Source organism: Taudactylus pleione, unplaced genomic scaffold, assembly GCF_031769625.1.
Source record: "Taudactylus pleione unplaced genomic scaffold, aTauple2 ptg000559l, whole genome shotgun sequence".
NCBI lineage: Eukaryota > Metazoa > Chordata > Amphibia > Anura > Myobatrachidae > Taudactylus > Taudactylus pleione.
Window position 1 is genome coordinate 1,773,558 of NW_028284961.1, and position 121,896 is coordinate 1,895,453.

At 45.0% G+C, this 121,896-nt stretch overlaps 1 protein-coding gene across 1 annotated transcript; it reads right to left on the reverse strand.

Annotated features, from left to right (window-relative positions):
• Window positions 1-64,035: 64,035 nt before the first annotated feature.
• Window positions 64,036-121,617, reverse strand: LOC148481844 (uncharacterized). Its single transcript, XM_088452926.1, has 12 exons — window positions 121,557-121,617; window positions 121,189-121,211; window positions 117,094-117,337; window positions 112,508-112,678; window positions 107,691-107,716; window positions 88,455-88,464; window positions 81,292-81,564; window positions 78,371-78,562; window positions 73,175-73,212; window positions 71,915-72,007; window positions 67,486-67,765; window positions 64,036-64,286 (listed from the first exon to the last, which is right to left on the reverse strand). The coding sequence occupies exons 1-12, from the start codon at window positions 121,615-121,617 to the stop codon at window positions 64,036-64,038; spliced, it is 1,662 nt and encodes a 553-aa protein (XP_088309052.1).
• Window positions 121,618-121,896: the final 279 nt, after the last annotated feature.

Sequence of the window (121,896 nt, forward strand, 5' to 3'; positions counted from 1 at the left end):
ATTCACAAACACAGAAAATAATTTTTTTTTTGGTTTGGACTGGAGTGTACTTTCGGGGGTTACAGCACCCTTAACGGTCAAGCCAGCCGGCCCTTTACTTATGACACAGGCGCACGCTTGGCACTACTTTGTTGATGCACGTGCGGCTACTGCGCACACAATTCACAAACACAGAAAATAATTTTTTTTTTGGTTTGGACTGGAGTGTACTTTGGGGGTTACAGCACCCTTTAATGGTCAAGCCAGCCGGCCCTTTACTTATGACACAGGCGCACGCTTGGCACTACTTTGTTGATGCACGTGCGGCTACTGCGCACACAATTCACAAACACAGAAAATAATTTTTTTTTTGGTTTGGACTGGAGTGTACTTTCGGGGGTTACAGCACCCTTAACGGTCAAGCCAGCCGGCCCTTTACTTATGACACAGGCGCACGCTTGGCACTACTTTGTTGATGCACGTGCGGCTACTGCGCACACAATTCACAAACACAGAAAATAATTTTTTTTTTGGTTTGGACTGGAGTGTACTTTCGTGGGTTACAGCACCCTTAACGGTCAAGCCAGCCGGCCCTTTACTTATGACACAGGCGCACGCTTGGCACTACTTTGTTGATGCACGTGCGGCTACTGCGCACACAATTCACAAACACAGAAAATAATTTTTTTTTTGGTTTGGACTGGAGTGTACTTTCGGGGGTTACAGCACCCTTAACGGTCAAGCCAGCCGGCCCTTTACTTATGACACAGGCGCACGCTTGGCACTACTTTGTTGATGCACGTGCGGCTACTGCGCACACAATTCACAAACACAGAAAATAATTTTTTTTTTGGTTTGGACTGGAGTGTACTTTCGGGGGTTACAGCACCCTTAACAGTCAAGCCAGCCGGCCCTTTACTTATGACACAGGCGCACGCTTGGCACTACTTTGTTGATGCACGTGCGGCTACTGCGCACACAATTCACAAACACAGAAAATAATTTTTTTTTGGTTTGGACTGGAGTGTACTTTCGGGGGTTACAGCACCCTTTAACGGTCAAGCCAGCCGGCCCTTTACTTATGACACAGGCGCACGCTTGGCACTACTTTGTTGATGCACGTGCGGCTACTGCGCACACAATTCACAAACACAGAAAATATATTATTTTTTTAGCACTTGGGGGGAGCACCCCTGATGGACAGAGCACCCCCTGGACAACACTACAGCACTCCTTTAGGACTGGGACACTGCACAGGACTTTGGAGTGGACACAGCCCCTATGGAGAACTGACTGCACAACACAGTCCAGCCAGCCCCTATGGACTTTGAAGTAGTGGACACAGCCCCTATTAACAACAGCAGCACAACACAGCCAGCCCCTATGGACTTTGAAGTAGTGGACAACAGCAGCACTACACTACACTACACTACACAGCCCTAACTCCCACCCTCCCTCTTCACTGTCCACAGCCGAGTGAGAAAATGGCGCCGACGCGGGTACCTTATATAGGATCCAAAACCCGCGAGACTCGGAAGGCGGGATGATGACGTTTTGCCTCGATTTCAGATCCGAGTCAGGCGGGAAAAGTCGAGCCTGACTCGGATCGGACTCGGATCGGGGGGGCTCGGGGGGGTTCGGATTTCAGAAATCCGAACCCGCTCACCCCTAATATATATATATATATATATATATAGTAAATAAATGACTAGAGTAATGGTTATTTGGTGCTGGTTATGCTCTGCTGGTCACCCTCTCTTGGGGAGCTGTCTGATTGGGGTGTGCCTCTTAAACATGGCAGAGGGATCTCTGACTGGAGGGAGCGGGGACACAGTGAGTGGTTACTAATTACCATGGCCCGGGCTTGCTGGAGGGGTCTAGCACCACCCCACCCCCCCTCGTAACTTACAGCAGCCCTGCACATACTGCTGTGTGCTGGGCTACATTGGGAGACTGCACGTGGCTGTTTAGCAGCAACTATAGCAGTCTCCTATGGGGGGAGCAATCACACTGATTGCATCCCCCATGGATTTGCACTGGGCTGAGTGGCTCACAGCGCCCCCTCCCTATCATGCTGCGCAATGTAGCGGTGCTGCAAAAATGTTTTTTTTTTGTATCCTAAAGGGGCGTGAACATGGTTAGGCCACGCCCCCTTCTCCCAGGCCTGTGCGGCTCTCAACGCCCCTGGGAGGGAGATCTGTGCCTCAGATCAGTGCAGTGCTTCGCTGCTATTACTGTGACCAGCTTAGTCACAGATCTCTCATCAGCGATCCATATTTCTCTTATCACGTAGTACTGTGTCTCAGAATGCATTGCTTGTCATAGTTATATCCAGGGGTTAAAGTGGGCAGGAACGGGGTGGAACTGAGGGCCTGATTCAGAGCTGAATGCTCTGACCAGAGCACTCGCTCTGAATCAGGGCCCTCCTACCTGTTTTTGGAGCGGCCTCCTGGCCGCTCGCATAGCTGTGGGTGACCACCCACAGCATATGCGAGCGTCCATGATGATGGTCGCGATGGTCTTGACCATCGTGACCATCGGGCTTGCGACGGAGACCCTGCGGTAGGGTCTCCCTGCCGCAAGCCCTGGAGTGATTTTGGCTCTATCAGAGCCAAAATCACACCCACTGACATCACTAGTGATGTCAGTGGGGCCGGCTGCAGATGGTAGGTGTTCCCATGGAAATGCCTCCATCTGGCAGGCACACCCACAGCACGCCCACCAAAGGGGGTGTGCTGTCAATCAATATCGACAGCACGCCCCCTTTGCTGCGAGACCCGGAGCGATGGTGAGCCCGTCGCTCGCTGGGTCTCGCGCATGCACACGACGGAGCTCCCTCCGTCGTGCACATGTGCAGTGGGAAACATCGACCCGCTTTTGAGCGTACTGACCCTGAGTTCCGTCACCTCTAATGGTAGGTGGAACCAAGTCCCTGCACAGAAGTCCCACAGACAGAGAGCCACTCACTGTCTGCCTAGGGAGGCTCAATTTCATTAGAGGTTTCTTATTTCAGAGAAACTAGCATATACAGTAGGTAAGGAAAGAATCAAGTGAAGGTAATACATAGGGGTTGCAAAAAAACATTAGGCATCCAAGTGACAAAGACTAGTTTGTGGGTACCTCATAAAAAAACTCAGAGGCACGGCAGAAAAATAACGCTGATGATATAGAACATTTTTATTTTCTTTTTAAGTCTAACATTGATCTAACATTGTAGTCTCTGCTGATGGAATGTATTTCACACTGTCATAGCCCCAAAAGCTTCTAGGGGCCTAGACAGCCCCCAGCCATTCACTTTACGGTTTCCTATACACAACAATGTGTGTGTGTGTGTGTGTGTGTGTGTGTGTGTGTGTGTGTGTGTGTAAAGAGCAATTCTCACCCTTGTTCTGGCCTGTCAGACTAGGTGGGGGGGTAGTAGGCGGCCTGAGAGATGACTTCCACCACCTTTCCAGGACCAATTAAAGCCCTGGTTATATCTGTGTTTAGCCAGCATGTGGCCAATCACCTGCTGTCTTTAAAAATGTATCTGTATTCTGTATCCATCCAGCAAGTGGACAAGCAATTCTCACCCTTGTTCTGGCCTGTCAGACTAGGTGGGGGGGTAGTAGGCGGCCTGAGAGATGACTTCCACCACCTTTCCAGGACCAATTAAAGCCCTGGTTATATCTGTGTTTAGCCAGCATGTGGCCAATCACCTGCTGTCTTTAAAAATGTATCTGTATTCTGTATCCATCCAGCAAGTGGACAATAACCATCTGTCTTAAAATACTATTGAAGTACTCAGCCAGCAAGTGGGCAATATCTGCAAGAGTCTAAATATGATTTCAGCAGTTTACATTATTGGGTGGTATTACACTGCCCCACCCAGCTACTTCTTATACCCCTTTCAGACATACAACCCGGGAATTTCTCCTGTGCAAATTCCCGGGTATTTGGTCGAGACCCCCTTTTCACACTACAGTGTCTACCTGGGAAATTCCCTGGTAGACCCCTTTCAGACAAGAGAAGGGTTTTCTGCTTACCTGTCTCTTCTCTGCCGTCTGCTCCTCCTTGCCTATCCCCTCTCTGGCTGATGATGATGATGTCATCATTCAGCAGCCAAAAGTCGGCCAATCGTAATGCAGTGGTTTTTTTTATTATTATTATTATAATTTTTTTAACATTTATTTTAATTTCCTGGTGGTCCAGCGGGAGTCCCGGCGGCCCGTTGCGGCACAGCCGGCTGGTGCTGGGGGTGGTGAGCTGCAGCGCTGAGTGGCCCATAGAACGCTCTGCACTGTCAGCTCAAACAAAGCAGCAGCGCTGAGCGTCCTATAGGATGCTCTGTGCTGTCAGCTCAAAGCAGCAGCGCCGAGCGTCCTATAGGATGCTCTGCGCTGTCAACTACATGCAAAAGCTGCTTGGTGCTACCCGGGAGTAGTAAATTCCCGGGTAGCACCATTCAGACAGAAGCAGCGTAAGTCCCAGGAAAAACCCCGGTCGATTGCAGGGGCGCCTCAATGCTGGGAAAATTTTTCCAGTTAGAATACTGTATATTTAACAGGACTATGTAATGGGCAAAGTTATTAGTGAAGTCAATAAAATAGGAAATTACTAAACAGTAGGTGATGCTAAGCAGCATGAAGAGATACATTTCCAGAAGCCCTGTGTGCTGCTGCACTTTGGTGGGAGAGACTAGGTATGTATGGCTGAGGCTAATATAACGGAGTCCAGGAAAGAGAGGAAAGTTGTTGAAGTGCCTGGTACAGAGTGGTGCCTCTGAGAAGAGGTGAGGGACCTGTGGCTTGTGAGGGAGTTCCTGCACCATTCAAGGGGTCAGGGGGTAATCAAGCTGGGGGTATTGTATAGAGATGATCTGACTAAAGTAACAACACGATAGTGCCTGATTGTCTGGAGAGAGTTATAGTGTCTAGGCACCTTCCCTGTCTCACAAAACCCTCTAGAGTTTACTGTAAGATGGTTGCTTGAGGAGTAAGCTTGGACCAGACTGTCCCCTATAAAAAATAATCTGTCCCTGTGATGCATTAAGTCAAAAGGTCCTACATAAAGACAAGGATTGGCTAGACCTACTCAGTCTGAGGATCTAAGTACCAGACCAGAGCACCGTTAACAGTCATTGAAGTCTAACAGAAGATGTAATACAGTATGGACAGCAGATGACAGCAGGGAGAAGGGTGAAGTGGAATATAGGTTGCAATAAGCCAGAGTCAGGTGAAGTGTGCTTACACTCAAAAGCAAGAGCTGAGATCAGGTTACAAACTGACATGGAGATGACACAGGTATTAGCTGGACGGTATGCAAGCTGAACAGTGATCTGGAATGGTGGGTACACACCTGACAGATACATCTGCAGATGATGGTCATTCATATTGTCAAAGCTGGATTATTGGCTGAGACAAGATCAGTTTAAAATTGAATAGCAGCGACGCCATCTTGCGACTGGCCGCAAGACGCCATCTTGGAAATGAGATCGCAAGACGCCATTTTGCGAATTGCCGCCCAAGCGCCATTTTAGATAAACTCACAATTAAGTACATATGGCGATATTACTATTAGCACCATGCGATTGCATCTTCCATCATTTCTCATATACACATTAATACGCACAATTGCGCTGTTAACTAGTTGCATATTAGCGAATGCATAAGATCTTATATGAAAACGCTGTTTATTAGCTTTATGCGCACGCTTCTGCTCCAAGTTTACTAGCGTCGTTATATCAAACCCCGCATACTCACACATTACATATCCACCTACAAGGTTCCATAAGCTTTAAGGTATAAGATTTAAGTTTGTTCATTTAGTATAAATGCTGTGAAATAAAGATTATTTGGTAACTAAGTTTTTATACATGATAAGTAAGCCGTGTTTGGTTTTGTACTGATGCGTACTCTTTCCACAGTATTCCGGTATCATCGGTGTGGAGATCGCATCATGCATTCTCAACTTATGGACAGCAGAGACTTCAAGCAACAAAATCTATATTATATGAACAACTGTTAGGATGTTGCATGAGGCAGGAAGCCAGAGACCCCCAGTTGTTGGAGGCTGGGTTGGGTCTATTTGAATCGGCCATTAAATGCTCTGTAACAGATGCATTCCCCCTTGGGAACCAATGGCATCAGCAACAAACTTCTCTATTGTGTTGTCTATTTCTGGGGGGGTATAAATATGTGTGCTCCAACACTGGGTCTTAGTCTTCGTGCTGAATGTTGATTGACGAGGGGTTTCTTGCTGATGCCTAACATCTGGTCCGGAAGCGCTGCGTATGTATACTGTACTTGGGTCTGTATAATTCCTTTGAGCCTAATTGTGTATGGATCAATAGCGTGTAACTGACTGTACCTTTACTTGAATAATACTTTGTGCTTTGGAACCACAGATTCTAGGTCTGAAGTCTTTATTTACTGTATGACTGTGTACGCAAATTAGCGTCATCCTTAGAAGGTATAGGCAGGATATTACAAGGTATAGGCAGGATATTAGAAGGTATAGGCAGGATATTAGAAGGTATAGGCAGGATATTAGAAGGTATAGGCAGGATATTAGAAGGTATAGGAAGGAGTGTATAGAGGTTTTAATTCAGTATCTTTAATATACACTGAACGGCCATCATTTGCTTGTGCCCCTGGGTCCCGGCTGCTGTGGGGGCGGGATCCGGTGGGCTGGTTGGGGGCATGTCCCTCCCCCCTCCTTGCGGCTACCACTGTGTGTGTATGGGTGGTCTGCAGATATATCTGCAGCACAGCCAATGTGATATGTCTGTGAATGATGCAGTTCACAGACATATTGTGTGTGGCAGTCGGACTGCAGATAAACTGGCCGATCAATTGATCGGCCAATATACTTTATCTGTCAGTGTGTACCCTGCTTTAGTCAAGGTGCAGGGGGAACAGCAGGACAGGAGCAAGCTGAAAGCTTTACTTGAAGCAGGATCTAAAGCAAATAAACCAGGAATCCAATAGTAAGCAGGAAGGTACAGGGAGCTGGCTAACATCAATGACTGGCGTGGACACTATAACCTAACCGGAAGGCAAGCAAAGCCCTTCCTGCCTTTTATTCTCCCAGGAACCAGTCAGGCTTCTTGCTGAAATCAGCCCTCTGGTTAGTGAGACATGTGGCAGATGCTGGGGTGGGAGCACTAGTGAAAGGTATCCTTGATGCCATGGAACCACTGCCACCATGACCCGCTGTGACTGATGTCACCATATTATCTGGTATTCCTGGTTGTTAGGTTGCTTCCAGAACCTGGAGGGGTACGTAAGCCACTGCAGATATTGCGATTGCTCATAACAGTAACCCCCCTTGAGGAGGAGTTAAGGAACCCCTAAATCCAGGTGCATCTTGGAATATTCGAGAGAGGCTTTTTTTTAGGCTGTTTGCATATAAATGCCTCTCAGGAACCCAAGACCTCTCTTATGGTACATAACCTTTCCAGTGGACTAGGAAATTAACTTGGCTCTGAACTTCCTTAGAATGCAAGATTTTGTCCACTGTGTATTCTTGGTGACCATTGAAGACAACTGGAGGTGGCTTCATGGTAGATCTTAAGTTTTTGGAAACAAAAATGGTTTGAAGAATGAACACTAGAAGGTATTTGTAATTCTTAAAGACCTTGGAAGTTTTCAATGGAAAACAACAGGGTTTAATTGCAAAATGATCTGAAACAGCCTGATTTTATTTTTGGAAGGTTGACAAAGACTTATATTTAGCAAGGACAGCCAGACCCTATCTCCCACCTTTAAAGTATAGGCCTTATGGTGATGTTCTGCAAAAAGTTTAGAACAATCTGAAGCCTGTACTAACAGCTGAATGTACTTTCTTCCAAACAGACCTGAGTTGAAAGGCAGTGTTGGGTATTTCAAGCAAGTTACTGGGTCCCAGGGAGAAAATTGAGTTTGCTCTGGGGTGATGCCCAAAATGACAAAAGAATGTAGACATATTGGTGAAAAAATTAGAAAGCATGATTGTATGCAAATTCAGCCAAAGGCAGGTGTTCAGTACAATTGCTATGGAATTTGGGTATTTAATAATGAAGATATTGTTCCGAAGACTGATTCACTCTCTCACTCTACCCATTGCACTGGGGGTGGTAAGCAGACAACATACTGAAATGAATGCACAGTAATAGACAGAAGGAACTCCAAAACTGTGTAATGTATTGAGAACCTTGATAAGAGACAATTAGCCTGATTCAGAGAGGGACGCTAATGCGATCGCAGCTGCGTTTTCGGACACAACGCAACTACAAAATTATGCTAATGTCTGAAAATATCACCCGAGCATAAAGACGCCCACTGCTGCCTTCTTACCTGCGTGCAACAATGCATACCTGCGTAAATATCGGTACCATCAATGCACATCAGAGGCCAACTGGCCCTTGCGGCAGCCGCAGACTCGGCAATTTAGTCACTGAGGTTGCATATGCAGAGAGCTCTCATTGGCTCATTTATGCACACCCATGAAACGGCGTTCAAACACACTGACAAAAAATAGCGAGCGCATATTTCGTTCGCTCGTTCAGACATAGAGGCGTCAACAGACCGCAAAGAGCGAGCGCTCAATTTAAATAGCCGGACCCTTTTTCTTAACAAGCAAGCGCAAATAGCGTCTGGCTCTGAATCAGGCCCACAGTGCACGTGCGCGAACCAGTCACTGCGATCGGGAAGCGTTTGCAGCTAGTACACAGACGCTCTGCAAGCATGACTGACAGGGCGTGCCGTTTATGGGTGGTAACAGGGGAAGGTCGATGGTAAAGGGGGTGTGGTGTGAACGCAGGCGTGTCAGAGTATTTAAATGCCATTTCAGGGGCGTACTTAATTAAGACGCAGCATCAGCATACACGTCACATGGCTGAATTACACACAGCAGCACTCGCAGTGCTTTCGGTAGGATATGGTCAGCTACAAGTGCTACGTATGGGTCCGATGTCAGCTGATGATACCGATTGTTTAATAGACTTCCTGGAGATGATGTGTGTTACTAAGGGAAAGTGGGCGTCTTGTGTCAGGCTGGTGGGTGTCTAATTTCATACCGTAATCGCACGGCAAGTCATAGTGGGCGTGCTAATGTGTTGCAAGCGATCGCGGTATTTTCATACTATGGCTGCGTGCGAACGGTCTGATATGGGCCCTAAGTCTAAAGTATAATTTACAGCTCTCCCTGAAATTCCGGAATAACTTCCAGTCTCCAGAGAAACATCCCAGGAATTGTAATTTAGACTCTTTAACAGAAGCTGAGGCGGATGGAATCTATCTTGATACCTCCTCTTGAGAAGCTAAATGAAGTAAAAAATCTTGGACTATCGCAAAGACAGTGGCCCTCATTCATACCCGCTCGCAAGCGCTGAACGCTCACAAGCGGGTTAATGTTTAGAGTCTGCGCATGCACAGCGGCCACACTACTCTCTCGCTCTGGAGCTCACTACAAAAGGGGCGGCTGTCGATGTTGATCGACAGCTTGGCCCATTTTGTAGGCGGGGGGGTGGTTTCACAAACAGAGGCATTCACGACGGAACGCTTACCGTTTTGTGGGCGGCCGCACTGACATCAGCAATGATGTCAGTGTGGAGCTTCCTGCTCGATCAGAGCAGGAAGCTCCCTGGGGCTTGCGGCTGCCGAGACCCAACCTTAGGGTCTCATCGCGAGCCCCGATGGTCGCGATGGTCTTGACCATCGCGACCATCACCCTGGTCGGTCGCTAAGCTTTGGGTGGTAACCCACTGCTTAGCTAGCGACCAGGAGGCCGCACAAAAATAAAGAAGCGGCCGCCCTCATTCAGAGCGAGCGTTCGCTTCTTGTGAGCGCCTCTGAATGAGGGCCAGTGTTTGGTGATTTTTAACCACTGCACTATTTAAAATATAAACAATTCTTAACAACTCACATAAATACTATGTATATGTCCAAATTAAATATATCTCAAAAATAATGTAATTGGTTCATAAATGAAACAAATGAATTGGAGTCCCGAACAACAAGTTCTAGAGTCAGTTACTTATTATAAAAATGTTTCTGACCTGCAGGTAGGTCAAGTGCATGTGAATTACTGTGTCCACTTTAAATAGTCCAAAGTTGCCGAAAGGACAATACCCGGGGTGGCAGATTCATACCTGCAGCTAAGTGTAGTCCCTCGTGGGTGATTCCTTAATTCCTGTATCCTGAAGGATCAGGACTATAATATAATAGACCAGAGATAGAAACATTTGTATCTTCACTGTATGAGGTTCTTTATCCAATATAAATTGTAGCAGTATGAAAGTGAATATGAGTGAAATGTTTGGTCTGGGCTCTGTGCTGAGGGTCCGGCTAACGTGTTTCTCTGCATGGTACAGCTTCATCAGATACAATTACATTATGTATTTTCTATGTAAAAATGAAATAGTTCTTACCTCATATAGAGTTGAGGTACCTGTAAATAATAGCACACATAGATTAGATAATCATTGTGCAGCCAGCACAGTCAGATATTGGGTTAGTGCACATCTCTGGATTAGCCCATATTTATATATATATTCCATAGACAAAAAACATTACGGTTTCACATGTCCCATTAAGGCTACTTAGACATGACCTGAAAATTCACAAAACCTATTAGTTTTCTGCCACTCAAACTTCAAAAAACAATGAAATTACGATCATTAAGGCTGACGCCTTAATGGACGTGTTCCTTGCGCACAACATTTTGTAGGCGTGGCGGGGGGGTGGTTTCACAAACGGAGGTCTTACCAACTTTTTGTGAAAGTCGTCTGAGTGCCGCCTCAACTTGCCATTTTACACTGGTGTGCCCAATGCAGTTGGGCCCATGAGAGGAGGGCAACGGATGCGGCTATTTGTTCACAGCGAAAGAGTGCTTGGCATTGCACAAATATATATATATATATATATATATATATATATATATAGTGCTTTGTTTAGACCGGCACTCCGTAAAACATAACTTTAAATACTTGGGTACCCTCCCCGGGAAGTAAATCACCTCCAAATCCAAACTCCAAAACAGCGGGCGGCACTCCTCGGCTTTCTCATTCAAACATCACCACATTTGGTATTTATTGCCAACATTTCAAATGTTTAATCCAAAAGGATTAAACATTTGAAACGTTGGCAATAAATACCAAATGTGGTGATGTTTGAATGAGAAAGCCGAGGAGTGCCGCCCGCTGTTTTGGAGTTTATATATATATATATATATATATATATATATATATATATAAACAGAGTATCAAGAACCTTAACAGATATTTCTGTGTGTTGTTGGAATTGCAGTGATATAGCTATATCTGTTCTGGGCATATTTATGTAGACTATTCTTGTACAGCGTTTTGCCAATTTGCCATATTCAATTTGAGGCGAAAATCCATTATCGGCGATAATTTATCACCGATGACATAATTTTCGCCTATTGTCATTATCCCCGTATTGCATTACATTGACTTTTCGCCAGAGCGAAAGTCAATGTAAAAAAACGGGGATAAGTTTTCTCCAGCCTTTTGCTTGCATTAAAAAGTACAGAATTGAGGAATGTCCCCTAAAAAAGATCTGTGTCAGAAAAAAAAAAATCGGGACACCCCCAAAAATTATGTTTAATTTTGCAGTGAAAAAAAAAATGGGGGACAAACTTCTAAAGTATCTAAATTAATTTCAGAGGGGTTCCCAAGTATGCGGCAAGTGTTTTGCAGAATGCTGGTAGTATCGGCAGTTGCATTTTTGCAGAATTTTGAAAAATAACTTTAGGAACTTAAAAATATGCTGGCACCCATTTTCATGTACCCCAAATATGATGGAAATAGTTTTTTTTTGGCAAAACAAAAATCTAAGTGCTATTCTTCACCCCTTCTTCATAGCCACAATTATGCACCTGCCGAGGCTATTACAAACTTCCTTCAGCAGGCAAAAATGGGGTTACCCATAGTGATCCCCCATGTCTAGACATCTTTATGGGAGTCCCAGGAACAATTCTCAAAAATTCCAATTTTTGGGCGATACATACCTTTCTGCTGGCTCCCATTTTCACTGATTCCTAATTGAATACGTGGATAAAGCGGGCACGCGCCCTATACTTTATCCCGTAAAAACCTCCGATGTGGAGTGAAAAGTCCAGCACAAACTTTTTGCTCCAAAGTGAATAACCCCCACAAGTGTCACATAGTTCTACAGAGCAAGACACATACAGCGTAGGGTGGGTTAATATTCACAGCTGGTAATACTGTCTGAGTCTCTGTACAGAACAATGCTAGCTCCTGGTCCAATGTGTGTAATTGTCTGGCTCTTCTCCTTTGGATTACATTTTTATACATTTCATACAAAGGATCTTTATAGTATTGATGTGTAATGACATGCTTACCTAGGCCCAGAATGTCTTTAATCTGATTTATTTTTTCCAGCATTCCTAGTAGGAGAGGTTTTCTGGTGAGAAAGATCAGTTCAGCCTTTGTGAAGAACAGGTGATCACATTCTAGGTACAAATTTCCTTCCCGCTCCTCCTCCGACTTCTCTGTGCACCCGGTCACCACAATCACCTTCTTTGGTCCTAAACAACATGGAGAACACAGAGATGACATCACAGTAACATCCACTGACACCACAGAAATGACATCACAGTAACATCCACTGACACCACAGAGATGACATCACAGTAACATCCACTGACACCACAGAGATGACATCACAGTAACATGCACTGACATCATAAACTCCCATATTCTTCAGTATAGGAAAAGGAAACTCTATTTTGGTTTTCTTCAAACTTTATATGTGTGTAACAAGTTTTAGGTGACTTATTTTATAGTAGTTCTCTTATACTAATAATAAAAATGATTAGCTGAGATACTAAGATTGGTTAGTCAGAATGATAGTGATACTGAGCTGTAGGCTTGATCATAATAAGAACAAAATCCTCATGCGATGCAGATTCTCAGTAGTGGTGACAAGCAGAGTATTTTCATCACTGGAAAAGTCCTAAAGGAGTGTATTCCAATGAGCACACAATTCTGTGAATTAGCAGCTCCACCATTTTGTGAGTGACAGCAATCCCACTCTGTGAGAGTGCTAAATCTGCAGTTAACCGCATGGTGTCATGGCATACCATATCTGTATTATGCAAGGAACACATCCATTAAGGCGTCTGCCTTAATGATCGTAATTTCATTGCTTTTTGAAGTTTGAGTGGCAGAAATTCAATAGGTTTTGTGAAATCTCACATCTTGTGTACGAAACCTTAATGGGACATGTGAAACCGTAAAGTTTTTTGTCAATGGAATTTCATAGCTTTTTTAATATATATATATATATTTACTTGGTTCTCATCGCCACTTTGCCGCAAGTTCGGATTAGTTCGGATTTATTTTATTGGCTATCCAAAACAAGTGATAAACCGATAGCCAATAAAATGCCATGCTGAGATCCGAGTAAATCCGAGTAAATCCGGACCCGCTCATCCCTATATATATATTTATATATTATAATGGCACAGTTGTGCCCTTATATTAAGGCTGCATCGAAAAAACTGCAATTCTCCCATATAGAATTCCAGAGGGGGGGCATGGTGTTTAAGGGGATACACCTCAAAAGCTATTAGAGGTACCAAGCTGAAATTTGTCATGGAGAGGTAGAACTGTTACTCGGTGCTGCATGCCAAATTTCATTTCAGGGCATAACCATTAACAATGAGGATTTGGAAGGAATCTAAAGTTCCAACTATCACTTTTTTTCTGACATTCTCAATTAGGACCACTTTTCTGCTGTTCTCTATAAGTTTTATTTGGGAAGGCATAACTCAGGGTAGGGGGCAAATTTAGACTTGAGGTTTGTTTTATTAGGTAGCTATACTGCAAGGGTACATGCTTTTGGGGTTCAGGTAAATTAGGAAGTTACAGTTTTTAAACTATTACCTCAAGAATGTGCCATTGATTAGATAGGAAATTTCAACTTGTTGCACAGCCTCAGTAGGAGCCTCCGGCAGGTGTACTCACTGTGGCTTCACTTGGGTGTACAAAGATGGCTGCAGTTTATGGGCTTTAGCGGTGGTGGGCTCGGGGGAAGGAAGCTGTCATTAGATGCAGCGGGACCTGGGGGAAAGGCCCGGGGGGGTAGCGGGCATTAGCTGTGGCCAGGCCCGGGGACAGTAGCAGGCCTTAGTGGCGGTGGTGTGGGCGGCAGAGCGGTTGGTGGTGGGGCAGGCGTTAGGACCTGGGGGAGGTAGCAGCACACAGGTGCAGGCTTGGATCTGGAAGATCCATGATATCTGCTTCTATGTTTAAAAAATGGTGTGGCCAGCCCCCCAAAAACAACCAGCACCGGGCTTTGGAGACCCAGTACTGGTTGTGCTAAATACAGGGGACAAATGATATAGGGGTCCCCCGTATTAAGCACAACAAGCACCAGGCTTTTCAGAACCAGTCCTGGGTTGATTGTGTTGTGTGGTGCACATGAAAATATAAATATTGTCTTTTGCAGTAGTACTATAGGTCCCAGCAGGCATCCCTGCATACTGGCACTTGGAGAACCACAAGTACCAGCAGGCAGGGCACTAAGGGCCTGCTGGTACCTATAGTACCCCTGCAAAAGAAATATTAAAATAAAAAATACACCATTTTTTAAAGTATTTTATTTTGCTGCACCTTCACCTGGGGAGTCAGCAGCCTTTAAGCTCTTTTACATGGCTGCCACTTCCCCCAGGACTTACACAGCGTTTTCACCTGGAGGATGGCGGCCTCCTACGTAGAGAAGATGATGTTCATCAAAATGAATTATCAGCTCTTCCAGGGAGACCAGCCTCCAGAATGTACAGAGGGACCTGTGGTGGTGGATTCCAGTGGGGATGAATTAATACTCTGTGAGGATGAGGATGTACACAACACTGAAGAGGGTGAGGAATCGGTGGATGAGGAGGATGAGGACGACATCTTGCCTCCGTAGAGCCAGTTTGTGCAGGGACAGATTAATTGGCAGCTTGTTTTGTGGGGGCCCAAACGAACCAATCATTTCAGCCACAGTCGTGTGGCAGACCCTGGCGCTGAAATGATTGGTTTGTTAAAGTGTGCATGTCCTGTTTATACAACATAAGGGTGGGTGGGAGGGCCCAAGGACAATTCCATCTTGCACCTCTTTTTTTTCTTTGCATTATGTACTGTTTGGGGCCTAGTTTTCCAAACTGCCATCCTGTCTGCCACTGCAGTGTCACTCCTAGATGGGCCACGTGTTTGTGCCGCCCACTCATGTCGCTTAGCATAGTCATCCAGCTACCTCGGTGCAACCTTTTGGACTAAAAACAATATTGTGAGGTGTGAGGTGTTCAGAATAGACTGGAAATGAGTGGAAATGAATGTTATTGAGGTTAATAATAGCGTAGGAACAAAAACAAAACAAATTCTGTGAATTTAGCTGTTTTTATGCTTTGTTCCAAAAAATACAGATGCAAAACACAAAACCCAGAAGGGTGGTTTTGGCAAAACCAATCCAGAAACAAAACACGAACAAAGATCCAGATCCAAAACCAAAACACAAAAATTTCCCGATGCACACCCCTAATATAAATATATATATATATATGTGTGTGTGTGTGTGTGTGTATTCCTTTAGTGTGGTATGGCATCCACACATATAATGGTTGTATGCTTTACATTTAAGAAAATTGGGTGGCTATGAATGTCATGGCACACTCACCTCTATTTATTTATTAAATTTATGACTGTGATCATAATAATAAGAACGATTATAAAGCATCTTAAATATTGATCTGCTATAATCTATTATTAATTCATAAAAGCTCTCTTACCTTTCTTAGCAACACAGATTTTCAGGTAAGGTTCCATGTTCTTTATAGGTCTCTCCAATTTTGCAGAGTGATAAAAGATGGCTAACGATGATTCGTCCACCTTAGATTTCCAATCTTTGTCTTCGGAAGGTGGAAGAGAAACATAGGAAGATGAGCCAATACTGACATTATTAGACAAGGAGGTTGTCAGCTTCATGGCATCAGAGTCCTCTTTCCAGGAGAAGATCATTACCCTTAAGCAGAGGAAGAAGGAGACATTGTGGTTTATAAAGTAAAACTGTAAAACAGTAGACGCCAAAATAGAGCATTGGAAGCATCACTCTCCCAAGTGTGAAATGTCTGACATGTTTGGGTTAAGGGATTAAACAGATGAACAACAGACATTATTTGGGTCCCTAAACACATATAAGCTCTGGTTGGCAGATCCCATCATTCAGACTAATATGGTGGGAACATTTTTATTTTAATTTCTCCCTCTAGCAAATTAGAGCACAGAGAAGAATTTAGATAAGGGGTATCCTCTGTGAAGCTCTCAGTCACACCAGGCCAGTGTTGTAGATGGCGGGATTCTTTGTTTGTACCAAGATAAAATCAAGGTCCTTAACCAACAAGCTGTAAATAACTTCCAATCAGGAGTAATGGGAGGTTTAATTCATCATGAATACAATTAAGAGCATTATGTACTTTGTGTACTGTTGCCAAATGCAGTCATTGATTTATTGTATAAGTAAAATAAAATAAACTTTATAGTAAGAAATAGATTAAAATAGGTTTCAATGTATAAGTTAAATGTTTAGATAGCATGTATATAGAAATATATTTGTGTTTTACTATAAAACTATGGGTCATTGTGTCATAGATAGGGTTTTAATGTGTAAGCCATAAACCCAGAATACATAATACATTGGACATCACACAATTCGATTCTTTACCTTGAGTAAATGTAAACCTAGTGGTTCCCAAACTTTTTCAAATGTAGTAAATAGAGCCCTATGTTTTATATGTCTTTTTTATTATGTATCCAATGTTTTTATGTTATTGAAAGCTTTAATTGAATTTAGTAAAGATTTTAAAGATTATTTCACTCCTTGCTATTTGTATTTAGGCAAATCTATCTGTATATTTTGAGAGTGATACAGATTCACTCAGTAGGAGCAGCAAACTGACATTTGATACTATATATATATATATATATATATATATATATATATATATATATATATATATATGTGAAAACTGGTTTTTAGATATATCCAATTTTACTTATTTTAAGCACCTGAAAATTGTTGTGGTTTTGTTGCTTTTTTAAACTCTTCTGGTTCATACAAAAGGATGGCTTATTCATGGATCCTTCTTAACAAAATATTTTTTTCTCTTGCTTAAACCTCGTACTGGCACACCAATTGTACCACTTCTGCTATATTGATTACTAGCATGCGTCACTGGTAACTCATTCTCTTTCAAGGAGCCACTATTATCCTGAGAACCACCAGCATCATGATTTTAAGACCTTGGCTTTATATCATCAGAGGGCGTACTGGCACTGACACTCATTTTCTGGACTCTTTTGTCCACGTAACATACTTGAATGTTTCCATTGACCCATCAACTTCATCTCATAGGTTTGATGGCTATCAGCCACTTCAATAATGTACATTTCTCTTGGATTTTCTTGGGCATCTGCTTGTTGGGCACTGTAAATATGGTGAACAACTTCATTACACCTTGGCTAGTGGAGCCCAGTGCTGGTTTTAAAAATACGAGGAACCCACTCCATTTTTCCCCATATTTTTAAAACCAGGACCAACTTACAGAGCCCAGTGCTGGTTCATTAATTACGGGGGACCTCTACACATTTTGTCCCTGTATTTTTGAACCAGGACTGGCTCACCGAGACCCCGGGGCTGGTAATGCTTTTAGGGGAAAACCCCACACCATTTTTTAAATATATTTAACCTTTTTTTTTATTAATTAGAGGCAGAAACATACATGGATAACACTGATCTGTGAATGAATAGGAAGTAGGCATATATGTGTTGCCACATATATTTCTGGAGGACCGCGCCTCAAAATAAATGATTGGTGGTAATTATGGTAATGCAGTCTTGTAATATAAGTAGTAATAATAGACAGTGGTATGCTAAAAATAGTGTTATATCTTTATTGATGATACACTAAATGAGTAGTAACTGACCACAGTAAGGAGTAAGTGGACGTGACCACACAGGGTCTGCTGTGTCAATGGAAAGGGGGGTAGAGAGAGGTATGGGGGGGAAGCTGATGGGGAGGAACAAAACTCCCTTTCATGCACTGTGTGCACTAGTGTCTGGGTAACCGGCCAGGGGGTGGGCGTCCCACACCAATCATTTATTTTGAGGTGCAGTCCGACAGACATATGTGGCAACAAATATATGCCTACTTCTTATTTATTAAAGTGTATCTAGTTTTGGGGGAATCTAGTAATTAGGATGCGCAGCCTCTTACATATTACTTATCCCTACTATAGGGAATTGAGCGCCAGATACCTCTATATATTGGCACTGATCTGTGAATGTTTCAGCTAAACACGCTGCTCAGGGGGTAGTCTATTCAAAACTTCTATTTGGGAGTGAGTTTGCTTAAATTACACCCAAAATTATATTCACGACTCTTGATAAATTCCTGTGTTGTCTATAGAAAGTTCCCGGGAGTTTGACCGATGGTGTATTTATTACTATTTGTGTTTTCACCTATGTTTTGCAGAGAGTTTCATGATTTCTAACATGAGTTTTCCTTTAGTAAATTTGTGAATTTAAAAATTGGCCAAACACACCCAAGAATGCATTCTTGCCCAAACATAATTCTTAGTAAATGTACCCCTGATTCTTGATCCACTAAGAGGGAGTTTATGAATAAAACTTTGCATTTTTCTGATCCAATGTTCTATGTAGCAGTTTGAAGTGGATTGAGACTTATTGAGAAACCTTCTGCATTTATTAGTATCCCTATCATACTTTGCTGTTCAGGGGTAGACACACCAGGAACCATCAGTGCACTTCTGCTCCCACCATGGGCTGTATCATATACAAGCAAATGGTCAACCCCTACAAATACGACATGACCCGTTGCTGGTTTTCCCTTTACTTTTCTATCATGGTAACCAGATGCTGAAACAGATCCTTAGGAGAGGGAGTCTGAGTAACATCCATTCTGTCCAGAATATACTGTCATGATTCAGTCAGATAGGATGTCGTGAGTTAAGAATTTGCACTGGCATCATCAGAGCACAGAACAAGGTAAGTGACTATGGGCTGGAGCTGGATAGATGTAGTAGGATGGAACTGGAGAAACACTGCAGGGCTGGAGGACAGAAGGGAGATGGAGAGACACAAATAAACTGGAGTTGTTAGGCTGAAGAGACAGAATGGTGCTGGAGCTGGAGAGATACTGGGGGGCTGGAGATAAATAAGGGGGCAGGATCTGCTAAGACACTGCGAGCTATACCTGGAGAGACAGAAGGGGACTGGAGAAACACTGTGGAGCTGGAGAGACAGAAGGCAAAAGGAACTGGTGAGACACAAAGGGCATGAATCCAAAGGAGCACTAAAGAGCTGGAGAAACAGAAGAAAACTGGAGCTGGAGAGATACTGGGGGCTGGAGAGACACAATGGTACTGGAGCTGGTGGGCTCGAGACAAAATGGGGGCTGGAGATGGAGAGAAACTGCATAACTGTAGACTGTATAGACAACAGAAGCAGGATCTTATGTGACAATGGGGGGGCTGGACTTTGAGAGACAGAAGGGGACTGGAGAGACAAAAGAGGACTGGAGAGGCAGTGTGGAGTTGGAGAGACAAAATGGAGCTGGAGAGACAGAAGGGAGCAGAGAGATGCAAGGGGGCAAGAGCTGGTGGGATGGAGAGACAGAAAGGGGCAGGATCATCTGCAAGTGGATGTGCACAATTCCACCAACTGGGCTTGATCGTTATAGCACTCATGTCTTCTGGTGCACTTGCTCATATAGATGGCTCTGGCCATACTCAGAAATTGCTGACTTCAGCGCACTCTGAGTCCTCAGGCTGCGAAGGGCATCATGGCTGCAGCTGTGTGTTTATTTTAGCAGCCGATGAGAGTCAGACTCTCATTGGCTACTCCTGCGCCCACTGCCAGAGCTGGACTGGAGCTCATTCATGAGCTACATCCATCTTCTGGCTCTACAGTGGGTGATGGGAGAGATGTTATGAAGTCATGAGGTCTCTCCCATAATGCAGAGCGGGGCGGCCCGGGAGGATGGAGGAGTGGATGCAGGAGCGGGGATTCAGGTAAGTGTTTTTTTTGTGTGTATCTTTTGTCTGGCACTGCTGGGGGGGACAACTACTTGGGGCACTGCATAGGGGGGGTGTACTACTGGGGGCAATGTATGAGGGGCACTGTATAGGGGGGACTACTACTGGGGCCAACACATTGGGGGGGACCATTACTGGGGGCACTATATAAGGGTCACTACAGAGGGCACTGCATGGGGGGACTACTACTGGGGGCATTATATAAGGGGCACTGCATAGGGGGACCACTAATGGGGGCACTACATAGGGTGGATTACTACTGGGGGCACTGCATATGGGGACCACTACTGGGGGCACTACATAGGGGGGTTACTACTGGGGGCACTACATAGGGGGACCACTACTGGGGGCACTGCATAGGGGGGACCACTATTGGGGGCACTGTATAAGGGATACTAATGGGGGCACTGCATAGAGGGGACCACTACTGGGGGCACTGCATAAGGGCTTGTGTAGCTATCTGATTTGGGGCAGAAGGCTGAAAATATGCCAAAGGTGCCAAGAAACCTTGCACCGGCTCTGATGATGCCCCATGCCTCTTCATACAGTAGCAATCTGACCCAGTAAGTAAGCTCTGTAGGAAGCCTATTTGGTGTTTCCCTGAGTGGAGGCTGATGAGAAAATGGACACCACTGTAGATCAGGGAAACACTGTGGACAATTAAGTATTGGTGGCATGTAACACCACAAGTTACTGTACATACTCTGAGTCCCCACAACTTGTACTCCCATCCTGCCGGGTACCTAAGTGAAATGAATTCCAAATATTCTATGTTGTAGCACAAATGTGGTTCCCAATCTGCTCTCTGTTATGGGCCTTTGCATGAATCCGGGTTTAGGTGTAAATAGGCGTGGCCCAGCATTCCCTTGGCTTTGAGAGGCCCCATTCAAAACTAGAGATCGAAGATAGAGAAGTCAAACAGAGGGCCTCATTCAGACCCGGTTGCTAGATGCGTTCGCACACAGCCACCCTGCTACTAATATATGCAAAGGCAGCAATCGCATGGCAAGACATGAGGATGCCCACTATGGCTTAGCAAGCGGTGGAAGAGTGATCGCAAGCTAGTCTAATGATGCCCTGCTTGTGGTTGACCCTACCCTACCGCAAGCACTGCAAGTGCTTCAGTGTTTAAACAAACCAGGTGACATGTACAATGATGCAGCCTTGTAATTATGGACGCCCATAAAACGCCGTTTTGACACTCAGACATGCCTGCGTTCACACATCCACTCCCCTGTTTTCCTGCACCTTCCCCCGTTACCACACACAAACGGCACATTCTGTCACTCAAAGTAGCGGGCCCTCTGTGTACTCTGAGCGATCGTTTCCTCATCGCAGTGACTGGTTCGCGCATGCGCGCTCCGACTTATATGCATGCGCAGAATGTGAAAATCAGCCAGCAGTGAGCAAACGCAGCCTAGCAAACGGGTCTGAATCGGGCCCAGAATCCCAACTTGGATCAATTTTGGTATTCTGAATAGAACAGAGCACCCGCTCTGAATCAGGGCGTTTTTTTTTTTTGTAAGGAGCTGGCCTTCTGGCTGCTCGCTAAGCTGTGGGTGACCACCCACAGATTTAGCAATCGGCAAGGTGATGGTCGTGATGGTCATGACCATCGGGGCTTACGACGAGACCCTTGTGGTAGGGTCTCGTCTTCCGCAAGCCCCAGTGAGCTTTCGGCTCTAATAGAGCTGGAAGCTCACCACTGACATCACTCGTGATGTAAGTGGGGCCGCTCACAAATGGCCGGCGTTCCTTTGGGAATGCCTCCATTTGGCCAGCCATCCCCCTGCCCGCCTCCAAAATGGGGCAAGCTGTCAATCACCATCAACAGCCGGCCCGCTTAGGTGCGAGACCCGTAGCGATGGAGTGCCCATAGCTGGCAAGGTCTCATGCATGCGCACGCCAGAGCCGGCTGTGGCATGTGCATTGAGGGACCATCGACCCACTTGTGACTGGTGTGCGCTCGCGAGCAGGTTTGAATCAGGCCCAGAGATCCAACAAGTTTGGATCTAAAATAATAAACTTGCGTATTTTGGATTGCATTTAAGTCCCTCACTCTTCATTTCAGATGCTGTGAGGTGGTCAAAATTGACTGGTAATGACTAGAAATGACTCTTATTGAAGTTATTAATACTATAGGAACACAAACAGGTCCAAGTTACTGTACATGATTTTAGCTGTTGTGAAGAGTTTTTAAAGAAATCCAAAACTGAAGCGAAACACTTGAGTGTGGTATTGTCAAAATCAAAACATGATGATGATTTAGAACCAAAAGCAAAACACAGGGGTCGGCGCACAGCTCTGTTAAAAAACAAGATGATATGAAGTCCTTAAGGTTTATAAAAATTCTTAAAAATGTCATTAGAGACTAAAAGCCTGATTCAGCTTGGATCGCTATTGAGATCGCAGCTGCTAATAAGCACTCAGTTCCACTGCAATGATATGCTAATCCCCTCGCAGCACTGCACAGGGACGCCCACTTTACTTTATACACATCTGTAATGGCCGGCGGTTCAAATCCCGACAGCGGAAACCCGGCAGGGTTGAAGATCCCGAACGTCAAAAGGCAAGTATTAAATAACACTATTTTACCCCCTAACCCTCCTTTAGGGGTGCCTAACCCTAACCTATCCCCAAATGCCTAACCCTAACCTCCCGGGGGCGGTGCCTAACCCTAAGTCCCCTCCGGGAGTCCCTAACCCTCCTCCCCGCAGCTGTCCGCACCCGGTGCCCGGCTTACCTTTGATTGGTAAGCCGGGTGTCGGGCTCCCGGTGTAGATCTAATAACAGGCATCAGGATTTCGACGCCTGTCATTAGTACCTTGCTGGGATTAGAAAGTCGGGAAGCCGGCGGTCGGGATTTAGACCCTCTGCTTCCTGACTACATCCCATCTGTAATACTTAGCAGAAAAGCAAAACCATCAGTACAATCGAGTACCGTCACAGTCTCACGCACAGTTGCACAAACCCTGACCTTATTCAGAAGTTGCTACCAGCCACGCACTCTATGAGACCTCAGGCTGCGTAGTCTATTGCAGTCAATATTTTATGTATTCCGCTTAAACGGCATGCAAACGCACTGGTACACCTGTGTTCTGCCGACCACCTCCCATCACCACCCCTAAATGACACTGCCTGGCAATCACTCTGCGATGGGTCTGCGTAGCCTGTGCAATCATGGCCGGTTCGCGCATGCACACTGCAATTCATACGGATGCACAGAACGCAACAATTAGCTGATTGCGTGCCTATTAGCAACTACGATCCCAGCTGAATCAGCCCCTAAGTCATTTGAGTTTTGTGCTGTATATGTACATTGCTCCTTGTATAAACTTCACCTTTCATTGGTATGTATTTTATTACTTCCCTGTACATAGTCCAGTACTACAGATTATTACAGTACATGAACCAAATAAAAATAAATTAAAACTGTGAATGATTCCACCACTTAACTGAATGCCCATGGACAACTGGAATGTTCTATGTCTTGCACCTGAGGAGAACAGTAGTGAAGATTACCTTGGAATTATTACTCATTAACTAGGCTCCTAAAGACATTATATAGAATATGAGAATGGGGAGGGGGTAGGTCAATGCTTTTTGTATCTCGTATGAGAGCAATATTTAGTAACATTATTTTTACTAACAATCTAATAATGGGTGTTTTCACACCCTTTCTACAAAGTATTTTAGTATCACATATATGTATTAAAGGGCAATTGGACTAGTTTTCATGAAAAAATAGTCTAATCCTTTCAATTCACATATTTTAGTAAGCAGATTGCATTGCACATACTTGTAATGGAAATGTGATCTGCTAAGATTTACTTAAATTATATTGTGAAAAAATACTGGAGCAAGCCCAGTGTTAATAATGCCACCTTCAGATGGTGTTATCCAGGGTTTCCCCGACTCCTGCTCTGCTCTGTTAGTTGAAAAAAAAAACCCTCAAACACTTACCTGCAGCCAGGAGTCCGCTGATCTGTGATCGGTTGAGCCATCTGGTTTCCGAGGCTCCTACTCTGTACCACGGTCAGCTGTGCTATAAACCGGCAACTCAGTTTACAGGACAGCTGACCGGGGTCACAGACCAGGAGCCCCGGAGACCAACAGACCGAGGTGCAAATATATTTACTTTTTTGCTTTGCTCCCAGCTTAGAATCAGCCCCATATGGTACACCATGAAAAAATTATGTTTTAGTATTTATTTTCAGTTGCACTCACTTGTTATAAATAATAATCATGCATTGGACAATGGGCCTGATTCAGAGCCACTTGCTGCTGGCGAGCGCTCGCTCTGAATCAGGGCATTTTTTTTGTTTTTTTTAATCTCCAGGCCGCTTGCAAAGCTGTGGGTGACCACCCACAGCTTGTGCGAGCGGTCTGGAGTCCGTCACGATTATCGCGACCATCGGGCTTGTGACGAGACCCTGTGGTAGGGTCTCGGCTCCCGCAAGCCCGAGTGGACTTCCTTCTAAAATAGAGCAGGAAGTCCACTACTAATATCACTAGTGATGTCAGTAGGGCCGCCCTCAAATGCCAGGCATTTCTTTGGAACTCCTGCATTTGCCCAACCACCCCCCCTACCTGCCTACAAAATGGGGCGAGCTGTCACTCACCATCGACAGCCACCCCTTTTTGTAGCGAGCCCCACAGTGACTGAAGGTCAGTCACTAGTCGGGTCTTGCACACGCTGGATGCGGCGCATGTGCAGATCATAACCATCGAGACGCTTGTGAGCGGCTCTGAATGAGGCCCAATATTACAAAGCTGAGATGATCTAGGGTCTTTGCTTTTCTGTTTGATTTCCTCTGTCGGTCTGAGGCTATAATTCCCAAGGCAACAGTTTATAGCAAAAAGTATAGAGAACACTGTATTTTGGCAAAATCTTTGTACAGTAATGTCACATCACACTCACCTTTTGGACAACAAAATTGCACTTCGGACTTTCATTTGTAAAACTGATGCCAGTCATTGAGGGGTGATATGTACTAAGCTCTGAAAAGTGATAAAGTGGAGAATGATAAACCACCAGCCAATCAGCTCCCAACTGTCATGTCACAGGCTGTCTTTGAAAAATTACAGTTAGGAGCTGATTGGCTGGTGGTTTATCATTCTCCATTTTATCACTTTTCAGAGCTTAGTACATCTGGCCCAGTGAAATTAACCTCTAAAATTTGTAGCAGCAGAAGTGCAATAGTGCAAATTCTAATTAATATATATATATATATATATATACACACACACACACACACACACACACACACACACACACACACACACACACACACAGAAAAATGCTTGTTTTAGCCAATAGAGAGTATTCTTCAAAAATAACTATATTGGCAATTAGTGGTTGCTCTCCCAAATATTATATACATTTGTATCAGGTAAATAGCTATATTGCAAATCCTGATTATGGCCCTCATTCAGAGCCGCACGTTAACAACAGTACGCTCGTTGCGTTCCGATGTCGACTAACCGCGCATGCGTCGGTGTTACACTGCGCATGTGCGTACGGCATATTGCGAGCTTTTTTTCTCTCGTTCCTAAAATAGCGTACAGGAAGTGACATGTCAAATGTGATTGACAGAACAGGGCGTTTGTGGATGTTGACAGGGGTGGAGATGAAAAAACGCAGGCGTGGCGAGGCATTTTTTGGGCGTACATACATTAGCAGATGCGAACGTCAAATGTGTTCTGACCGTCTCATACGTCACTGGAACATCCGCTTTCCCTTCAAAATGCTCGCACAGCTTAGGGTCAGGATTACTCGACCACATTGGCGATGGCCTTCTCCTCCGTCCCGGGACTCAACGATGGTGCTGCGATTAATGGCGGCTGGTCATTAAAGTAATTATTGTTGGATTGAAAACCGGCTTGGTATGTGTTTGTAAAGCAGTTTATTGGGATAGTACAAAAGCGTACGCAGGTGGAAATCAGAGCTGCTAATGTCATGATTACACAATCAATTAGCGTACATTTTTGGTGTTTTATTTTGGCCACAATTTGTTGGTTATGGCCTATTGTAACAATAATGTCATCATGTTTTAATTAGCTCCCCTTTTTTTGGGTTTACTGTGGAATTTGCATCGCTATGTGATTTTTTAAACGTTCCTTAAAGAGGCCTTTTTTTTTTTTTAAGAGGGACAGTTTTTGCCTTTAGGGCCAGGATTCAATGTAACCCATTTGTACAATAATGTCACAATACAATGTCATTTGTTTTTTGGAAATTTATTCTTTACACACAAACAAATTTGCATAATAATTTTTTGGCTTTTTTTTTTTGTCAAAGATAATTTAAAAAAAATAAAAAAAAACCATAACTGGTAACATAAACGTAAATACCAAAATTAAAAACATTTCACAAGAAAGGAGAGGGAAGTTTTGACCAGAAAGGAATATGAGCCAAGCACAGAAGGAGTGTGGGAAAAGTCGCCATTGCTGTCACCGTTTTCTCGCCCGTTTGGCTGGGTGAGGGTGGGCGCCAGACCGGGTCCGGGATGCCATCGGGCTGGCCTGTCCAGAGGCAGATGTTGTGGCCTCTGGACTAGGCACAGGGCTAGGCACATTTGGAGGATTGGCTGATGTTGTGCCAGAGGTGGAGGATCCGGATGTTCCGGCAGGAAGGGAGGTCGGCTCCACCATGTGCTGGCGAACGAGCTGCTCCAGGGCATCGGCGATGCGGATGTTGGCCCTGGTATTTTCCGCCAGGGCCTGAGCAATGGTCACGTTGGCCGCAGCATTTTGCTCCAGGGCCTCAGCCACCCGTATCAGACTGGCGTCCATCCTCTGCAGAATCTCCGTATGGAAATCCGATTTAAAATTGAGTTCTGTGAGGAGGCCCACTGCCTGCGAGGGGGCACGCCCTGGACTGGCTTCTGCAGGGTCCTCAGCCGGATGTACTGGTTCCTCCCCTGCAGAGCCAGCAGAAATTCTGCGGCCAAGGCTCCCCTCTGGAGCAGACTCATCCGCCTCTGTCTCTGTTAGGAAAAATGAGAAAAGACTCACATTAGAATCTACATATTGGCACAATAGCATTTCAGAGTTGGTGACATCACAAGACTTACCTTCGACAACATGAGGAGCCGCAAAGTCTGGCATGTCCGTATCCATGTTGGACACGCCAAACACCTCCACAGCCTGCACACACCCCTGTGCCAGCTCTTCTAAGTCGGTCAACTCCAATGACACAGGGGTGGGACCCCCACCTGTCCCCCTCGCATGCCTAGCCCTGTCGGCCAGTTTTTGCTTGAGCCGATATTTGAAGTCTGCCCATCTGTGGAATGAAATTGGAACCATTATCCTTTTATTTACAATGGGGTTTGTTTATAGGGTGGGAAAGTGTTTACTTACCGCCGTTTGACATCCCGGGCTAGACGGACATAATCACCCACCCTATTGACAGCAATGGCGACCTCCTCCCACATTCTCCACTTCTGGCTTTGGCTCATATTCCTGGCTGCCTGGGGCAGGATGTCCACGCACTTCTGGATCAAAACCTCCATCTCCTTTCTTGTGAAATGTGGCTGCCTTTTTTTTTTCGCAGCTTTTGCTGGTTGACTGGGGCCTGCAGTCTCTTCCATGTCATCGTCCTCACCTATTTGGGTAAATATGCAGATTTAGCCACTTCACAACTTGCACAATATTATGTTTTAAAATAATCAGTGAGACAAAATGCATGAAGGCCTTACCGCCTGAATTTTGGCCATTGTTTCCCTGGTCTGAAGCCATGTCTCTGCTTCCAGAATGAAATCAACCAGAAATTAAATGTGATTTCGTGATGTATTTATACATGCGTCCTTAGTTTGCGGCCGCATCATTGATTGTGCGTGCCTATGATTCATCCTTAATTTGTGCGGGAAAATAAACACTATTTATGGCTTGGTGTGTGTGGAGTCGAGGTGGCGTTGTTGGATTTTTGGCGGTTAAGTTGGTTGGATTTGGTTGTTTGCGGTTGGAGGATTTGGCGGTGTTTGTATTTTGTTTGGTTTGCTACAGTTGTTTTGGTTTTCCGTTCGCATTTTTTTGTATTTTTTTTTTCCATCGTTTCCTGATTTGGTAAGTTTTGTGCAGTGTAATTTGTGGCCAATTGGTGTCTCCTTCTGGTTTTTTTTTTGCTCTTTTTATTTTAACACTAATTTCATCTATTTTAGTTTGTTTTGCCTTTCGGCCCCAAAGACCTTTTTGAGGGAAATCTTATATATTCGATTTTGGTAAGTCCATTATTTTTCTTGCATTTGCGAACTAATGAACGCATTTTTCACTGTTGGTGTGTTGACTTGCATTTGCGAACTAATTAACGCATTTTTCACTGTTGGTGTGTTGACTTGCATTTGCGAACTAATGAACGCATTTTTCACTGTTGGTGTGTTGACTTGCATTTGCGAACTAATGAATGCATTTTTCACTGTTGGTGTGTTGACTTGCATTTGCGAACTAATTAACGCATTTTTCACTGTTGGTGTGTTGACTTGCATTTGCAAACTAATTAACGCATTTTTCACTGTTGGTGTGTTGACTTGCATTTGCGAACTAATTAACGCATTTTTCACTGTTGGTGTGTTGACTTGCATTTGCGAACTAATTAACGCATTTTTCACTGTTGGTGTGTTGACTTGCATTTGCGAACTAATTAACGCATTTTTCGCGGCTTATTCATCATGTAACCCAGTTTTGCTTTTCCCTTTTCCATTTTTGGGGACCATTTGACCCCTATTTGACGTACGGTGTGCAATGTCGTTTTCATCGATGCCCAAATGTGTGTTTCGCCTATTTTATGTGTTGGCTTGCACCAATTTGACAAACATAAAATCACCCTCTAAATTTTTGATGTCTCATTTTTGGCTTTTTTACAGTTTATACGTATCATGACAATACCCCGGCATGTAAGCAGCTATGGATGGTATCATAAAGCTAAGTTGTTTTAGGTTACTTTTGGGGTGGCTCAAAAGCCTTACATTGTAAACTTTGAATTTCAGGTTGATCTGGGGCGAATTGTTCTGGCCCTGCTCCCGGAAGACGACCAACCTCAAACTCGTCCCAGGCGTAGGCATCGTAGGCATGCAAGGCCCCAGATATTTCGAACACGTGGCACCCTTTTTGGAATGCCCGATGATGAGGTTTTAAGACGCTACCGTCTACCTCCCAAAATCATCATAGACACTCTCTCATTAATAGAAAGTGATCTTGAGCGGCAAATTGACAGTCCAACAGCAATACCACCACTGACGCAATTTATGGCGGTGTTACATTTCTGTGCCTCAGGATCGTTTCAAACAACGGTGGGAATAGTGGCAGGCATCTCCCAATCCTCCTTTTCCCGGATCCTGAGGGCAGTGATGGAGGCACTTTTCAAGCACCTCCATCATTTTATTAAAATGCCTTTGGATATGGGTGCCCTTAGTGTGGCCAAGGCCAATTTTTACCAAATAGCTGGCTTCCCACACATCATAGGGGTTGTGGATGGTACTCACATACCACTTCAGCCTCCAGCACGGCTGGAGGCAATATTTAGAAACAGGAAACACTATCACTCCCTGAATGTAATGGTGGTATGTGATGCCTCCCTCCAGATCCTGTCCCTGAATGCGAAATTACCAGGAAGTGCTCATGACTCCTTCGTCATCCGGCAATCAGGGATATGGCAGAAATTAAGCAACCTACAAGCTGGTGATGCGTGGCTTCTGGGTAAGTGGAGACCTTTAGTACATAACAATGTTAAGCTTGATACACAGTGTTCCTGATGTTGTCTATTATTTTTCACTGGAGACAGTGGATACCCTTGCATGTCCTGGCTGCTCACTCCTTATTTGGCTCCCACACCAGGGCCACAAAGTGCGTATAATTCCGCACTTACAGCCACCAGGCAAGTGGTGGAGCGCTGTATCGGCCTTTTAAAAGGCCGATTCAGATGCCTCCACCGCTCTGGTGGCGAGCTCATGTATGTGCCGGATATGGTGTCGAAAATTGTGGTCCTGTGTGGGATATTTCACAACATTGCCATAAGGAGTGGTGTCCCAATGCAGCCAGAGGATGCCTTACCTGAGGATGGCCCCCCCGAGGTTGGTCGTAGGTCAGTATGTGGGGGGGCCATACGCGATGATGTTGTTGCAAGATTTTTTAGGTAAGTTGTAACAAAACTACAGTGTTTCTCCCTAATGTGTTTGTGTTTGTTTGCGAATATCTAATTTTTTTTTTTTTTCTCACCATCTTCTGTTTGTTCACATAATCTTTGGCACTCCAACGCTCACTATTTCCTGCTACCCTTACCAATCCTGGATCTGGTCCTTTTGGGCATATATTCTGGAACCCATGTCACAACGCCATGTTTGTGGAATCATGTTGGCATGGTCCTTCGTCAACCAGTTCTTGATTTTTTGTTTTTATTTAAGTATTTCTTGGTATGTGTTGTATTTGAGTTTATCACTGTGTTCTTTTTTTGGGAGTGACCACTTTGTTTTCTTTGTTATGTTGTGAATAAATGTTTGGAGAGTGAATTGGTCTTCCTTTTTTGTGACGTTAACAGCAAGTGTAACCAGGTTAACACAACTTACATTTGACTAAGGGGTAATCCAGTACTGACGCCAGTTGAGCTAAACTGAAATATGTTTTCAGCTTCCCAAACCACACCAAAAGAAAGCCTGTCCCAACCTTGGGATTTGTAAGATTGGCCTAAGCAGCTTGCGCACCAACTAGGAACCTGTAAAATGTAGAAATATGTAATTGACACTACACCCAAAAAGGGAAATGACATTGTTACTGTTATGTGTTTCTTGTGGCTGTTTTACATACAAAGACCAAACTCAATCTAACTTTTAAAAAAGGGAAATCCTTGCAGGAACAGTCTACTTATGTCAGGCTAAACTATATTGGTTTTGTTTTTAAAAAATGAGCCAGAACGTATATTTGTATGAAAATATTTATTTAGAACAGTTAACAAAAATAAAAAAACTTCTGCCGCAGGAGGCCAGACAGCCGGTCGAGGGACACAAGAAGGCCAATTACATGTTGGCGCATCTGGCCAACACAATCCGCCACCTGTTGCCGACGCCTCTGTTCCTCTGTGGGTGAGAAAAGTGTGTGGGTTAATACAACAAAAGGGAATGCACATTAAAAATTCAAAAACACAACGAATTCACTCCTAAACATAAAAAAAACTAAAAAAAGGGGGTGCTGCCAAAAATACAAGGCCTATGTACAAATTCCCACAGGTGTGATATGTGTATGTTGAAATCACCAGGAAGAGGTAAAGGCAAACTGATAAATCACCAAAAGTCAAGCCACAAAAACACGAAGAAAGGCACGACACATGATTACATACAAACAGTTTGTGCTTTATAAAAAAACACAATAAAAACATACCGGGATCCAAAACGGGAGCTCCGGAAATGCCTCCATGATCCTCCTCGGAGGATCCGTCATTCACCAAAGAATGGGGCGGAGTGATGATGGACTCCGGGGAGGGGGTAATTGGAAGAGGGGTGGGTGGAGGAGAGGGGGAAGTGGGACGGAGGGGAAGGAGTCCAGACATTTCCGGGAGAGGGTCTGGGAAGGATGGGGAGGAGTGGGGAATAGGGGAAAGATTTGGGGTGGAGTGTTGGCTGGGGGTTGGGGAGAGTGGCCGGGAACGCCGTCTGGACGGACGGTGACGGCGGAGTCTTGGCTGTCCCCCTAAAATATGTCAAAGAAATTGCGGTTAATTTATGGACAAATCCGGGGACCAAAACTTAAAAAAAAAAAAAAAAGCCAAAAAAAAAAAAAAAAGGAGTAGAATGAATAAATCAGAAATAGAGGGAAAACATGGCCATGCAGATATGAGTACTAATAATAAATAGGACAGACAGGAAAACATGCACACGCAGATATGAGTACTAATAATAAATAGGACAGACAGGAAAACATGCACACGCAGATATGAGTACTAATAATAAATAGGACAGACAGGAAAACATGCACACGCAGATATGAGTACTAATAATAAATAGGACAGACAGGAAAACATGCACACGCAGATATGAGTACTAATAATAAATAGGACAGACAGGAAAACATGCACACGCAGTTTGCCCCACAAACACAAACATTAAAACCACAATACATAACACTTACTTTCCTCGATTTGCATGCGAAAGCATGCCAGCAAGCGGGGCGTTCGCCGTTGCAGGTCGGACCACCTGCGCTCCAGCTGCCCGATGTTGCGCCGTGACCCGAAGGACCGCAGGCGGGACCGTGCCTCCGCATACGCGGAGCGCTTCTGCCGGTTGGTGATGGGTGGAGGCTGGCTGGTGATCCGCCGATCCATCACCTCCGTTAGCACCAGCAGCTCGCGCCTGGTGAATGCGGAGGCTCTCATGATGGCAATGGTGTTTTTCTTAAAAATCATTTTTGATAAAGTGGGCAAAAAATTTCTGATTGGCTAATGTATTTTGGAAATTAACAGGAGCAATTTTATTGGTTAGTGTATGAGTCATGTGTTCGACAGGGCCAGAAATCTCTGGAGAGTTATGATAGGCTTGATGCAGTGACATGCGTAAGCAAATTTAAATAAAGAAATGAACCCCGGGAAATATGCGGGGATACACAGCAATAGAACAATTGTTTAATTGGGGCTAACATGTTTTTTGAACAATAAAAGCGAATGTTTCATCCGTACGTATTCTGCGGGTAAACACAAACACGGACAAGAGTAAAGTTTCTTGCATTGTGTTGAAAAAAACAAACAATTAAGCTAATTGATACATTGATTGGCATGATACGATTGATGGAGGTAGGCAGAATAAAGTAGCAGGTAATCGACATCTGACAAGGCCACTTCCTGTTTATACTTGTGCGTGCGTTCCTTTCAAGCCATTTCGGGGATGTACGCTCGCTATTTCGTACGCTCGTTAGTTAGAGGAGGGGTCGTCAGAGTTTAGGGAGGAATTTTAGATGCGAACGAAAATACGAGCGAGCCATTGAATTTAAATATTTTTGTTCGTACGCCTAACGTACGTGCGCCCGCTTGCGAGTGGGTCTGAATCAGGGCCTATGTGAGGTGAGCGGGTTCGGTTTTACTCGGCTCTTATCGCCACCTTACCGCAAATTCGGATTGATTTTTTTCGCTATCCAAAACACATGGTCGGCGATAGCCAATAAAAAGATTCAAGTAAAACCGAACCCGCTCACCACAGTGACCAATTGCTATTTTGGCCAGTATGGAGTGTTCTCATGAAATAGTGTACTTTCAAAAACAATAGTCATTGAACAACACACCACCTTCTCTGTGGCGTGCAAATGGCCTGCACAGGCAAATGCAGGGTGGGTTTCTGGCTGCCTGGAAACACCCCTCTCCAGCCCACGCCATGACCACATTAGAAATAGTGTACTTTCAAAAGCAATAGTCATTGAACAACAGACCACCTTCTGTATGGTTTGCAAATGGTCTGGGGGCCTGATTCAGAGCCGGACGCTCTGACCAGACCGCTCGCTCTGAATCAGGTCCCTCCTACCTCAACTTGGAGCGGCCTCTTGGACGTTCGCATAGCTGTGGGTTACCACCCACAGCTTATGCGAGTGTCCATGATGATGGTCGCGATAGTCAAGACCATCGGGCTTGCGAAGAGACCCTGCGGTAGGGTCTTGCTGCCGCAAGCCCTGGAGTGATTTTGGCTCTATCAGAGCCAAAATCACTCCCACTGACATCACTAGTGATGTCAGTGGGGCCGGCTTCAGATGGTAGGCGTTCCCATGGGAATGCCTCCGTCTGGCAGCCACGCCCCCGGCACGCCCACCGAAGGGGGCGTGCTGTCACTCACCATCGACAGCACGCCCCCTTTGGTGCGAGACCCCGTCGCGCGCATGCGCATTTGGGTACCATCGACCCGCTTGCGAGCGTCCTGCGCTCGCGAGCGGGTCTGAATGAGACCCTGGGTCTCTTCCCCAACACCAGATAACCTGGTAATAATCCGCAGCTGCACACTGGGGTGACAAACTACAGACTTTATAATGCAGAAATAAATTAAACTACAAGCTCTAGCAAAGATCCTGGATATTTGATACAAGCTCAGTGCTCAATTACTTCTGCATGACAAAGTCCATCTAGTGTCACCCTAGTATGCTGCATAAGTAGCGTTCAGAAGCAAGGAGCCAATTCAGACCCGCTCGCTAAATGCGTTTGCACGCAGCCGCTCAACTGCTAATATATGCATAGGCTGTGATCATACGATAAGACGTTAGTACTCCCTCTTTGTCTTAGCGTGCGACAGCAGTGCGATCGCAAGCCAATCTTATGACGCCCCCTTTCCTTTCGCAGCACACGTCATCTCCAGGAAGTGTATGCAATATCAGTAACATCGAGTGCCATTGGAGCCACTCGCAGCACTTGTGGTTGAACCTACCCTGCCGCAAGCACTGCGATCGCTTCAGTGTGAAACACAGACAGGCGACATGTACAATGACGCTCCATGTTAATTATGCATGCCCATGAAACACCATTAGAATGCCACTGGCAAGCGCCTGCGTTCACACATCCACTTCCCCTTTTTCATGGACCATCCCCTGTCACCACCCACAAATGGCTCGTCCTGTCACTCAAACTAGCGAGCAGTCTATTACTGGCGTGCGATCGCTTCCCGTTCACAGTGACTGGCTTGCACATGTACACTGCGACTTATTCACAAGTGCAGGTAGCGAAATTCAGCCAACAGCGAGTGAATGCAGCCTAGCGAGCGGGTCTGAGTTGGGCCCCAAGTACAATATGTGGAGTGCACAGAACAATAAATAATCGCCAGGTTTATCAAAAATGCCAGCACATCACTGAGTTTGAGAAATACAGAATTTTGTTATCATCCAGTCAAATTTAAAACATTACTGGTATGTTACAGTACATATACAATTATCAAATAGGCAAGTATGACATGATGTATACATAAAGAAAAAAGGGTACACTTATCTAAATATAGGTGTCAGGGATCTAATCAAAAAGTATATAGCCAGTCATTCTGCAGTGCAGTTGCTCGCCAGCTGTTTTGGATCAGTACAGGCACTTTTGTCAAGGATCACAGTTGCTAATACACATGCAATTGGCTGATTGATGCGTTCTGCACAAGTGTACGCAATGCAGTGCACATACGCGAGCCAGGCAGCGCAATCGGGACTGCGATCACAGAGGCTATGCAGACCCATGGCAGAGTGATTGACAGGAAGTGTCATTTGTGGGTGGTCAGCTGAACGCAGGTGTGCCAGTGCATTTCAACACCGTTGCAGGGGCATGCAAAAATGATCCACTGCTTAGCCATACGCAGTATGAAATCTCATAACGTGCATGGCTGTAAGTAATTTCAGAGTGAGGTCTGACCTTGTGCAAGTGTGCGTATGGGTCCGATAGTACTAAATGTTACCGATGGTTTCACTATTTTGCTAAGTGTTACATGGTAAAGTGGGAGTCCTTATGTAGTGCTGAGTTTGCAATGCGATCGCAGTGAGGTGGCTAGCTATCGCAGTTGAACTGTGTGTGTACGCAATATTACAATCCGTAGTGAATCAGGCCCAAAGACTCACTGAGTGTAAGCCCTCTAAATACCCAAAATAGAAAACAAATAATTAAACTTATGAAGCTCGTCTGTGGTGGCAGCCATGTCACCTATATAGAATGCATAAAACTGGAAGTGACGTCCGGTATCCGTCACAGTTGGCACGAACCCTAGGACCCCCGTGTTTTGGTTCTAAAAACATTGTCGTGTTTCGGGTTTTGGCAAAACCACGCTCAAGTGTTTAAGGCCCTCATTCAGAGCCGTACGCTATTTGCGTTCGTTCAAAAACAAGGGGTGGCTATTCAAATGATCCGTTCGCACATTGTAGTCTGTTCACACCTCTAAGTCTGAACGAGCGAGCAAAACATACGCTCGTTTATTTGATAAAAACGCCCCCTGGCCGCTCGCACCATACGTCATGTCCGCTATTTATTAGATTAATCGAGTACATCGACCAGGATATGAACTGCTCGCTATTCTTGTGGTTGGTTTTTTCAACCGCTATTTTGCGAGCAGTTCTGACTATAAAATAACCCAGTGACGTGGTCAATGACGCTGCTATATTAATTATGCACACCCATAAAACGCCCGTTTTGACCTTTAAGCACGCCTGCGTTCGGATCTCCACTCCCCGTTTTCAAGCACCTTCCCCTGTTACCACCCACATACGCCTCATTCTGTCACTCAAAGTAGCAGGCACTCGCTATATTGCGTACAAACGATTTTCAGCCGCACTGACTGGTTCGCGCATGCGTACTAAAAACCGTACGCATGCGCAGATGTGCGAACATCGCTCGGAACGAGCGTACTGCCGCTAGCGAGTGGCTCTGAATCAGGGCCTAAGTCCAGTTTTGGTTTTGTACGTTTTAAAATAAAATTGATCAAAAAACAGTTAAATTCATGTAATTTGAACTTCAATTTAATCCAATACAATCGAGATTCAGTTTTTACATCAGAGCTCTGAATTGACGAGAGATCTGAGGGCCTGATTCAGACCCGGACGCTAAGCTGCCCTCACTCACTGCCAAAAGGGGCCGGGTATGCAAAATCCACGATCGCGCTGTCTGGCTTAAGTACGCACTCTATGTCCTAGAGGGCGATTGCAGGGAGCGCACGTTGGTGTATAAAGACGCCCACCTTTCTCTCTTAGCACACAAGCGACTGACAACCAAATGGGAGGGCACATGGCCCGACATAGGGCCTACTCAATAGGCAATTTTGACATTATGTTGGCCCGATATGTCAGATCTAGCAAAATGTCATATAATCTGTACTCACCTTTAGGTTTGGGCACTCGACCTAAACAGATTTAAAATTGAAACTTTATTGAAGTTTTATGACCATCTACAGATTAGTTTTTTTTTTATATAACTATTCACAGCTGACTGAGCATAGAAACAAACATGAATATTAAAAAACAATTATAAAAATTCACACAGAACTGGACCTGCCCAAACTTCATGAACCGGGAAAACCCAAGCCAGACTCAGATCCCAAAACGAGGCAAAATGTCATCCTCACGCTATCGGGTTCTCGTGTGTTTTGGAATCTATAAAGATCCCCGGTCATTGGCTGCTGTTTCTTGCTGTGTCAGTCTAGGGGTGCTCTGGGTGCTGTGTCCATCCATCAAGGGACTGCTGTGTCTTGCAGGGGTGTTTACTGTGTCGGTCTAGGGGTGCTCTGGGTGCTGGGTCCTTCCATCAAGGGACTGCTGTGTCTTGCAGGGGTGCTTACTGTGTCGGTCTAGGGGTGCTCTGGGTGCTGTGTCCATCCATCAAGGGACTGCTGTGTCTTGCAGGGGTGCTTACTGTGTCGGTCTAGGGGTGCTCTGGGTGCTGGGTCCATCCATCAAGGGGCTGCTGTGTCTTGCAGGGGTGCTTACTGTGACGGTCTAGGGGTGCTCTGGGTGCTGGGTCCTTCCATCAAGGGACTGCTGTGTCTTGCAGGGGTGCTTACTGTGTCGGTCTAGGGGTGCTCTGGGTGCTGTGTCCATCCATCAAGGGACTGCTGTGTCTTGCAGGGGTGCTTACTGTGTCGGTCTAGGGGTGCTCTGGGTGCTGTGTCCATCCATCAAGGGACTGCTGTGTCTTGCAGGGGTGCTTACTGTGTCGGTCTAGGGGTGCTCTGGGTGCTGTGTCCTTCCATCAAGGGACTGCTGTGTCTTGCAGGGGTGCTTACTGTGTCAGTCTAGGGGTGCTCTGGGTGCTGTGTCCATCCATCAAGGGACTGCTGTGTCTTGCAGGGGTGCTTACTGTGTCAGTCTAGGGGTGCTCTGGGTGCTGTGTCCATCCATCAAGGGACTGCTGTGTCTTGCAGGGGTGCTTACTGTGTCGGTCTAGGGGTGCTCTGGGTGCTGTGTCCATCCATCAAGGGACTGCTGTGTCTTGCAGGGGTGCTTACTGTGTCAGCCTAGGGGTGCTCTGTGTGCTGTGTCCATCCATCAAGGGACTGCTGTGTCTTGCAGGGGTGCTTACTGTGTCAGTCTAGGGGTGCTCTGGGTGCTGTGTCCATCCATCAAGGGACTGCTGTGTCTTGCAGGGGTGCTTACTGTGTCGGTCTAGGGGTGCTCTGGGTGCTGGGTCCTTCCATCAAGGGACTGCTGTGTCTTGCAGGGGAGCTTACTGTGTCAGTCTAGGGGTGCTCTGGGTGCTGTGTCCATCCATCAAGGGATTGCTGTGTCTTGCAGGGGTTCTGACTGTGTCAGTCTAGGGGTGCTCTGGGTGCTGTGTCCATCCATCAAGGGACTGCTGTGTCTTGCAGGGGTGCTTACTGTGTCGGTCTAGGGGTGCTCTGGGTGCTGGATCCATCCATCAAGGGACTGCTGTGTCTTGCAGGGGTGCTTACTGTGTCGGTCTAGGGGTGCACTGGGTGCTGGGTCCTTCCATCAAGGGACTGCTGTGTCTTGCAGGGGAGCTTACTGTGTCAGTCTAGGGGTGCTCTGGGTGCTGTGTCCATCCATCAAGGGACTGCTGTGTCTTGCAGGGGTGCTTACTGTGTCGGTCTAGGGGTGCTCTGGGTGCTGGGTCCTTCCATCAAGGGACTGCTGTGTCTTGCAGGGGTGCTTACTGTGTCAGTCTAGGGGTGCTCTGGGTGCTGTGTCCATCCATCAAGGGACTGCTGTGTCTTGCAGGGGTGCTTACTGTGTCGGTCTAGGGGTGCTCTGGGTGCTGTGTCCATCCATCAAGGGACTGCTGTGTCTTGCAGGGGTGCTTACTGTGTCGGTCTAGGGGTGCTCTGGGTGCTGTGTCCATCCATCAAGGGGCTGCTGTGTCTTGCAGGGGTGCTTACTGTGTCAGTCTAGGGGTGCTCTGGGTGCTGTGTCCATCCATCAAGGGACTGCTGTGTCTTGCAGGGGTGCTTACTGTGTCAGTCTAGGGGTGCTCTGGGTGCTGTGTCCATCCATCAAGGGACTGCTGTGTCTTGCAGGAGTGCTTACTGTGTCAGTCTAGGGGTGCTCTGGGTGCTGTGTCCATCCATCAAGGGACTGCGGTGTCTTGCAGGGGTGCTTACTGTGTCAGTCTAGGGGTGCTCTGGGTGCTGTGTCCATCCATCAAGGGACTGCTGTGTCTTGCAGGGGTGCTTACTGTGTCGGTCTAGGGGTGCTCTGGGTGCTGGGTCCTTCCATCAGGGGACTGCTGTGTCTTGCAGGGGTGCTTACTGTGTCAGTCTAGGGGTGCTCTGGGTGCTGTGTCCATCCATCAAGGGACTGCTGTGTCTTGCAGGGGTGCTTACTGTGTCAGTCTAGGGGTGCTCTGGGTGCTGTGTCCATCCATCAAGGGACTGCTGTGTCTTGCAGGGGTGCTTACTGTGTCGGTCTAGGGGTGCTCTGGGTGCTGTGTCCATCCATCAAGGGGCTGCTGTGTCTTGCAGGGGTGCTTACTGTGTCGGTCTAGGGGTGCTCTGGGTGCTGGGTCCATCCATCAAGGGACTGCTGTGTCTTGCAGGGGTGCTTACTGTGTCGGTCTAGGGGTGCTCTGGGTGCTGGGTCCATCCATCAAGGGACTGCTGTGTTTTGCAGGGGTGCTTACTGTGTCGGTCTAGGGGTGCTCTGGGTGCTGGGTCCTTCCATCAAGGGACTGCTGTGTCTTGCAGGGGTGCTTACTGTGTCGGTCTAGGGGTGCTCTGGGTGCTGAGTCCATCCATCAAGGGACTGCTGTGTCTTGCAGGGGTGTTTACTGTGTCGGTCTAGGGGTGCTCTGGGTGCTGGGTCCATCCATCAAGGGACTGCTGTGTCTTGCAGGGGTGCTTACTGTGTCGGTCTAGGGGTGCTCTGGGTGCTGGGTCCTTCCATCAAGGGACTGCTGTGTCTTGCAGGGGTGCTTACTGTGTCGGTCTAGGGGTGCTCTGGGTGCTGGGTCCTTCCATCAAGGGACTGCTGTGACTTGCAGGGGTGCTTACTGTGTCGGTCTAGGGGTGCTCTGGGTGCTGGGTCCTTCCATCAAGGGACTGCTGTGTCTTGCACGGGTGCTTACTGTGTCGGTCTAGGGGTGCTCTGGGTGCTGTGTCCATCCATCAAGGGGCTGATGTGTCTTGCAGGGGTGCTTACTGTGTCGGTCTAGGGGTGCTCTGGGTGCTGGGTCCTTCCATCAAGGGACTGCTGTGTCTTGCAGGGGTGCTTACTGTGTCTGTCTAGGGGTGCTCTGGGTGCTGGGTCCATCCATCAAGGGACTGCTGTGTCTTGCAGGGGTGCTTACTGTGTCGGTCTAGGGGTGCTCTGGGTGCTGGGTCCATCCATCAAGGGGCTGCTGTGTCTTGCAAGAGTGCTCTGCTGTGTAGGGCTATGGGTGCACTGGGTGCTGTGTCCATCCATCAAGGGGCTGATGTGTCTTGCAGGGGTGCTTACTGTGTCGGTCTAGGGGTGCTCTGGGAACTCTGTCCATCCATCAAGGGGCTGCTGTGTCTTGCAAGAGTGCTCTGCTGTGTAGGGCTATGGGTGCACTGGGTGCTGGGTCCATCCATCAAGGGGCTGCTGTGTCTTGCAGGGGTGCTTACTGTGTCGGTCTAGGGGTGCTCTGGGAACTCTGTCCATCCATCAAGGGGCTGCTGTGTCTTGCAAGAGTGCTCTGCTGTGTAGGGCTATGGGTGCACTGGGTGCTGGGTCCATCCATCAAGGGGCTGCTGTGTCTTGCAGGGGTGCTCTGCTGTGTAGGGCTATGGGTGCACTGGGTGCTGGGTCCATCCATCAAGGGGCTGCTGTGTCTTGCAGGGGTGCTCTGCTGTGTAGGGCTATGGGTGCACTGGGTGCTGTGTATGTCCATCAAGGAAAAAAACTCACAACGTGATCGGCACTTAGAGCACTTGATCTGGGACATAAATAGTCTTCTAATGAAATATACAAATCTATATCCAATACTGTTGTTAGAAAAAACACACATTTTAATCAACACAGTAAAAACAAAACCACATAATACATTAAATATAATAAAAAAACATTTTTTCTTATACTTGGTAGTGATAATCTCTAATATTCAAAAAAAGAATGTTCAGTCACAGTCCATTGTGATACATACTGACTATTTGAAATATAATGGTTAAAAACAATGTATCCTCCAGTAATCAAATATTAGCAATACTTAAGGTGCCTACACACACAACAATTTTTTTTATGAACGATTTTAGTAAACGATTTTTATCTCATTGTGACATATATGCAATTTTTACAAAATGACTGATGACTGAAGATACAGGATATACATACAGGGGGGAGCTGCTCCCATGGTGGCCATGGCGCGCTGGTTCCTTTAGAACGCTGCTGAAACGCCTCAGAGATTCCGCCATGGACTCAAGACATGTTTCTCTGCCTGCAGATTCTTCAGCGGGCTGCCTGTAGTGAGTGAGGAGACCAGGGTTTCCACTCTGAAATCACAGAATGACCTATTTCGCTCTGGTTTTTCCTTGTCACATATCCAAACAAAGTTAATGTCAAATCTTACAAACTGAAAGTCCCCATATGATTCCCTATGTTTGTGCTGTGATTAATGTGCAGATAAAGCTAATGTACTATAACTAGATTCTTGCTGCTGCTTATACTGTTCTACTACTCCTCCCCTCTCCATTCCCTTATCTACAGTCTGCACTCTTCACCTCCTCTCCTATCTCCTTTCCTAAATGGCCATATTTATTTTTAATTTATTTATTACCAGTTATTATATAGCGCACACATATTACGCAGCACTGTACTGAGAATATTTGGTTACTCACATCAGTCCCTGCCCCAGTGGAGCTTACACTCTATGGGATCTATGTACTAAGCAGTGATAAGAGACAGAGTAAAAAGTGATAAGTCTGTGATAAGGTACCAGCCAATCAGCTCCCAACCATCATTTTTCAAACACAGCCTGTGAGATGACAGTTGGGAGCTGATTGTCTGGCATCTTATCACTTTCTTATCACTTTTCACTCTGGGCCTGATTCAGAGGCGGACGCTCTGACCAGAGTGCTCGCTCTGAATCAGGGCCCTCCTACCTGTTTTAGGAGCGTCCTCATGGACGCTCGCATAGCTGTGGGTTACCACCCACAGCTTATGCGAGCGTCCATGATGGTGGTCGCGATGGTCTAGGGTCTCCCAGCCACAAGCCCTGGAGTGATTTTGGCTCTATCAGAGCCAAAATCACTCCCACTGACATCACTAGTGAGGCTGGCTTCAGACTGTAGGCGTTCCCATGGGAACGCCGCCGTCTGGCCGCCACGCCCCCAGCATGCCCACCAAAGGGGGCGTGCTGTCACTCACCATCAACAGCATGCCCCCTTTCGTGCGAGACCCGGAGTGACAGCTTGGCTGTCGCAGTCCGGGTATCGCGCATGCGCACGACGGAGCTCCCTCCGTCTTGCGCATGCACAGTGGGGAACATCGACCTGCTTGTGAGAGTACTGCCGCTCGCAAGCGGGTCTGAATGACCCCCTCTGTCTCGTATCACTGCTTAGTACATATACCCCTATATTACCTACCACATGTACACACAGACACACACACACACTAGGGCTCATGGGAGCCAATTTACCTACCAGTATATTTTTGGAGTGTGGGAGTAAACCGGAGCACACTGAGGAAACCCACGCAAGAAACAGGGAGAATATACAAACTCCACACAGTTAGGTCTATGGTGGGAATCAAACCCACGACCTCAGTGCTGTGAGGCAGTAATACTAACCAATTCACTGTCTGTGCTACTCATATAGAATGGATTAGAGAAAAGACTTGACCCTCGTAATATCAAGAATGAACTGATTTTAAAAACAAATACAGAGTTTGGTATACAAATACACAACAACACATAGTACATACAATAAACAAGGTGAAGACAAGTTGTATCCAGCTTTCATATGCCGTCTGACAACTTGCTGCAACTGCCAGCTGGTGTTCTGAAGGTGTGTAAATGCTAGATGATTATTTGAACAATTTGCCCGATTCTGACTCATCGGAATGACATATCGTTCAAAATCGTCTAGTGTTTGCATTCTACAGTATGTCGTCTGGTGCGTGCTCCCATGGGATCATCAGCCGCATGGTCAGGTTGGCCTTACATGAAATTCAATTTGACGATGTGACTGATGACCCCATGCATGGGATGCGGCAGGGGCCAAATCATCTAGTGTGCACTAATAAATAGTATACCTGCATTTAAAAAGTGTCAATTAATTTAGATCCCTCCGCTGGGTGTGTTAACACCCGAGGTGGCCCCAGTGCATCATGTTGTGCCCGCAAGTGTATCCCTTCTCCTCCTTGGTGCCATCCTCATAGTAATATGCAGGAAGATGGCACATTTTCACAAGTTTCAGTGCGTGATGCCACATTCACAAATATGTCACTAGAAAGATGGTGCCATGGATGAGGAGGGACCCACTTGCTGGTACAAGGTAAGTATACTCAGGGTGCAGGGTGTGCAGCGTCTGGGGACCTCCTGCACCTAGGGGTTCATTTGCACCATATACCCTACAGCTATTATAAATAAATACACCTATATACCCAGTGGCAGGCTGGGCCGGGGGGGCAGGGTGCCATGTGCCCCCCAGGCCGCAGCATCAGGAGGGTCACGGGCAGTCTGTGTCACTGTGACACAGACTGTACCGTGTGTGTAGCGCTGACCGGACAGAGTTCGGTCAACGCTACACAAGTTGGCAGCTGTGTGTTTGTTGTAAGCAGCAGCCAATGAGAGTCTGTCAGACTCTCATTAGCTGCTGCTGCACCCACTGCAGGAGCCGCTCCATCTTCCATCTCCCGCAGTGGGCAATGGGAGAGGCGTCATGACATCATATGATGTCTCTCCCATAATGCCCGGGAAGGACAGACGGAGGAGCGGATGGCGACGGCGGGAGCTGGGATTCAGGAAGTATTATTTTATTTTTTTTACTACGTGTGTCTACTGGGGGGGGAGGCAGGCACTACAAGGGGGAGACCACTACTGGGGGCACCACAAGGGGGAGACCACTACTGGGGGCACCACAAGGGGTGTACTACTAATGGGGGCAATACAAGGGGGTGGCTACTACTACTGGGGGCACTACAAGGGGGGGGACTACTGGTGGCACTACAAAGGGGGAACCACTACTGGGGGCACCACAAGAGCGATGGACTACTACTGGGGGCACTACAAAGTGGGAACCACTACTGGGGGCACTGCAAGAGGGAGGGACTACTACTGGGGGCACTACAAGAGGGAGGGACTACTACTGGGGGCACTACAAGAGGGAGACCACTACTGGGGGTACTACAAGGGGGAGATCACTACTGGGGGCACTGCAGGGGGGGGAACTACAAGAGGGGACCACTACTGGGGATTATAACTGGGGGCACTTCAAGGGGGGGACTACAACTGGGGGGACTACTACTGGGGGCACTACAAGGGGGGGACTACTACTACTATGGGCACTACAAGGGGAAGGGACAACTACTAGGGGCACTGCATAGGGGGGAGGGGACTACTACTAGGGGCACTACATAGGGGGGAGGGGACTACCACTGGGGGCAATGCATTGAGGGACCACTGCTGGGGGCTCTATAAAAAGGGCAATACTTGGGGTACTGCATAGGGGGGAGATTACAACTGGGGCCACTATTTAAGGGGCACTGCATAAGGGTTACAACTATTGGGGGCACTGCATGGGGTGTGGACTGCTACTGGGGGCACTATATAAGGAGCACTGCATAGGGGGTACCACTACTGGGGGCACTATATAAGGGGTTTACTACTGGGGGCACAAGGGTCACTGCACAGGGAGGACCACTACTGGGGGTACTGTATAAGGGGCACTGCATAGGGGGGATCACTACTGGGGGCACTACTGGAGGCCTGCATAAGGGGGTCCTCTCCTGGGGCACAGGGGGGCACTGTATATGGGCACCACGACGGGGCTGTCCCTAATCTTTATTTTTACTTTACATTAATCCCATATGGCCAGCCTCCTCCCTGGAACACTTGAGTGGGGGGCACCGTAACACGCACGTTCTTTGGGCACCCTGGCTACACGCTACTCCTCTGCCAGGGCCGCCTGCATGCATTTGCCCCCCAGGCTAAAAGTTGCCAGCCAGCCCCTGTATATACCTCTCCCTGAATCTGCAACTTCCAGCCAAGGTAAAGCAATAGAATGCATGGATCTCTCAATATATCTCACTGATTCTTCATGGGGGAGATGTATCAAACCTTGGAGAGAGATAAAGTGGTGTTTGAAAAAGTACAGTTAGAGGCTGATTGGTTGGTACTGTATCTCTCTCCACTGTTTCTATCTCCAAGGTTTGATACATTTCCCCCATACTGTATATCTCTCACTGCCCTTATCTATTTTACTGCCCCCTCCATAGCTGTCTCATTACCCCCTACCTACATATCTATCTGATCCCCCTTATATTGCTGTCTCATTGCCGTTGCATAGATTTCTGATTGTACCCTCAATAACTGTCTCATCGAGCCCTCCTTTCATGTCTCCCTTATTACCTCCTCCAAAGATGTCTCATTGCCCCCTCACTCTATATATCACTGATTGCCTGCCCTGTAACTCTCACTGCTAGTTCCATCCATATCACACTGACTACCCTCACTGCTCACTCACTGACCCCCAAAAGCACACTGACCACTCTCCCACTGCCCACTCATTATGTTCCCCCCATTGCACACTGAGCCCCTCTCAGCACACATACAATGAACTAGGGGTGAGCGGGTCTGGATTTCTGAAATCCGAACCCCCCCGAGCTCCCCGATCTGAGGCTGATCCGAGTCAGTCTCGACTTTTCTCGCCTGACTCGGATCTGAAATCGAGGCAAAACATCATCATCCCGCTTTCTGGGTCTCGCGGGTTTTGGATTCTATATAAGGTACCCGCGTCGGCGCAATTTTCTCACTCGGCTGTGGACAGTGAAGAGGGAGGGTGGGAGTTAGGGCTGGCTGGGCTGTGTAGTGAAGTGTAGTGCAGTGTAGTGTTGTGCTGTGCTGTGCTGTGCTGCACTGTGCTGTGCCGTGCTGCTGCTGTCCATAGGGGCTGGCTGTACTGTGTTGTGCAGTCAGTTGTCCATAGGGGCTGTGTCCACTCCAAAGTCCTGTGCAGTGTCCCAGTCCTAAAGGGGTGCTGTAGTGTTGTCCAGGGGGTGCTCTGTTCATCAGAGGTGCTCCCCCAAAGTGCAAAAAAAAATATTTTTTCTGTGTTTGTGAATTGTGTGCGCAGTAGCCGCACGTGCATCAGCAAAGTAGCGCCAGGCGTGTGCCTCTGTTATAAGTAAAGGGCTGGCTGGCTCGTCCGTTAAAGGGTGCTGTAACCCCCAAAGTGCACTCCAAATAATATTTTTTTTTCTGTGTTTGTGAATTGTGTGCACAGTAGCCGCACTTGCATCAACAAAGTAGTGCCAAGCATGCGCCTGTGTCATAAGTAAAGGGCCAGCTGGCTTGGCTGTTAAAGGGTGCTGTAACCCCCAAAGTGCACTCCAAACAAAGTAAAAAAATATTTCTGTGTTTGTGAATTGTGTGCATTACATCTGGGCAAATTCCAGCAAGTCCCATGTTTTGCTCACACAATAAACTTGGTGGTGCAGAATTTTCGGAAAAGTGACAAAGGCGTGCAGGAGACGCTTTGGGTGGCCAAAAAAAATTCTGCCCACTTTCGCCATTCAGTGACTGGAGCGCCAGCAAACACTCCTGAACCTGCCCCGCCATCACCTGAAGCAAGAGGTTGTGACACGGTGGAACTCAACCCTCTATATGCTTCAGAGGATGGAGGAGCAGCAAAAGGCCATTCAAGCCTATACATCCACCTATGACATAGGCAAAGGAGGGGGTATGCACCTGACTCAAGTGCAGTGGAGAATGATTTCCATATTGTGCAAGGTTCTCCAGCCCTTCGAACTTGCCACACGTGAAGTCAGTTCAGACACTGCCAGCTTGAGTCAGGTCATTCCCTTCATCAGGCTTTTACAGAAGCAGCTGGGGAAAGTGAAGGAGGAGATAAGATGGAGCGATTCCGCTTGGCATGTGGGACTTGTGGATGAAGCCCTTCATTCGCTTTGCCAGGATTCCAGGGTTGTCAATCTGTTGAAATCAGACCACTACATTTTGGCCACCGTGCTCGATCCTAGGTTTAAAGCCTTTGTGGTGTCTTTCTTTCCGACCAACACAAGCCTGCAGAGGTGCAAAGACCTGCTGGTGAAAACACTGTCAGCTGAAGCGGAACGTGACACGTCAACAGCTCCTTCTTCATTTTCTCCCGCAACTGGGGCTGCCAGGAAAAACTTAGGTATCCTAAGCAACCCACTGGCGGTGATGCAGGGCAGGCAGGACCAAGTTTGGACATCTGGTCCGGACTGAAGGACCTGGCAACAATTTCTGACATGTCTACTGTCACTGCATATGATACTGTCACCATTGACAGAATGGTGGAGGATTACATCGGTGACAGCATGCAAGTAGGCATGTCAGACAGTCCGTACCTGTACTGGCAGGAAAAAGAGGCAATTTGGAGGCACCTGTACAAACTGGCTCTATTTTACCTGAGTTGCCCCCCTCCAGTGTGTACTCTGAAAGAGTGTTTAGTGCAGCTGGGAACCTTGTCAGCGAAAGGCGTAGGAGGTTGCTTCCACAAAATGTGGAGAAGATGATGTTCATCAAAATGAATTCTCAACTCTTCCAGGCAGTCCAGCCTCCAGAATGTACAGAGGGACCTGTGGTGGTGGATTCCAGCGGGGACGAATTAATACTCTGTGAGGATGAGGATGTACACAACACTGAAGAGGATGAGGAATCGGTGGATGAGGAGGATGAGGATGACATCTTGCCTCCGTAGAGCCAGTTTGTGCAGGGACAGAGTAATTGCCAGCTTGTTTTGTGGGAGCCCAAATGAACCAATCATTTCAGCCACAGTCGTGTGGCAGACCCTGGCACTGAAATGATTTGTTTGTTAAAGTGTGCATGTCCTGTTTATACAACATAAGGGGAAAACAAACAGAATAGGAAAAACTGTGTTGTGAGCACTCTTGGGTATTGTACAAAAATTAATACGTAACTTTTAATCAATAACAAAAAACGTAAAATACATGCCTTACATAGACTACTTTAAAAAGTAGTGAGGATAAATGTAGTTAGAAGAAATAGCTTATGATATACCAAATTATATAGTTAGACACACACATATATTGGGTATATACATACAGTAAGACAAGATGGACAACTCCTTATGAATATATAATCAGTTGTCAGTAAAAAACAAACAACTGCGTGAACAGAGCAATAAGCTCTAATTTCTACCAATTCAAAATTGATGGAGTATATAGATTTGTTAAATCAACACCTGGCGAAATATCAAGTGGAGTAATATTCATACCATATCCAAACCAATCATAGTGTCATAATGGTATATACAGTCGGTATTCAATATATAGAAACATCACATGGCATTCCTTGATAACCTTAAGAGGAAATAACAAAATAGTCAGGAGACAACAAGACTGCTGCCAATAACTCAAGCAGCTCCCACTTGGCCTAGGTCATCTGTGAGAACATAAGAGCTAGTAACATGCGTTGACCCTTAGAATAGAAAGAGTGAATGGTACGTTTCACAGACTAAGTCTCAAATCCCCGGACGTCTTACTTGTGCATAGAACGTGCAGTGAAAGGACCAGTTATCTGAGCTAGTAACCACTCAGTAAGAAAAATACAATAGTGTGAGAGTATTTATTGAACATCCAAGGTGGCAGTATATTATATTATGTGCAAAACCATAATGACAAATTTGTGTCAACAAAATAAAAAAGAAATATCAGATAAGCAAGGGAAAAGAAGCGATACTCCCAGTTCTACCACAACTCATTTAGTCCAAAGGCCATTGATGAGAGGTGTGACATGGGGGGACAGTTATACCCTCGGAAAATAAAGAGTGAGTGATACATTACTCAGATGTTCCTTTCTGCTTTCAGATGTCATGCTCTAGGCATCGGACAACTGATGAGAGAAGTATTAGTCTGAGATTGTACCTAATCAGTCAGAGTAATACAAAGTATTAGACTAAGTAATTATAGCTGCTGTTGAATAAATATTTAAATAGAATATGTGGATATAGTGAATTTTGTTAACACAATCAATAAATCAATACATACCCATTAACAATAAATAGCACATCCAAAGTTTGAATATTGCGTGTGCTAATAGTATGGGTATAGTACTGATATCCCTAAGACACCCTTTGTCTGGTAGCATTTAGCGTTTCCACAAGATATTCACTTCAATAAATCACGTATTAGTAAGGGAAACACTGTAGCAGGCAGATCTAGTGTGTCTGCTGGATAGTGTAACAACTTGTAATGAAACAAAATCACAATCCTCACGTGTTCTCACAGGGAAAAGTATCCTAACGTTAATTCCCTAATGCTGTCTTATAAGAACTTTTTGCAAAGAAGGGAAACATTAAGCCATGCAAACATTAGTGTGAACTTGGAAACAGCTATAAGTTGCAATCACCAGCAAAATCATGATCCTCTATGGAAATCATATATGGAGGTATATCCGGATATCAGATCACTGGTCTTAACAGCACTTATGTATATAGAAAATGCTAAGCCATGCTTAGATTAGTGTAAATTTAATAAAGGGTATAAGTTACACACAAGCAGAATCGCGATCCTCTATGGAAATCATATGTAAAGGTATGTCCAAATATCAAAACACTGATATATCTTCCCAAGAGAGCACAGAATTGAGGATTTTTTTAAGGTATGTACTTGGAGCAGCAATTCAACAAAAATCCATTTAGTTTAGGGTGCCAATAGTATTATATTAGAATACATTCCCTGATAAGTGTTAAAGTATGAAAAAGGTTATCCATACCAATTTACAGAATCAAAGACATGGTGATATAATGAATAAAGGTCACACAATTAGATATAAAAGAAAAGACACATAACTTAATACCGACTGAAAGTTGTAGAGTCCCGTGCGGCGCAGCCACAGGAACCCTTCCTGTCTGCCGACACGCATTTCGCCAACGGCTTGTTCACGGAGAGGACAGCTGTGTGGGCGGATCTGCAAATGGGTAACGATTTATCCGATCTCAACACAGAACAAGATATTTTGGAAGAACTAGCGGAAGGGTCTACAAGCCTCCCCACAATTTCGGGGACTTTCCAAAACAGACCTACATGCCACAAAAAATCAACCTTTTTTCTGCCTATTAATACCTGTGCTCAGGTACAGGTATTTATGGAATTAGTCTCCCAAGATCTGGATAGACTTTTTGATAGAAGATCTCAGTCTACTAATCTGACTTATAATATCACTAAGTCAGATAAAAACAGGCTTTAAAAGAGATTCAAGAGTGGGACCACATTATGTAAATTGGTATGGATAACCTTTTTCATACTTTAACACTTATCGGGGGATGTATTCTAATGTATTGATATTTGGACATACCTTTACATATGATTTCCATAGAGGATCGCGATTCTGCTTGTGTGTAACTTATACCCTTTATTAAATTTACACTAATCTAAGCATGGCTTAGCATTTTCTATATACATAAGTGCTGTTAAGACCAGTGATCTGATATCCGGATATACCTCCATATATGATTTCCATAGAGGATCACGATTTTGCTGGTTATTGCAACTTATAGCTGTTTCCAAGTTCACACTAATGTTTGCATGGCTTAATGTTTCCCTTTTTTGCAAAAAGTTCTCATAAGACAGCATTAGGGAATTAACGTTAGGATACTTTTCCCTGTGAGAACACGTGAGGATTGTGATTTTGTTTCATTACAAGTTGTTACACTATCCAGCAGACACACTAGATCTGCCTGCTACAGTGTTTCCCTTCCTAATACGTGATTTATTGAAGTGAATATCTTGTGGAAATGATAAATGCTACCAGACAAAGGGTGTCTTAGGGATATCAGTACTATACCCATATTATTAGCACACGCAATACTCAAACTAACAAATTAACAAAATTCACTATATCCACATATTCTATTTAAATATTTATTCAACAGCAGCTATAATTACTTAGTCTAATACTTTGTATTACTCTGACTGATTAGGTACAATCTCAGACTAATACTTCTCTCATCAGTTGTCCGATGCCTAGAGTATGACATCAGAAAGCAGAAAGGAACATCTGAGTAATGTATCACTCACTCTTTATTTTCCGAGGTTATAACTGTCCCCCCATGTCACACCTCTCATCAATGGCCTTTGGACTAAATGAGTTGTGGTAGAACTGGGAGTATCGCTTCTTTTCCCTTGCTTATCTGATATTTCTTTTTTATTTTGTTAACACAAATTTGTCATTATGGTTTTGCACATAATATAATATACTGCCACCTTGGATGTTCAATAAATACTCTCACACTATTGTATTTTTCTTACTGAGTGGTTACTAGCTCAGATAACTGGTCCTTTCACTGCACGTTCTATGCACAAGTAAGACGTCCGGGGATTTGAGACTTATTCTGAGAAACGTACCATTCACTCTTTCTATTCTAAGGGTCAACGCATGTTACTAGCTCTTATGTTCTCACAGATGACCTAGGCCAAGTGGGAGCTGCTTGAGTTATTGGCAGCAATCTTGTTGTCTCCTGACTATTTTGTTATTTCCTCTTAAGGTTATCAAGGAATGCCATGTGATGTTTCTATATATTGAATACCGACTGTATATACCATTATGACACTATGATTGGTTTGGATATGGTATGAATATTACTCCACTTGATATTTCGCCAGGTGTTGATTTAACAAATCTATATACTCCATCAATTTTGAATTGGTGGAAATTAGAGCTTATTGCTCTGTTCACACAGTTGTTTGTTTTTTACTGACAACTGATTATATATTCATAAGGAGTTGTCCATCTTGTCTTACTGTATGTATATACCCAATATATGTGTGTGTCTAACTATATAATTTGGTATATCATAAGCTATTTCTTCTAACTACATTTATCCTCACTACTTTTTAAAGTAGTCTATGTAAGGCATGTTTTTTACGTTTTTTGTTATTGATTAAAAGTTACGTATTAATTTTTGTACAATACCCAAGAGTGCTCACAACACAGAGTTTTTCCTTTTCTGTTTGTTTTCGCTCATGATTATGACTCTAGTGAGCACCACCACTGCCCCAATACATTCATTCTAGATGTGTTCTAGCTTCTTATTAGTATAGTGGTCCTATTATCACAAGATAGAATTTTTCTCAATAGTCTGTGCGACGATATTCCCCTTTTCCCCTTTCCCTGTCTTTGTGCCATTTATACAACATAAGGACAATACCATTCTTGCACCTCTTTTTTTTCTTTGCATCATATGTACTGTTTGCGGCCTAGTTTTTCAAACTGCCATCCTGTCTGCCACTGCAGTGTCACTCCTAGATGGGCCACGTGTTTGTGCCGCCCACTCGTGTCACTTAGCATAGTCATCCAGGTACCTCAGTGCAACCTTTTGGACATAAAAACACTATTGTGAGATGTGAGGTGTTCAGAATAGACTGGAAATGAGTGGAAATTAAGGTTATTGAGGTTAATAATAGCATAGGAGCAGAAAAACCCACAAATTCTGTGATTTTAGCTGTTTTTATGCTTTTTTTCAAAAAAATACAGATCCAAAACACAAAACCCAGAACCCAAAACACGGAAGGGTGGTTTTGGCAAAACCTATCCAGATCCAAAACACGAAAAAATATCCAGATCCAAAACCAAAACACGAAAAGTGGCCGGAGCACACCCCTACAATGAACCCATTACTCATCTCCCAGAACTCACTGACTACCTCCCAAACCTCACACAATGACCCTCCTCACAGCCCCACATACTGCTACTTCTCAGCACCACAAACTGCCACTACACTGCCCAACTCAATTCCCCACCTCACAACACCACATACTGCCTCCTTCACTACCCCCTCACAACACATACTGCCCACCTCACAGCACAATATACTGTCCTGGTCACAGCACATACTGCCCTGTTCACTGTCCACCTCACAGCACCATATACTGTACTGCCTCTTCACAGCACATACTACACCCTTCATTGCCCACCTCACAGCACCACATACTGCTCCTGTCATAGCACATAATGCCCTATTCACTCTCCACCTCACAGCTCCACATACTGTCCCTATCATAGCACATACTGCCCACCACACAATACTGTACTAGCCCTTACATCATATACTACTCCCTACACTTCCCACCTCACAGCAACACATACTGCCCCTTTCACAGCACATACTGCCTTATTCACTACCCACCTCACAGCACCACATACTGTCCTTGTCACAGCACATACTGCCCTATTCACAGCACATAATAATACCTTTACTGCCCAGCTCACAGCAGCAAATATTGCCCCTGTCACAGTACATACTGCACTATTCACTGCCCACCTCAAAGCACCACATACTGTCCAGGGTCAAAGCACGTACTGTCCTATTCACTGCCCACCTCACAGCACCACATACTGTCCAGGGTCATAGCACATATTGCCCTATTCACTGCCCACCTCACAGCACCACATACTGTCCAGGGTCATAGCACATATTGCCCTATTCACTGCTCACCTCACAGCACCACATACTGTCCAGGGTCATAGCACATATTGCCCTATTCACTGCCCACCTCACAACACCACATACTGTCCAGGGTCATAGCACATACTGCCCTATTCACTGCCCACCTCACAGCACCACATACTGTCCAGGGTCATAGCACATACTGCCCTATTCACTGCCCTCCTCACAGCACCAAATACTGTACTGGTCATAGCACATACTACCCTATTCAATGCCCACCTCACAGCACCACATACTGGACCTCATTCAGAGTCGGTTGTTGCGGCCGCACGGTCGTACGCCACTGATGTTCGCTAAACTGTGCATGCGTAAAGTTCACAATGCGCATGCGCAAACTAGCTGCTACAATCAGAAATTTCTCTCTCCTTGAACACAGCCAGGTCGGTAGTTTGAGTGACAGAATGAGGCGTTTGTGGGTGGTAACAGGGGAAGGTGCTTGAAAACGGGGAGTGGAGAACCGAACGCAGGCGTGCCTAATTATGCGAATGGCGTTTTATGGGAGTGCATAATTAACAAAGTAGTGTCATGGCACACGTGACATGGGAGGTTTGTACACTGACCTGATCGTAGTGCTTAAGAGAGGGTATGGTCAACCTTAAGCTCTACGACCAGTTCTGATGGTCTCGTTTAATCCTTATATGCCCGGAGATGATGTGTAATGCGTACGAGAAGGGGGCGTTTTTTTTGTCTTACGGCCGCATCCTCCCCTTGGTTGGCCAGCTAACAATCCGATCTTAGGGACGCAACTTGCGAGTGCATCATTTGCATATCCGGCCCCTTTTCCCTTACGACCGAGCAGCCGCAACAACCAACTTTGAATGAGGTTCACTGTCCCTGTCACAGCACATACTGCCTTATTCACTACTCGCCTCACAGCACCACATACTGTACTGCCCCTTCACAGCACATAATAATACCTTTACTGCCCAGCTCACAGCAGCAAATATTGCCCCTGTTACAGCACATACTGCCCTATTCGCTGCCCACCTCACAGCACCACATACTGGGCCTCATTCAGAGGCGGTCGGAGGATGCAAGCGGTCACTCATAAACTGGGCGGCCACTTGCATCCTGACCGCCCGCCTCTGTTGCGGTCATTAAACTGTGGGTTAACACCCACAGCTCTAACGACCGCTCGGGTGATGGTCGTGATGGTCAGAGACCATCGCAACCATCGGGGCTTACGACGAGACCCTAGGGCTTACGACGAGACCCTGTCAGAGTGATGTCAGTGGGGCCTCCCCCAAACAGCAGGCGTTCCCATGGGAATGCCTCCGTTTGGGCTGCCACCCCCCCAGCCCGTCTTCCAAATGGGGTTAGCTGTCAATCAACATCGACAGCTCGCCCCCTTTGGAAAGAGACCCGCTACGACCGGCGCTGTCGGTCGTAGCAGGTCTCACGCATGCGCATGAGGGAGCCGGCTCCCTCGTGCGCATGCGCACTGGCAAAACATCGAGGTGGCCATGCAGTCGTAGACCATATGGTCACCTCTGAATAAGGTCCACTGTCCTGGTAACTGGACATGCTGCCCTATTCACTGCCCACCTCACAGCACCACATACTCTACTGGTCATAGCACATACTGCCCTATTCACTGCCTACCTCACCGCACCACATACTGTCCAGGGTCATAGTACATACTTCCCTATTCACTGCCCACCTCACAGCACCACTTACTCTACTGGTCATAGCACATACTGCCCTATTCACTGCCCACCTCACAGCCCACACACTGTCCAGGGTCATAGTACATACAGCCATATTCACTGCCCACCTCACAGGACCACATACTGCCCTTGTCACAGAACATACTGCCCTATTCACTGCCCACCTCACAGCACCGCATACTGTCCTGGGTCATAGCACACATTGTCCTATTCACTGCCCACCTCACAGGACCACATACTGTCCGAGTCCCTGCACATACTGTCCTATTCACTGCCCACCTCACAGAACCACATACTGCCCTTATCACAGAACATACTGCCCTATTTGCTGTCCACATCACAGCACCAAATACAGCCCCTGTCAGAGCACATACTGCCCTATTCGCTGCCCACCTCACAGCACCACATACTGTCCAGGGTCATAGCACATACTTCCCTATTCACTGCCCACCTCACAGCACCACTTACTCTAATGGTCATAGTACATACTGCAATATTCACTGCCCACCTCACAGCACCACATACTGTCCCAGTCCCTGCACATACTGCCCACCTCACAGAACCACATACTGCCCTTGTCACAGAACATACTGCCCTATTTGCTGCCCACATCACAGCACCAAATACAGCCCCTGTCACAGTACATACTGTCCTATTCGCTGCCCACCTCACAGGAGCACATACTGTCCTGGTCAATGCACATACTGCAATATTCAATACTCACCTCACAGCACCACATACTGTACTGCCCCTTCACAGCACATACTACTCCATATACTGCCAAACTTATAGCACCACATACTGCCCCTGTCACAGCACATACTGCCCTATTCACTACTCACCTCACAGCACCACATATTGTCCTGGTCACAGCAAATACTGCCCTATTAATTACCCACCTCACAGCACCACATACTGCCCCTGTTACAGCATATACTGCCCTATTCACTACTCACCACACAGTACCACATACTGTACTGCTCCTTCACAGCACATACTATTCCCTATACTGCCAACCTCACAGCACCACATACTGCCCCTGTTACAGCACATACTGCCCTATTCACTACTCACCACACAGCATCACATACTTTACTGCCCCTTCACAGCACATACTACTTCCTTCATTGCCTGCATCATAGCACCACATACTGCCCCTGTTACAGCACATACTGCCCTATTCACTACTCACCACACAGCACCACATACTGTACTGCCCCTTCACAGCACATACTACTTTCTTCATTGCCTGCATCATAGCACTACATAATGCCCTTGCCAAGTTTAATATTTAAATTGGTACAAAATGACATGTATACTGTACTCCACTTAGTTTGTGTTTGTTGATATGGAGAATGATCATTTGAGAAGAAAGTAGGGAACTCATACCATTGCTGGAGCTGCTGCCAGTGCCACCAGTCATGATGATACTAGTGCGTCTAAGTCATCTACTAAAGCCGCTGACCAGGGCTTAAGTCAGGCCATCTAAAACCAAAGAACCAATCATTTACAGTGGTAAAGAAAAAACAATCAAAGGGAAAGTTAGCTGCAGAAAGACATAAACTTGTCAATATGCCTTTCACCACACAAAGTGGCAAGGAAAGGCTATGGCCCTGCCCTTTATTTATGACTGGTAGTTCTGCCTCCTATGACAATGTAAGTCCTTCTCCCTGTAGATGTTTCAAAAAGATGAAAGTCGGTAAGGCACAGGAACCAACTATGTATTCAGAAATGTCACAAATCCCTGAGGAGAGTCTAAGTGTGTAGGCGGGTGCCATGTGTGAGCCTGGCCATGCTAAAACCGTACTCAAAGAGGAGCCTTCTTCCACCACATTCATGACCTCTGCAAATGTGGGGATGAACAGCATTAGTCAACATGCTGACATAGAAATCGAGGATTCTTCTGTGAAAGTGCACCAGGATGGGGAGAATATTTGTGAAGCTGATGCAAATAAGGATGTTGATGATGAGGATGTTGTTGATGAGGATGTTGTTTGTATAAATCAGGCAAAAGTGGAAACACTTGTTGTCCATGATAATGGAAAGCCCATTGTCATGCCTGGGCATAAGACAAAAACATTCACTTCATATGTGTGGAATCATTACTACCCAAATCCGGACAATAATTGTCAAGCCATCTGTAAACATTGTAAAGCCAGAGGCCAACAAGCAGTCCAGTGTCAGCTAGCTCCCTTCTCTCTGCTAGAGCTAAGCACCTGCCATCTTTTCCACCAACACCTTCATCAACAATATCCTCAACCATGAACAGAAGTAGTCCTGCATCCAATTTGATAATACTAACTCAGTCCTTCCTTATCCTGTATTCCTCAGAAGAATTATTGAGCGGTACACCTGCTGCTGCTGCTGGGACTGGATCTTCATCCCAGAAGGGGACCAGGAAGACTACTTGTAGTAGTTCAAAAAAACAATTGACTGGTAAACAATCCTTAGCAAGAGGGAGCAAGTATGATAGCAGTCACCCAGTTGCACAGCGGATTATTGATGCCATAACATCTATGCTGGTATTAGATGTACGTCCGATATCCGCCATTAGTACAGTGAGTTTTAGACAGTTAATTGAGGTCCTGTTTCCCTGCTACCAAATCCCATCAGGGTTCCACTTCACTAGAAAAGCAATTCCCAGCCTGTACAGACACATTAAGTAGAACTTAATTAGTGTCCTCCAAAATACCATTGTACTCACTGTCCACTTAACCACAGATACAAGTGGAACAGGGAAAACACAAGTTTACATGACTATAACATCCCATTGGGTTGGGGGTGTTGCCTTCAGTGTCACCAACAGCAGCAGTAGCATCTAAGAAAAATCAGCTCACGCAGAGACAGGCTATGAGGATGTTGAGGATGTTGTTTGTGTAAGTTAGGCACCAATGGAAGCAGCTCTTGGCCATGAGAAGAGAAAAGCCATTGTCATGCCTGTGCAAAAGACCAAAAAATCAATTTCTTATGTGTGGATAAATTTTACCCAAATCCTGACAACAGTTGTCAAACCATCTGTGGTATCTGTAAAGCCAAGTAACTAGAGGTTGGGAGGTTAACCATCTAGGAACCTCCTTCCTGTTATGTCTTTTGCAGTGCATTCATGTAAAGTTTTGGCAAAATCTTGAAATTCTGCTAAAGTAATGACAACAAGCAGTCCAGTGTGAGCTAGCTACCAAAGCTCAGCAAGATCTCAGCACCTGAAATCTCCACTGCTAAAACCTTCATCATGGCTCTCCTCATTAATAATAAGAGGAAGTCCTGCATCCAATTTTCTAAGGCTAACTGACTGCTGTCTATCTAGGATTCCTCTGAATAATCCTTGAGCTCTAGACCTAATGCTGTGGGTAGATGTTCATCCCAGACAGGGACAAAGAAGACTACTAGGGGAAAATTTACTAAAGTGAGAGTTTTTATTAGTGAGTTTAAGAAGAGATGTTGCCCATAGCAACCAATCGGATTCTACAGTACTTAACATTTAACTAGCACCTTCTAGAAGATGATAGCTAGAATCTGATTAGTTGCTATGGGCAATATCTCTTCCAAAACTCACTTCTAAAAACTCTCACTTTAGTAAATGTACCCCTAGTATTAGTTTCATAAAACAGTTGACTGTTAAAGAATCCTTTGCAAGAGGATGGAAGTGTGACAGCTATAACCCAGTTGCATAGTGGATCACTGAAGCCATGATGGCTATGCTAATAATATATCTGCATCCAATATCTGCCATTAATGCATCTGGATTGACTGTTAATTGAGGTCATGTGTCCTGCTGCCAAATTCCATCTTGGTTCCATTGTACCGAAAAAGCAACTCCTCGCCTTTACAATGACATTTAAAAAATGTAATTCTTGGCCTACATGCCATTATACTCACTCTCCACTTAACTACAGATATGTAGACAAGTGGAACTAGTAAAACTATAGATTACATGACTGAGACAGACCACTGTGTTGGTGGATCACCTTTAGCAGCAGTAGCAGTAGGTAACACAAAAAGCCAGCTCATTCCCAGGCAGGCTACTCTCTATATTACTGGCTTTACTAAGAGGGATACCAGTGTCAAGCTATTAGAAAAAGGAAGAAATGTCATAGCAAAATGGCTTACCCTGCTTAGACTTACACACTGCCAGTTTGAGTCAGGTGATTCCCCTAATTAGACTTTTGGAAAAGCAGCTCAAGAAACTGAAGGAGGAGATGAAATTAATCGATTCAGCTAAGTATGTTAGACTTGTAGATGAAGTCTTTTATTCTCTTTGCCAGAATCCAATATTGTCAACATCTTGATATTGGATTACTACATTTTGTCGACCATGTTTGAACCTGTGTTTAAATTATTTTAAGAGATACCAAAGAGCTCCTGGTAAGCAAGTTTTCAACTCCTTCTGATATGGTCACAATCCATAGCATGGTGGAGGATTATTTTAGTGACAGTGTACAAATTGGCATTTGACTACTGGGAGGGAAAAAAAAGTTAATTTGGAGGCCCTTGTACAAACTCCCTTTGCTTTACTTATAGATGTGTCTTCTAGCCTCTTTGCCAATCACACTGAAAATGTGCACATACATCGCACCATGCAATTAGCCGTGGCCAAATGCAAGACGATATGCCATGTGTTTGCACCATGCAATCCTATGGAGTTGCGGGTGCAAACGCAGCATGCGTACCCATTCCTGAGTGCGCGAATCACACCATTTGTGTCACGATTTGCTGCACAAGTTGCAAATAAGCAAGAGGACACATGTCAAAGCTTCCCACCCTCCAGTGTGTAAAGCGTTTTCAGTCGGGAACCTTGTCAGCGATTGGCATAGGAGGCTGAACACATGTTGTTCATCAAAATGAACTACAAATTCCACATGGGGTCATGCAGCCAGCCTTCGCAGCTGCAAGGAAGAGGCTAGGAAATCTCATTCATCCGACAGAGATCCTGGCCTCTTCCCTCACCCCCAATGGTGGCAATGCACCTCCAGTTTAGGAAACAGAAGACATAGCCGCCCCATCCCCAAACAGCAGCAGACTCAATCACTGACAGTTTATGTGCTGGCTCGCAGACCTGTTCTGCACATATGCAGAATAGGTCTGGTGCCTGCCCAGATTCCCGATCATTGGGAATCTGCTTTTAGCAGTGCACTGCTGAATTAGGCCCTTAGACTTCTGTAATAATGGATTCCAGAGGGGATGAGTTAATATTGTGTGAAGATGATGTTAACACTGATGTGGATGAGGAAGAGAATGTGAATGACATCATGCCACTGTACACATTATTAACAGTGCTGTTAGCTGCTTTAAGCAGATCAAAAACAACAACACTGTTAGCTGCCTTAAGCCCATTGATAGCTTGTTTTGTGGGGGCTCAAACAAACTATGCACTGCAGCCACAGGAGTGGCAGTCCCTGTCATTGATGTGCTTGGTTTGTGAAACTGTGCATGTCCATTTTAATATACATCATAAGGTTGGGTGAGAGGGCCCAAGTATAATTCCATCTTGCACCTCTTTTCCTTGCATATTGTGCTGTTTGGGGTATCGGTGAATGTCTTTTTACATAGACAACAATTTTTTATTGTTTATTAAACTGCCATACTTATGTTCTTCTTCTAAACTGCTGTGCATTTGTGCCACTTCTCAGTTGCTTAGTTTTGCCAGCCAGCTCGATGTAGTCTTAAACCTCTATTAGTGAAAACAATATTGTGAGATGGGAGGTGGTCCAAATTAACTGGACATGCATGGATACTAATGTTATAGAGGTTAATAATACTGTAGGGACAAAAACAGGCCCACATTAGTTTATCTAATAAGTGATTTTAGCTGTTTTTATTGTATTACATATATATTATAATATATTATATTTATATATTTTATTATATTTTATTTTTATAAATACAAATATAGATCCATATTCAAAACACATGATTGTGGCTTTGGCAAAACTGAAACCAAAACAGCCTTGAGGGATGGAATTCTTGGCTACATGCGGCCGTAAAGCAGCTTTGAGAGCTGACCCTTTGAGAACAGATTGACTCAGTATTTCTTCCCGGGAGTCAAGCAGGGTTTTCTGTGGGTAAAGCCCTGCTCTGGTTCAGTGGAAATGGGTTACTTGGGCCTCCCAACCCGGGACCCGTTTCCCGCATGGTGATTGGCTGTTATTCGGGAGGCTGTCTGTGTGACAGCTGTCACCGGGGAAGGAGAGATTACAGCCTCCCTGTATGATCCGGACTGGGGAGGCTGTAATCTCTCCCTGCCCAGTGACAAATGTCACAGACAGCCTCCACAGCCACCCGAATTATAGCATCCCCCCTCCCCGGGAAGGATCCTCTCCCCTAGCCGCTAGTCCAACATTCAGGGGAGAGCTGGAGTTTCTAGCGCTTGGTGATGACCTCAGATATTCCGGGGTCGACGCCACAATTAAAATATGGCAAATTCAGGGTCAGACCCGGGATTTTGGGTGGAAAAGGTGTATATGTTTAGACAGCCAGCTCCCTTCAGCCTTTGGACAATAATTAATAACAATATTGAAAGTTTTGAGGTGTTAATTTATACAGTTGACTGTAAATGACTATAAATGAGTATAAATCATCAATAATGATATTAGCAGTAATTTAGGAACAAATTACATGTTTTCTGACTACTTTTATTTAGGGGTGAGCGGATTCGGTTCTACTCGGTTCCGTTCAGTTTTAAAAACCGAATCTCATTGGCTATCCAAAACTCGTGACAGCTGATACCCAATAAGATTCGGTTATTAAATCCGAACGGAACCGAGTAGAACTGAATCCGCTCACCCGTACTTTTAATAATATAGGGGTAGCATATACAGTGTAATGGTTAGCATTACTGCCTCACAGCACTGATTTTGTGGGTGAGATTCTCACTAAGGGCCTGATTCAGCAAGGATCGTATTTGCAAAGCTGCACGCAGTCTGTGGGCTGGCCACTCCCAGAAAATGTGGTGGACACGCCCTGTTTCCGGGAATGCCAGCCGCCCCGCCCCCACACTGCCCCTTAAATGCCTCTGCCTGTCAATCAGACAGAGGCATGCATGGGCTAGCATGCATATTGGGAGGACCAATTGTGCAGAATGGGTGCTGCGCATGCGCAGATTCCTGGTAATCGGAAATCTGCGTTCAGCAGTGCACTTGCATGCACTGCTGAATGAGCCCCTAAGGTCCTAACTATATGGAGTTTGTATATTCTCCCTGTGTTTGCGTGTTTTTCCTCTGACACTCCAAAAATATACTGGTAGATTAATTGGTTTCCAACAAAATTACCCCTAGTGTGTATGTGTGTAAGCATGTAATAGGAATATAGAGTGTAAGCTCCACTGGGGCAGGGACTGATGTGAATGGCCAAATATTCTCTGTAAAGTGCTGCGGAATATGTGTGTACTATATAAATAACTGGAAATAAATAAAATAAATAATAAAACATAATGTTCTAAAGCAATACCAAAACAAGGAATTTTGGTCAAAACCGGAAAATAGTTTCAGAGCCAAAATCAAAACCAAAACACTGGTGTCCGTGCCCATCTGGTTTAAATCTTCCACGTTCCAGGAAAAAAGTAGTGATATTGGGATTATTTTCAGAAAATTCAACAGTTCAATTTCTGTTACTTTTTATTAGGTGAAGAATGAAAACTTTTAATTATGCAAAACTTTTTTTTTTACACATCTCTAATCTAGTAAACACAATTACAACTACAGCAATACAGGTATGACAAACGAAGGGCCTGAGTCAGACCCGCTCGTAAGCATCCGCACGCTCGCTCTGAGCGATGGTTGCACAACTGCGCATGCGTATGGGTCATAATGCGCATGCGCAAACCAGTCATTGCGATCGGAAATCGTGTGCTCGCAAAACACCGAGGGGCTGCTATTTTGAGTGACAGAATGAGGCGTTTGTGGATGGTAACAGGGGAAGGTGCTTGAAAACGGGGAGTGGAGATCCGAACGCAGGCGTGCCTAACGGTCAAAAGGGCGTTTAATGGGAGTGCATAATTAGCAAAGGAGCGTCATCGACCACGTCACTTGGTTGTCTTTTAGCCTGAACTGCTCGCAGTGATTGCAGGAATTAATTCCTACCTCTAGCGCTGCTAGCAGTTCAGATGCCTTTCGATGTTTCCGATTAAGCTAATAAAAACAGGAAATGACGTGATTTGCGAACGGCAAAGGGGCGTTTTGAAAAAGTAGCGAGCGCATTTAGCGGACGCTCGCACAGACATAGAGGCGTCCTCACACCACAAAGAGCGAGCGCTCAAATTAAAATCTGGCCCATTTTTTGGAGTGAGCGGCCGCAATTAGCGTCCGGGTCTGAATCAGGCCCTAAGTAAGGAAAGTGGCACATAGATAATAACACATTTGTATTGGCTTGATCTTAATTTAGATGTCATTGAACTAACCAACTATTGTACTTATTAAATAATACATGAGAAAAGAGAGTGACCTTCAGTCAATTTAGATAAATTGAGATCAAAAGTCCTCAATATATTCCCGTTGTGACTTCTAATTTCAAGTCTCTGTTTTTATAACATTTACAATATTGTACAGATGTCATCACTATCATTAATTTTATGGTATTATTCTGCATTTACATTTTTGAACACACTGTGGAAAGCAACTGCTGGAAGTAATGTGGCCACATTGGTGTTACTCTCTCCATGACATTCCCACAAACAGACACTTGGAATGTATGGGAGTAAACTAATGTGCACAGAATACAGATTGGAGCTAATGGGAAAGGAATTGGATCATGGGGAAATGTTTGGTTTCACTAAGTTCAGCATTTCCTTCATTCTCTGTATTTTGTCACTTGTTGACTTTTTAGGAAGTTTCTTTCCATGTTTTACGTGTTCTTTCAGATATTTTTTTTCCTTTGCAGTAAAGAGAAAGATGTCCCCGGCCAGTCTCCCGATGCTGGGCTGCTTCTTCAGGATCACAGATTTATGTTCATCTCTGCTGTCATCCAGGTCATCGATCACCACAATCACCTTCCGCTTCCCTGTATCCATCACAGACGTAGTAATTAGTCACAGACAATAAACTGAGGACTCCTAAATAAAGGATAATGCAGGTAACAATAATGGTGCCTCAATGCCAAAGATTAAAAATGAGGAATTGTATCTAAGATGTTACAGTATCTCAAAGCCTAATTCCATGACCTGGGAATGCTTACTTACTGCATAAGGGTTAGTTAGGTGTTACTGTACTGTAAACTGGTCAAACTGCTGAAATAAAATAGAAACATGAGGAATTACATTATATGTGAGTACGGAATGCAGTCAGGAAGCCGACGGTCGAAATGCCGACCGCCATCTTGCCGACTGTGAAATCCCGGCAAGGTGCAAATGACAGTCCTCGATATCCCAACTCCTGTCATTAGATGTACGCCGGGAGCCTGACGCCCGGCATACCAATTGAAGGTAAGCCGGGCACGGACAGCCATGGGGGGGGGGTAGGTTTTAGGGCTCCTGGGGGACTTAGGGTTAGGCACCCCTTCAGGAGACATAGGGTTAGGCTGTGAGGAAGGGGGAGTTAGCTTTAGGAACTAGGGGGAGGTTAGGGTAGGGACTAAGGTTAGCGATACTTACCTCAATTAGCGATCGGCCTTCCACTGTCGGTATTAGAACCGCGTCCGGTGGTATTTCATACTGATTCCATGAGTACAAATGTGTTCTCTCAATTATATTATATATAATATGGCGGACCACGAAAAAACTCATTACCATAAAAAAGAATGCAAGCTAAGTTATTATTTACGGTCTTTCATCATGTTTCTTTTTACACTATACATTTAGCATTACGTGGCTAATATAGAGTGGAACATGGCATGTTTATGGATGGTGTCTGGCATGGTTTTGCAATGCTCATGTTTGGTAACCAACCAGGGGTGAATTAAGAGAGGAGGGGGACCCGTGTGCTTTCCCCCTCCACACTCCCCGGCTGCTGCCATCAGAGTGAAGGATGACTGCCAGCGGCCGCAGCATCCATAGACTATGACCAGTAGTCTGTGTCCAGAGTCTACTGTGCATGCACAGGTCATCAGGGAAATGGCGTGGCTGCCATTTTATTCCTGGCTATTTCCTCACTAAGTATGCGCAAAACGCCGGGAAAATGGTCGCGGCGCCCATTTTCCGGCATTTTTTGCAGGGCTAAGACAGCCAACGTGGGTCGTCCTAATGACTGAGCGTGCAATCGCGGCATTTGCATACTTATCTTCTTTATGGCTGCAAGCGAATGCAGCTCAGTGACCGGGTCTGAATCACCCCCTGATTCCTGATTCTGTATCAGCCATCACATGACTATGACCTATTTATCTATAGAACTAGCTTCACACTCAGTTTTGTAGCTGTGTTATAGGACAAAGGTTCCTTAGTTCTTACAGTAATAAGGAAATGTTATCTGTCAGTCTCATGTGATACATTGTTCCATCTGTACATTGCACCTGTTACTCTATTTACACAGAGCTTCTGAGTTTGAAAAATATCACAACATGTATAATGCAAGTTTTGCAACATAATCATACAAACTGCAACCACTGCATTTTGTACCCTCCGATAAATAACAAAATATGTGGTTCAAATTATTGTAACTGGTCTCCTACAATTTCTGACAGAAATCTACAGGGGATACATTTTCAAAGAAACGTGTCTGGTCTGAGATTGGCCAAGTTTAAACGTGCACAGCATCACAGGAACACGGGAGACTTTGTAAGCTGAAACACTCACTATACCAGGAATGGTATATTGCTGAATCATGTTTTTTGATGGTGTATGTGATTGTGTTTCCTTACCGTGTTCCCTGTGATCCCTACAGCCAAACACACCGGAACATGCAGCCTGTACACATCAGAGAGATAAGTACATGCTGCATGTATGTATATTGTTTAGCAAATAAATGTTTAAAATAAACAAAAGGGTCCCCCCCTCCCGAGCATAATCAGCCACGGGATCTTTGAAAACATATGGGTGACAAAAAATGTAGGGGTCCCCCATATTTAATGAACCAGCATCAGGCTCTTGGCCAGTCTGCCCAGGTTGGGGATCCCAGGGGAGGGGGGGACCCCCCAATAAAAGTGTCCCCCCACTCCTGGATACCCCAGGCCTGGGCTGAAGCCTTGAGCTATCCCCCACATCCCTGGCCGGTGGCAGAGTTGATGGGGTTAAAAATGTATGTAAAACTAATATTGCCTTTTTCAGTAGGGGTTATGGCCCCAGCAAGCCTCATCTGTATGTCGGTACTTGTGGAACAACCAGTACAAACATGTGGGGCATTAAGAGACTGGGTTTCTGAGAGTTCTAGTTGCGCTTCTGATATTATATTATAGGCAGAGACATGAGCCTGACTTCAACTTGAAGCCAGTCAGAAGTAAGTTGTGTTCTTCCAGACCCAAAGAGAGTGGGCGATTTCCAGTCTGAAGCTGGACTGAGATATGTGAGACTAACATTTGTCAGGCTGACTTTACAGAGCTGCTCATCACTAATAATATAAATATTCATGTACAGTAATAAAAGATACAGGAGCGAATACACTTTCCACCTGATACAGATGAATGATTTGGCTCACCCATGCCTACTAGGGTTAGGAGATAGATATGATATACAGTATTATGAAGGGACATAACACAATAAAAGCTTTGGATACAGTAGAATAGATTTGTGTATGCAAATGAATCAGAAGCCATGATGGGTACATCCATGTTACCACTGGGCAAACACGAGTGATGAAGGGTCCAGATTTTTTAAATTTTCATACCTAATTTTCCATCGTGTTTCGATACTTATCCCATATGGGTACTGCCGCTATTTAGCAATATGTGTCTCATTTTGCATCACCAGTAAACACCAAACTGCTACACAAAGGTTTTCTCCTTCTCACCGGCAGCTTAAATCAGCTGTTCCTGTACTGGCTGTGCCTGGAAACTTGACCCAGAGGGGATCTTGCGTCATCTATTCATCTGATCATGTGGTAACATCATGTGTGGTATGGTAATACCTTCTCATGGCAAAGCTTTTTATCACCTGCTAAGTTGTGTTATGCCTGTGTCCCCATAGACATCTATGGGGATAGAGGTAAGCAGTAGAGCACCTATCGATAAATCGTGAAAAGTTGAGAAAAAGCCTCTCTAGAGTGATTACACTGGAGAAAGGGGTTCTCTCAACTTAATAAATAGACCCCTCAGTTTTTTTACAGATTCTCACCAAGTTTTCCTGACAGCGTTTCCAGCTCTTCAAGATACAGCGCATTTTCTACATCTGTGATGCACGGCTTCCCACTCTTCCTGGTATGATACAGGATCCCGAATTTACACTGAATGGTGACCTGTCTGAATGTCTCATCATGAAAGCTAGAAATCTGACAGCATCTGACGTCCTTACACCCAGAGTCTCTGGTTACCAGCAGTTCCCGCAGCCAGGAGTAGTCGCTCTCCTCTGATCTAGAGAAGATGCCGATGGTAGACCTTGATGCCATCGGTACAGCCTGGGGGCAGGTGGAAGACAAGTGTGAGGAAATGTATCACTGAGCTACATCATACACATAACATTTATCCACACTGGGCATCGCCATAGGCTATAGAAAGAGAGAATATCCTTAGTTTGTTAGAAAACCAGTTATAAAGGTTTTCAGACATGATTGAATGTTGCTATGATTAGACTTTTTTGGTAGCGTTTTGCCTCTGAAACATTTACCATCACAACACATTAATAGATTTTCACATATCAAGAAAGTCTGAAGTTTATAACCAATCAGATTCTATGAACCCAACTTAAGCCCGTATCCGCGAAAAAGTATTGCGGATGATGTAATTTCGCCTGGCAGAAACTTATCTCTGTATTAACTCCAAAGACTTTTCATGTACATGGAAAGTCAATGCAATGTAATAGGCAAAAAAGATTCGCCTCAGAATAGCATGTGAAAAAAAGTGCAAATTCGCAATTTTGGGGTGCAAACATGGGGAAACCACTCAGCACCCTTGGGACAGCCCCCCAAAGGATAACTGTGTCAAACAATTCTGAAAAAAAATGTAAGAACACCCCAAAAAAGTACTTTCATTTAGGGGGCGAAAAAGTACAAAGTGGGAGGACAGTCATAAAAGCTAGCAAAATAGACTTCTGGGTGGTCTGCAAGGATGGGATATACCCCTTTTACACCTACATTCCGAGTCTGACCTGGATTTGGAACAGGGTTCCAATCCAGATCAGACCCAGAATTTAGCCAGCGCCGACCCAGGACATTCCCAAGTCGGCGCCGTTTACACTGGAGTCGGGTCTGCATAGATCCAGCTTTTCTGGCGTTGAAGTGGACTCTTGGAGATGATGTCATCTCCAAGCGGCACTGAAGCCTGACCAATTGCCCACCATTGTGACCCGGAGTGCGCCGTTCACACTGCAGGGTTTCATGGGTTACTCCCATGTTAAACCCTGCAAGTTACCTCTGCCCTTTTACACCAATGAGCTACCCGGGTTAACCCTGCAGAGTTATCCTGGGTTTTAGCTCCGGTGTAAAAGGGGTATTAGGTGTTTTTAGGATTGCAAAGTGAAGTTTTAAAAAAACGTGAAAAACGCACCTGTCGCATGGACCATGCTACAGGTGCGTTTTTCACATTTATAAAAATTTCACTTTAGAGACTTTGATATATTCTAGCACCCATTATCTTGTACCCCAAATTTGACAGGACAACTTATTTTCAACAAAACATACTGCTTAATGCTATTCTTCACCACTTTTACAAAGACACTAATAGCAAGCAATTTACACAACTTAAGTACCGCAAATGGCCATATTAGGACTATTTGGACACCTCTATACTCATTCCCTATGTTAGTGCATTTTTGGGGGGGCTCAGGCTGATTTCCCTGTTTCTGACAGCACTTTCCACCTGTTTCCATTCGCCGGGTGCCATTTTTTTGCCTTGTTTGAAATTGATATAGTATATAAACGAGCGTTAATGGGTATGTATAGATATATTTTAAAATTGGAATTGCAAATAAATAAACACAAAATATATATTATATTTATATTTCGTGTTTATTTATTTCTTAAACATTTAAATGCATGCATTGCAATTCCAATTATAAAATATATCTATACATACCAATTAGCACTCGTTTATATACTATATCTAATCATTATTCTAAGTGAGCTGCTAAATACACATAATGAGTGCGGATAATTAAATGAATCCTTTATATACATTGTTTGAAATTGAATATGGCGAATAGCGGGGGTGCGCCCGATAAGTATTCGTGTCCAAAACACGCGATGTAGGCGGAAAGTCTGACAGGCAAAAGTTTTTTGCGGCAGCAAAACTAATTAAATACTACCCTTAGGGCTCTATTTATTAATTTAAATAAAGTGATAAAGGCTGTTTTGTGTTGTCACACCCTTTTCACATTATTTTAGTATCACCTATAGTTATTACAGGGCAATTGGAGTAGAATTCGTAAAAATCTACTCCAACCCCTAAGTATCACTTATTTTTAGTAATCAGATCACATTTCCCATAATTGTAATGGGAAATGTGATCCGACCAAAGTTACTAAAAATAAATTGTAAAAAAATATCGGGAAAAGCCCTGTGAGGTGGCGGTATCCAGGGTCTCCCCCGGTTATCGGCTTCCTACTCTGCTCTAACAGGGAGGGCAGAGCCGGAAGTTGGTCCCAGTAATCAGCTGTGTGGTCTAAACAGACCACAAGCTGATTGCTGTAAAAAAAAAAAAAAAATCCAGTTTTTTTTTTTACTTACCTGACTCCAGGGGCCAGTGATCGGGGCTCCGGTGATGTCTTCCCTCTGGTCAGCTGGTCTCCCATAGTGCACTGCGGCCCGGTCATCAGGTGATCGGGTCCCAGTGCAGTATGGGAGAGCACCTGATCGGAGGCATGGAGGACATCACTGGAAGCCCGGATCATGCAGGTAAGTGCTATCAAGGGAGGGGGAGTCGCGGGGGGGTCCGCGATCGTGGGGGGTGGGGCTTAATGATGGGGTGGGGCTTAGCGCCGGGGGGAAGCAGCGGCGGCCGGTCGGCATATGTACGGGCACTTTCTCACTGTATTTTTTGTGAAAATACCGTGACTAGTGTGCGGAGGGGATTCGCAGGGACAGAGCTTTATCACAAGCTCTGTCCCTGCATGGGATTTGTAGTAAATCCCTGTAATATTGCCTGAATTCACAATGCAAATTCAGTCGATAATATCACACTACAATCTGCAGTCAATCTGCGGATTGTAGTAAATAGAGCCCTTAGAGTGATCACATACAGTATGCGATCTTATACTATTATTATAATTATTATTATTATTATTATTATTATTATTATTATTATTATTATTATTATTATTATTATTATTATTGTTATTTACAGCATATGGCACCACAAGGGATCCGCTGCACCTAACAAGCTACACAAGCATGAACATTGCAAACAAAACAAGAGGAAACAAAAATTCAAAAGACTACAAAACATTGCAGAACACGGGATACAAGCTATAGAAATATTGTTACTCACAGAGGCAGCACTGTCTGTTGAGCCTAAAAACTTGGGCCAATGTGGGCAGGGGAGATGAGGACCCTGCTTGTGAGAGCGTACAGTTGTGTATTACATCACACTGTTCTCATAGTGAAGATTCATATTAATTATTTCAGCATACGTAGGAATTACTTTAGTGCTCTTTTTGCTGTTTGTTAATACAGTAGAAAAAGTGGCGCAATTTCCGCTCTCTCTTCTTTGTGCGTCTGGACAGCGAGGAAGTGACAGGAGGACGAGTCATGGTGGGCACTGGGTGTAATGGTATTCTTCTTCCCCTTCTCCCTGCACTGGGACCCTTTCTGCTCCATCTCTGAGCACAGCTGTATTATCATCAAACAATGGAGCATGATGCTATTATACAGAGGCCAAATAGACAACCAGGGGTATTCAATTTGGAGCGAAAATTTCGTCATTTTCACCGATTTCAATTATCCCCGAATTCAATTTCAAAGACTTTTCGCAGGTTCGAAAAGTCTTTGAAAAAAAATGGGGATAACTTTTCACCACTGAATAGGTGGCGAAAAATAGTGCAGAATTGGGGTTTAGGGGTGCAGGCTGAAACAAAAATAGCCTGCACCCCTGGGAATGACATTTAAAAAATAACTGTGTCAAAAAAAGTTTAAAAAAAAAAAATAGGGACACCCCCCCAAAAAAAAGAAGGAAAAAAAGTGTTTAACAATAGGGAAATAGGTTCAGGGGTATTCTGCAAGTATACGGCAGGTGTATTCTAGAATAGATTATTAGCGGCAGGTGTATTTTTGCAGAATTTTTAAATAAAGACTTTAGGGACTTAAAAATATGCTAGTACCCATTTTCATGTACCCCAAATTTGATGGGACCACTTAAAAAAAACAAAAAAATAACCTAAGTGCTCTTCTGCATCACTTCTTCAATGTCGGGAAAAAAACACCTGCAGCGACTATTTAAAACCCAGACTTTCATTTGCAGGCTAAAACAGGGGTACCCATAGTGATCCCCCATGTTTTGACAGCTTTAGGGGGGTCCTATAATTTATTCCAGGTAAATCCCCTTTTGTTTCACCGATCCTATTTCGCCGGCTCCCGTTTTCACTCCCGTATTGAATACCCCTGTACGTGTCTTACCGTCGCTATGTCTGAGCTTGGCTGCAGGGGCAAGACTTCTCGGAATTGTGATGCCGTCCTCTCCAGAGACCGGTAAAGGGCAGGTGCACTTTGCTGTATAATAATTATGAAGATGGGTTATTACACTTAGACACATTATACACATTCAGAAATGTAAAGACAATTAATAGATCAAATTTATTATAAATATATAGTATATTTAAAATTTATCAATTGAACATTGATTTATGTTTTACTGCTGTATTGAAATGAATGTAATATTACTCAGGAGAAAAAGTAAAACTGATAAGAATATTATATAATTGCTCGGTTCCTATGCGTGTAACTTCAGTGCCCACGTTACATACACTGTTGTGAGTGATGGTAACTTGCTTTGAGTTATGTGTAAGTGACGTTGGACACTATTGAACTCTACAAGGACAACGGCAGATATAAATATAAAGTTGCCCAGGGCATATAAAAAAAAAATTGTTACTCCCAGCATTTAGCTTAATTCATAATATGCTAATTTCTTTGAATTGAACCAATATTCATGCAACTGCAGGGTATCAATATTCTAGTATTATTAATATTACAGAGGCATGAGGTATACTGTGCCTCATGCATCAATGATTCTACTAGCTCACAATGAATTGCTAGTCTGCATACTGGTTGAGCCCACAAAATGGTTTTTAGGTGTTCGAAAAGATGCTAATACGTGCAGGAAATAGAAATGTATCTGGAATCCACCTCCTGCTGTATTACCATTTTAGATGTACAAAATCGTACAGCTGCTTGTGTGCGGGTAAGCAATTCCATCCATCTCTGAATCCTGCCCTCTGTGCGAGCCCTCTCATCTCTGGCAGTGCGGTACACTCTTGCTTTCTGACAGTCTTCTGTGCATGCGCAGGTCTCTAGGAACATGGCATCCGTGCCAATTTCCAGAGACATCTCTTTTGCGCATGTGCAAAACACTGGGGAAATGGCCGCCACAAGTTTTTCACAGTGAATTTTGGCCATGCACCCATTATAGATATGCTAATGCCAGTTGGGCAATATGAGAGTGATTGGAGGAGGTCGGGTGGAATGTGTTGAAGGGGTCAGTAAAAGGCTGGAGAGGAAGTAATCAGAAGACTTCTGTCCTGGAGATTGGTGTGAATGAGAACAAGATTGATGGGGGGTGGGATCTGAAGTGATTAGATGTCATGGTGGACTGACTCTAATTTGGAGGTGGAAAAATCAAGTGCACTGATGGAGGATGGAAGGTGGTGGGCTACTCACATTTCCTACTGGCAATGGATTACTTGGATTTCTTACTTCTGTAAAACAAGGAAAAGTAGTATCTCTGTATATAAGTACATAAATACTGCATATACTGTACCATCATGTAAGCGTAATTATTGTTTGTTTTCCTCTAACCTAATACTAGCAGAGGCAACTTGTTCTTTGCAATTTTTAATTGAAGTGCAAATCCCAGCATGAACTGATGGCAAAATGTTTCTATCACCCCTCCAATATATGAGAGGAGAGAGAGGAGAGAGAGAGAGAGAGAGAGAGAGAGAGAGAGAGAGGGAGGAGAGAGAGAGGAGAGAGGAAGAGGGAAAGAGAGAGGCAACTTGTTCTTTGCAATTTTTAATTGAAGTACAAATCCCAGAATGAACTGATAGAAACATTTTGCCATCACCCCTCCAATATATGAGAGGAGAGAGAGAGAGGAGAGATAGAGAGGAGAGAGAGGAGAGAGAGAGGGGGAGAGGGGGGAGAGATAGAGAGGAGAGAGAGAGGAGAGTGAGAGGGGGAGTAGAGAGAGGAGAGAGAGGGAGAGGGGAGAGAGAGAGGGAGTGAGGAGAGAGAAAGAGAATGAGGAGAGGGGGGGAGAGAGAGAGGGAGAGGAGAGAGAGAGAGAGAGAGGGAGAGAGAGAGGAGAGAGAGGAGAGGGGGGAGAAAGAGAGAGGAGAGGGAGAGGGAGAGAGGAGAGAGAAAGAGAGAAAGTAGGAGATTAGAGAGAGAGAGAGAGGGAGAGAGGGAGGAGAGAGAGGAGAGAGGGAGGAGAGAGAAGGAGAGAGATAGGGAGAGGGGGAGTAAGAGAGAGGGAGAGAGGAGAGAGAAAGAGAGAGAGGGAGAGGAGAGAGAGGGAGAGAGAGAGGGAGAGAGAGGGAGAGAGAGAGGAGAGAGAGAGGAGAGAGAGGGAGAGAGGGGGTTAGAGAGAGGAGGGGGAGAGGGGGAGAGAGAGAGAAGAGAGAGAGGGAGAGAGGGGGAGGGAGAGAGGAGAGAGAGGAGGAGAGGGGGAGAGAGAGAGGAGAGAGGGGGAGAGAGAGGAGAGGGGGGAGAGAGGAGAGAGAGAGGAGAGGGAAAGATGGAGAGGGAGAGGGGGGAGAGAGGGGGGAGAGAGGGGGGAAGAGAGAGAGGAGAGAGATAGAGGAGAGGGAGTGAGAGGGAGAGGGGGAGAGAGAGAGAGGAGAGAAAGAGGGGGAGAGAGAGAGGAGGAGAAAGAGAGAGGAGAGAAAGGATTGAGAAAGAGATAAATGAGAAAGAGGAGAGGGGGGAGTGGGAGAGGGGGGAGATAGAGAGATAGGAGAGGGGGGAGAGGGGTGGAGAGAGAGAGAGAGGGGGGAGAGAGGGGAGGGGGAGAGATAGAGTGAGAGAGAGAGGAGAGGGGGAGAGGGGGAGAGAGAGAGGGGGAGCAGAGAGAGGAGAGAGAGGGAGAGGGAAAGAGAGAGAGAGAGGGAGAGGGGGAGAGAGAGAGGAAGTGAGGAGAGAGAAAGAGAGAGAGGAGAGGGGGGAGAGAGAGGGAGTGGAGAGAGAGAGAGGGAGAGAGGATAGAGAAAGAGAGAGAGGAGAGGGGGGAGAGAGAGAGAGAAAGAGAGAAAGCAAGAGAGTAGAGAGAGAGAGATAGAGGGAGAGAGGGAGGAGAGAGATGAGAGAGAAAGAGAGATAAATGAGGAAGAGGAGAAGGGGGAGTGAGAGAGGGGGAGAGAAGAGAGAGAGGAGAGGGAAAGAGGGAGAGTGAGAGGGGGGAAGAGAGAGAGGAGAGAGAGGGAGAGGGGGAGAGAGAGAGGGGGAGAGAAAGAGAGAGATGAGAGAGAGAGGGGAGACAGAGAGGAGAGAGAGAAGAGAAAGGAAAGAGAAAGAGAGATAAATGAGAAGAGGAGAGGGGGGAGTGGGAGAGGGTGGAGAGAGAGAGAGGAGAGGGGGAGAGATAGAGAGAGAGGGGGGGAGAGAGGGGAGAGGGGGGAGGGAGAGAGAGAGAGGAGAGGGGGAGAGGGGGGAGAGAGAGAGGGGGAAGAGAGAGGGAGAGAGGGGGAGAGGGAGAGGGGGGAGAGGGAGAGGGTGGAGAGGGAGAGGGGAGAGAGAGTGAGAGAGAGAGAGAGAGAGAGAGAGAGGAGAGGGGGGAGAGGGGGAGAGAGAGAGAGAGAGAGAGAGGGGGGAGAGAGAGGGGAGAGAGAGAGGAGAGAGAGAGGGGGTAGATAGGGGAAGAGAGAGTGGAGAGAGGAGATAGAGAGAGAGGGGAGAGGGAGAGGGGGGAGAGAGGGAGAGAGAGAGAGGAGAGGGGGAGAGGGGAAGAGAGAGAGAGGAGGGCGGGAGAGGGGGAGAGAGAGAGGGGGGAGAGAGAGAAATGAGAGAGAGAGGAGAGAGAGGGGGGAGAGAGAGGAGAGAGGAAAGAGAAAGAGAGAGAGGAGATAGAGTAGTTGGAGAGAAGGAGTGGGAGAGGAGAGAGATAGGAGAGTGGGGAGAGGGGGTGAAGAGAGAGGAGAGAGAGACAGAGGGGAGAGAGAGAGGGCGGGAGAGAGAGAGAGGGGAGAGAGAGGAGAGAGAGGAAAGAGAAAGAGAGATAAGTGGGAGAGAGAGAGGAGAGGGGGAGAGGGAGGAGAGAGAGAGGGGGATAGGAGAGAGAGAGTAGAGGGGGAGAGGGAGAAGTGGAGAGAGAGAGAGGGGGAGAGAGAGGGAGTGAGAGGAGAGGGGGGAGAGATAGATTGGGAAAGAGGGGAAAGAGAGTGGAGAGAGAGAGAGGAGAGAGGGAGAGAGAGAGGAGAGGAGGAGAGAGAGAGAAAGAGGGAGTGGAGAGAGAGAGGGAGAGAGGAGAGAGAGGTGGAGAGGTGGAGAGAGAGAGAGGGAGAGGGATAGAGGAGAGAGAAAGAGAGAGAGAGGAGGGGAGAGAGAGAGGAGAGCGAAAGAGAGAAAGATGGAGAGGAGAGAGAGAGAGGGAGAGACTTAGAGGGATATAGGAGAGGGAGAGGAGAAAGAGAGAGGAGAGAGAGGGAGATGGAAAGAAAGAGAGAGATGAGAGAGAGGGAAAAGAGATAGGGAGAGAGTTGAGTGAGAGGGAGAGAGGAGAGAGAAAGAGAGAGATAGGGAGAGGGGAGAGAGAGAGAGGAGAGATATAGTGGGGGAGAGAGAGGAGAGGGGGAGAGGGAGAGGGGGCAGAGAGAGAGAGGAGAGGGAAAGAGAGAGAGAGGAGAGAGAGGGAGAGAGATAGGGAGAGGGGAGAGTGAGCGAGAGGGAGAGGAGAGAGAGGAGAGAGAAAGAGAGAGAGGGAGAGGAGAGAGAGAGAGAGGGGGGGATAGGAGAGAGAGAGAGAGTGGAGGGGGGAGTGAGTGGGAAAGAGATAGAGAGAGGTGAGAGAGAGGGAGAGGAGAGGGGGGAAAGTGGGGAGAGAGATTGGGAGAGAGAGAGGAATGATAGAGTGGATAGAGAGAGAGGGGGGGGAGAGAGAGGAGAGAGAGGGAGAGGGAGAGTGGGAGAGACAGAGAGAGGGGAAGGAGAGAGGGGAGAGAGAGGAGAGAGAGAGATGAGAGAGGAAAGAGAGAGAAATGAGAGAGAGGAGAGGGGGAGAGGGAGAGGGGGAGAGAGTGAGAGAGGGGGAGAGGGAGAGAGGAGAGAAAGAGAGAGTGAGAGGGGAAAGAGAGAGGAGAGAAAGAGAGAGATGGAGAGAGAGAGGAGAGAGAGGGAGAGAGGGATAGGAGGGTAGAGAGAGAGAGGAGAGAGGGGGGAGAGGGGGGAGAGAGAGAGAGGAGAGAGAGAGGAGAGAGAGAGGGGGGAGAGAGAGGAGAGAGAGGAGAGAGGAAAGAGAAAGAGAGATAAATGAGAGAGAGGAGAGGGGGAAGAGGGAGAGGGTGAGTGAGAGAGGGGGGTAGAGAGGAGAGAGATAGAGAGAGGAGAGAGAGGAAAGAGAAAGAGAGGGAGAGGAGATAGAGGTGGAGAGAGGAGAGAGAGGAGAGAGAGGGAGAGGGGGGAGAGGGTGGGAGAGAGAGAGAGGAGAGAGAGACAGAGGATAGAGAGGAGAGAGAGAGGAGAGGGGGGAGAGAGAGAGGGGGAGAGGAAAGAGAAAGAAAGATAAATGAGAGGTAGGAGAGAGAGAGGGAGGGGGAGAGGGAGAGAGAGTAGAGGAGATAGAGAGAGAGGGGGAGAGAGGAGAGGGTGAGTGGGGGGCAGAGAGAGGGGGGAGAGAGAGGAGAGAGAGAGGAGAGAAAGAGGGGGAGAGATAGCGGAGGGAGGGGAGAGAGGGGGAGAGAGAGAGGAGAGAGAGAGAGGATAGAGAGGAAAGAGAATGAGAGAGAAATGAGAGAGAGGAGAGAGAGAGGAGAGGGGAGAGAGAGGGGGAGAGAGAGAGGAGAAAGAGAGAGTGGGAGAGAGAGAGGAGAAAGAGAGAGAGGAGAGAGAGGAGAGAGAGAGCGCATTATGCATCCATGCAGCAATATGTGAGTAGCTAGACTTCTATAGACAGGATTGGAATATTGGATAGTCGCAATCATTCATAATGGGCTGAACTTATTTATTCAATTAAATGTAATCTATTACACTTGTGAGATAAATCTGTTTTCCCAAACACACTTTACTTCTTCTGCATATCAAACATTGATTTTGGGAGTAGTAACTAAACACAATGGGCCTGGTTATGAGCTGGAGGGCAGCGGCAATGCCTGACACATCTGTGTAAAAGTCTAAGTGGCACCGTGCTTGTGCCCCGATCACGTACATACAGAGTCACATTAGTGAGTTCATATGCGCGGATGCAGAAGTCGATAGGTAATGGGCGGTGACACAGATGTGGCTACTCAGATGCACAGTAATGTACAGTCTTATGGGCATGTAATGGGAAAGTTGCCGGCGAGTTGCTTAAGTAGTTGTGAATTGAGGCGCCTAATCAGTCTCATTGGAGGCCACACTCAGAGAGATAAATGGCATCTAGCATATGGCATGTGTAATTTTTGATGGTGCAACAATGGGAACACCTAAAGCTGTACCAAGCATGACTGCCATGTCTGTGTGGGCATCTCAGGCACTTGCACAATCGGACGCCTGGCTGTACAGCAGGGAAGCGCTTTGTAGCAGCATTAGCATAAAGTCACAGGTGCGACTACAGCAATAGATTCACAGACGGACGCTGCTGCTTCCAACTCAAAGTCAGACCCAAAGGTTACTCTTCATCTGATCCTCCATATTTATATACTCAGGAATGAGGGACATGGTTACTACCAAGCTTCAGGAATATATTCAGGAACTTCCTCCTGGCCAGCTGCCCCATTTCCTCAGACTTCTCTCTGTATGTAATGAGGACGAGGTCATCAGCCCAAGCTGCAATACTGCGCTGAGTTTCTAGGATCCGGGTCTTCTCCTGATCACTGCTGTCTTCTAGGTCATCAATCACCACAATCACGCTCTCCTTCCCTGCACACAGAGGAGATGCATCAGTCATTGTGGTAGTATATAAATTGTTAATATAAGTGGCAGAATTGTATTTAAATCATGTAACAAAGTTCTGATACAGCACAATTGAGCTTTTTTGATTGCCCCCAGTATAACCCAGGGGTTCCCAACCACGGTCCTCAAGGCACACTAACAGTCCAGGTTTTAAGGATAGCCATAGTTGAGCACAGGTGACTTAATTAGTACCTTAGTTATTTTGATATAACCATCTGTGCTTAAGCATGGATATCACTAAAACCAGGACTGTTAGTGTGCCTTGAGGACCGAGGTTGGGAATCACTGGTATAACCCCTCAGCACTACTGTACAGACCCAATTACTTTGTTATGTGTAAATTAATCACTCTATTAGTTTTACTGGAATATGTGATTTCTAAATCAGTTTTTATAATGTATATGTGCAATTGTCCCACAACGTGTGACCTAAATTTTACAGTTACAACCTCTCTGATATACCAAGGCTTAATTAAATTAATCGCTATCATGTTTTATTTTACCGCTGGTCGATCTTATGCTCATATTGTGACCTATGGTCAGTATGCCAGCTCCCGCGACCCTTGCAATTCAAACAGAAAATGCTAATCATCGCACCTGTGAGGTAATTCAACATTTTGCCACATGTGTAATGTGAGGAAATCACTCTGAACTCCAGATAAGTTGCAAATAACATTAGATAACTATTAGTGGAAATACTATAAGGAAAAAATTTCAGTTTCTTAAATGGTCAAATTATCTGAAAAAATATGTCTATATTGTCCAAATCATGCTAATTAAATGCCTCTGAGCACATGATTATTCATTAGGAGGCATCACGGGTGTACCACAGGTTTTGCACTGAGGGTCCGATTCATGTTTGCAAGGAAATGCACATCTGCAAGAATGTGGCTGTGCAATTCTGTGTCATTGAAATTTAAATGCAACAGGAGGAGTCTGTAGGAGATAGAGGCCTCCTGTTAGCATTTGCGAGATCATTGGGCTGTCTAAGGACGCAGCCTCGGTTGACCATTGCGACCATCATGATCATAGGTCATGATTCACAATGGTTTCAGACACCAGCCAGCCCACATAAGCTGAAGCTTACTACTAAAGCTGGCCATAGGATCCAGACACCTGGCTCCAGGAAGTCTGCGTCCAGTGATGCAGGCCCTGCACCCTTCATGCCTTCAAAACTTAAACTAAAGATTTTTCCCTACTTTTCACCTGGTCAGGGACCACAAACTAAAATCTGTGTAAACTCCTATTGAGATTTGTGTTAACTTATCACAGGCTTTTCTAACTGAATAGCAAAAAGTCACAGTCGTGGGTGTTTTAGCCATGTTAAGCAATTTTCAACCAACTCACGGCTAATTCAATTGACCCCTAACTCTGTGTATTGTGTTGTTATAGCAATGTGATTGGGACACAATATACATATATTGTTTCTCTATTAATTTTATTTTGCATAACAAAAAAAATCACATATGGTGCTCACCTAATCTGTTTATCATTAAACAAGCTCTACCCTCTTCCAAACAATAATTATTTCTGAGTAAGGTGTAACACAAACTGAATAACGACAATCTTCATCATAAAAATCAGCCTAGTTATGATGATCAGCCTAGTAGACCATGGCATGCTGACTTATGATGACCCGCCTAGGAGACCATGGCATGCTGACTTATAATGATCAGCCTAGGAGACCATGGCATGCTGACTTATGATGACCAGCCTAGGAGACCAAAGCATGTTGTCTTATGATGATCAGCCTAGGAGACCACTTGTATGTTGACTTATGATGGTCAGCCTAGGAGACCATGGCATGCTGACTTGTGATGATCAACTTAGGAGATCATGGCAGGTTGTCTTATGGATGATCAGCCTAGGAAACCATGGCATGCTGACTTATGATGATCAGCCTAGGAAAGCAAGCCATGTTGACTTATGATGAACAGCCTAGGTCACCACGGCATGCTGACATGATGATAAGCCTAGTATACTATGGCATGTGGACTTATGATCGGCCCTGGTGACCATGGCATGCTGACATATTATGATCAGCCTAGGAGACCAAGGCATGTTGTCTTATGATGATCAGCCTAGGAGACCATGGCATGCTGAATTATGATGACCAGCCTAGGAGACCATGGCATGCTGACTTATGACGATCAGCCTAGGAGACCATGGCATGCTGACTTATGACGATCAGCCTAGGAGACCATGGCATGCTGATTTATGACGATCAGCCTAGGAGACCATGGCATGCTGACTTATGACGATCAGCCTAGGAGACCATGGCATGCTGACTTATGATGATCAGCCTAGTAGACCATGGCATGCCTGACTTATGATGATCAGCCTAGGAGACCAAGGCATGTTGACTTATGATGGTCAGCCTTGGTGACCACTGCATGCTGACTTATGATCAGCCTAGGAGACCAAGGCATGTTGTCTTATGTTGATCAGCCTAGTAGACCATGGTATACTGACTTATGATGATCAGCCTAGGAGACCATGGCATGCTGACTTATGATGATCAACCTAGGAGATCATGGCAGGTTGACTCATGATGATCAGCCTAGGAGACCATGGAATGTTGACTTATGATGATCAGCCTAGGAGACCACGGCATGCTGATGTATGATGATCACCTTAGGAGACCATGGCATGCTGACATATGAAGAAAGACATTGCATGCATTTTTAATGTATCTTACCAAGAACAGTATACAGATACTTTAGTTCATCATCAAAGAGAGAGTCGACCACATCAGTGACATTGACTCTGCCTCTATTCTTGGTGTGGTACAGAATCCCATATTTGCATAAGGATACATCCATATTGAACTGCTGAAATCTATTGTTAGAGATATAATAGGGTCTGACATCTAGACAGTGGTCCTTTAAGTCCTCGGATGTGAGCAGCGTCATCAGCCAAGAGTAATCACTTTCTCCTGATCTAGAGAAAAGTCCAACTTTGCGTTTTTTTCCTCATTGAACCCTGGGATGCAAAATAGAAATTAATAAGTAACCATTTTACAATGTCCTCTCTTTATGACACCCAATTTTAGTATGTTATAGTGAGAGTGGTGTTATAAATAGGGTGACATAGTACAAAGGAGTGAACACATATTAAAGCACCTAACGTTTGTGGCTAGCACATACCGGGAGGGTGGTATTACAATGAGAGTACATAGATTGCAATACATTATAATTCATCTTATTTAGGACCTGATTCAGAAATGTACGCAATGCTGATTTTTGCACTGATCGATTGATTGCTAGTCATTGCGCCTGGTGTAAGCCACACTGCGCACACACTTCCATTGGATTAACGGCCGCATAGAGGATCCATTCTCAAAGTGAGTTACAGGTCAGGTAGTCAGTGTTTGGGGGAAGTAATGGGGGCGTGGCTAGGTCAGCGCAGGCATGTTTAACCATTTAAACACCGTTTCATGGGTTTGCATAAATTAGCTATAGTGCGTCAGGAGAGCTGCAGTGTTTTCGGCTGGTCAGACCTGCCGCATATGCTGTGTGGCTGCCTGATCTGCATCGATGTTACCAATGTTTATGCTGATGGGCATTGTCGGATGTATATAAGGAGGCAGCAGTGGGCGTCCCTGTGCTCGGTTGTGCTTTGGAAGGAATTAGCATATTTTAGCAACTGCAGTCAGTGAGAGAATGCAGCTGCGATTGCAATAGCGTCTGTCTCTGAATCTGGCTCTTAGAATCAAATCAGATAACACTCTATGGATAAGTTTGTTACAGCCCTTCTTTGCTTGTTTTAACACACTGGGATATTAACAAAAAACTGCTTATGGTAAGAACTAATGCAGGAAAATTTGTCACAGGGAAAATGGATGACATTATTGTGCTGTACCCAGGGACACTTTAAGACATCAATGGACCCAGGACAAGTAAAGGTGAAAATGGCATTTATAGGACATGACAACCTGCTTGGCCTATGCATTAACCCCATTAGAGCTGTTTAATAGGCGATCTTATTTATGATTTCATAATTCTTGTAATTAATATCTCCTGTTTTATAAAAATACATATACCTATATTTCATAACTAGCAGATTTAAACTTAGTAAATTCAATATATATATACAAGAGATGAGCGGGTCGGTTCTCTGAGAACCGAACCCACCGAACTTCCAGATCTGAGGCGAGAACAGAGTGAGGCTCTGGTTTTCCCGCCTGACTCATATCCGAAAACGAGGCAAATGCGTCACTCTCCCACTGTTGGATTCTTATTGGTTTTGGATTATATAAAGGTCCCCATTTCAGCACCATTTTCACTCCGGCTGTGGAGAGAGAAGCTAGCAGACGTAGTCAGTCACTGTCAGTCACTCAGTGTGTGTGTCTAGTTGGGGTAATGACCTGAAGGCTGCTGCTGTGTTGTCCATAAAGGGGCTTAGGCTGCAGTATATAAAGGGGGGTTTCCTTCAGTGGGTGCAGCGGCTGCTGTATCACTTGTCCTGTCACTTAACTGTGGCTGCTGCTGTGTTTTTCTCCTGTCCATCAGGCTAGGGCTGCAGTCCATAAAGGGGTGCTGTGTTGTCCGGGGGGATGGGCACTCTGTCAATCAGGGGTACTCTTCTCCAGTGTAAAAAAAAATAAAAGTATTTTTTATCTTTTCCTTTTGTGTGTGTGTGTGTGTGTGTGCATTAGCAACTTAGCTGCGCTATTATTGTATGGTGACACTGCCGCATTTTATCGTCCACATATCTGTTACTCTGCAGGTGGTCTGTCCATACCCGGCAGGAGTGTTTTTTTGTCCATAAAAAACTGGTGCTGTCTGTGTTGTTCATCAAGGTGCTGCTGCCTCATTCAGGGGTGCTCTTCCCCAGTGTCCAAAAAAATAAAAGTGCTTTTTGTGTGTGTGTGTGTGTGTGTGTGTGTGTGCGTTAGCAACTTAGCTGCGCTATTATTGTATGGTGACACTGCCGCAGTTTATCGTCCATGTATTTGTGACTCTGCAGGTGGTCTGTCCGCACTCGGCAGGGGAGTTTTGTTGTCCAGAAAAAAGGTGTACTGTCTGTGTTGTTCATCAAGGGGCTGCTGCCTCATTCAGGGGTGCTCTTCCCCAGTGTAAAAAAAAATATTGTCGGTCAGACCACAGTGTAAGTTTGTTGATATGGAGGACAATCAAATGAGAGGAAAGCAGGAACCACATACCAGTCTTGCAGCTACTGCCAGCAGTCATGATGACGATGCAAGGTTGTCAACATCATCTATGAAGGCCGATGCTCAAGAGCTTAAGTCAAAATCAAACAAGCAATGTTTACAGTGTTAAAGAAAAAAAATTAAATGCTAAGTTAGCTACAGAGAAACAAAAAATTGGCAATATGCCATTTACTACAAGAAGTGGCAAGGAAAGGATAAGACCTTGGCCTTTATTTATGACTGGTGGTTCTGCATCTTATGATAATGTAAGCACTTCTCCCTGTAGAAGTGTCAAAAAAATAAAAATCACTAAGGCGCATGAACCAACTGTGTGCTCAAAAAAGTCACAGATCCCCGAAGAGAGTGTAAGTGTGTCCACGGTTGCCAGATGTGAGCCTGACCTTTCTAATACTGTACTTGAAGAGGAGCCTCCTTCCACCATTTGTGTTCCCTCTGCAAATGTGGGGATGAGCAGCACAAGTCAACATGCTGATGTAGACAATCGAGGATGCTTCCATGGAATTGCACCAGGAGGATGAGGAGGATATTTCTGTAGTCGGCGCTAACAAGGATGATGAAGATGCTGATGATGAGGATGTTGATGCCGAGAATGTTGCTTGTGCAAATCAGGTAACAGTTGTTGCCCATAGTATGAAAAAGCCCATTGTTGTCATGCTGTGGCAAAAGAGAAAAAAATACACATCTCATGTCTGGAATTATTTCCACTCAAATCCAGACAACAGTTGTCAAGCCATCTGTAATGTTAGCCAAGCAAAAGTGAGTAGAGGTAAGGACCTTAACAAGGAGGAGTTTCCTAGATGGTTACATCACTTGCAGTGCATTCATCAAATTCCAAAGTGTCAGAAACTTTGGCTAAAAATGTAACAGTCAGTCCAGTTTCACCTAGCTGCTCCCTTCTCTCTGTTAGTTCCAAGTGCCTGCAATCTCCACAACCATCAACCTGCATCAACATCCTCAATCATAACCAGAAGTAGTCCTGCATCCAATTTCATAAGAATGACTGACTCCTTTCCTATCCATGATTCCTCAGAAGGATCCTTGAGGACTACTCCTGTTGCAGCTGCTGCTGTAAGTGGCTTTTCATCCCAGAAGGGGACCAGGAAGAACACTACTTTTAGTAGTTTAACAAAACAATTTACTGTCAAACAATAATTTGTAATGGAGAACAAGTATAACAGCACAGCGGATTACTGACGCCATAACAGCTATGCTTAGATTCCACATCACTAGAAAAGCACTTCCCAGTCTGTTCAAGGACATTAAAAAAATCCTCATTAGTGTCCCCCGAAATGCCGTTTGCTCACAGTCCACTTGAACACAGATATATGTACAAGTGTGACAGGGCAAACTAAAGATTACATGACTGACAGCCCACTGAGTAGGTGTATTGCCTCCAACAGTGCAAACAACAGCAGCAGCATCTAACAAATGCCATCTCATTCAGAGGCTGGCTACTCTGTGTATCACCGGTTTCACTATAAGGCATACCACTGAGAACATCTTAGAAAAACTCAGGGAAATTATTGCAAAATGGCTTACCCCACTTAGACTCTCCATGGGATTTGTGATTTCTGACTATGCCACTAATATTGTGTGAGCATTACATCTGGGGGAATTCAAACTTGTTCCATGTTTTGCTCACACTATTAATTTGGTGGTGCAACATTTTTTTTTAAATTACAGGGACATGCAGGAGATGTTCTCGGAGGCCTGAAAGATTTTGGGACATTTTTGACATTCAACAACTGTGTGTCAAAGATTGCAGCACCAGCAAGTACTGTTTAATTTCCCCTGCCATCAGCTTAAGAAATAGGTAGTAACTAGGTGGAATACTACCCTCTATATGCTTCAGCGGATGGAGGAGCAGCAAAAGGCCATTTAAGGCTAAACAATCGCCTATGACATAGGGAAAGGAGCTGGAATGCACCTTAGTCAAGCGCAGTGGAGAATAATTTCTGTGTTGTGCAAGGTTCTCAATCAGTTTGAACTTGTCACATGTGAAGATAGTTCAGACACTGCCAGCTTGAGTCAGGTAATTCCCCTAATCAGACTTTTGATAAAGCAGCTGGAGAAACTGAAGGAGGAACTGAAATGGTGTGATTCCTCTAAGTATGTCAGACTTGTAGATCAAGCCCTTAATTTGCTTTGCTAGGATCCAAGGGTCATCAATCTCTTGAAATCAGATCACTATATTTTGGCAACCATACTTGATCATAAATCTGAAAAGATGCAAAGAGCTGTTGGTGAAAAAATTGTCAGCTCAAGCGGCACGTGACATGGCAGCATCTCTTCCTTCAGTTTCTGCGGCTATCAGGAAAAAACTAAATTTTCCTAAGAGACCCACTGCTGGTGGTGATACAGTTCAATCAGCAAAACCTAATAACATCTAGTTGGGTCTGAAAGAACTGCCTACAATTAGTGACATGTCTAACATTACTTTGTCTGACATGGTCACCATTCATGGTGGATGATCATTTTAGGGATAGCACTCAAATGGGCATTTCTCTACTGGCAGGAAAAAGAGGCAATTTGGAGTTCCTTACACAAACTGGCTTTGCTTTACTTAAGTTGTCCACACTCCAGTGTGTACTCTGAAAGAGTTTTCCGCGCTGCCGGGAACCTTGTCAGTGATCGGCATAGGAGGTTACGTCCCCAAAATGGGAAAAAGATGATGTTCATGAAAATGAATTACAAATTCCACAAGGAAGACCTTTACCAGCAATTAAGTAAAAAAAATAAATAGGCGCATGTAATGGTGGATTACAGCAGGGACAAATTAATATTGTGTGAAGAAGAGGATGTACACACTGATGGGGATGATGATGATGGTGATGATGACATTTGATCTTACCTATGTTTTGCATCTACTTTGTGTATGAGATCATTGCTAACAATGTCCACTGCGCATTGGCAGCTTATTTTGTGGGGGTCCAAACAAACCAATCATTTCAGCCACAAGTGGCAGTCCCTGTCACTGAAGTGATTAGTTTGGTAAATTGTGAATGTCCTGTTTCATATATACAACATAAGGGTGGGTTGGAGGGCCCAAGGACAATTCCATATTGCACCTGTTTTCTTTGCATTATGTGCTGTTTGGGGCATTGCTGCCTGACATTTTGAATTTTATGGTTTATGAATGTCCAGAAATTATAATGGCCACAGACAGCATCTCCTGCATGCCCCTTTTATTTTTTTTAAAATATTGTGAACCAACAAGTTGATGGGGTGGGCAAATATGAGCAGCAGCACAGAGCATCTTCCTGCCAGGATGTGTGCAATTAGATATTGTGACACAGTTAGGTTAGGGGGTCCCTCTCCTGGGTAGAGGACTCCTTCCTTTCACACACAGCAGCTGGGAAACAGTACGCCAGACTGGATGCAAGTACAAGCTGGTCGGCGCCAGTCTTTATTGTACAATATCAGAAACAACTTAAAGAAAACATAAACATAAATCCTAGCCCTGTCGGGGCACTAACTTCACAGGTAGTTCCTTCACTACCAGAACCTGGCAGGGCCTAATGCCCTCACCAGCAACAAAAGCACAGCACAAAACTCACGGATAGGTTTTCAAGTGTCTCTGAGCAAACTCCCTGTCTGCTCTCCCAGGTGAGACACTCAGCCCTAAACACACTAGGCTTATATTGGCCACTCTCAGGTGGAAACCCTAACAAGCCTGTTACCAGGCTGCGAGAACCAAAACCTGGAGTGGCCGTGGGTGGAGCCCTCCCTCTCCTCTCCTCTCACCCATAACCCCCAGGTCCCAAACCGGCTTTTCAAAAAGCCGAGACTCAAGCCTGCTACACTGCAGACTTTCTCCTGGGGGTTTAGAACACATAAGACAGGAATCTGGGACAAATGTACCTGCCACAGACCACTTTACCAATGATCCTATCACATATCCCCCCCCTTTGTTTCGACCTGTGGGGCGGAACAACTGAAGCCCCCAAACAATGAATGCGTGACAATGCGTTAGCATTGGCCAGCTGGCTTCCTGGCCTGTGTTCCACTGAAAATTTAAAAGTTTGTAATGCCAAGAACCATCTCGTAATTCTCGCATTACTGTCCTTATTTTCGGACATCCACTTCAAAGGGGCATGGTCAGTGATCAATTTGAACTTTCTTCCAACCAAGTAGTACCTGAGAGCCTCTAACGCCCATTTTATGGCCAACGCCTCTTTCTCCACTGTGGCATAGTTTCTCTCATGTACATTCAACTTTCTGCTAAGATAAAAAATAGGGTATTCCTCACCCTCCTTGTTCTGGGACAGGACCGCTCCTATACCTACTTCTGATGCATCGGTTTGTACTATAAATTCCCTTTCAAAATTAGGAGTCATCAGGACTGGTTGGGAACACAACGCTACTTTCAACTCCTGAAAAGCTTTATCTGCCTCAGGACTCCATTCTACCATGACTTTTTGTTTGCCTTTGGTCAGGTCAGTCAGTGGGACTGCCATGGTGGCAAAGTTGGGTATAAACCTCCTGTAGTACCCCGTAATTCCCAAAAAGGCTCTCACCTGCTTCTTATTCAGAGGCCGTGGTCAGTTTTGTATGGCATCAACTTTATTGAGCTGAGGCTTTATCAGGCCTCTGCCAATGGTGTATCCCAGATATTTTACTTCCTCCATGCCTAGACAACACTTTTTTGGGTTAGCTGTCAAAACTGCCTTATAGATGGAGTCCAACACTGCTTGTACCCTGGGTAAGTGAGACTGCCAATCAGGACTATGAACAACCACGTCATCCGGAAAAGCAGCTGCATACCGTCTATGGGGCCTTAGAATCCTGTCCATCATTCTTTGGAAAGTAGCAGGTGCCCCATGTAGCCCGAAGGGCAACATCTTGTACTGAAACAAGCCCTCTGGTGCTGAAAAAGCTGTCTTTTATTTGGCGCTCTCAGTTAACGGTACTTGCCAATACCCTTTGGTTAGGTCAAGAGTGGTTAAATACCTTGCCGTCCCTAGTCTCTCAATCAGTTCATCCACTCTTGGCATCGGGTAGGCATCGAATTTTGAAACACTGTTCAACTTTCAGAAGTTATTGTAGAAACGCACACTCCCGTCGGGCTTTGGAATCAACACAATGGGACTTGACCATTCACTATGTGATTCTTCAATAACCCCTAACTCTAGCATATTTTTAATTTCTTTTGACACCGATTCTCTTTGTGCTTCTTGTAACCTATAGGGCTTTAGATTAACTTTAACCCCTGGGTCAGTGATGATGTCATGTTTAATGACCGAGGTTTTCCCAGGTACGTCAGAGAACAGCACCCTATTTCTAATCAGAAACTCCTTGACCTCTTGTTGTTGAATTGCCGACAGGGTTTCTGCCACTGCCACTTCGGGAACTAAGGGCCCTGGATTTACTGGAGGGGCTCAGACGGCCAACAGTACCGTTCTATGTTTCCAGGGCTTTAACAGATTTATATAGTATATCTGTTCCGGCTTTCTTTTCCCCGGCTGGTAAACTTTGTAATTGACCTGCCCCACTCTTTCTAAGATTTCAAAGGTCCCTTGCCATTTAGCCAAAAGTTTATTTTCCACAGTGGGAACCAATACTAACACTCTGTCCCCAGGAGCAAAGCTGCGTAACTGAGCCTTACGGTTGTATACCCTCTGCTGTGCCTGTTGAGCCTGTTCCAGGTGCTCTCTCACTATCGGCACTACCGCAGCAATTCTCTCCTGCATTTGAGAAACATACTCAATCACCGTTTTGTAAGGACTAGACTGCCCCTCCCATGTCTCTTTGGCAATGTCTAGTAACCCCCTTGGGTGTCTCCCATACAACAAGTCGAAGGGTGAAAACCAGGTGGAGGACTGGGGAACTTCTCTTATGGCCAACAATAAATACGGCAATAAGTAATCCCAATCCCTACCATCCTTGTCGACCACTTTCCTAAGCATGTGTTTTAACGTCTTGTTAAACCTCTCGACCAGCCCATCAGTTTGGGGGTGATAAACCGAAGTTCTTAACTGTTCGATTTTGAACAGGCGGCATAACTCTTTCATGACTTTTGACATAAACGGTGTACCCTGGTCAGTTAGTATCTCCTTGGGTATACCCAGCCTGCTAAAGACATGAACTAGCTCTCGGGCAATGGTCTTGGTTGACGTATTGCGCAACGGGATCACTTCCGGGTACCTGGTAGCGTAATCCATTATGACCAGAATATACTGGTGTCCCCTGGCAGACTTCATTAAGGGTCCAACCAAATCCATCGCTATTCTTTCAAACGGCACCTCTATAATAGGCAATGGAACTAGTGGACCCTTAAAATGTGGCCTGGGAGCATGATACTGACACTCAGGGCAGGATGCGCAAAAGTCAGATACCTCTTTATGAAGCCCAGGCCAGAAAAACCTCTGCATTATTCGCTCAGTGGTTTTCTCTACCCCAAGATGGCCTGCAGTTATTTGACCATGGGCCAGATCCAACACTGTTCTTCTGTAGGCTTTGGGAACTATTAGTTGTTCCACAACATCTTCCCCCTTCTTAGTCACCTGATATAACAAATCCTGCCATATTGCCATGTGGGGATAGGACAAATGACTATCAGGGTCTACGGGTTTACCATCAACTACTTTTACATTCTCCCTGGCTTTTGCCAAAGTAGGGTCATTCAACTGCTCCATGGCAAAGACCTCTCTTCTGACCTCTAAATCAGGCAGACGATCCACTGGCCCAACAACACTTCAAACCTCAATGGGAGGCACATCAGTTGGCGGGCCATCGTCACGCTCCGCATTCTCTAGTTCACCAACCATTGTAGAAAAAGGGAATAACTCTGACTCAGAAGAAACTCCCTCCTCCACTACATCGACAACCTTCTCAAATGGATCGGGGTTGTTCACCTCTGGAACAAAACTGCTTTCCCACAACTTCCAGAAGTGAGCAAAGTCTCTCCCCAATATTGCATCGTACACCAGACCATGCACCAAACCCACAGAAACTATAGCAGAGCCACATGGTGTCTCGATGTTCACCTCGGCCATAACATAATATCGAGTATCCCCATGTATGCAGGTCACACCAACAGTTTTCCCTGTATGCCTCAAGGGGTTCACCAGCTCAGCTTTTATAAGTGTCACCAAGCTACCAGAGTCTAACAGTGCCTCTACTCGGTTGCCATCTACAGTGAGTACACACATGTGCTTATCAGTCTCAGCCTGCCGGTCAGCCGTACAGGCTGTCTGTGCAAAGAAAGACCCCCTGCGGTAGACATGAGCAGTATCACATTGCATAGGTTCAGTTGTAAGTGAACAATTAGCGGCAATATGGCCGAAGCCACCACATTGGTAACACTGAGTCATATTAATGTCTAGTCGTTTACGGGGCAAGAACCTTCCTGGCCTGGCAGGCCTGTCTCCAGGTTCTACACCCTCAGTCTTAGGTACATTCCACCGCCCAGCACCCTTCTCCCCTGGAACAGTCTTACCAGTGTCTGTGGGAGTTCGCCGGTGCGCCATCGGGGCTCGGTGGGGTATACTAATCAGCTCCTCAGCTGCCACATACCTCTCCACCAGCTTGACCAACTGGTCCGTGGACTTAGGGTCTGCATGGCTCACCCACTTGCGTAGAGTCACAGGTAATGATCGCAGGTACCTGTCCATCACGACCCTTTCCACGATTTGTGGTCCCGTCAGCGTCTCGGGCTTTAGCCATTTTGAGGACAGATGGACGAGGTCATGCATCTGTGAACGTGGAGGCTTGTCCCTATGGAACTCCCAGCGGTGGACCCGTTGGGCACGAACAAAGGTGGTGACTCCCAAGTGAGTTAGGATCTCCAGTTTTAGTTTTTTATAGTCCTTGGCATCAGCCAGGCATAAGTCGAAAATGCTTTTTGTGGCTCCCCAGACAAAAAAGGTGCCACCAGACTTGCCCACTGCTCCTTGGGCCAACTCTCCCTTTCGGCCGTTCTTTCAAATGCGGCGAGATAGGCCTCCACATCATCGCCCATAGTCATCTTTTGGAGGAAGTGACTGGCTCGTACGGAGTGAGTGGGGGTGGGAGGACCAGTATTAACATCGCTGGGTCGGGCGACCAGGTGCTGTACCACCTCTTTTATGGCCTGGCTGTTTTCCTCAATGGCGACCTGTTGAAGTCTGTTAGTCTCCTGCTGAGCTGCTGTAGCTTCCTGCTGAGCCCTGGTAGATTCCTGCTGAGCTGCTGTAGCTTGGAGCAAGGCCTTAATAATGTCCTCCATTTTGTCCTGGGGTGTAGGTTGGAAGCTGAACCTTGCCTCTCTGAGCATTGGCTGACGCCTCCTTTATGGGACTCCAAGGACACAGTGTTATTTCCACACTCACAAATTGGGTGTCTGTCCCTTTAAATTTTAAATGGAAAGTTTTCCTCTTGCTGCAACTTCAGTGTGTGTGGTTGCCCGCATTCTCCACCATATTGTGACACAGTTAGGTTAGGGGGTCCCTCTCCTGTGTAGAGGACTCCTTCCTTTCACACACAGCAGCTGGGAAACAGTACGCCAGACTGGATGCTAGTACAAGCTGGTTGGTGCCAGTCTTTATTGTACAATATCAGAAATAACTTAAAGAAAACATAAATGTAAATCCTAGCCCTGTCGGGGCACTAACTTCACAGGTTGTTCCCTCACTACCAGAACCTGGCAGGGCCTAATGCCCTCACCAGCAGCAAAAGCACAGCACAACATTCACGAATAGGTTTTCAAGTGTCTCTGAGCAAACTCCCTGTCTGCTCTCCCAGGTGAGACACTCAGCCCTAAACACACTAGGCTTATATTGGCCACTCTCAGGTGGAAACCCTAACAAGCCTGTTACCAGGCTGCGAGAACCATAACCTGGAGTGGCCGTGGGTGGAGCCCTCCCTCTCCTCTCACCCACAACCCCCAGGTCCCAAACCAGCTTTTCAAAAAGCCGAGACTCAAGCCTGCTTCACTGCAGACTTTCTCCTGGGGGTTTAGAACACATAAGACAGGAATCTGGGACAAATGTACCTGCCACAGACCACTTTACCAATGATCCTATCACAATACAAATACATTTAATACAAAAATTAGTTGTGTATATTGGTCACATACAAATATATTTACATGGTACATACAGTGCGTAAAGCAGGTTGAGGTAAACTGAAGCACGTCACCTGTTGTTGTTAACAGATAACTTACAGTAGGCCCAGCAAACATCAAGGATGCTGGGAGTTCTAGATAAGCCAGGCTGCTTTCCTCTGATATAAACAGCAAGCCTTGTCCCATTATCCCTAATAACCTCCCTAAGTACAAACTAGCAAACGTCTGTTTACAGTATGTTCTATCAGCACCTCCATAAGGCCACCTCATTTGTATTAGATGTATAAAAAAAATAAAAAACCTCCTCCAGATCAAAGATGTATATTAGGAACTGAAGAACTTGATCCTAGATTGATCTTCCCTCATAATTTTTTTGTAGAATCAAAACATTAAAATAAATTAAAAATGAAACAAATCCTTCTGTCCTTTCCCTTTCTTCAGCCCATAAACATTCCAACTCTGTCGGGCCTCTGACCTAGATAAGGAAAACATTCTTGGTTTTTAACATTTCTAGGGGTCGTATAGTTTATTAAACTGCCATCCTGTCTACCACTGCAATGCTACTCTCTGCCATGTTGGAAGATGAACTGCCACATGTTAGTGCCGCCCACTGCTGTCATTTAGCTTAGTCAGCCAGCTAGCTGGATGCAACCTTTTGGCCCTAAACTTGATGAAAAATATCAACATTGTGAGCTGTGAGGTGGTCAAAATTGACTGGAAATGACTGGAAATAAATGTTATTGAGGTTATTACTACTGTAGGAACAAAAACAGGCCCAAATTATGTGATTTTAGCTGTTTTTATAATTATTTTTGAAAAAATACAGATCCAAAACCAAAATCAAAACACAGGGGTTGGCGCACATCCCTAATATATACACTGTAATAAAAGTTAAAAAGCTTTGTTATTGATTTACGTGGATTGCCCCCTCACAGATGGGAATTGTAACAAGTTACCCGCTATAACAGCTGGAGCTGGTGTGCACGTGACAAGGGCTACTAGACTGTAAGCCCCGAACAGGGGAAATTTGTCCCCAAAGAGGACAATAGAGAGACACAGCGAGGTGTGCCTGTGGAGAGGAGACAGAGCGCACTTACCGGAGCAGGCTGTGAGGAGCCGCTGCCATCAGGAAGGAAGTGCTGTGGTCCAGAGTTGCCAGTTGACTGCAGCTGACTGGGGAAGGAAGCAGCACCAGCATGACCGCCCTGGTACCTTTCCTTTTTGATGGTGTCTGACAGTCGGCGGGAGCCTGTGAGTCTGAGAGACCGCTGTTCGGAGTGCTGAAGTGAAAAGCAGGTCAGCCATCATAGCAATCCAGACAGTTACAGTATATACAGTATTTATATATTTCAGCTAACAGTTCCTCCTTCAAAAAAGGACCAAAACTACAACTTGTACAAGCAGCTGCCAGTTAGACAGTCCAAGCCATTAAATTTATTCATCCTAACTAAAGGAAAGGGACAATTCTCCTCCCTAAATTGCTCTCAGTAGGAGCAGAATAAATGCTAAATCAGCATTTTTTGAGGTAATACTGGAAAATGAAAAGGGAAAAAAAAGGCAACCTCTCAGTTAGTATAGTCAAACCTCTCATAGTGACAGTAAGCAATATTTGCCCGGTATGGCAGGAGAGATAAAAAAAAATAAAAAATAAAATAAAAAGAGAAACAATGAAATTACCTCCAGGTCAGCAAGGGACTGTGAACTAAGGCCCTGATTCAGAGCCGGACGCTCTGACCAGAGCGCTCGCTCTGGATCAGGGCCCACCTCCATTAATATGGAGCGTCCTCCTGGACGCTCGTATAGCTGTGGGTCACCACCCACAGCATATACGAGCGTGCAAAATTATGGTCGCGATGGTCTTGACCATCGCGACCATCGGAACTGCGAGTAAAAGCCTGCGGTTGGGTTTTTCAACCAAAAGGCCAGGAGTGATTTTGGCTCTATCAGAGCCAAAATCACTCCCACTGACATCACTAGTGATTTCAGTGGGGCCGGCTTCAGACGGTAGGCGTTCCCTTGGGAACGCCTCCTTCTGGCAGGCACGCCCCCGGCACGCCACCAAAGGGGGCGTGCTGTCAGTCACCATCGACAGCACGCCCCCTTTGATGAGACACTCCGAGCAAAGAAAAGTCCTTCGCTCGTCGGGTCTCACGCATGCGCACGACGGAGCTCCCTCCGTCGTGCGCATGCGCAGTGGGGACCATCGACCCACTTGCGAGCGGACAGCCGCTCGCGAGTGGGTCTGAATGACCCCCTAACAGTACTATTACAATAACTTAGGATCCTAGAAGGCTCAGCTTATAGTGAACCTTAGTTCCTTTCAGGACATCTCAAAGTTACTAGGCAGAGTCAAACATTCTCAGTGTCAGCACAGGCCTGGGCTTGCAACTTACAAGTGACAGTACAGGTTTGACCAGCAGCTTCAATATAGCCGAGTAACATAATATTGAGATAACCTCTTCTCCACTTGGACCTCCAATGTGCACCAACACTAGAATACTGGCCAAGCTTTGAGGGACTTGCGTGATACTATAAGACTTGAGTATCAGTTCCGCCAAAAAGGTTTTAAAGTGAATTTATGTTGTTTATTTGCATATGTATTTGATAAGGTATATTGCTAACCCACTTAATTCACAGCTCAAGAAAGAAGCGTTCCTGTTCAATAAAGCTTTGGCAAATGTATATGTGAATTATTGTTATCACTGTTGTTGCTTGAATGCTGGTGATAGACTTAAAAGTAGAAAAGTTCATTGCTTACAGTAATTGCAATTTAATAAACGAACCTTTGCGATTATAGCATTGTCTTTTGTCAGTGTATGTGAAATTGTCAATCCTTCAACTCTCTGACTGGAAAGATTAGTGTAAACCACTCAGGGAATTCAAGCAACTTGGTGAGTGTGACATCTAGTTAAACTTTGGCGTCATACGAACAGGATCTGCAGAGCCCAAAGTGAAGGAGAAGCAATGCATGATGTCAGATGACAAACAAGTAGCAGGAGATTCATCAAGCACTCATCCAGCTATGTCTAACATAAATCCCATTACTTTACCATACTATTTTGGGGCCCCATGCCTTCCTACATATTCCGGAGATACACGAAGGAAGAATTCTACACTTATAGAATTCAAAATGAAGTCTATGTTCCGGCTATATCCACTGGCTCATCAACATCAAGTAGAGAAATCGGCCAACTAAAGGGATACAGGTTGATGGGATAGATGTAGTGTACCTGCCACCATTAATACCGGGTACCAGGTGATCATCATTCAATTGAAAACTTTCCAACAATATTGGAAGGGAAAAGATGTCATACCATCACCTCCCACTTGAATCTGTCTACTGGCCAGTAATGTAATCAGTATTCCCTCTCAAGGCTACTGTTAAGTGAATTTCAAGATAGGCCCAGTTGACTTAACTCGATAAGGTTGTATCATTAAAAATGTGGAAATTGGTCTGTACCTCCTATTATAATTAGACTGAATGTGCTGCAAAATTGCCTGGAAGAACTAATTAGGTTCAGTGAGCCTTGCAAAAGGGTATTTGTGTATTACAGGGGCAGCAACGATTCATCAATCCTGCCAGTAAAGTCGGCAAAGTAGGGATTACTGACAGTCGAACCATAACTTTATGGCCATATACAGAAACCATCATTTTGACAAAAGGCACATTGTGGGCCCCATGGAAGAAGTTATACTGCTATTGTCACGATCCTGTCTAGTTGTCACCCTTTTGCCTTGAGACTTACCTCTGTCAGCTGCTCCATGGATCTGTGTTTGCAATTCTCCTGGGACATCTGCTCTGGCTGAATCATGCTGGCTGTGATATCTCTATGTGTGCAGACTGCTCTCCTAGCCAAACTGATTAATCACCTGGACCCTGCTCTGTCTGTGAGCATTGCTAGTCTTAATTGGAATCACAGGTGTGGTCCTGATTCTCAGAGCTGCAGAGATGAATACTCCTTTTGCATGCTGTGTCTTGCTCCACTCTGAATGCCACTGCCAGACCACCTGTCTGCATCCACCAATCGCTGCCAGACTCTTGGTATATAGATCCTCCTCTAATAGCACTCAGTGCTTGAACATCTTGTTACGTTACGTGGTGTACAACTTGTGCTGTAGCTGTACCTGAGTTCCAGTGTGTTCCAGGCTCCTGCTGGTTCCTAGACCAGTGCTATCTGTAAAGCCTGCTACATTCAGTTATCCACACGGCTCCCAGGCCGCACAAAGTAGCTTCCACGCTACCACTTCTCGCCTACGGCTCCCAGGCCGCTCCAAGTGACTATCCACGCTACCCGCTTCTCCACACGGCTCCCAGGCCGCACAAAGTAGCTTCCACGCTACCACTTCTCGCCTATGGCTCGCAGGCCGCTCCAAGTGAATATCCATGCTACCCGCTTCTCCACACGGCTCCCAGGCCGCACCAAGTAGCTTCCACGCTACCACTTCTCGCTTACGGCTCCCAGGCTGCTCCAAGTGACTATCCACGCTACCCGCTTCTCCACACGGCTCCCAGGCCGCACAAAGTAGCTTCCACGCTACCACTTCTCGCCTATGGCTCCCAGGCCGCTCCAAGTAGCTTCTATGCTACCAGCTTCTCCAAGTGGCTACCTAGCTACCAGCTTCTCCACACGGCTCCCAGGCTGCACCAAGTAGCTTCCGCACTACCACCTCTCGCCCACGGCTCCCAGGCCGCTCCAAGTAGCTTCCACGCTACCACGTCTACCCACGGCTTCCCAAGCCACAACAAGTAGATTCCACGCTACCGTCCATCTGCAAGCTCATCTACTGGTACCCCGACCAGCTCTGTCTGCCTACCTGCCAGTCCCAGTCCGGTCCCTCCAAGTTCCTTCTGGTCTCATTCCAACCTCTCAAGTTTCCAGTTCCAGTCACTCATCACCCAAGGCAGTTCTCACTGCTACCCACTTCTTTTATTAAAAGAGCTATTCATGTCCCCCATGGTTCCAGTCTAGCCAGCCTCCAGTGTTTCCAGTTCATCACCTGATACAGGTAACCCTCGAGCACCAATTGTGACAGTATGTTCAAGCCTAACAATGGTGGCGGATCAAGCACCTAATCCTGGATTCACAGGAGGCGGTACAGCATCAAGTACTACAACTTCTGCAAATTCTGACTAACCGGCTAGATGATACCCAAATCTTACCTGAACCCCTAACTACTTTCCATCAACTGCTGGAACAGCTACAGGCTCTACTCAGCAAAATCTTTCAGCTCATTCCTGAATTTCTTAGAGCTACCTCTGTCTCAACTAAAAACTCTGTCTTGGAATCTCTAAGAACCAAAGATTCTTCCATGCCAAGTGAAGTGAGACATCGAAGTTACCCGCACTCCAAGCTCTCTGTGGCTGAATGCCAGCAGCGTAAAGATTTACATCTCTGTCGTTATTGTGGAGCATCTGACCACTTTATCAAGGACTGTTCCCTTTGCAATTCCAGCAGTGGTTCCAGGTGTCAACGTCTCAGTGCCTGTTCCGGTCCCAGCCTGGATTCTGCCTATTCCGGTCCCGTCCCGGATTCTGCCTGTTCCGGTCCGGTCCCGGATTCTGCCTGTTCCGGTCCCGTCCCGGATTCTGCCTGTTCCGGTCCCGTCCCGGATTCTGCCTGTTCCGGTCCTGTCCCGGATTCTGCCTGTTCCGGTCCCGTCCCGGATTCTGCCTGTTCCGGTCCCGTCCCGGATTCTGCCTGTTCCGGTCCCGTCCCGGATTCTGCCTGTTCCGGTCCCGTCCTGGATTCTGCCTGTTCCGGTCCCATCCCGGATTCTCCCTGTTCTGGTAGGGAACTCCAGTTGGCAACCCCAGGAGGGGTCTCCAGAGTCTCAACCCCAGGAGGGTCCTTAAGTCTCGTAACCCAAGAAGGAGTTTTGAGTCACTCACCCCAGGAGGAAGTCTCTGTCTGCGCATCCCAAAAGGGGGGTTCATGTTCCATACCCCAAGAGGAAAAGTCGAGTCAGCTTCCCCAGAAGGGGATTTTGGGTCCCATACTCCAACAGGGAGTGTCAAGCTCTGTTCTCCAGGAGGAGACCTTAAGTCTCTCACCCCGAAAGAGGGTTACAAGAATTATGCCCCAGGAGGGGGTCTCAAGTCTCACACCCCAGGAGGGGGTCCCAAGTCTCGCACCCCAGGAGGAGGTCCCAAGTCTCGCACCCCAGGAGGGGGTCCCAAGTCTCGCACCCCAGGAGGGGGTCCCAAGTCTCGCACCCCAGGAGGGGTTCCCAAGTCTCATGCCCCAAGATGGGGTTCCAAGTCTCATACCCCAGGAGGTGGTTTCAAGTCCCATTCCCCAGTAGCAGATTTCAAGTACCACACTCTTGGTGGAATTTTCTACTGTCCTGTCTAAGAAAGAACATCAATCAACTTTGGCTGAATCATCCAATCATTGCGTTAAAGAATCTTTAAGTGGTTCCTTCTCAGTTCCTGAAAAGAATGCTGTAAATCAGGATGATATAGTGTCCATGACCTTCGATGATGATGTGTCCCAGTACACCATATTGCTTAAGCATTATGATGCCCTAATGAGAACCAATCCAGCTTGTGGTATTACTCCCACCAACATCGTCATGTTTCTTTTTATGCACTTTAAAGGAAAAGCCTTGGAGTGGGCCAACCAACTCATTGAGTCCAAGGATCCAATTCTACAAGACATAATAGCCTTCAGTACAGCTCTGCTTAAAGAATTTGCTCCTATGTGTCCATCTCCAGATACCTGTTCTGATAAATATTCTATAGTTATTTCAGTACCTTCAGATATTAAACTCGCATACACCACTGTACTCCCTTCTCAAAATCATATGGTACAGGATCAATCAATCTGAGAGAAGAAGACTCAAAGAACTTTTAGAGACCAACAACATGATACCATGAGAGTTGGTTGTGTTTCCCTCTGCCCATCTCCAGAGTCCTCTAGGTTTTCAAGTCATGTTAACTCCTCTGATCTTCCTTTGGACATGGATTCTGATTCTGAATTTGAACCTGTGCATGACAATACTCCTTTCCTCGACAACCATTTGGTATCAGACCATGCTCTTCCTAGTCATACGTTCTCCCAAGAATTACCAGTAAAAACTATGTTGCGGAAAAAGGAAAATTCTTCAGCTACTCTTCTTAACACTATGCAAATTTCTCTAGGGACAGAGAGATGCTTGAAGGGATTAACCTTTGTGATCGTGGGATATTTGGAGTCCATAGAAAAGGAGGAAGCCAAGTTGTTAATTGAGAGTTATGGAGGCAAAGTTTCCGAGAAGATATGCAGTAAAATCGATTATCTCGTTATGGGTCGTTTTGGTGGAAAAACCAAGTGAGAGAAAGCAAATAGTCTTGGGGTCAAGGTTATTAACGAAGATGGCTTGTTTAAGTTGATTGACATTATGCTCTCCAAGGAAAGATTTTTTGAGCAAATTACCTCAGGAAACAGTTTTCCAAACACCTTCTAGAGTTCTCAAAGTTTCAAGTTCTTGAAGATATCGGGCAGGCTCAGCCAAGTTTTTAGAAGTTTTTGTTTTGGTGTCCAGAGTCCACCCATAAGAAAGGGTACTGTCACGATCCTGTCTAGTTGTCACCTTTTTGCCTTGAGACTTACCTCTGTCAGCTGCTCCATGGATCTGTGTTTGCAATTCTCCTGGGACATCTGCTCTGGCTGAATCATGCTGGCTGTGATATCTCTGTGTGTGCAGACTGCTCTCCTAGCCAAACTGATTAATCACCTGGACCCTGCTCTGTCTGTGAGCATTGCTAGTCTTAATTGGAATCACAGGTGTGGTCCTGATTTTCAGAGCTGCAGAGATGAATACTCCTTTTGCATGCTGTGTCTTGCTCCATTCTGAATGCCACTGCCAGACCAACTGTCTGCATCCACCAATCGCTGCCAGACTCTTGGTATATAGATCCTCCTCTAAACCACTCAGTGCTTGAACATCTCGTTACATTCCGTGGTGTACAACTTGTGCTGTAGCTGTACCTGAGTTCCAGGGTGTCCCAGGCTCCTGCTGGTTCCTAGACCAGTGCTATCTGTAAAGCCTGCTACGTTCAGTTAACCACACGGCTCCCAGGCCGCACAAAGTAGCTTTCACGCTACCATTTCTCACCTACGGCTCCCAGGCCGCTCCAAGTGACTATCCACGCTACCCGCTTCTCCACACGGCTCCCAGGCCGCACAAAGTAGCTTCCACGCTACCACTTCTCACCTACGGCTCCCAGGCCACTCCAAGTGACTATCAATGCTACCCGCTTCTCCACACGGCTCCCAGGACGCACAAAGTAGCTTCCACTCTACCACTTCTCGCCTACGGCTCCCAGTCCGTTCCAAGTAGCTTCCACGCTACCAGCTTCTCCAAGTGGCTACCCAGCTACCAGCTTCTCCACACGGCTCCCAGGCCGCACCAAGTAGCTTCCACACTACCACTTCTCGCCTACGGCTCCCAGGCCGCTCCAAGTAGCTTCCACGCTACCAGCTTCTCCACATGGCTTCCCAGCTACCAGCTTCTCCACACGGCTCCCAGGCCGCACCAAGTAGATCCACGCTACCACCTCTCGCCCATGGCTCCCAGGCCACTCCAAGTAGCTTCCACGCTACCACGTCTACCCACGGCTTCCCAAGCCACAACAAGTAGCTTCCACGCTACTGTCCATCTGCAAGCTCATCTACTGGTACCCCGACCAGCTCAGTCTGCCTACCTGCCGGTCCCAGTCCGGTCCCTCCAAGTTCCTTCTGGTCTCATTCCAACCTCTCAAGTTTCCAGTTCCAGTCACTCATCACCCAAGGCAGTTCTCACTGCTACGCACTTCTTTTATTAAAAGAGCTATTCATGTCCCCCATGGTTCCAGTCCAGCCGGCCTCCAGTGTTTCCAGTTCATCACCTGATACAGGTAACCCTCGAGCACCAATTGTGACAGCTATTGTGGAACCATGTCCAATTTCTGGAAGGGGTGATGTAGTGCTCTAGACACTGTCGAAAATGGGAGAGTTCCAGTGAGAATCCTTAATCCTCATGATTACCCTGTGAGATTATACCAAAACCATCCGGTGGCCAAATTAATATGGGCAACTTTTCAAGATATCGTGGATTCAGTCCCCACAGCTACACAGATGAATACTATGGCTGAAGAAAGTGCTGGTAGTACAAGGATGCCAGTATGGTGGCTGGAAATACAAGTGGGAGAGGAAAGCACCACAGAAGAGCTTAAGACAGGAGTTCTACGTGTAGTGCAAGAGAATCCAGTCACTTTTAGCCAAAATCCAGCCAACTTTGGGAAAGTTGATCAGATACAACATTGCATCCCCATGGGAGACGCCCCTCCTATCAAAGAATGGTATCATACAGTAGCACCGGCACTGTACCAACCTGTCCGGCAAATGCTGGAAGAGATGAACACCACAGGAGTAATATGAGAGAGTCACAGCCCATGGGCCTCACCCATGGTCCTGGTGTGAAAAAAAGATGGAAGTTTGCGTTTTTGCCTTGACTACCAGAAATTAAAGCAAGTGACACATAAAGGTGCCTCTCCATTGCTGCAAATCGAGGAATCTTATACAGCTCTAAAATCAGCAACTAACTTTTCTACTCTCGACTTAATAAGTGGATACTGGCAAATCCAAATGGCACCAGAAGACAAGAAAAAACAGTCTTCACTACTCCGATGGGGCTGTATGAGTTTGAGTGAATGCCCTTTGGTCTTTGCAATGCCCCTGGAACATTTCAGAGACACATGGAGCACTGCCTTGGCCATAGACATTTTGGCGTAGTGCTATTATATCTAGACAATATTATAATTTACTCAAAGACCTACAGTATCACAAACACTTAAAGCATCTCCAGGAGGCCTTCAAATGGCTTGCAGATTATGGTCTCAAATTGAAACCCTCAAAGTACCAACTACTGAAGACAAGTTTATCATATATCTAGGACACATAGTGCCAACAGAGTCACCCCGGATCCAGAAAAAAATTCAGTCGTACAAGAATGACCTATACCAAGAACCATTAAGGAAGTGTGCCAATTTTTGAGATTCGTCGTTATTACTGAAGATTCATGGAAAAGTTTGTTCAGGTTGCTTCTCCTCTGCACATACTGCTTCGAGGGGTCTCTAAGAATGGACACACTAGAAATGTTCCTGTGCTTTGGACGGAAAAGCAACAAGCAGCAATTGAACAGTTGAAGCGTCAACTGACTGAGGCACCCATTTTTGCCTATCAAGATTATAGTCAGCCCTTTCATCTTTACACCAATGCCAGTAACCAGGGGCTTGGAGTGGTGCTGTCACAGGAACAACAAGGGCAGGAACAAATTATTACTTATGCCAGATGTAGCCTGCGAAAGACAGAACACAATGATTCAAATTACAGTGCCTTCAAATTAGAATTCCTAGCATTGGTGTTGGCCATCACTGAGAAAGTCAGGAGCTATCTGTCAGCCACCCCTTTTATAGCATTCACTGATAATAACCCACTGTCGTATCTACCAACTTCCCACTTACAGTAGTAGCGATGGAGCAATAATGGTCTTCCAGACTAGCCAACTATCAGTTCACGATTAAATACTGTAGTGGGAAAAGTAAAGCCAATGCAGATGCATTGTCACAAAGTCAAGACTGGAGAAGAGATAGACCAGTGGGAAGATGTAGAAATGCCAGCTTTTCATGCTCTTTTTGCTCCTCAACAGGCAATGTCAGCAGAAGACCATCCCATATCTCATTCTCAGTTACAAAATAGTCTGGAAAATGAATTCAATGACTCCTAGGAGCAACTGCAAAGGAAAAGTGAAATACCCAATTGAGGACTCTACTGGTTCCCAGGACCACATTAACAAAATAGGAAAGACAGGATACTGATCTGGAACTCCTTAAGCTCTGGATACAAAGAGATCACTTGAGGATAAAAAGAGGACTCATCGTTCTATGTGGACCCATACAAAAACACATTGCCCTCTCACATCTGACCTCGTCAGTAGACTGCCTATCTCCTACAGGCATACCATGACCAGTTGGGTCACTTTGGCATCCAGAAATTGTAAGCACATGGGTCTACTGGATAGACATGTATAGAGACATCAAGGAGTAGTGTAGAAAGTGCATCCAATGTGCCCTCCAAAGAAAATCACCAAACAATGGAAGAGCACCACTTCATCCGATCATGAGCTACCATCCCTTGGAACTAGTGTTAATCAACCATGTAAAATTGGAAACAAGCAGGACTGGTAATCAATATGCAATCACTAGCATTGATCTTTATTCCAAGTTTATTCCAAGTTTGCAGTCACCCTTCCTGTTAAATACCTGTCAGCCTGGACAACATCTGATATTTTGGCGAGCCTTCGAACACACTTATGGGTACCCAGAGAACATACTAACAGACCAAGGACCCTTTTTTGAGTCAAAGTTGTTCACTGAGTTATGTGAATTCTGCAGTAGCAAAACATTAAGAACTACAGCCTACCGTACTTAATGCAATGGTCTATGCAAGAGAATGAATCAATCCCTGATAAATACGCTACGAGTTGTTCCACTTCCAGAGTGCCAGGAGTGGCCTACAGTACCTGGCTGGCAGAAATCACTTTTTGTATAACAATACGGAACATAGTTCAACTGGATACAACCCATTTTACTTACTATTCGGACGAGAGGACAAGTTATCAGTGGATGTAAAATTAGGTGTTCCTGAAGAAGTGGCCCAAGAAAAGATCCCACAAACAGATTGGGTAAAAGAGCACCAGCAAAAATTAAAAGAAGCATAATTTACCATCAATAATAGATTGGTCAAAGTGCAGCAGAGGCAAAGTGACCATTACAATGAGACCACTGTGACTGCTAAATGTGGGAGATGTTTTACGGAAAAAGAAATATCAGAGGTGCAGCAAGCTCGACAGTCATTGGGAAGCAACTCTGCATAATGTGACTGGGATACCCAGACCTGATGTTGCTGTCTTCCTAACAGAGAAGAATAATGGATGTTATTTCTTAGTGGTTTATAGGAATCAACTAAAGAAATGCCCCAATGAGACACACTCAACGAAAGACAAAGAGGAAGAGAGGGTGGAATCACTGGAAGATGGGACTCTTAATAATATTGCAGATGAACTCATGCCTCTGTTCTGGCCGGTCATGTTAGATGCAAAAAATCTTAACAGTCAGGAATCTGTTCTCATACAAAAACATACACAGCACCACACAATGGTGCAGATGTATGAAGCTCTGGAAAGAGATAAAGTGCAGAGTGATAACTGTCCAGCCAATCAGCTCCCAACTGTCATTTTTTAAACACAGCCGTTAACATGACAGTTGGGAGATGAGTGGCTGGACAGTTATCACTCTGTACTTTATCACTTTCCAGAGCTTCATACATCTGCACCAATGTATCTGAGATTGAGGATCCCAATGTAAAAGATTTCAATCCAGTCCTGAAAAGGTCAGAGAGAAGTACCAGAGGAATTCTAACTCCTCGATACAGGTGTTAGAATGTTGGTGAATGTTACCATTCTGTTACACTATATTTACTAGTTAATGTAACAGTTAAACTGCTGTTTTGTTAATGTTTTAATCTAAACATTGTATGAGGAAACGCATGATTCCAGCGGGGGAATATGTAATAACCCCATTAGAGCTGTTTAATAGGAGATCTTATTTATGAATACATAATTCTTGTAATTAATATCTGCTGTTTTATAAAAATACATATACCTATATTTGATGACTAGCAGATTTAAATAGTTAATATTGGTAAACATATTGGAATTGGAACAAGCCGCCCTCTATAACAGCGGGAGCAAGTGTGACCCCAGAATAGGGGAATATTGGCCCTCATTCAGAGCCGTACGCTATTTGCGTTCGTTCGTTCAAAAACAAGGGGTGGCTATTCAAATGATCCGTTCGCACATTGCAGTCTGTTCACACCTCTAAGTCTGAACGAGCGTGCAAAACATACGCTCGTTTATTTGATAAAAACGCCCCCTGTCCGCTCGCATCATACGTCATGTCCGCTATTTATTAGATTAATCGAGTACATCGAACAGCGTATGAACTGCTCGCTATTCTTGTGGTTGGTTTTTTCAACCGCTATTTTGCGAGCAGTTCTGACTATAAAATAACCCAGTGACGTGGTCAATGACGCTGCTGTTTTAATTATGCACACCCATAAAACGCCCGTTTTGACCTTTAAGCACGCCTGCGTTCTGATTTCCACTCCCCGTTTTCAAGCACCTTCCCCTGTTACCACCCACATACGCCTCATTCTGTCACTCAAAATAGCAGGCACTCGCTATATAGTGTACAAACGATTTTCAGCCGCACTGACTGGTTCGCGCATGCGTACTAAAAACCGTACGCATGCGCAGATGTGCGAACATCGCTCGGAACGAGCGTACTACCGCTAACGAGCGGCTCTGAATCAGGGCCATTGTCCACATAGAGGACAACAGAGAGACAGGGGTGGGAAGAGATCCGCCACGCGACCGTGGGGATAAAAGAGAAGACTTGTGTGGGCCGCTGGCAGGAGTGCCTACGGTGAGGAGATGGAGCACACTTACCGGAGCAGGCTGTGAGGAGCCGCAGCCATCGGGAAGGGAGCGTTGTGGTCCGGAGTTGATAGGAGACAGTGGCTGACTGGGGTAGGAAGCAGCTTCAGTGGCACTGCCTTGGTGCCTTCCCCTTCTGGTGGTGAATAACCGCCAGCGGGAGCCTGTGCGGTGGAGAGACTGCTGTCCAGAGTGCTGAAGTGGAAAGCAGGTCTGTCAGCTATATTGCACCACACACCAACACTAGCCATCACAGCAATCCATGCAGTTACAGTATATGGATATTTGCTTACCCTCCAACATGACCCTTTCCATTAGGTACAAACAGCTCTGCTTCTGGACTTCCCACCTAATGTATGATTGCAGTCACCTGTGTTGAAATAGATAATACATGAGACATGAGACAGGTGCTTCACCACAGGTGTCTGCAATCATAAAGTAGGTAGGATCCTAGTAGGCTCATATTATAGCGAACCTTAATTCCTGTCAGGATATCTCACAATTACTAGGCAGAGTCAAACATTCTCAGTCAGCACAGGCCTGGGCTTGCAACTTACAAGTGTCAGTACAGGTTTGACCAGCAGCTTCAATATAGCCGAGTAACATAATGTTGAGATATTTTACTTCATAGAACTCCACCAATTACTAAACTTAAAATTCTTGGGTGTTATCAGTGAAGTCTCCCCTGTAACCATTGTGAACACGTTTATAAAAAAAATGTTGCTGCTAAAGATTATTATATATTTATTTATATATTGTTACTTAGGTTCGGTCCTTCCTCATTTAGGCAGTGAGTGAGAACTCTGCCAGTTTACGTAGCGTAACTTGAAAGCATTGTGAATGTGCTCAAAAAGCAATCACATGGACATGCGCTGTCGTAGAACTGTGTGTATATGGGACTTGTGGCCAGATTCTACTTAACATTTATCTAGCACCTTCTAGAAAATAATAGCTAGAATCTGATTGGTTGCTAAGGGCAACATATACACTTCTAAAAACCCGCCCTTTAGTAACTATACAGTACACCACAATCTTTTTAAGAGCTCACAGTTTTGTTTTGTATTTTATTCTTTTTTTTTCTTTTTGCCCATCTTTCACTAAATTACTAACAACTTATAGCTTTTCAATGTTTCTCTGGAACCCCTGTTCGTTTAGCTTAATTTATGGCTAAATAGAACTCTGTTACATTTTACACTTTGTAGATTTTTATATTTAATTGACATTCTGCTTGCAGATTATTAATTAACCCTTACTGTGTGTTTTTTTGCAAGATATTTTAAATATTTAAGAAATTTTAACATTTACACTAATGGGCGAGTTTGTTTATAATATATTATACAATTATAGATTCATTGTCTCTCACCTGTCGGGAATTGTCAGCATGAGAACCTGTGGAGTGACAAGAAATTTATATACAGTCATGTAGTGTATGGTGGGTCCTTAAATATAACAATAAAACATCTACTAGAAAAAAAATATTATGAATAAAACTTTTTTGTGTGCTGCATTAATTTTATTATTATTATTTAGAACAAAGTTCAACACATTATGTAGACTATGGTTGAAACGAGATGTAGTTGATACACTTACACGTGATGCCAACTGCCGAAATCCTGAACCGCGGCCACAAGACTGACGCCGGAATCATGGGCATGAGTGGAGATGAGAGATGCTGATGCCGGGATCCCGACAGTAAGTATAGTGGACGCCGTTAGCTGATAGCAGTTGGTGGGGGGATATGGGAAAGATCAGCTGGGCCAGTTTGGGTGGGTCCCACACTCTTGATTTGAACCCTAGTAAGTTAGGGACTTACCCTAAAGTAGTTACCTGGATATGGTGGGTAGGCCCATAACCTTGGCCATGATTATGCTAAAAACCTCTATTGATGCAAAATGTTATTGCATTTATATATAATCAGTAATTTGGAGTTGTGCACCTGATATTTGTCTGTTTCTGTGCCAGCAGTTGGGGTGGGGGTGGGGTAAGGGTTAGTCTGCAAGAGGGGGGAGGTTAGGGTTAGGCTGCAGATGGGGGGGGGGTTAGGGTTAGGCACTAAACAGGAGGGTGCAGGGTAGGGAGGGTTAGGATACAGGAAAGGAGGGTTAGGTGGTGAAGGGGGGAGGGTTAGAGTACTTATTGTGCCCCTGTTAGGATTCTCAGTGTCGGGATGGCGCTGTCGGTCATTTGACAGCCGACATACCGACTGCCGGTATTTCATACCAACCCGGTTAAAACATATGGACTAAAATTAAGAAGGCAACATTTCCTGTTACAATGTAACCATTTGCTCACCTTAGGCTACCTGCACAGTATGTGACCCATTATTGCCAATTTATTTTTCAGTTGAATAAAGTGGAGAAAATCCAAAATTATGACATAAGTTGAAAATATGTCACATTATACAGTAAGTTGTTTATACCTGGAAGTTTTCCCAGCTTCCCAGCTGTAATAGTGTATATCTCTGAGGCTGTAATACTGTACATCTCTGAGGCTGTAATACTGTATATCTCTGAGGCTGTAATAATGTAAATCTCTGAGGCTGTAATACTGTATATCTCTGAGGCTGTAATACTGTACATCTCTGAGGCTGTAATACTGTATATCTCTGAGGCTGTAATATTGTATATCTCTGAGGCTGTAATACTGTATATCTCTGAGACTGTAATACTGTACAACTATGAAGCTGTAATACTGTATTTCTCTGAGGCTGTAATACTGTATATCTCTGAGGCTGTAATACTGTACATCTCTGAGGCTGTAATACTGTACATCTCTGAGGCTGTAATACTGTACATCTCTGAGGCTGTAATATTGTATTTCCCTGAGGCTGTAATACTGTACATCCCTGAGGCTGTAATACTGTACATCTCTGAGGCTGTAATACTGTACATCCCTGAGGCTGTAATACTGTACATCTCTGAGGCTGTAATACTGTACATCCCTGAGGCTGTAATACTGTATATCTCTGAGGCTGTAATACTGTACATCTCTGAGGATGTAATACTGTACATCTCTGAGGCTGTAATACTGTATATCTCTGAGGCTGTAATACTGTATATCTCTGCGACTGTAATACTGTACATCTCTGTGACTGTAATACTGTATATCTCTGAGGCTGTAATACTGTACATCTCTGAGTCTGTAATACTGTATTTCCCTGAATCTGTAATACTGTATATCTCTGATGCTGTAATGCTGTACATCTGAGGCTGTAATACTGTACATCTCTGAGGCTGTAATACTGTATATCTCTGAGGCTGTAATACTGTACATCTCTGAGGCTGTAATACTGTACATCTCTGAGGCTGTAATACTGTACATCTCTGAGGCTGTAATTCTGTACATCTCTGAGGCTCTAATACTGTATATCTCTGAGGCTGTAATACTGTACATCTATGATGCTGTAATACTGTACATCTCTGAGGCTGTAATACTGTTCATCTCTGAGGCTGTCATACTGTATACCTCTGAGGCTGTAATTCTGTACATCTCTGAGGCTCTAATACTGTATATCTCTGAGGCTGTAATACTGTACATCTCTGAGTCTGTAATACTGTATTTCCCTGAATCTGTAATACTGTATATCTCTGATGCTGTAATGCTGTACATCTCTGAGGCTGTAATACAGTACATCTCTGAGGCTGTGATACTGTATATCTCTGAGGTTGTAATACTGTACATCTCTGAGGCTGTAATACTGTACATCTCTGAGGCTGTAATTCTGTACATGTCTGAGGCTCTAATACTGTATATCTCTGAGGCTGTAATACTGTACATCTATGATGCTGTAATACTGTACATCTCTGAGGCTGTAATACTGTTCATCTCTGAGGCTGTAATACTGTATATCTCTGATGCTGTAATACTGTACATCTCTGAGGCTGTAATACTGTATATCTCTGATGCTGTAATACTGTACATCTCTGAGGCTGTAATACTGTACATCTCTGAGGCTGTAATACTGTATTTCTCTGAGGCTGTAATACTATATATCTCTGAGGCTGTAATACTGTACATCTATGATGCTGTAATACTGTATTTCTCTGAGGCTGTAATACTGTACATCTCTGAGGCTGTAATACTGTACATCTATGATGCTGTAATACTGTATATCTCTCGAGGCTGTAATACTGTACATCTCTGAGGCTGTAATACTGTACATCTCTGAGGCTAAAATACTGTACATGTATGATGCTGTAATACTGTATATCTCTGAGGCTGTAATACTGTACATCTCTGAGGCTGCAATACTGTACATCTCTGAGGCTGTAATCCTGTACATCTCCGAGGCTGTAATACTGTATATCTCTGAGACTGTAATACTGTATATCTCTGAGACTGTAATACTTTACATCTCTGAGGCTGTAATACTGTATATCTCTGAGGCTGTAGGTCTGTCTACACAGACAGGGACAACGTGCACAGATTTGTTATTTGCATTTACAATCATGTCAAGACCATAATGTTCACAGATATGATGTCGAAATTGTTAATATGTTGACTTTGAACATGTCGACACTTGCAGAATGTTGACAGTGTCACATTGTGGATATGTGAAATGTTGACATTTTGCTTGGATCAGCAGCTTTAGGGTTGGGCAATGGGAGGGGAGGTTAGACACTAGGGAGAGGGTTAGGGATAGGCTACAGGAGGGGAGGTGAGGAATAGGCTACAGGAGGGAAGGGTTATGGATAGGCTGCAGGAGAGTAGGGTTAGTCTACAGGAGGTTAGGGACAGGCTACAGGAGAGGAGGGTTAGTCTACAGGAGGGGAGGTTAGGAATAGTCTACAGGAGGGGAGGTTAGGAATAGGCTACAGGAGGGGAGGTAAGGAATAGGTTACAGGAGAGTATGGTTACGGATAGACAACAGGAGAGGAGGGTTAGTCTACAGGATGGGAGGTTAGGAATAGGCTACAGAAGGGGAGGGTTAGGGTTATTCTACAGGAGGGGAGGTTAGGGATATGCACTAGCACTCAGTGTGCCTGGACTGGAGACAGGAGTGGAGGAGACCCACCACTGCACACTGCTGATGTAGTGTGTGAGGAGGAATCGAGGCAACTGACCAAAGAACAGGACAAGCAGACACCAGGTAAATTGCATTACCTACGGGATGGGGACATTTCATTCTATAATATAGGAAGGAGAGAGGCATATAATATTCTATACTATGAGGAGGGGGGAGGCAAATTATATTTTATATTATAGGAAGGGGAAAGCACATTTTTTTTCTATACTGCAGGGAGGCATGTTATATTCTTCACTGTAGGGAGGGGGAGGCACATACTCTATACTATAGGAAGGGGGAGGCACATATTTTATACTATAGGGAGGGGGAGGCACATATTCTATACTATAGGGAATGGGAGGCACATATTTTATACTATAGGGAAGGGGAGGCACATATTCTATACTATAGGGAGGGGGGCACATTAACTTCTATACTATGGGGGGCACAATTTTTTTCTGTGGGCAGGGAGGTCGGCCAATTATATTGTTCCCAGGGGCGGTCCACCTATGGGATTAGGGGTTAGGATTAGTAATAATCACCGCTGGAAGTTAAGCAGGATCCACAGGAAGTCACAATGTCACCGCCGGACCCAGATGAAACAGCTGAAGCTAGACCACCACAGATGGTGGGGATTAATTACATGCAGGACTTACTAATGAGTGCAATGAGACTATAGTCATACAGTAGCATGCCTTCACCAAGAAGCATTAATACTCAGGCTTGCATCATTTTTCAAACTTAATATGTTCATAGCAATGCATTTCAGTAGTTAGACTATTTTCATCGGCATAATCGTTTTATCAGCGCAGGGGACCAGTGTTCAGCCTCCATGCATGAGATAATGTCGCCTTATGCGCTGAGAAGACTGACTCTGTGTCAGAGGCTACTGTGAATGTGCATATAATGTATATGGAAAATGGTACCAGCAACATTTTCCCATTGATTTTTCTACTGTGTTTGTGCATATCTCCAGGAATATGGTACCTTCAATTTCTGCAGTGGCAGCAGAACGTAGAGTTAATAGGTGTTTGGTGAGCGATGTGGGACCCCCTTGACTCAGAAGGGCATGTGTACAGTCAACACACCCTTTACCCATGATATATGGGCCTCGTTTCTGCAGAAATATTGAAGTATCATAATTGATTTACATGAAAGTGAGAAGATGGGCTAACCTCTGCCACTAGAGAGCAACTTCTGGTAGTCTGATTTTGTTTCCAATTTACTGAAGAGGAAGAGACCTTTGGTATATCTCTCAATGGCTGGCTGGCGTATCAGCATCTTCCTCTTTGCCTCATCGCTGGGGTCATCATGATCATCAATCACCAAAATCAGGTTCTTAGTTCCTGCAAATATAACAATACTGGTATTTTACTTGGGCCAGAAGAAAAATAAGCAAAAAAGTTAATTGAATTATTCTCCTTGTTCAATTTACAGAGTAAACAATAACAACTAAGAATTTCAACCTCTTTCCACTTTAGATCCAGTCACCCATTTCAGATTTTACTATGGTGGGGGGGACCATGTCTAACAAAAAGAGGGAGATTTTACCAGTGGAGTACCTCAGGGATCTGTACTTGGACCAGTGCTCTTTAATATCTTTATTGGTGACATTGCAGATGGTATTGAAGGGAAAATATGACTTTTTGCAGATGACACAAATGTATGCAACAGGGAAGATACTGTACACCAGAAGCAGTAAAGCAAATGATGGAGGATCTGGGTAGACTAGAGGAATGGTTAAGAATGTGGCAACTACAGTTTAATGCCAACAAAATGCAAAATGATGAACTTGGATCTCAAAAACCCAAAGGCTAAATGTTGTATTAATTGCACTATACTGGTCACTGCAGAGGAGGAAAGGGAACTAGGAGTCTCAATTTCAGGTGACATAAAGGCAAGTAAGCAATGTAACAAAGCAATGAGGAAGGCCAGTCAGATGCTTGGTTGTATAGGGAGAGGAATCAGTAGCAGGAAGGCAGAAGTGATAATGCCACTGTATAGGTCATTGGCACATCCTCATCTACAATACTGTGTTCAGTTCTGGAGGCCATAACTCCAGAAGAATATATAGAGACTGTACAAAGAAAGGCAACTAAAATAGTGCTTGGCTATATCACAAAACTTGACCGGAAAGACTAAAAGATCTTAATATGTTAAGTTTGGAGCAGAGAAGGGAAAGAGAAGACATGATAAAAACTTTCACATATATATGCAGGGTTCTAACAAGGTAGAGGAGGGATTCTTCAAAGGGTTCTAAACAAACCACTATGGAAGCTGTGATGCAACAGTTGTTGGAGTTAAACAGCAGCAGGCTTGGTGACAGCTCCAGTACTATCAAAAATGCCGACCTCGGGTGATTTTTTTTAGGGCTTTCTCACCACTATTGAAAGGGTTGCTACCTCTCAAGACTGGTCCAAAGATTTCTGGGCCATGCAGATTGCCCCGCTGCTAATGGGAGGTCCGAACCACATATGTGGCATCTCCCTGGAGAATGTAAAGGTTTATGACTGAGTGAAGGCTGCCATCACAGACCACATTGCCCTCTATCTGTAGACTAATTGGCTGAGGTTCATGTCTGTATTCTATGATTCTGTTATCAGACCTTAGGTGTGTTTGTCATGTGGCCTTTCTGGGCATAAAGAATGAGAGGGCCTGCAGATGGACTGCTCCCTTCTCAGGGGCTTTGCCACAGCTGAAACCTGCCCTATTCCACCTCTCATATAGGTACGTGTACAGGTGGGAAACTGACTGGTTAAAGGTTTGGTGGACTCTGGGCTTCATTCAGAGCCGCTCGTAAGCGGCCATTCGCTCGTTCTGAGCGATGTTTGTACATCTGCTCATGCGTACGGATTGTAATACGCATGCGCGAACCAGTCAGTGCGGCCAAAAATCGCGTGCTCGCTAAATAGCGAATGCCTGCTATTTTGAGTGACAGGAGGAGGCGTATGTGGGTGGTAACAGGGGAAGGTGCTTGAAAACAGGGAGAGGAGATCAGAACGCAGGCGTGCTTAAAGGTCAAAATGGGCGTTTTAAGGGTGTGCATAATTAAAACAGCAGCATCATCGACCACATCACTTGGTTATTTTATAGTCAGAACTGCTCGCAAGATTGCCGTAGGAAAAACCAACCACAAGAATAGTGAGCAGTTCATACGCTGTTCGATGTACTCAATTAATCTAATAAATAGCGGACATGACGTATGGTGCGAGCGGCCAGGGGGCGTATTTTTCAAAAAACGACCGCATGTTTTGTTCGCTCGTTCAGACATAGAGGCGGCAACAGACCGCAAAGAGCGAACGGTTCATTTAAATAGCCACCCCCTTTATCAGAACGACCGTCCGCAAATAGTGTCCGGCTCTGAATCAGACCCTCTGGCTCCACTACCACCCTGATACAGGGACATGTTTTATCCATAGTGGTTGTTGCCCCACAAATTTTTGTGCATTTGTTGAGTGCATAGGAATGTTAGGGACTATTCTGCCACTGTGTTCCTTTAGACAATCAGGGAAAAGTCTGCCAAATTATATGTGGGTGTGTGTCCCTGGTTATCAGCCCACCTGTTAATACAGTAGGTCATAAATGGCCTCAATTCCGGGTTCTTCTCTTGCCAGAGGAACAGTTGCCTGCTCAATTACCTAAAATGACCTTTGGAGAGACATCTCCCTTTTCCTTGAAATTTTTCTATATCGAGTAAAGTCCCCTAAATCCAAGAAACAAAAGAGGAGGGATCACATAGAGTGGCTTACTGTTGTTGTTCTGGTAGGACAAAATTTGGTTCTCCATAACACTACTGCATGTAATGTGCAAATAAATGCTGTTTTGTCCAGCATAAAAATGTACATACTATATGAATGCAGATTTGTGTAACCGTATAATTGTGTCTACTTATGTTGATATATCTAGCAATGTTAATGTGCCTGCTAAAGCAACTAACCATGATATTGTGACTGTTAATGCTGAGATGATAAGGAACTGTAATGTGTCTAGCAGACTGGCTACTTTCCATAACAATGGGCATAGTGGTGATTGTGTTGCGGTCCTTATAAATAGTATTAACAAAGATGTTTTAACTCTTCCTCTTGCACCTCAGGCTGATTTATGAAAGTCACAACAGGAAGACCTTGCTCTAAATATCGCCCATGGAAATGTATTCTCAGTTGATGTGTCATGCTACCTCATTTAAGAGAATTAAGATATCCCTGTTTTATTTTGCTCAGAAAGATTTTGAATCACCTAAACAAGCAAAAACAAACAGGAAAAGTAGTATTTCAGATAGTTTTGTTTATAGCCCATTTAATCCCATTGAGAACTTGTGATCAATCCTCAAGAGGCGGTTGGACAAACAAAAATCCACAAATTCTGACAAACTCCAAGCATTGATTGGGCAAGAATGGGCGGCCATCAGTCAGTATGTGGCCCAGAAGGTAAGTGACAGCATGCCAGGGCAAATTGCAGAGGTCTTGAAAAAGAAGGTTCAACACTGCAAATATTGACTCTTTGCATAAACTTAATGTAATTGTCAATAAAAGCCTTTGTCACTTATGATATGCTTGTAATGTTACTTCAGTATACCATAGTAACATCTGACACGTATGTAATGCTGTAATGTTACCTCAGTATACCATAGTAACATCTGACACGTATGTAATGCTGTAATGTTACCTCAGTATACCATAGTAACATCTGACACTTATGCAATGCTGTAATGTTACCTCAGTATACCATAGTAACATCTGACACTTATGTAATGCTGTAATGTTACCTCAGCATACCATAGTAACATCTGACACTTATGTAATGCTGTAATATTACATCAGTATACCATAGTAACCTCTGACACTTATGTAATGCTGTAATATTACCTCAGTATACAATAGTAACATCTGACACTTATGTAATGCTCTAATGTTACTTCAGTATACCATAGTAACATCTGACACTTATGTAATGCTGTAATGTTACTTCAGTATACCATAGTAACATCTGACACTTATGTAATGCTGTAATGTTACTTCAGTATACCATAGTAACATCTGACACTTATGAAATGCTGTAATGTTACATCAGTATACCATAGTAACATCTGACACTTATGTAATGCTGTAATATTACCTCAATATACCATAGTAACATCTGACACTTATGTAATGCTGTAATATTACCTCAATATACCATAGTAACATCTGACACTTATGTAATGCTGTAATATTACCTCAATATACCATAGTAACATCTGACACTTATGAAATGCTATAATGTTACCTCAGTAGACCATAGTAACATCTGACACTTATGTAATGCTGTAATATTACCTCAGTATATCATAGTAACATCTGACAAAAAGATCTAAAAACACTGAAGCAGCAAACTTTGTGAAAACCAATACTTGTGTCATTCTCATAACTTTTGGCCATGGCTGTATGTTTCTGGCAAACTCGCAGCTCCGGAGGTGATCTATTTGAAACTTCTAATTAGCTGTGAGTTTGCTACAATTACACCCAAGATTGTAATCTTGTTTCTTAGTAAATTCCTGACTTGCGTCTTTTTCATGAAAAATACTTCCATGGTTGGCCGATGGTGAGTTTAATTGAGTTTGCAATCTCACCAGAGTTTTTCAGTAAAAGATGAGAAATCTCTCCCAAACTCACCCGAGTTTGTCTTCAGTAAATTTGCGAGTTGAAAAACATGCGTAAACTCACCCAAGATTGCAATCTCGACCAAACTCAAATCTTAGTAAATTTACCCCTTCTTTTCTTACCAAATTTATTCAGCTTTTCTATGTCAGAGGCGGAAGCGCCGGATTCCCAATTACATTTGATGGTAACGTAGATGCAGACGGTGAATTTACTTATGATCTTTTCCAACTTATTCCCTTTCACATCAGATATCCTGATATATGTGATCTTCTTCACTAGCCCAGAGAAATACTTTGTGTTCAGCGCTGTACGCAGCCATTTCACGCTTCTCTCTTCCAGTACAGTGAATATCCCGACAACGTGACCCTGTAGGACAAAAAACACAGAGATATAAGATAACAGCACTGCGGAAATCCAATGTACACAAGACATTGGGAACCGTCTGACCCTGACCATAGAAGGTGTGAGAGACGTTTTAGGTCACGTTGTAATGATGTCCTGCTCCTGCTTTCCATCCTGTTGTCCCTATGTTATAATCTGGGCAGAGATTATGAACTAATGTTAGATTCATATATTTTTTTTTTTGTCAGCCTCCTATGTTGCATATAGAAAATATATGGGAAAAACAGGGGCAGAACATTATTACTCTGCAAAATGGTCTACATTATCAGTTGTGATATCTAATTAAGCTGGAATGTCACTCACTAGCTATTGATTGAACCTTATATGTACATACACACGTAACGATTGTTTGAACGATTTAACTATAACAACATCGTTATCGTTCAATCATTGAAAAAATCGTTCAGTTTCTGAGTTATAACGATGAACGATTATCGTTCATGCGCGTTCCCGTTTGTAGTTTGTACAATAGTTCATTCTGACTGACCAACTGAACGATTTTCATTACAAAAATAGTTTGTAGCTCAAAAAATCATTCATTACACTTTAAAAAATATCACAGAAAATCGTTCATAAAATCGTTGGTAACCAAATCGTTGTGTGTCTGCAGCTTTTGAGCTGAAAATAGAGAGAGCTATAGAGACTGTCCTACAAATCCGAGCTCTGTCTCGCATCACCGATGTTTGGGTCTGCCCGCTCGTGTCTAATGTACTGTATATACAGTAGGGGTGTGGTATATTTCTGCTCTTCTAATATATTAGTGTATCATCACTTATTAAAATGATTGGACTTTCAGTCTGACATCTAACAAATGCATCAATTGTTAGATGTCTGCACTGTGATTATGGGTTATTTGCAACTGTTTTAATCTTTTATACTAAATATTGCACTGTACTTTATTTCTGTATAATGTCCAGGTAAATCTGCATTTGTCATACAGCCATGCATTAGTACACATTTGTGGGTTCATCTTCCAGCTCCCCACCATTATCACATCATCTTTGTGCACCAGGCTCATAATCTACTGCATCATTTTATTTGGAGCACCTCCCCCATTCCGAGGCCCCGACGCCCCACATGTGCTCAGCTCTGCCTATAATCCCAATGTATCTTTTTCACACTGAGGGCCTGTTCAGAGATGGAGGCAATGGCTTTATGCAGATCGAGCGATTGTTAGCCAGTGCGCATATGTCAAAGCCACAATGCGCAAACGCAGCAATTGTATTGCAATTACGCTCGCACAGAGGAATTTTCTGAAAAGTGAGTGACAGGTAGTCAGCATGGTGTAGAGGTAATGGGGGTGGTTAAACAGATGCAGGCGTGTCTTATCGTTACATGGGCGTGCATAAATTAGCCAATGCGATTACCTGCGCAGTATGAGAGTTCTCTGCGTGTCTGGAGACGCTGTGTTTGAGACAGGTCAGACCTGCCGCAAGAGTTGCATGGTTGCATGATGTGTGTTGATGTTCCCCATGTTTACGCAGGAGCGCAATGTCAGACGGATATGAGAAGGCAGCAGTGGGCGTCCCTATGCTCGGTTAAGCTTTTGTAGACATTAGTGTAATTTCACAGCAGCTTTCCGTGAGGAATCGCCGCTGTGATTGTATTGGTGTACTGTACATCTCTGTTTCAGGCCCTGAGACATTTGCCATGAGAATCTCTTCTCATTCCCGTAAAACTAGGGACCTGATTCAGACCTGCTCGCTAGGGTGCAATCGCTCGTAGCTGGCCGATATTTGCATTCTGCGCAGCTGTATGCATCACAATACGCATGCGCGAAACACTGCGACTGATCGGAAAGCGCTCGCTCGCCCAGCATAGACAGCCCAGTTGAGTGAGTGACAGGAGAAGCCGTTTGTGGGTGGTAACAGGGGCTAGCCACTAGAAACGGGGGAGTGGAGGTACGAACGCAGGCGTGCTTGAGTGTTCAATGCCGTTACATAGACGTCCATAATTAACAAGCAGCGTCCTAGTACAAATCACCTGGTTGTATTTCACACTGAAGGGATCGCAGTGCTTGCAGCAGGGTATAGTCAACCTCAAGCGCTGTGAGCACATCCGATGGTGCTTGATGTACCAATGTTTTCATGCTCTTCCAGGAGATGATGTGCGCAAGTGGGCGTCTTATGATTGGCTGGTGGGCATCTGCATAAACAAAGTGATCACTCACCAAGACATAGTGGGCATGGTAATGCCTTGCCATGTGATCGCCTGCCTTGCTAGGCGTGCGCTGGATTTGCATACGCTGGGAGCGAGCGACCGCATCTGGCGAGCGGCTCTGAATCAGGCCCTAGGTGCGTGATTAACAAACACACTATTTTGTGTGGCAATAGCACTGGCACGCGAGTCATCTAGTTATATTTAGTTGGAATAAGTGATTTCAAACAACTGAAAACAAATGAAATTAGTGACCAAAAGCTGCATTGAGATTTAAACAAATTCTTTTTATCAAAGGCATAAATGGGATAGTAAAAGAATCACTGCTATTTATTCACAAACCCGGGAAAAAAAATCTTTATTATTAAAATAAAACATTTTCCTTATTTTTTATAATTTTTTTTTTTTTAACATTTTCTTTATTTTTTAATGTAATAAAAATGTTTTTTAATTTTTTTATTTGTGGTACCTGGAAGTGGAAAGTTTTCCATTCCAGAGCACATGCGGGATCCGGGCAGCCTGTGCATCACTTCTGTAAATGGTTTATAACACAGGTTCTCAAACTCGGTTCTCAGGACCCCCAACAGCGCATGTTTTCCAGGTCTCCTCACAGAAATAATTAGCTCCTCCTGTGGATTTTTTAAAATGTGTCAGTGGGTAATGAATACAATGGGGAATCTGCTGGGTGACCTGGGAAATTTGTCAGTGAGTAATGACTACACCTGTGCATCTGCTGGGTGACCTGGGAAATGTGTTTCAATGAGTAATGACTACACCAGTGCACCTGCTGGGTGACCTGGGAAATTAGTCAGTGAGTAATGACTACACCTGTGCACCTGCTGGGTGACCTAGGAAATGTGTCAGTGAGTAATGACTACACCAGTGCTCCTGCTGGGTGACCTGTGAAACGTGTCAGTGAGTAATGACTACACCTGTGCACCTGCTGGGTGACCTGGGAAATGTGTCAGCGAGTAATGACTACACCAGTGCTCCTGCTGGGTGACCTGTGAAATGTGTCAGTGAGTAATGACTACACCAGTGCTCCTGCTGGGTGACCTGGGAAATATGTCAGTGAGTAATGACTACACCTGTGCTCCTGCTGGGTGACCTGGGAAATGTGTCAGTGAGTAATGACTACACCAGTGCTCCTGCTGGGTGACCTGGGAAATGTGAAATGTGTGGAGTCCTGAATACAGAGTTTGAGAACCACTGGTTTATAACAAAGAGTAAAGGCACACATCCAGTAGATGACAGGCAAAAGACTGCACGATTACGACTTTGTAATCATGCAGTCATTTGTCAGTCTGTGATGTGACGAGCAGGCGTTCAGTGTAGGCACATCAATCATCTGTAAACATGTTGATCCTGATTATATCGTCAGGTCTTACAACATACTGTAAATGTACGATGAAAAATGTCTAAGCGACCAGCAGGAGCAAGCATCGCTGTTTTTTTAATACTGTGATATCCGTGATATCATTATCGTTCAATTGCTCAATTTAATCGTCTAGTGGATGTGTGCCTTTAGAATTATACAGGGATAGTTTGCTGGAAAAGTAGGACAAGGCTGTAAATATTCAGGTAGTGATTGCCTTATTGAAAAATAATGATTTACTTACAGGGTAGGAAAATATACAACATGTACGAATTTTTCTTACCGAATCTTTCCCTTTCTTGGATTCTGTAAATCAGGTAAAACAAACACAGTTAGAAGAGAAAAGCCTTTAACAGCATATTCTGATATAACACAACCATTTTTTTAGATCACCCTGTAAAGTTGCCAGGTATTTATAACCTGCATAAAGGGGGGGGGGGGGGGGGGTTATTTTGGCACTAGTCTGTCAAAGTATCACTATGTTTGGCACCATTAGTAGACCACCCCAATGGTGTATGTCCAACACAACAGTAATATACAGTAGTTCACATTAACATGTATTTTTGGAACCTGTATTCTGGCTCAAAAAGAGCCGCTTAGTAAATGCATCTTGTTTTCAAGGGAAATAAAATGAGCTCAGATTATACTCACCAATGGTACTGGCCAGGATCTCTCTGATCTGCCTGAACTTATCATATATTTCTTTCTCCATATTTTCCAGAATACGACATCTGAGTGTTTTAATAAATCAGTTTCTCAACTCCTGTTCTCTTGTCTTGTGTCCTTTCTTCCTCTCTACAACATTATTTGGTATCTACAAGTTGAAAATTAAATGAGCGTCAGGGATTTTGTGAAGATATTTAGCTGCAGGAATACTTTTGAAAAAACAAATTGTGGAGATTATGAAACCCATATACACGCTGCATAGGAGAGGGCATAATATCACTAACATTAATTGTAAAGGTGTGCCAGAGAATATACATAGTTGTGC

Bases quoted from the DNA above. Each gene is read 5' to 3' on its own strand.
- LOC148481844 (XM_088452926.1), bottom strand. From the start codon at position 121,617: ATGGAGAAAGAAATATATGATAAGTTCAGGCAGATCAGAGAGATCCTG. The intron at 112,679-117,093 runs GTAAGAAAAGAA...TTATATTTGCAG, and splicing joins AGAAAAGCTGAATAAATTTG to GAACTAAGAACCTGATTTTG. The intron at 107,717-112,507 runs GTTAGCCCATCT...GTCACTCCACAG, and splicing joins GTTGCTCTCTAGTGGCAGAG to GTTCTCATGCTGACAATTCC.